General features: G+C 39.4%; 8 protein-coding genes across 14 annotated transcripts in view; 2 read left to right on the forward strand and 6 right to left on the reverse strand.

Annotated features, from left to right (window-relative positions):
• The window catches only part of sp3a (sp3a transcription factor), an 11726-nt gene extending 8471 nt beyond the window's left edge, over nucleotides 1-3255 (reverse strand). The window contains exons 1-3 of one of the 2 annotated variants that reach the window (XM_030758765.1): nucleotides 3093-3255; nucleotides 2608-2705; nucleotides 2168-2260 (exon numbers count right to left, since the gene is read on the reverse strand). In XM_030758765.1, the coding sequence (XP_030614625.1) occupies nucleotides 2168-2260; nucleotides 2608-2705; nucleotides 3093-3099 (198 nt within the window). In that variant the 5' untranslated portion in view covers nucleotides 3100-3255. The remainder of the gene's footprint in view (nucleotides 1-2167; nucleotides 2261-2607; nucleotides 2706-3092) is intronic. The other variant, XM_030758764.1, reaches the window with a different exon arrangement.
• A 7531-nt stretch (nucleotides 3256-10786) lies between these two features.
• LOC115800895 (obg-like ATPase 1) lies at nucleotides 10787-56911 on the reverse strand. Of its 2 annotated transcripts, XM_030758503.1 has the most exons (11): nucleotides 56793-56911; nucleotides 56625-56716; nucleotides 52783-52926; nucleotides 49899-50026; nucleotides 31830-32005; nucleotides 28157-28237; nucleotides 27704-27801; nucleotides 17232-17372; nucleotides 16581-16677; nucleotides 13072-13194; nucleotides 10787-11021 (listed from the first exon to the last, which is right to left on the reverse strand). In XM_030758503.1, the coding sequence occupies exons 1-11, from the start codon at nucleotides 56805-56807 to the stop codon at nucleotides 10920-10922; spliced, it is 1197 nt and encodes a 398-aa protein (XP_030614363.1). In that variant the 5' UTR covers nucleotides 56808-56911; the 3' UTR covers nucleotides 10787-10919. The 2 variants fall into 2 exon arrangements, with proteins under 2 accessions (XP_030614363.1, XP_030614364.1); XM_030758504.1 differs by lacking the exons at nucleotides 49899-50026; nucleotides 52783-52926; nucleotides 56625-56716; nucleotides 56793-56911 and adding an exon at nucleotides 49464-49589.
• A 3203-nt stretch (nucleotides 56912-60114) lies between these two features.
• On the forward strand, nucleotides 60115-62666 carry sp9 (sp9 transcription factor). The gene is made up of 2 exons (XM_030758510.1): nucleotides 60115-60263; nucleotides 60795-62666. The coding sequence occupies exons 1-2, from the start codon at nucleotides 60243-60245 to the stop codon at nucleotides 62091-62093; spliced, it is 1320 nt and encodes a 439-aa protein (XP_030614370.1). The 5' UTR covers nucleotides 60115-60242; the 3' UTR covers nucleotides 62094-62666.
• Nucleotides 62667-64307: 1641 nt separating this feature from the next.
• On the reverse strand, nucleotides 64308-70501 carry cirsr (corepressor of RBPJ and splicing regulator). The gene is made up of 10 exons (XM_030758412.1): nucleotides 70305-70501; nucleotides 69022-69116; nucleotides 68746-68819; nucleotides 68595-68608; nucleotides 68099-68151; nucleotides 67925-67973; nucleotides 67070-67190; nucleotides 66220-66326; nucleotides 65859-65944; nucleotides 64308-65467 (listed from the first exon to the last, which is right to left on the reverse strand). Exons 1-10 carry the CDS (start codon nucleotides 70374-70376, stop codon nucleotides 64762-64764), a joined length of 1377 nt encoding a protein of 458 aa, XP_030614272.1. The 5' UTR covers nucleotides 70377-70501; the 3' UTR covers nucleotides 64308-64761.
• On the forward strand, nucleotides 69894-74133 carry scrn3 (secernin 3). Of its 5 annotated transcripts, none has more exons than XM_030758416.1 (8): nucleotides 69894-69992; nucleotides 71243-71410; nucleotides 71540-71721; nucleotides 71855-72054; nucleotides 72768-72980; nucleotides 73067-73229; nucleotides 73330-73510; nucleotides 73620-74133. In XM_030758416.1, exons 2-8 carry the CDS (start codon nucleotides 71255-71257, stop codon nucleotides 73785-73787), a joined length of 1263 nt encoding a protein of 420 aa, XP_030614276.1. In that variant the 5' UTR covers nucleotides 69894-69992; nucleotides 71243-71254; the 3' UTR covers nucleotides 73788-74133. The 5 variants fall into 5 exon arrangements, with proteins under 5 accessions (XP_030614276.1, XP_030614273.1, XP_030614274.1 ...); XM_030758413.1 differs by lacking the exon at nucleotides 69894-69992 and adding an exon at nucleotides 71020-71086 and having other exon boundaries at nucleotides 71239-71410; XM_030758414.1 differs by lacking the exon at nucleotides 69894-69992 and adding an exon at nucleotides 71035-71086.
• A 7844-nt stretch (nucleotides 74134-81977) lies between these two features.
• On the reverse strand, nucleotides 81978-91633 carry gpr155a (G protein-coupled receptor 155a). The gene is made up of 17 exons (XM_030758932.1): nucleotides 91559-91633; nucleotides 91345-91424; nucleotides 90635-91153; nucleotides 88728-89127; nucleotides 88244-88412; nucleotides 87992-88147; nucleotides 87263-87346; nucleotides 87018-87138; nucleotides 86811-86895; nucleotides 86540-86630; nucleotides 86246-86444; nucleotides 85447-85536; nucleotides 85201-85331; nucleotides 84622-84717; nucleotides 84466-84530; nucleotides 83764-83898; nucleotides 81978-83529 (listed from the first exon to the last, which is right to left on the reverse strand). The coding sequence occupies exons 3-17, from the start codon at nucleotides 91095-91097 to the stop codon at nucleotides 83334-83336; spliced, it is 2481 nt and encodes an 826-aa protein (XP_030614792.1). The 5' UTR covers nucleotides 91098-91153; nucleotides 91345-91424; nucleotides 91559-91633; the 3' UTR covers nucleotides 81978-83333.
• Nucleotides 91634-94618: 2985 nt separating this feature from the next.
• On the reverse strand, nucleotides 94619-103431 carry LOC115800590 (acetylcholine receptor subunit alpha). The gene is made up of 9 exons (XM_030758047.1): nucleotides 103210-103431; nucleotides 101733-101875; nucleotides 101592-101636; nucleotides 99103-99212; nucleotides 98512-98707; nucleotides 97129-97366; nucleotides 95486-95709; nucleotides 95016-95252; nucleotides 94619-94894 (listed from the first exon to the last, which is right to left on the reverse strand). Exons 1-9 carry the CDS (start codon nucleotides 103250-103252, stop codon nucleotides 94766-94768), a joined length of 1365 nt encoding a protein of 454 aa, XP_030613907.1. The 5' UTR covers nucleotides 103253-103431; the 3' UTR covers nucleotides 94619-94765.
• A 5632-nt stretch (nucleotides 103432-109063) lies between these two features.
• chn1 (chimerin 1) lies at nucleotides 109064-117691 on the reverse strand. Its single transcript, XM_030758465.1, has 7 exons — nucleotides 117009-117691; nucleotides 115686-115770; nucleotides 112763-112936; nucleotides 111699-111776; nucleotides 110863-111000; nucleotides 110160-110265; nucleotides 109064-109913 (listed from the first exon to the last, which is right to left on the reverse strand). The coding sequence occupies exons 1-7, from the start codon at nucleotides 117258-117260 to the stop codon at nucleotides 109742-109744; spliced, it is 1005 nt and encodes a 334-aa protein (XP_030614325.1). The 5' UTR covers nucleotides 117261-117691; the 3' UTR covers nucleotides 109064-109741.
• Nucleotides 117692-138510: the final 20819 nt, after the last annotated feature.

The raw sequence follows: 138510 nt of genomic DNA on the forward strand, positions 1-138510 counted from the left end.
ATTTAACATATGAATAGTTAAAAAAAAAAAAAAAGTATCCCAATGTTTCCTAAACACTTTATGTTGACCTCGGGCTGTGAAGGTGAATTTGTAAGGACTTATGAAAAGACAACTGTCATGCTAAATATGATCCAACTGCCCTGACATTAGACTACTGTGAGAGGAGAGCTATTAAAATGGCGTTAGAAACTTTGCCTAGTTGGTTGGTTATCACATTGACTATTACTGCTTGCCCGCACCTTCCTGCCCACTTAAACTTATCAACATGAATCCCAAGTAGCACAATTACATAAAAATGAATAAAATACTTAGACCTTCAACCGTGTTGGGTTAAAAATATTTCCTAGTTCAGCTAGGTAATATTTTTATTATTATTTTACTGTCTCGTGTTCCTTTTTTATATTGGTCATGTTGATCATTGGTCTTTTTGAATGGTCAGATAGTGCCAGCATATCTTATGCTCAAAGAGATAAGAAAATGGAAAAAAAAAAAAAAACGTGGAAAAATGGAAAAGAACAAAAAACATGGACTTGAATAAAAACTGAGTTAGATGGCTTATATTGAGCCAGAATACTAGATTTGTGTATCCCTATTTTACAACACAGACGTACTCCACTCTTCAAGGAAATAATATGTGAAATTCTGATTCTAAATTATCTCACGATGCATATGGAAATAAGGAGTTTTTTTGTCATTTGCTTGTGGATAAAAAGACATTTGAGACAGAATCTGAGGTTGTATTTGACCGGATATCTTCCCCTTTGTCTGACAGTATGCATTACAATATTATGCAAGTGCTGTTATCTGAGAATCTCTATGTTCCTGCAATGATATATCATAACATATTTGTGTCTCCAATCTTGCTGAGTTTGTATGCCAGCTTACAAAAATTGGTAGGCGAAACAACACCAAAGCAAGGGCAACAACGGTGAGTGCAACACCCTGAAGTGAACTACCCACTGAGGTAGTCTCACATACAGCTTTGGAGGATTTTTTTTGTTGTTGTTTGTATTTGCAAACCAAATAAGAAAACTTGGGTGACTTATTAGACAGTTGGCATAAGAACAATTAGGCTATAGCCACAAAAACAAATAAGAGGATTCAAGGTCTGAAGTTGCGTGTTTGTTGGACATCATTGGCTGGAAAGGAGACATGGTTGAAAGCAAGGTTGCATCGTGTACTTTTAAGTTAAAATTGCAAATAACTTTTCTCTACATGTTCTTAAGTTTACAAGGAGCCATTAACTTTAGCCATATGCATCTTCTGGCAGACTGTAAGCCTCCAAAAATGCAACTAGTCATTACCTGCAAGTGTCAATCTGTGGCCAAGGATAGCATCCTTTATACCTTGCCAATTCAGATCTGCTTTGGTTGTGGTCTTTTACTTTCTTGTAATCCTGTGCTTGCACATTCTCTCTAAATTGCTTCACTGTGTGTGGATGCCCACAGTAACATGGTGAGAGGAAATACTAGCAAACTTGTTTATGTCTTGCGCTCATGGGTCAAAACAGCATTGTATTGCCTCTGTCACAACACGAATGCTTCACCATAGTGAAATAGGGGCAATATTTACATATTTACATTTAACCTTATGAGGACAAGTCAGAACCCTTTAAAAAGAATTAGGGTGCAACATGACCATAAGTTCAGTCATATAGCAAAGTTTGTTCATAACTAAAGGAGGATTCCAGATCTAATGAGCCAGAATGCTGAAAATTATAAGGTCAACAAAAGTAAAGAATTGAGTATGACAACAATGGGTGGGATCTATTACAGTGTAGTATTGGCACATAGAAAATTTGGGGTAAGCAAGGTATACGCTCTACTGAGTGCCCTTCTTGTACTGAATATGTCTTATGCTTTTCCTTGGGGTCATAGTTTGGATATTTATCTGTAACGAACAGAAACTCTCTCAATATGTTCTAATGGGCAAATTGGAAAAAATATAATAACTGTGGCTTACCAGTCTTTTATACTACACTTATCTGAATTCTGTCTGTATTGAAAATATGCATGTGAGGACTGATGACTTGTTACTGCAGGCCAAATCTACCTGTGGATACAAATAAAGAAACCTGAAACTTACTTTCTATCCAACCATCAGTTTTGCTCAGCTGTGGCTGAAAACTTTCTTTCTGCTAAAGCAGTATCAGATATAGCCGGCTTACTACAACAGACAGCATCTCTTCCACATCTGAATGTGGTGACTCAACCTTAGTGCAGGTCATTGCTAGCAGGTCAAATGGTGATAGCTGAGTGTCCTGCCCATGATGGGCAATTTTAAAAGGAAGAAAGTGGGTGGGTGTTAGTCTGGGCCACACAGAAAGTGTGACTGGTTGCTAAATAGTGAAGACTGCACTGGTTAAAGGATTGTCTTCTCCAGTGTTGAACGATACATTTGGGTCTGAATGGAGTCTGTCCCTTCAAATCGAGCAAAGGAGGCGGGATTTGTAAGCAGCCTGGGAGGAAGTGTTGTCGGAGAAGTTCAAATCGGGGTACAATAATAACCCCACCACCACCACGAAGTTTCATATATGTAAGGACTCTTGTTACTAAAAACGCAGCCAGAACCTACGATGAAAACCACAACCCAAGAGAAAAACCTTACCTGATTGCCCCTGCCTTCCTCCTGCTGCATAAAGTCGCTCTTACGGCTGTCCACGTCTAAGGCAGCCATATCATTCGCTTTCATTGGCTGTTCTGGGGCTGTGAAGTGAAAAACATTAAGTGTGGGAACAGTCGAAGCTAACGTTAGCTAAACAAACCTGTGACTCACACTCACGCTAAACTACAGCTCGCCATTAAACCACAACAACTACATCCGCTGTTACTAATATCGAAAACCTCCACTAAACGGGGATGTAGCAGTGATTAATTAAAGAAAAGGCTAAACAATGATGTGTTTTAAACAAGCTAATCTAGTCAGCTAAGCTATCGAGCCCAGCGTTAGCCGCTACTTCTAACTTAGCCGGCGATGATTAGCACTATCACCATCGAGAATCTCTACTAGCCTGCTAGCGAGCTAATTTAGCCAAAGGATGCCTGAGATAGCTCGTTAGCATACGTGGGTGAAAAATAATGGATATTACGTACCAGTCATTGCGTGACTCGTCCGAAAACGGAGGGTCCTGATAGTCACAAGCCACCGAACATGGTCAACAGATTACACTGATTGCATACGCGTGGAAATAGGTGATAAGTGTCTGATTTTTTTCTATTTTGATTGACGGGCGGTAGGTAACACAAAGGGTGGGGCCTCCGCTGTTGACTAGGAGCATTTGCGTCACATACAGGAAATCCCGCCGTTCTACATAAAGGTGATAGGCTGGTGGCTTGAGTTACCTTATTATCATTTGTCAGCCGACATGTCAGTCACCCTTTGTTGGCTTCTTTTCCTGTTTGGTATGCATTTTCAGCTGGACTGTGTTGGTGGCACTGAGGGTTGTATTTACATTGTTGTAAACAGTTAAACAAACTTGTTTTAGTCAGAGCCATGGCAGCCATGCTCAGTGCATAATCCTAACTATAGTTCAGGAGCTTTGCCTGCCACCTACAACTGTTTTCCCCAGATCACCTGTTTGCCAAAGTTCAGTGGTAGAGTATTGGAGTATTCATATCCTTTAATTACATTGCTGTGAAAAGTATTTAGCTTTTGTAGGTTTTGCATATTTGTTACACTTCCATGTTTCAGATCATCAGATAAAATGCAAAATGCAGTTTTTGCCAGACCCGTTCACCAGAAATCACTTAAACAGAATCTGTCTGATAAAGTCAAGTAGGTTAAAAGATCTCAAAAGCCTGAGACGGATAAGCGGAAGAAAATGGATGGATGGAAGCAACATATCAAGCCACAATCTAAAGAAACTCAAGAACAGATGAGAAACAAAGTCACTGACATCTATCAGTCTGCAGAGGGTTACAAAGCCTAAGGCAGGGATCCTCAAATCCAGGCCTTGTGGTCCCGTGTCCTGCAGGTTTTAGATGTGTCCCTGATCCAACACACCAGGACACCTGGACTACTTTTGCTTGTAGTATTTTGTATATACTGTACTATTATTTTTACTTTGGAATATTTTATTTTAATTTAACATTGCACTTTGAGGGCCTTAGTTTTCCTTTTTTTTAATAGAGAAAGTTTACACTTTCTATCTTTGTTTAATCTTCTATCTTTTAAGTGAGCATCTGTAGCAAAACAGTTTCACCCTTGTATTAATAAAGGACTCTGATTCTGACATGGGCCTTGTTGACTGAATAAGACGGAATGTTTATCTGTGTCAAATCTATGGAAGATTGTTTCTGCCACTGAAAAAGTGACAGTATCAGTTAGCTAGTAGTGTAAAGCAAATGGAAACAAATTGTTCTCAGGTTTTTGACCTTTGAATGCCTTATAGCGAATAAGAGCTGCATAAAAGGTAAGGAATCAATGTTTTCATGGTGAACTGTTGGACAGCTGATGCCCTCAGCATTTCAATAACATATCTTCACAGAGCTTCCTGATTGGCAGAGTTAATTCCAAATTTCATGTTAATAAGTAGAAACTTTGAGTTATTAACATGAAATTTTGAGATATGTAACTTGAAATTTCAACTTATTTTCGGGCATCTGACTAGGCTGCCTCCTGGGCACCTCTTGGGTGAGGTGTTATGGGCATGTCCCACCTGGAGGAGGCCCTCGGGCAGACCCAGGACACACTGGAGAGATTGTATTTCTTGGCTGGCCTGCAAATGCCTCGGTGTTCCACCTGATAGGCTGGAGGAGGTGGCTGGAGAGAGGGAGGTCTGGGTTTCTCTCCCTTGCGACCCAGCCCCAGATAAGCGGAAGAAAATGGATGGATGGATGGATGGATGGAGGGATGGAATATCAGTATCAAATTGTTATTTTAAACATCGGTATTGGCAACACTTTCACAACATGTGCATCCCTCATTGAGTAGTTTAAACTACAGCAGCGCCTCGTTTGTATCACAGTCCTGAGAATCATCTATTACTGTAAAGCCAGCTTTTCATGAGTTTGAACAACACTGCTTTCAGCTTTGTGGCATTTTCTAATTTATCCAAGAGGGTTACAGTTCATTTAGGTAAGATGTAGGACAGTTTTCTCAACCCACAAAGAAGCACCCAGCCCTTATGTGTTTTTCACTGGACAGAAAAAGTATGGACAGAAAAAGTATGCCAAATTGTAAACTGAAAGGTAACAAATGTGCAATATTCCCCTCTCTATTAAAGAGGGAAGATTTTATGAAGTTGCTCAAAATGGGTACACTCAAATAATAAAGTACATTAAATTGAATTTGCACTCAAGTTCAGCACTAGGTTATGTTCCACTGTGGCTAATGTCCTGTTAGCTGTCACTGATGGTCCTGCAGGTCAGTCTACCATTTTGCAAATTTTATTTCCTGCAACAAATGTTACAGATGGCTGATGCAGAGTCACATATTTAGCAGCATTATGAGGTGTTGAGGTTATGTGTGAAAACACCCAAAAAGCGACTCTAAATTTCAAGCAGATAATTAATTTGCAATTTCCTGGACCAAACCAAAATCTTCTTCTCCAGTACCACGACTTAGGACTCTAATACCAGATCCATTAATGCCTTCCTTTGTTGCCAGTTTTAAAATCAGCAGCTCAGTGTGGAGACTGTTTTTAATTTTTCAACATAGTAACAAAAGGCATGAGTTTGACTAATAACTGAGTTAGTGGCCTGGTATGATCGAACTAATATAACTGATGGTTTGTATCGAGCCAGAATACTGTATCAGTGAATACCTAAAATTTAGAAAACATATTTACTCTACTCTTTAAGGCAATGATATGTGAAATTCTGATTCTCAATTCTACCATGATGCATATGGAAATAAGAAGTTTTTGTGTCATTTACTTGTAGATAAAAACACATGCGAGACAGAATCTGAGGTTGTATTTGACCAGATTTCTTCCCCTCTGCCTGATTGTGCGCATTACAACATTGTGAAAGTGCATTGAAATGAGAGTCTGCATGCTATTGTATCTGCTCTGTGGCTGTGATGCTATCAGGACCCCACTTCTCAGTATTATTTGTGGTGTGTCAGTTCCTCACAGTGCGCGACCGCAGTGAGGCTATTTCTCCCAACCTTCAATTCAAACTTGGCCCATTACAGCCAGACTACAAAAGCACTTTCCCTGCACTCAGGAGCTCATGGCAGTGAATGGTGGATATTTCCAATCACTCTGCTGTCAATCCAAATGTCAGGTAAACACAGGCCAATGGAAACAGCTTTAGAAAAACCTTGCAGCTACGTCTGTCTTACTCCAGGAGTCCTTGGAAACGTATCAACAATTTCTACAAAGACCTCCAAGTTAAAGGGAAGAGTCAAATATCCTAAAAGCAACACAAATGCAACACTCTGGTGGACGCAGCGGCCTACAAGAAGCAGATTACTGCTCTTGTGTTTGCCTTTAACCCTGTGAATGTTCTCTAAAGCCAGAGCTGCAAACAAAGGAAATTAGATTGTATTGACAGATCTTTTATTCACCTCATGAGAGGAATCTAAAGTCTGCAGAGCAATTACCCAGTAGAAATTTCAGTATGTCTATAACATTTCAGTGTAGCAGAGGCATGAATGACCTTTTAACTACATGAATGAGGACCTTTAAAATACTATACTAATGCTATGATTTATTAACAAACGTGTATGAAATTATAGGTGAAAACCTGTAAGCAAAGTGATTTATTTCAGTGCAAAAGCTTTTTTTTGCAGCAGCTTCTAGGGGTGGACATTGCTTTTGTGTCACATGGCAGAAATGTGAAAGATAACTGAGTGAGTCCACAATGGCTCTGAGTGTTTTGTATTAACATATTGACAGTTGTTTTCATGAAGGCCAGTCCAAGACAGAGTGACCCCACGGAGAGAAACTGCCCTACTGGAGGCACTGTAAATGGGTCCAGAGAGAGAAAATTGAAACTGGTGCAGCATGAAGAAGTGTGGATGGAATATCAAATGTGTGTCAGACACAACTCTGAAGCACCTGAGACAGGAACAATCATACTGTTCTTTGTCAGAGGAGCTTATGGTTATACAATGAGGGCTGAGGTCAAACACAGCTGCATGAAAACTTTTTACGTTTTTATTGTGGAAGTTCAATATCTTGTCAACACAGAGGATGTATGGATGCGTTTCCCATTTGGGATCACAATCAAACCTATGAATCTTTTTGAAACATATAAGGATATACTGTTCCTTTTAGTACCTCGCATGACACAAAAGCAAAAGACAGCACGGTTAAACAAAGACAAGCGGGCAAACAGGTGAAACGCGTGAAAAGAGATACATTTACAAACGTGAACAGCAAGTAGACAACCAAGAGTGTGGCAAACAGGGGAGCAAGAATTCAAAGCATGCTTAGTTAAAATGCTATAAGTTTCTCAGATATGAATTATGCGTCACTGTGGAGTAGATTTAACCTCCTTGTGTGGGATGCATTTTTAATTTCTCTTAACTATTTGAGATCATATGTACCTGAGTACAAAAACTAAGCATCATACATAGGGACAGCACCAAAGTCACCATAATATATAAAACAATTTATTGAACAGAATGAAGTATAAGTAGCAGAAAAAGCCAAAATGCAGTGTTCCCATATGAGGACACAGTGTCTCAGGAGGTTAAACTCAGTGACCACTTTAATGGGTACACCTACACAATGTAATGTAATGTAGTACAATTCAATTTTTTTTTGCATAAGTCATAGTGAGCCATGGACTAGCATCAAATGGTGTTATATTAAACAATAAGCAAATAGAGGATGCAAAATACCAAGCAATAATAACACCAAGTCCAGTGCATCACCTTTACATATCGCCTTTATATATCAAGTATAAGATTATATATGAATCTTAGACTCACTGAATTGCAATAGCTTGTGCAGGTGGGCCTAATAAAGTGGCTTTTTATTGTATGTGCACTGTATCTACGCAGAGCAGTTAGACTAGCAAGGAACAATAAAAAGGGACTATGCACATGTATTATGCAGGAATTGTTTTTGTAGCTCACAGGGGCGATTTAGCTGTTTATTGTTTAAATGATGGTTTGCTGCATTTTGCTTGATAGCTTAAACACCTAACTTGTTATTAAGACTGCTGTCACGATGGCACAGAAAAGACATTTTTGAGGTAGCAACAATAAAGAAGAAGAGAAACTGAATTCCAGGGGTTATGATTTAAACACTCCTTTCTAAGCTTCCTCTGAGCTGTTTGTGGCACTCTTTTCATTCAGCATTGTATGGACAGTGTTTTATCACCCTGAGAGTGGGAGCAATAAATCAAAGCAGTAACTTGTATCATGGTAGTTCAAGAAGAATGAGAGGAAATGATTGCGTAAAGTATCACATGTGAATGCAAACCTTTTTTTTAAAAAAAAAAAAAGTCAAATCCTACTTCTATATTACATCCATCCTGTGTAGTATTTAGCACACAGAGAAGTCGCACAATAGCAGCAATTACAACATGGCAACATTTTTATTGTCATCCAAAATAGAGATAATTTCCTCACTGTAATAATATGATACAGTATGTTTATAATAACCATTGAATTTCCCAACACAATCCCTGGTGCGTAGTTACTGCTCTGAAAATGCCATAGTTATTTATATGTTTATTTGTTATAACTCACACATTCCTTTAAAAAAAAAAAAATCTTCAAAGCTCTTTGGTGTCCATGTGATTTACAGCACCAGGCCGTGGTCTGTTTTGTTGGGTGTGTGTTTTAAAGCGAGCTTTCCACTCCGTGTCCTTTTTGGTTTGATGCCACTGTGGTTTGCCTCGGGGCAGAGTGGCACCACTTGATTGATGGTGCTGACGGCACATTTGTACCAACAGAGATTCTGTCACATTTCTGGGCTCATTTTATGAGTCCTGTTGGGCAGCTTCTACAGTCCCACCTATGTCACCCGGTAATGTTTATGGCTACTTAAGCACACATTTGTTTTTGCTATTAACTGTGAGGTTGCACCTATATATGTGTTTTTAATGTGTTCCATGATGTCAGGACACCTAATAAGTTTATAATCCATTAATCCTTGCTTCTTCTGTGACAGCAAAATTATTGGTATCAAATCCTGAAACAGCATGTCGAGGACTTTTTTGGTCTGGTGTTTTGTTCCTATACTGCATCTGCATGATTCTAAATAGCTTTATTACTTGTCCTGAAAGGATTTATTGTCACTTTATGAAAAACAAAATACTCCATAACCCAGACCGCTGGGAACAACTCATCAATCCCTGAGCCTCAAAACTGCAGCAGATGAATAATCTTCTGTGTTGGGTTTATGTTGGCCAACACCAATACCACCCCGAGAAGAATGCAAAAACAGTTTAGTCTCAAGCCCCCATTGTGCTCTCCAGAGGATTTGTATGGTTTCACTTAGAAAACAGTCAACTAAAAACAGTCAGCTGAAAAGTATATACTGTATGCGAGAGCTCTAAGTGTTGGTAGCAATAACATTCTTGGTCTGCTGCAAGAAATTTCAGTGATTAAAACCACCGGTTAATGCTGAAGCTACCAAGAAAAATAAGCTTAATGTTATTTGATACACATGTTGTCATCCGTCATTCTTTCTAAGTAACCACAATAAACACTATCCTATATTTTGCCACTGATCTCAAACCCTGAAAACTATAATCCACCTTATTTCCATGACAAACACTATGCTTTGTAGTGCGAGCACAGGCTCCACTCCATAAAACATCCTATCCAAAAAACTTGGATATGCAATACTCTTTCTGAAAAATGACCATTTTTATTCAATCTTTTTGTTCCCATCAAAAAGCCATTTTTTTCTCCGCAGTCTTAATGGTTACAAGATATTCAGCAAAGCACTGCTGATCTGCAGCTCTTTGTTCGGACTCCCATGGAGAATACAATCTTACTTTGGAGCACTGCGACTGCAGCCATACAATTCCATCAGCATAAACGCTTCACAAACACTTACACACAAAGTATAGGGGGGGTGAGAAAAACACTACTTCAGACAACAGGAATCGTTTTCTGGTTGTGCTTGTGGATTGTGTCAACTTCTATTTTCATACTATACAGAATATCCTGAAATGTGGATTTTTTTTTTTTTGTAAAAATATAGTTTGAATAATTCTTTTATTTGTGTGCAGATGTGTATTTGCCTTCATTGTTCAGGGATAGGAGTAAGAAACTTTAAACATAACAAACGTGCTATTCTCTCTCTCTCTCCCTTTTTTTGGGTTAGTGGACAAGTACTGGTGGCATAGTGAAAGAGAGGAGTTGTATAATATCATATAATAATGTCATAAAAATTATAAATGAAAGGTTAACTCAGTCTCTTTGCAAATAATCATTTAAAGTGACCACATCTTTTGGCCAAGACACCTGCATCCAGCATGTGCCCTTCCAAAATCAGCCTCCGTTAACAGATTTAATTATAATTGTCCCCTCTATGCTACAGTCAGTGTCAGCTGTGTCTTTTAATTCTCTAATCAGTGGTCGGCAGGACCGCTATCACTATCTCCATGCAGCTTCCCACTCAATACAGACATCCCAAAACACACACAGACTGGTTTTGTCAAATGTTTTATTGAGTGTAGACATCTGGGCTACTGTAAAACATGCATTATCTGCAGAAGGGGGAGAGGAGCAGGTGGCATTGTCCCCGCTGTCAGCTGTGTCAGTGCTGGCACCCGTGATGGAGATTAATGAAGTATCTGGAGAGTAATATGCTCCTTCAAATGCTGCTACAATTTGGAGTGGGGGCCGATCCTGATCTTAAATAGCAAAGCTGTCAGAGTTTACTGAACCTGTGCCTTGGCACATGAGTGGGGGATTCAGTCCTACAGCATGGAAACAAAAAGTGAAAAAGGGGCCAGATATAAGACAACAATACAGTCAGTTGCGTAAACAAACACATTGTTCTCATGTCACTTCTTCTTTGGTGCATTGGGTGCGTTAAATTTGAAAAAGATGATGTCTCCATCCTCAACAATGTAGTTTCTTCCCTGTTGTCTGTATTTCCCAGCTGCCTGTAGGATAACAACAACAACAAAAAGAATTATTAAAATAATATAAAATATTATATGCTGCATTATAACAAATAGCTACTCTGTCATTTGGATAAACTCCAACAGATTAAAAACTCTTTAGAATATAAATAATACTAGAAAAGAATGAACTTGAACTAAAGCTACACTTGCAAATTTCATCGGCACATGCACACACACACACACGCACGCACACACGCACAGGCGCCAGCACAGACACACAATCGCATGCATGTTTTGTTTGAGGGGTGCCTGAATTCCCACTGAGTGATAATCCTCTCTTCTGCCCATTTCAGTTTCATGTGCACAAGCACAAAATGTTAATAAGTCTTTGATTACAGCACTATAAAACTTCTCAAGGAAACAAAATAAGTTCTAACATTTCTTTTGTGTACAGTAAGTGTTTGTTCTCCTTCCCGGCAAACTCAAAATAATTGACTTGAAGTGCTAATACGGACAGGTTTATGCATTCTGGTTCTGCACAGTGCACAATTAATTAGAAGAATCAATGTCCCTTTAAAGGCTCAGGAGACCATTTAATCCAAGCTCAATACCACCAGAAACACTGGATGGAGAGGGAGACAGGAAAAAAAAAAATCAATGGCTATTTGTGATTCCTGAGTATGTATTAAACCAGACACGTCTAACTGGTTCATTTGCACTTGAAAGCAGCCATCTGGAGCAGCAAGCTTGGCTTAAGCAGATATGATTACTAATAATGTGATATCCCTGTACACTGGCCCCATTCAGACAGCCTATTCCCACAACTGGCATTAAATAGCACGGGCCTTAATGCCACAGTCAGAAACGCTCCATGTTCTACTGAGGCTCAAAAAGGGATTAGTAAGAGAGCATGCAGTAAGGACCTGACACTGAGATCTCAACCTCTGATAACAATGGCGAACCCCCCCAGAGACTGACACATTTCACTCTCTTTTTGCAGCTTATGAAGGGTGTGGACAATACACTGCTGATGCATTAAATATCAAATATTTATTAAAAAGGGCTTGAATAGTAAGGAGATTTAAATGTTTTTTTTAGTACTTCCTTTCCACACTGGTCCCCGTGGGCCCTTTGTGCCACCATAATTACATTAGTTGAGTCTGTAAGTGGGCACATGGAGTTGATGGTGGTGATAGAGGGATTGTGACAGCATGGCTTACAGCTGCTGCTCACAAGTGCTGCACATAAAATCAGAGTCACCTCTGCTTTAATTAGCTCAGATTTAAATTAAGACTTTTTTCCTTAAAGCAAATAAGTGATATATAAAAAGTGCACCTTTAATTTGAAAGGCATCCGACAGTGTTGATTAACTCATTATGAACTATGTGCCTTCAATTGCTGGATTGCTGTTTGCAGATTTTAGACAGTGTTAATGCCAAAGTACAACTTGGAGCAGGAAATAAAATCATTTTGTCACCTTTCGCGGTGTACTTGCTGTAGATGGTGCCCAGTTATTGTCTTTCACAATGAAATTGGTTATTACAATTGACAGGTGTGTGTACATGAACACCCCTCCCAGCTCAGTTAAAAGGTCAAAACAAACACTGGCCATCATAAAAAAATAAGACATGCAAGTCATATTTCTATGCTACCCATCCATGAAACAGTCCTTATTTGAGGAATTTCACACTTTATTTAACTTGCCGCTTTATATCACTGTCACATGCCTACAGTGGCTTGGGGATTTGGCAAAGGAGAGCTCTAAGCTAACAGCGCACTCTATAGATCTGATAAATGCCTGGTGAGGTGAAGAAGTGCTTCCTTGGAGTGACTGTGCTGAGCCACGAGCAAGAACTACCATCAGCCAGTTAAGACACATTGTGATAAAGATATGCACAGCTGGAGCAGAATGGCTGTGTTTAGAGCCAGAATCAGCTGGCTTGTCAGGAGTGGTGCTGGAGTGTGTGCAGTAATTTCTTCCCCTGAGTAAAGGTGAAGAGCAGTTTTCAGTAGGAGCTGTGTGGTGACTGTCAGCTCCACTGATCACAGGAGACTTCCCCTCATCTCCTCTGGCACCCTGACTGCTCACCTTGACAGCACTCTCGCTGCCTTCCTCTTTAAAATCCTGGAATTTCATTACTTCCGCCATAATGAAGCCCCTCTCAAAGTCTGTGTGGATCTTCCCCGCAGCCTGTGGAGCCTTAGTTCCTTTCTGTCACACGGAAGGAAAAGAGAGGACAAATGAATTGTTTTGGAGAAGATGGATTACAGCATGCGAGCGACATGGTGTTTGATGGGGTGATAGCGTTGTGATCACTCTGGGGGCGATTTTCAGTCGGGGGTATTCTTGCCTTAGTCCTGATTTCTGGATAGCTTTCCACTCGGTTGTGACCTGCTAGAGCAGCCTGGACACCGATAAGGACCCAGCACTGCTATCAATGCCTCCTGATTCCCATTCCGTGGTGGTATTGATTTCTGTCCAAGCAATCTTGCCTCATTGTGGGTCGCTGCTCGGCTCTCTGGTCATGACAGCAAGAAGACCCAGTGTTGCAGTGAGAGGCCAGCGTGGTATAGACCCCACTGCATCAGGCCTTAGTATTGTGAGAGTTTGGTAATTCAAATTCAGTTCAACCCTTCAGTGATATTTCACTATGTTGGATATTCACCTATAAACTGCTGTAAGTTTTGGAGCATCAAGTTATTTACATTTATTTCAAATACACAACAGAGATTTTATATTAACCGAAGCGGTTTGCGATTTCAATTTACATCTAACAGTTTAATAGATGTATAAAAATATCGCACCTTGAGTCCTCGCTAGCACTCCAAGACAAAACTGGTGACTGACAAAATGTGCAATTTATATGCGTTGAAATAACGCTGTGTGGAAATGACAAATGACCCAAATAAGTGACGTGGCTGCTGTGCATCATTATGACTCCTGCCTGTCGACCTGCTCGCTCTCTCTCTGCTCTGCAGCTCTGTGCTCAGAAACTGTTGAACAGTTTTAATTATGTATATAATCAGGTTGGGGTCAACATATTTCATGCCAAAAGAATGATGCGTATTTAATGACTCTAATACATTACCATCTACTTGCAATCTCATTGACGGAGTGCTTGTGAGTTTAACTACCATTAATCAGCATCAAGGTTTGTCTATCTGGAGAAAAATAGATTAAGGGAGGGATTTTTTTCATATGGCGCATTACAAGAGATCCACATTGTCCTAGTTAAGAGCTATGCAGAGCAGGCTGATAGATAATGGTCACCTCGAGGCTGCCTAATAAAGCATGTTAAAGGACTTAGGAACACGACATTACTGAGTGTAGTTTTTACAATGCAAGATGTATTGGCTTAATATAGTTACTCACTGATGCTTACCTGACTAAATGCCTCTCACACACAATCAAGGCTGGCTGTAATCAGTTATGCCTAGGAGGACAAGCGTGTTTTCGAGGATGCCTTTGAATTGTTTTGGGACTTTGCTGTAAATAGCGAGGGCATCAGTCATGCTGAGATGAGTGTGCGTCTAAGGACGGTGATGTCATCTGACTAAAATGTAATGTGCTTTGTGAGGAAGAAGAGCGAGTGAGCTCATCTCTCCCTCAGGACTGTGCTTAGTTTAAGAATGCTTAGAAAAGAAAATGAAGGGCAAAGTTTGATGTCTGGATGGGCGTCATAAAATCTGCAACAAAACATTTAATATTTATCTGAAATATGACTTTGGTAAATCATTTGAAGGTGGCTGAATTTTGCTTCAACTACAGTTTAAAATAATAGAAAAAAATAAACCCTAATAGTGGAGAGTGGAGATTTATATAAATCCTATAAAAAAAGGATGTGTCATACTGTGATTTACTCACAAAAGTGACCCCTTTGACATTTTTCTTATGCAACATAACATAATTCAATAGTAATCAAGTAAACACTATGTTGCATGAGAAAATATGAAAAGACACTAAATTATTATGAACTTATATATAAAACAAAAAACGTACTATTGGAGAGAAATGAAAATTCTTATGCTTTTTAAATTTTTTGTTATTAGTCAAAAAAGAAACAGCATGTTTAATATTGTATTGCTATATTGGCTTGCCAGATATTACAAGTTCATATTGTGAGAAAATCTGAGCCAGACTGCAGTCCTTTAGGGGGATATTTAGTAACCTGTGTTTTACTCATAATTTAACTATCTGCATCCACATCCGTAAAAGTCCATAGTAATAATAACAATAAAAAGCACTCAACAACATTTTAAATTAGTATGTTATTTGTGTAATAAATCTATGAAAATCTATTTTCTTAGGAGAAAGGTCCTCTGCCCTATCTCAAACATTTATGCAAAATAATCTACCCCTGCAATGTAGATGTTTGAAAATAGGATAAAGCCAATATGAGCTTATTCAAAGTCAAGAAAAAATGATGCTGCTAAAGCTGCATCATGCGCAGAACAAACACCCCTATTTATGCATGTTTTGTAAATGAACAAATAATGCTGTCTTTGGACAAGATAAAAAATTTAAAGCAGTATTTCCATCAGTGGTCAAATCTGTAACCCGCCCACACATGAGACTTTTTCTACCATTATTGCCTCGACCATCTATAGTGGGCTTTTTCAAGATTTTGAACAAATTGAACAACAAAATGTGAACAGTGAACGGGCTCACACTCAGGGAACAAAACCATAATGATCTGCTTGGTGACAAGTTCTTTGAAAAGATGCCATTGTGGAAAATTGCAATGCTTTTTTGAAAATGGGACTCCTTTTTTCAAACGGACAAGTTATGTTTATGAGATTGAAAGCGTTCTGTATCATAAAAAAAAAAAAATATTCAAATTACAATCCTTTGAAATATCTGATGGGATGAAAGAATGGATATGAATTTGTATGACTGAATACAACCCAAATCTTCAGTTGTTAAAGTTTCTCAAAAGTTACTTTGTTGTATTTTTAAACCACCAATATGAACTTATAAATGTTAGTCAGACAAAATACCTTATTATTTCTGCACTCAGTACTTTTATCTGCTCAAGAAAAAAACACAATACCAACATGCAAAGCAAACATCTGTATTGATGTAAATCCTGTGATCCCATTGCACAAAGCTCTTGGCGGGCTGGGCTCAGTAAACTGAGACACATAGGGAGGAGGAGCCCCCAGCAAGGCCCACAAACAGTCGAATGAAAAGCGACATCAATTTTGGCACAGACAACCTCCGTCACACAGATTAGGCAGGCACAATGCACAGGCTCCTTATCTCCAGCGGCAGGAGGAGGGCAGGCAGATCTGCACAGGATGGAAACATTCTCATGGACGTAATGGGCAAAATCAATTGTTGCCCTCCTCAATCAATGTAGCCCCCACTTTCACTGTTCAGCAGCTCACCAGTAATTGAAGTTATCCTTGGTCTGTAATGACTAGCTAAAGCACAACCATGACAAAGTTGAAAGTGTGTGATATCAGTGAAGGTGCCAGCAGGGTGGAACATGGGATACAGTGTGTATTCGTGTGTGTGTGTATGTGTGCGCGCGCGTGTGTGTGAGAGTCTGGTACACACGCTCACATGTATGTGCACAGCAGGCAGCTGGCACTCACCCGAATGGTCCATGCACGGACCTCATCTGGTCCAGCAGTGAAGAAGTACTCCAGCTGCAGGGCTGCGTAGCCTGTCTTGATGATCTTGCTCAGGGCACTGGTGGGAAGAGATTTCTGCTTGAATCGAGGGGTCTGAACTATTTAAGTATTCTTTATCGCTGCTGATGCCTAGACAAAGTTCACCTCAGTGGCAAGGCCCCATTCATTCCAATATAAACTCATTAAGTGAATAAGATGGGTCACTTGGTTTCGCATAAGACATTCAACTCTCCAATGGTTTCTTTGATTAATTAGGAGGCTCGTAGACTCATTTAACATTTTTAAGAATTCAACCCAATGCCTCGTTCTGTGCTGAGAGAGAGAGAGAGAAAAAAATCTGCTGTCACAATTTTTCTCTCCATAGAGGTTTTCACACAAGAACAATAAACCCAAAATGCCCAAGTTATAATTATACCTACAGATGACAGATGACAGTTAAAAACTTAATTTAGAGGAAAACCCTTTGACTGAGTTGTTCAGTAAGAAGAGGGATCCTTTGCTTTATAATGGTAATTACTCTGCCATTTATTATTCTATCAGCACATGCAATTAAAGGAGTGCATGGAGGACACAGCTGATAATAAAGTGTGGGGAGACTGAATGCTAATTAACCTCTGTGTCTTGTGCTCTGTGCAGTACTTCTGCCTCTCCTCTTCGCTCTTGTCCTGCAGCAGGATCTCGAGGCCGCCACTAAAGGGGATGACCAAGGCTCCGGGGTCATGACTGTCCACCCACTCCTTGATTTTCACCAACCTGATTAAAAACAAAAAAAAAAAACAAAAAACAAAAAAAACAGCAGCCGCAAAACTCGTTGGAGGACTTGATTAACATGAACGTATTTGTTATTCGCCGCATGCATGCATATTCATGAGAGCAGCTGAAAATATGAGTGTTTGTGGGAGACTGCACTCTAAAGGTGGCATTTTCTTTCAGAGTTTGACTTTCTTTTCATTGAAGTTTTCAACTGAAAATATGACGTGTAGATTCTTTAGTGAAGAGAACTTCATGAAAATGCAAAAATTATGTTTATTTTGTTTTTCTATTTAATTTTATTTAATTATGTCTTTACAAAAGTTGGGGGATAAACAGGTTTGAATATTTTTACTGATCCTAAATTGAAGCCAGAACTCTAAGATGTAAAGCAGGTAAACATAAAATGTTGAGAATATTTAACTTTGCTTTAAATTTGTTTGTTTTTTTTTCCCCTGCCAAATAAAATTCATTGTTAAATATATCACCTCAGTTTTTTTCTTTTTTTTTTTTAAAACCATCTTCTTCACGATGTTTGCCGAGGGGTTGTGTGTTTGTGTCACTAGCCAACATGAAAACACAACTTTTAAAGACATTTTGTGTGTCAGATCAACACATTTTAAGGTTTTCGTATGCCACTTCACACTGTTTTGCTGCTGCTGTAATTTGAGGTCATCCAAAATGTATCACACCTAAGGACAACTTGCACTGACAGCAGTAGCTTAGGCAGAAAAGTGACTTAGGTCAGCAGCTCATCTCTTGGTCCTGACCTCTCCAGGTAGCGACTATAGACTAATCTTGTTTTCAAAACACGAGGTTACAGTGATGTCACATTCTTTTATACATAATCAATAGCGCCCACTTTTCTTTTTGCACTTCTCAAATAAATCTGTCACCTTCGCTCCTGCAGATAACAAATAAATGACTGAAATAGACATTTAATAATTAGGTAGCGGGATCGTTAGATGACTTATTAAGAAGACAGTGGTGTGTTTTGAAATCAATCAAGCAAAAAAAGTTTGTCATTTCCCTCTGAAATGCCCAAAGCAATTCACGATCCACTTTTTTTTTTTTTTTAACTATGAGAAAACAACTCTTTCACCAGCCGAGTGTCCAAATAAACATTTACATTCCAGCAAAGAGAGCACAACAACTAACCACTTACTCTTGTCTTTGTCACTTTCTTAACTGCCTGATTTTTTTTTTTTCCTTTTATGTGTTCTTGTCCAGCAGGACACCTGACATTGCAGGACAAAGATATCCTCGCAGTTAATGGTAACCCTCAGTCAGAACAATACAAGGGGGTTAGAGCAATTATGAGATTAGCCCCACAAGCTCTGAGGCTGGGATTGGATGGATCTCAAAGAGCAGCATCACACAAATCCATTTTCACACGGCGGCTCCTAGGTTGGATTGATTCTAAGGGGTCCCTGTCATTATCTGTAATCCTAGTTTCCTGTTTAAAGCCCATAAGAATCAAAGCCTGGGAGGAACCTGAACACCTCAATACCACATCTGTTCCAATAACAATGTCACCGCTTTATCACCTGCAGCACCATATCACTGCTCCTACCTAATGATTATCAATATACAATATATGACAAGGTAACGGGCAAAAGAAGAGCACAGTTTTGCTTTGATTGAATGTTTTTCTCAACAAGTTAAAATAACACCACAGGCCAGCGTAAATCTGAAATGCCTCATATGCCACTTTGTCTGTCTGCCTGCTCAGATGCACATCTATTAAGATAAATAACCTAATATTTCCCTTACTGTTCACAACGTGTATGCAGATCTGACGCTTGACTGCAGCCACAATAAGGTGGCAACCAATGTCTCGCCAATAAAGGACAGAAAAATAAAACACATTTAGCCAAAGCAGAAAACCTGAAAAACACAGGAGATGGAGGGCGCTCCAAGAGAGGAAAAATCCAATCTGAGATAATAACAGCTGTAGTTTGTCACTTTTAGCAGCACAGCTGTCTATTTGGTGGCACGTTATTTGCATTCCTCAGGTATTGCGTTCTCTACAGGCGGCTGAATAATGATTCACAAATCACTCTCTCCACACCAGTCAAGGGCTGTGATCCTTTGAATAGACCATTGTACCTGAGACTGTAATTGGTGAAGACTTGACAGAGCTGAGCCAAGCCAGCCAAGTAACAAAGAGGCTCTTGGTAGAAGGCTGAGGGATGATTTTAATAATGTGAAGCCGAGACGGAGAACGTGAGCTGCAAATGAGCACGGGGGTCTCCGGGTCCTTGCACTGAGTGACACAGGACCAGACAAACACCTTGCCACAGGAACATGAAACACCCCCTTCCCACAACTCCAGAAACAAAGCACTGTCAATTAAGAGCTTTGAAGTGCCGTCAACATGACTCCCAAAACCAATTCTGTCAACTTCGCCGCTGTCTACCCATGCCACTTTGCAATTTGTATTTATGTCCCTTCCAATTATTTGTGTGAAATTTTTATGTGGCTGTGTAAATTTGGGAAAATGTTTATGTAAAACATGCTGCACATTTCTTTGTGTCCTTATGGCTTTCAGTCATGCTAAAGAATAAAGGGTTTTCTTGTGCAGTGAGGTGTATTCACACGGTGGAACAAGTTTAACACAAAAACAGGCTTGACTTTTGTTTTAGAGGAAGGTTTACTGGCTAATTACAATCAATGATAAAATGTAAGTAAAATATTTTCCATGTAGGTCCTCTTTATAAAGCTCTTTAAAGTCTAAACTAATAGAAGCGAGAAAGATGTGCGTGCGTGCGTGCGTGCGTGCGTGCGTGTGTGTCTGTGAGTGCATGTGTCTTGTCAGTCTCTATTATGTCCCAGAACTGAGCGCCATCTCTCACTGCTCGGTTAATAGAAAGATTCAGCACTTTCTGCTCTTGATATCCCTCTCTGAACAAATGATGCCTGAAATTTTTATTCTTTTTATAATGGAATTCCAATGGCCTCTGCTGCAAATCAAGTGGAAATTTTTGCATATCAAGTGGGAAAAATTAAATGTTAACCACATTTTAATGTGATTAAGGGTGACAGGGACATTATTTCTGCTAATCATTCACCGGCTTGAAGGCTCAAACAAGGCCAAAGAACAAGCTGTGTTTGTGCTCTCACTTCAAATAAAAAATATATAGTTTTATTACCAAAAAGACTTCTACAAATCTAAAACATGTATGAATGAGTTTTTTTTAATGGTTAGAAAAAAGTCAACATGAAAGCAAGACCATGCACCATCTGTTTATCTTACATCTAGAAAAAAAGAGATAGCAAGCTTTGGATTTGATGCTTATTGTATTTAAAGTACATGTAATTTAAAACACAATATATTCTACAATGACAAGGAAAAAAAAACAATTGGACCTTCTGCAACAGACTGACTCTGAATAGAGATGTCCCTCAGGGGGCCACCCTCCGGAGCTCGCCTATTTGTCTTTTTGTGTGAGAATCCTAAGGGGGGATAATTTCTGTGTTTCTGCATGCCTGGGGGCTTCCCTGGGCTTTGTCAGAGCTTTGATCTGCTTAAACGGCTCAGGAGGGGAAAAACAATGAGAACGTCTAAAGTACAGGGGCAGCTACCTGAGACAATGACCTGGGCCTGCGTCTGACATACACTCATACAGGTTGGCTTCATTATGAGTGCTGAGCCGGTTAAGCCTAAGCTGTAAAAGGTGAGCCATCACCTCCAGTTCTAGTGCTCAGTCCCGATTGAAAGCTGACAGACCTGAAGAGTAATCTGCTACCTACATCCTCCACAGCTCGATCACTGATACACCCACAGGTGGAGTGCCCAGCACCTGAGCTTGGGTAGCTCAGCTGAATGCGTTACTTAGCACTTTCACACTTCCTGGCAGCTCCCAGCTTAGATGCCAGGCACAGACTCATCAAGTAATAAACCCAGAGTCCCCTCTGTTTGTCTGGTCCCAGGTTACAGAGATGAGCAACCGAGGGGGTTAGGATGCTGTGGCACACAGCATATACTAACCCCCTCCTCTTCCCTTCCTCTGTGAAGGGAGACAGAAATGAGAGGTATGAGCTCATGGTGGCTTTTGAGGCTGGGAAGTCGGGGGCTCTGTGGGAAGCTTTTCATCCTCCCAGTGGTGAGCTCCTGAGCGACAAGAGTGCAGACGCTCTCTGCTCCCTGTGGCCATAGCCGGATGGAAAGGCATTACACATCACATCTTTAAGAAAGGGAGGAGATCTGACACGCACACAAACACACACACACACACACACACACACACACACACACACACACACACACACACACACACACACACACACACACACACACACACACACACACACACACACACTCTATCGGCAATATTACCAAGTTCTTTCAATCTTCAAAGCAATCATGGGCTGGAGGAAACAGAACATGGTGCACGCACAATGGGAGCAGCTTTAATTAAGAGCATCATCTCACATCGTATCTCAAACAAACCTTGAGGGTGTGCTGGTAACAAGCTTTTTAAAACAACTTTGCTTTCTTTGATAACTACACCCATTAAATATTGCGACTTTAAACGCTTGCACATGATAGACCAAACCTTAACAAACCATCCGCCATAGATTTGTCTTTAAGATGGTCATTAAGGACACAATATCAAAGCCATAACTCATTAAAGATATTTTTGTTGGGTGGGGGCTATAAAAAAAAAAAGGAAAAAAAAAAAAGGAAAACATCAGAAATTCAAACAGTAACCCAGAGGAGTACATTCTACATCACCCAAAATAATTCTCTATATGGGGTATCCATGCTGTCATTCATGGCAGTTGACTGGGCGAGAGAAAATAAGGGGGCTGGGGTAGAGTGGGGGGAGTCATCAAGATGTGACAATTGTGACAAGAGCAGGCAAAGTGTAGCGCCGAAGAACACCACACGGATTTCTCCATCTCTTCTTTTTTTCCAGGATGACAGCTTAATGTCTACCACATGCAATATTTATTCTCATCGTGTGTCAGACTGTCTAGCTGTCCTAGGGAGTACAAAGAATGCCACTTATTAGAATAAAAGCAGAAGGAAGGTAATCAAGGACATATGTAACATCAGCCAATCATGCCCCCCTTACAATTCAACATCTTTTTTTTTTTTTTTTTGCTCACCCATTCATAACAGTTCAACAATAATCCCGATAATAAGCGCTCAGGAGCTGTATGTGGCAACACTATATTCATTTATTTGTCTCATTAAAGTTGCCAAGGCTGCAGGCCACTCACTGCAGCATGTGTGCTTGGCCTGAACTTTATCACAAAGATAATACAAAAGCCAGCTCGACAAAGCCACAACTATCAAAATCTATCATTAGAAAAAAAAACTTGTAGACATTTCTTTTTATGTCAGCAAAATGCCGGGAGTACAGTTCCCCCTGTGTGCCTTCAGAAGAAAGCAGGCTTGTTGTACTGATGCAGAGGTGTGTAAATGCATTATGAACTGTGGGAGACTGACTCAGCATTTATCAGATTGGGGCCTGATAAATGAGGGAGAAATCTATACTGGGCTCTGGAGAGCAAATTGAAGAATAACAACAAAATCTTTTGGTCTAAAAGTTTAGGTTGTATCTCATTATTTACATAAAAAACAGCACAAAGTATTCATCATGAAACACATCAAAGACAATGGGGTGATGTGGTACACGACAACAGTGCCCTTTCATTACCTGGATAGGGGACAGTCAATAACTGGGCTAACAGAGCTGACAGGACTTTCCATCTGTTTCAGTTTTACTATACTGCCTCTCCTGTTGTTGAAAGCTAGCTGAAGGCATCCATTAAGACTGACTGTGGGCAGTAGGGTACACATCCTACCATGGGAAAGTGTTTCTCAGGATCCCGCACTGAACAAGGAGAGTGTGGACAAAACAAAAAGGAGTATGTGATCATATATCTCCCACATGGCTTTGAAAAGTGAACTCTAACTCCCTGGATAGTGGTTCCTAAAGAACTTGGATGGAGCCGGTGGTTTTGCACTCAATAAAGTTTAACTTGTGTTTGTGTGAATTATGGTTTGGAGTAGCTGAAGTGGGTGGCAGTGACTCCTTTCATGGACTGGCTTTCACTGAATCATAAGTCTCTTCCATTCTCAGTTTTGTTTCTTGGTTTGTTTGGGGGGGGGGTGTCTCTACATTTTGATGAGTTCCCAGAAATGAGTGGAAAAAAATGACAGGGCAAAAGATGCATGAAAAACTTATTGGGAATCTTCAGGACCAAAAAGTGGAGGTAACAAAATACAAGTCAAGGGCAAATCTACATTTTTCTCATTGTCAACAAATCCAGTACTGAGATTTGAACCGGTGCATTATCCCTTCTCTCAGTCTTTTCTGATCTTTCTGCCTGTCAGTCCAAAACCAATTTGCTCCTACTCAAAGTGTAAATCTTGAAATAAATATATATCCATATCTAAGCTTTCAAGTAATTTCCTACTACAAAAAAGCCACTGTAGTTTTCAGTTAAATAGCATTAATGGTGTATTTTGAGTTTTACTTTTGGCCTATTTATAATATATATTTGGCATATCTTTATATAAAGACAACTTCCACAATTTTACAGCGTTTCTATTTATTTCACTGACATAATGTCATAGTACAACATTGTGACCCATGTGCGTTTTTAATGCTCTTGGACAACCAGAGAAATGAATAGGATTGATTTAGGATTGATTGATTATTATTATTTTGGAATTAGTAAAAACAAGAGACATACAAAATGTGCATTCTTATCTTTGAACTTATTATCGGTAAAGCCACACACCGCAGCATAAAATAAGGCCTTATGCTGAGATCAGACTAATGACTTACTGTATCAAATAAAAGCCTTCTGAAGTGCTGAAGCACACTAGCTGTTCAGAAATACACAGTCTTCACAAGATCATAGTTGTGTCTGAAATGGCAAACAAGTGGATCAGGATGGCAAAAGATTTTCTGAATTACATCATGACAAGAAAACATTAGCAAGTAAATTATAAATATGGATGCATTTGTGGTAGGAAAACACAATTAAATAGAGGCTGACAGGAAGTGCAGCTGTGGCATGTTAAAGTTAGGGCTTCCCGGCATGAAGAATAATGACATGTACCAAATGTAAGATACACTGGAGGCAAACCATGTTTAAAAGAGATAAAGTATAAATAATATAGCAACAATACAATATAGTAAAGAGTACAATTTAAAAAAGTCTGTGGAGATTAAAGAGAAAAGTACACAACCTCAAACCTATACACACTTATATACAGGCTGATAAACAGACACAGACTAACACACGCACGCACACACACACACACACACACACACACACACACACACACACACACACACACACACACACACACACACACACACACACACACACACACACACACACACAGTTAATAAAAGCTCCAAGCAGTGGTACCCTGCAGTTCTTACACTCACCAGGAGAGCCCACACGGCAGAGGCACTCACAGACAGGTCACGCTTGCTGGTTTCCTTAAAGGTCAACTCATCTACTTAAGAGGCACCAATTTACTTTAATGCACATTGTCCAAAAGAAGAAGAAAAAAGGCAGAAAAAGAAATGACAAGGAAGAAAAAACATCACAGAATAGCTGAAATATTCTCTAATTGTGTCTTTTGCCATTACAAAAAAAAAAAAAAAAAAATACTCTTAAGCGTGTGAAGAAGATTAAATAAATATCTGATACCAAATCTATTAAAAGAAATAAAGAGTGCTAAAACTGGCAAGGCCTCGTTTTTGTAAAATACACAATGTCTTAGATGACAAGTAAAGATGCCAACACTGGGCAGACTGCAGCCACCACATTATCAACAGTGCGCACACACACACAAACTACGATCTGTCGAGCAGTCTTCCAGGCAGCTCACTGACGCCGGAGAAAGAGGAGAAAGCCTCTTGATAGACTCTTGTAGATGCCATTCCCTATCACGCAATGCCTCTCAGTCATAAACACATGACAAATGCAGCCTTAATCATTTTTTACGAGCGGGGATGTGCAGGGGGCAGTGCATGGCTAGAGGGGAGAGGGGAGCGGTGAGCAGCAGGCGGTCCCCTCTGCACAGAGGAGAGGGCTGTGTGGTAAAGTCTCCTCTGGAACATCACTCGGCCAACATGCCTTTGATCTCCACACCGCAATTACACCAGCATCCAAATGAGCATGGAGTCGCCTCTGAAACAGACTTCAAACATGCACATGTACGCATTCTCATACACATACACTGTATAGGATTGGAGCCATGTGCTCCTCTCAACAGTAAATGATGTACTGTCTCCAGCAGAGAACCTGGGGATGAAAGGAGGCCTTGCTCCTTGTCTGATCCCTCCATTAATGATGGCTTGCTAAAGCTAATACTCTGTATTCTTGTCTAAACCAGGGCAGCTTGGTATGTGGTTCCCATACTCCAAACAGGATGATCCTGGTTAACAACAGAATGTTTTTTGGAGACTCACAATGTTTAAGAAAATGACTGCAAAAGATGGCGCAATTGCCATAACTATCTCAAGAACAGGCCATTAAGTACCTGTAATAAAAAAAAATGCAATTAATATACATGCATTAAAATTTTTTCAGGAGCATGTTCCTGAGATTAAATAACTGTAACCTCAATCTTGCTTGGCAGCATCTCAACAAAACGCCTTAAATATAAAACAGCTTAAAAAAAAAAAAAAAAAAAGAAGTGGGGAACTGAACCTGTGAAAAGGCCTGAATGGGTGTCCTGAGAGACACAGATAAAATTGGCTTATTTGCCTCATTCTACGATTCGCCTTCTTTTCCTGAACACATTAAACCTGGGATTGCAATTTGTCTTGCTGTTTGCTTTGAATAGTCCTTAACCGTATCATCATCTCAACTGTGCTGGTGGAAAAACACGGGAGCATGGCGACAGCCAAATGGCAGTCTGGCGTCTCTGCAGCAGACTAGCTGCCATTAGGGCTGAGAGCAGCATTTATTGTACAATTAGGGACAGCTAGATCTACCTGTAATCATCTCCATACAGGTGTGAGCTCCTCTCTGGACAAGGGAAGTGACTCATCACTTGTCAAACATCAACACTTTGATGTCGGCATTGTTCACTGCGGAGCCCTCGGGATACCTGAGCACTACTGTTTGCCTGTTTAAAACACTCTAAGATTTATTGCATTTCACACAGTTAAAAAGACGCATGCACACACACACACACACACACACACACACAACATGGAAAAAAAAAAGAAAAAAAAGCAGGACTCTCTTCCTACTGATGACGGATGTTCCAGTTGCCATGAATCATTTGATTTATGAGTTCCCTTCCTCCTCCCTCCGTCTGACAGTCATACTTTCGTGTCAGGAACATTTTAACAAACAGTCGTAGGTAAACAACTTCACTTGTAATACAATGCTGCCAAGTAAAGCGCCAAAAACAAATTTTGTAAGAAGTGACACTACAAGCCTGGAGGGCAATTGGAAAAGTGTGATAACAATCCACAAGTTGGTATTATTGACAAAATGGCTGTAGTGTGGGAAAAGTAGCACTCAGATATAATGGATGTCAAACACCAGCCTTCTGGATCAGCTCTCACTGAGGCCACATGACAACATTACTATAAAAAGTGTTTGTGACAGAGTGAACGATCACAGAGCTGGAAACACAGCGAGGAAGTTTCTATTAGTGCCTTCAAAGTCACCTTTAGCCCTTTGACACCATGACTAGTGTTGTACCTGCAACACAAGTCACACAAATCCCTGTATATGTGCATTATTATGAAAACAGTCAGTACATGCACAAGCCTCAGCTCTCGTTCCGAACTGTGGGAATTTCGTGGCTGTGGAGAGACGCTTGTAAAGCAACAGCAACAACATGTGAAGACAAAACCAAATATTTGCAAAACAATTTCAGATAATCTTTAAGGAGTTTTGCCCTTATGATTTATTGGCCCAGATGATTTTAATCAGTTGTTTGGCTTCAAATGTACATACGCTTATTTTGTTTGTCATTTAAAGCCTTCGCTCTCTTTGATATCATATGGAAATGAGAAATTTTACTGGAAATGGAGACCATATGCTCGTATGTGCTTAATGAAGTGCAGAGTCTGGGGCTGGATGTTGTGTTAGAGCTTACTTAGTGCCACCTCCAGGCAGATTCTCTCACAGAGATATGACCGTTTTTGTCAGCAGGAGACCACAGTGAGTCTCACACAACAGCAAATGCGCACACACACTTATTGTGGCTGACTTCAGATTCATTTAAACTTTGTTAAAAAAAATGTTATTCCTTACGTAAGTAGAAGGAAAGCTCTTTAGCAATGATTAGTGAGCGCAATGAATGTGCTCCCGCCCTTCTTCGAAGTACTCACCATTTGTTCTTCCTTCTTATGTAGTCTTTCTCAGAGAGATTAACGAGGTAGATCATTGGTTTGGATGTCAAAAACAAGTATTTGTTCAGCACTTCGATCTGTGAAAGAGACAGACAAGGCAAGTACTGAGAATCCACAACTTTCCAAAGTAGCCTTTGAGGATAACACAGAGACAAGTGAAGCCAAATCAAATTAGAGCCTGGTGTATAGGCGCTGTGGGGAGCAACTAGGAAGCCTCTAAATCAAGATCAGCATGGCCAGATGTCATTAGCTTGTACAAAAGCAATGTCAAAATATAACTGTGCATAATATTAACTTGTGATTTGCACAAAAGACATGTTGCTTTAAAAAAAAAAGAAAGCAGAGGAAACAGCAGTTGTACTTTTAGGTCAGATGAAAAGATTAGCATGATAAATCACACCAATAAATGTGACAGTAACATCAAAGACTTACCTCCTTGTCGTTCCAGTCGTGATAGTAGCGGATGTGTTTCTTTTCATCCACTACCCAGCTCTTGATTTTGCACATAATGTCCTGTATTGGGTTAAAATAGAATGAACAAGGAGCCATTAAAGGAGATGAAAAAGAATATAAACCCAGCAGGGTATGGGGTAATTATTTCCTAAATGCATGGCATCCTGATGCCAAAATGAACAATGGCCTTTGCTTGCATTCAAGCAGGAGTGGCCTAGCTTTGACAGGGATGGCATGCACAAGACCCCCTTCCTGCCTTTAAATCATGACAAAATGCCTTCTGGGGTCCCTCTCAGAGTCTCAGCTTTATACATCAATATTCCATCGGGACTGTTTAATGAAAAGGATGGAGAGAGGAGACGAAATTGGAAAGAGCAGGGAACTAATTGGAAGTTGGTTAGTAAGGTGTAAATTATTGGTCCCTCCTCAGGCACTTTGCAGAATGTAGTCCTACTGAATAAGGACTAGTGAGGTACAGAGCTAATTATTCACTGTTTCTTCTGGAGAAAATATTGAGCATTTCCAGCTATGTATGCCACATTCATTACTGAGGTACTTGTGGGTTGAGACCACAGGCAAGACTGGGTCTTGACAGGATCTGGAAGCGGAAAAGGGTGGGAAAATGGGAGGGAGGTAGTTATAAAATTTGTAATAAAGAAATTGAGCCTATTATTGTTGATCCAGCCCCACAGAAATTAGCGGAACACATTCTTTTTGTTCCTGTCAACTTGACCTCCCCCTTCATATAAAAACTCCCCCACCCCCTGCAACACTCCCCCTACCTCCTTTTCCCTCCCCAAACCCTTGCAGCACTTCACAATCATACTCCCTTTTGAAAGAACTGAGGAAAAAATCCTGCCAGAGCCTCAATTACACAATGGCAGAAAAAGCTCCACACACTGACCCCCAGCCAGCTGCATTCACTCTCTGCACATCTCTCTCCACAGGAATTCTAAAGGCCTTTTAGTCAGGCAGCCAGAGTGCAGCCAGCGGGAGAGAGCGCAGGAAGAGCTGCATACACTCCGCCCGCGCCGGCCCAAGTCTTCACAGAGAGATTAATCATCTGTGAAATGGAAACAGCAAACGGCCAGTGACACAGGCTGAACCCGCTCCAGGTTTCCCTCATCAGCTCGCAGCCGCCGTGCAGAGCTCCTCTAACAGGCAGGTGTTAATAAAAGGCATATAGGTCCCACAGGGGTCAAACACATACGCTTGCCACCATGAAGCGCCGCTGGTGGGCCGGTTTCTTATTATTGTTTTGCAGGGAGAGGGAATTTGAGGATTCACTTGGACAAAAGCAATGAAACATTGTGCTTGTAAACACGGCAACAGCAAAATATTTTTACATTTTTTAACAATGCATAAATCTGGGCCTTGTAGTGGTGCATGCACATAAATTTAGCACAACAAAATATTAGGACTTTTAGGAATTTTAACCATACGGTAATTTCCATATATCTATTTTGTTGTTTTTAGCTCTTAAACAGTATAACATCATCTGTGAACTTATGGAGTAGCAGTACTCTCTGCAACCAACAGCTTGAAGTTTTTTTGTTTTTTTTTTAAACAGTTCAGATAAAACTGTGTTCTTCTCCAAAACTGAAATTCTTTTATCTTATGATGTCGATCTTCTCTGCATGGATTTTGCCTTGTGCTGACATCCTGTTTCAGCAGCAGGAAGTTAAGTTTTAAAAAAAAAGTGAGAAGCCCTCAAAACCATTCATGTTTTATATGAGTCACAAACTACAGATATTCAGTATTTTCCTTTAGGTGTTACCAAAATAATCACATGCTGCTTTTAACAGTAGTTTTCTTTCAGAGTAATACACTATGGTGGTATAGCGTTTCTATATAACAGGGTAGCGGTCTGTATTTTTCTGCAAGACACCACTTTGGCCTTTCAGTCCAGCACTTGATGAGCACAAACAGAAGCAAATTCACATGAACTCAAAGCTGACTTTCTTTTTCTTTTTTTATTAAGCATATTTTCAGTATTGTAACAGCAACTTGTAGAGTTTGCCGTGCTTCTTTTTTCAAAGACTCTACACTGCTGCTTTTATTCTTATTTTACTTGTGAAATCATGATTAAAAAAAAAAAGAGATTTTTGAATTTTTAGGTCACGTCTTAACAAGCTCCTTCAAGGAACATGGTGCATCATCCTGGATTATGTCATATTTACCAATGTGATAATCACTAACTATTTAGATAGTACAGTAAGTCACTCTCACATTTCAGTTTCAATAAATGAATTATTTAAATCTACTGGGAACAGGATAAAATAAGTTTTTGTTCATGAACTCTCATGCCACAGGCAGCCCTGTAGAGTCTATAGACAAATGAGTGGGACAAAGGAAATTAAATCCCATTTCAAAGGTCTTTCAAGCAATCACCATTTAAAAAAGGTGCACATAATATCCTTTTTTATTTCATATCATTCTGTGGAACTTCAAAGGAAAGTACAAGCACTATTGTTTCTATTAAACTGTACATTTTTAGACATGGTCTCGATATTCTGCATATAGACGCTGAATTAAATGTGTGTACGTGTGCCTACACACAGCTGAGCGTGCCTCACGCCAGGCTCAGCCTGTGAGACAATCACACAATCCCTCCCATCTAAAAGCTTAGTGCAGCCTTTGATAAGCACCATTCTTTGCCATCTAAAGAGGTCTTCTATAGATTCTCACTTGCCGACGCGTGCACAACCTTTGACAAGTAATGTAGATCATTTTTATTCATTGCCTAAAATTGTTAGCAATTATGTGCGTAAGCGGCCACCTGCCTAGCCTGAATGGCTCCTGTCTGCGGGGCTACAGGGGTGTGGGGAAGTGCTGTTGGCTGTAAGGGGGAGGGGGGAGGGGGGGTGTCTGAGGGAAACCAACCAGTCACGGGGGCCTCTGCAGCAGGTGAAATAGCCCCTCTCGTTAGCGTAATGAGTGGTCAGAGCCTTGGTGTGTTGGGGCCTGAAATTGGGCATGCTGCTCCAAGTGAAAGGCCAGATTCCCCTTGCTTGCTGGCCCATCCTAACCTGCTCCAATGATGGAAGGGCATCGTGTGACATTTGCAACCAAATCGTTGCTAAAGTTGTCTGCTCAGCCTCATTACTGGAACAATATAACCACCTGAGTGTGTGTGTGTGTGTGTGTGTGAATCCATATATATTTTGATCTAGTATCCAGAATGTGCATTCTTTTCTCATCTTACCTTGCATTTTGCCCTGCACCTCCGGGAACCGAGAATCTTCTGTCAAAGAATATTCTAAACATTTACTGTATTGATAGCAAGGTATAGGCATATGTGTCATCCACTGTATGGCCTCACACAATTTCCCGAGCTGCTGTAGCTGTGCCATGATTTGAGTATTACTTTAGATGAAAAGAGCTGTGTGGAAACACTTTCATTAGCCCAGTGCTGTGACCCAGGGTCAGTAGCTGAATAAGTAACTCTCTATTAATGATTTCTGCAGCAGAAAACCCCTGACCCCTGATCACTTTCAATCTCAGAAAGGGAAAAATGGGCCAGGGGGAGGGGTGAGACCTATTGGAGGGAGATTAAAAAAACATACTTTTTTTTCTTGGCCATGTGTGGGTGGGTTATTATTTGTGCCTTGCTGTGAGGGGGAGCAAAGGGCCTGCTGGGACATTGACTCACATATTCTGGTTTGAGTTTCTTGTCACCGCCTCTAATGGCTGTCTTCTCTAGCTTGTCAATAATAGGGCTGATCATCTCCTCATCCTTCAGCCTCAGCTCCTCGTGGATGATCTCCATGTCCCTTACTGGGTCCACTGTCCCCTCAACATGGATGATATCCTCATCATCAAAAGCACCTGCAGTGATCAGATACAAACACACAGGAAAAGCCTCAGTACAAAGGTTTTTCTTTCTTTCTTTTTTTTTTTTCCAGAAACAGCAACAACAACATTGCTCTATGTTAATCCAAACAGCACAATCAGAGTAACAGAATCAATGACATTGACTCAAAAGCGAAACAGTGATTAGATTCAGTCAAGGAAAATCATTAGTTTTTGCAGAAAATATAAAAACAATAACCCTCCACATAAAAAAGCACAATGTCAGTCACAGGGAAGTAATAACAAATGCAATATGCAGGAATATATTTCATCTTTATTTTCAGTGTGTCAGAACAGTTAGAAACCAGCTCACAGTGTCAAGCCAAGTTCCACTAAAATTGGCTTTAAGTGCAACTAAAACAGGCTTGTCTGTCATTCTGCATGAAGTGGAGAGCATTTGGCCGTGCATTTTCTACTTGTCTTAAAACTATTAGCCATTAAGTAAAAAAACCAAACCAAAACAAAACAAACAAAAAACATGACAAATACACAAAAATAAGCATGATTTAAGAGAAAATGTCAGCAGTCTTATACGAAAGAGGACAGTTGTCTTCCAATAATTTGCATCTTAGCTGTGGCTGTGCTGGTGATTAGGTAATGAGACACTGAAGCAGACCATTTAGCCACCAGCAGCTCTCAGGACTCCTTCTGATTCTTCAGCGGTGCTCAGGGGTTAGAAGGGGAGGGGTAGGGGGATGAGGGGTACGGGTACATCTGGCACATGAGAGTGACAGCCTTTAACATTAACAGTGGCAAATGTAGTGGACTGTTCTCCTAAATGTCTTGCTAATATTTTATTCAATTTACAGAGTACACAATTTGTGCATGCCTTTTTGTGTTTGACAAAATGACACGTTTTGGGAAGAAAAAAAGAGCACCTCACTGATGTATTAATCATTCTGCAACAGCGGAAAGAATGCAACATGAAAAAAAAAATCAGTCTCAAGCGCAACCTCTGCATTTTAAATTTTACTTAACTAAAAGTAATGAAATATATTCTAAAGTAAAATATCAAATAGTCACAATTCTAAAAAAAAAAGTCCCATGAATCTGTAATAGTGTTACATATGATATTATTTGCAGGCCTCTTGTTAGATTCTCATGAAGGGTGCAAGTAGAATTTTACTCTTGTAGACACAAAACAGCAAACTGAGCTATTTTAGAAACATTTGGTTGTAAAAATATAGTGAAGAAGTCATTAGATTTGCCAGCATCAAACTATCACTTTACAATAATCTACAATAACTTCTTACTGTAAGTGCTTTGCTGTATAAAATACAAACTCTACTGTATAATACTGTCAGCTGTTATAATGGTATTTTGCCCATGCTCTCTGCCTTTCTTTAACAATAACAATATATGAGATTCAGATTTTATTCACCCACTCCCAGTGCCGAATGGTATTGGAAAGCTGCTGTCCTGAATATTTTAGGCTTCAGTCATCCAGGCCTAGAGACTGGTTAGCGACCCACTAGCAGCCTCCATTAACTGGGGAGAAATGTGTATTCACCAACTGGTTGGCAAGTAGTTGCTGGCAGTTGGTGGGTGAAATCGGTCGCAAAGATGGTGTTGTACCAAAAAGCTCCTTGTGATTTCTTTGGTCAATAGCTGATTGCTGTGGTTGCCTGTAGTTTGGAGGGAAGATGCTAACATATCTGCAAAAACTTGCTAACTGACCACTGAGCAGCAGTGAAACTTGAAAAAGTGCAGTCGGGAAAAGGAAAATGCAACTTGATTCAACCAGGAATTGGATGTGAGTGATGAGTGATGAGTGATGAGTTGGCTTTATGTGTTAAGGGACACAATGTTTGGAATGTGCATATATAATAAACGTTTATCAACAATCAATAATCGTGTTTTGACACCTGAATGTGTGTGAAGAACTGTTGACAGGCAGGGCCCTGCGAGATAAAATCTCAGCAAGTTCTAACAGTGACACATGCGGAAAATGTTGATGATTCATAACTGTGTGTTGCTGACATGATGGGCATCAGCATACCTGAGTTTCAGGTCTTTCCTTGCAAAAAAACATCATCATATATGAGGCTGCTAAAGAGAAGGGTGCTTAGTTTGAGCTTTTAAATGAAGTAAAACAAAATTCTATATCTACAGAGGAGAGCTGTGCACACCAAGCAAACATATAAATTGTGTTCTTTACACCCACCCACTTAGCGATGCTTTTCCTATTTGCAAACAGTTATTAAACATAAAATCATGCTAAAATTCCTGTGTAGCCGCGTTTCAGGTAATAAGTCAGTAATAGGTAATGGGGCTGCACATGATCCTTTCTACACAGATTTCATTTCTGATTAAATATTCAACGTTCCTATGGGCCCACCTGCCTTGTTTTTGGGCATCCCTTGCACCACCCCATTTAAAAAATCTGGGAAGCTCCTTTACACCCATGTTATTTTTAGGCCAATAGAAACTCGTCCCCGACTGGATCGTCATCTTGTCATGGTATGGGGTCTTGTGTGTCTCAATGACCCTAAGACCTATGCTGTAGATTCAATCATATGGGACAGTTCGAAGGGTAGATATCAGACTAAGATGGATCTCTGGTCCTTCAGGTTGGGGGCGTGGGCATGGGGCTAACAACCTCATCCCATAAATATCCAAAGTTACAGGAAACAGCAACAAATAGACTTACTAATACTGAGTGCGTTGGGCATTCAGAGTCAAAAAGGCTCTTAAGATTGCTAACGGTGAAAGCTATGATTCAATTCAATTCAATTCAATTCAATTTTATTTATATAGCGCCAAATCACAACAAACTGTCGCCTCAAGGTGCTTTGTATTGTGGGTAAAGACCCTACAATAATACAGAGAAAACCCAACAGTCAAAACGACCCCCTATGAGCAAGCACTTGGCGACAGTGGAAAGGAAAAACTCCCTTTTAACAGGAAGAAACCTCCAGCAGAACCAGGCTCAGGGAGGGGCAGTCATCTGCCGCGACCGGTTGGGCTGAGGGGAGAGAAAGACATGCTGTGGAAGAGAGCCAGAGATTAATATCAATTAATGATTAAATGCAGAGTGGAGTATAAACAAAGTAAATAAGGTGAATGAGAAACAGTGCATTATGTGAACCCCCCAGCAGCCTAGGTCTATAGCAGCATAACTAAGGGATGGTTCAGGGTCACCTGATCCAGCCCTAACTATAAGCTTTATCATAAAGGAAAGTTTTAAGCCTAATCTTAAAAGTAGAGAGGGTGTCTGTCTCCCGAATCCAAGCTGGAAGCTGGTTCCACAGAAGAGGCGCCTGAAAGCTGAAGGCTCTGCCTCCCATTCTACTCTTAAGTATCCGAGGAACCACAAGTAAGCCAGCAGTCTGAGAGCGAAGTGCTCTATTGGGGTGATATGGTACTATGAGGTCTTTGAGATAAGATGGTGCCTGATTATTCAAGACCTTGTAGGTGAGGAGAAGAATTTTAAATTCTATTCTAGATTTAACAGGGAGCCAATGAAGAGAAGCCAATATGGGAGAAATATGCTCTCTCTTTCTAGTCCCTGTCAGTACTCTAGCTGCAGCATTTTGGATCAGCTGAAGGCTTTTCAGAAAGCTTTTAGGACAGCCTGATAATAATGAATTACAATAATCCAGCCTAGAAGTAATAAATGCATGAATGAGCTTTTCAGCATCACTCTGAGAAAGGATGTTTCTAATTTTAGAAATATTGCGCAAATGCAAAAAAGCGGTCCTACATATTTGTTTAATATGTGCATTGAAGGACATATCCTGGTCAAAAATGACTCCAAGATTTCTCACAGTGTTACTGGAGGCCAAAGTAATGCCATCCAGAGTAAGTATCTGGTTAGACACCATGTTTCTAAGATTTGTGGGGCCGAGAACAAGAATTTCAGTTTTATCTGAATTTAGAAGCAGGAAATTAGAGGTCATCCAGGCCTTAATATCTTTAAGACATTCCTGCAGTTTAACTAATTGATGTGTGTCATCTGGCTTCATTGATATGTAAAGCTGAGTATCATCTGCATAACAATGAAAATTGATGCAGTGCTTTCTAATAATACTGCCTAAGGGAAGCATGTATAATGTAAATAAAATTGGTCCTAGCACAGAACCCTGTGGAACTCCATAATTAACCTTACTGTCTGAAGAAGACTCCCCATTTACATGAACAAATTGGAGTCTATGAGATAAATATGATTCAAACCACTGCAGTGCAGTACCTTTAATACCTATAGCAAGCTCTAATCTCTGTAATAAAATGTTATGGTCAACAGTATCAAAAGCTGCACTGAGGTCCAACAGGACAAGAACAGAGATGAGTCCACTGTCAGAGGCTCTAAGAAGATCATTTGATGATGAAGCCACTAGCAGAAAGATGTGAGTTCTGAGCACCAAAATGAAAACCAGGACTGCTTTTTTGAATGGAAATCAGTCAATAGCAGACTAACACCACTATGATCCAGAGTTATGGCCCCAAAAAACAACAATGATGAAGATGTCAAAGATCACATACATCTTGATTCAGATGAAATGAACACCAAATGGGAACAGGTAAAAATTGCCTACCAGGAGACAAGTGAAGAATGTCTAGGGACCCAGCGGAAGAAAAGAAAACAATGGATAACGACAGACACTTGGCAGTTAATTGAAAGAAGAGCTATAAAGAAGCACATGAACGATGCAAAATCCAATAAGCCGAAAGAACGATACAAGCTGCAATACCAGGAAGCAAACCGCAAAGTCAGAAAAAAGGTTAGAGCAGACAAACAATCATTTATGGATAATCTCACAAGAGAGGCAGAGGATGCAGCTGGAAGAGGGGAACAAGGAAAAGTGTATAAGATCACTAGAGTAGTGTGTGGCAAATATAGAAGAACCATCATTGCACCAATCACAGACAAGCAAGGATGGCTTCTTACAAATGAGGTACAACAAGATGCTACATAGATAGACCACCACCAACAATAGAGGCTGACATAAAGGAAGCAGAAGTTGATCTGGACATTGGTACCAACCCACCAACTAGAGGAGAGATAATATCAGCCCATAAAAAATGGAAAAGCCACCCGGTCAAGACAACCTTAATGCTGAGCTGATCAAGACCAACCAAATACTTACAGCTGGATTTCTACAGCCCCTTTTTGACATTGTCTAGGAAAAAGCCAACAACTGAACAAAAGGAAAAATTGTGAAGACCCTGAAAAAGGCTCCCTGAGAGACTGTAGTAACTGGCATGGTATTGCACTAATCCCAAGTAAGATACTATCTAGATAAATTATCACCCAATGGATAACACGTGCTGTGGATCAACAGCTTCAGAATGAGCAAACAGGTTTTAGAAAAGAAAGAGGCTGTATAGAGCAGGTATTTGCACTCTCCACAGGGATCCCCCAGCACTTGGTTTCTTTCATCAGGACTTTTATACGTGATGCGTGATGTCAACAGTACTCTTCAATCTTGCAACTGATTGGGTGATGTGACGAACAACAGAAGACCATTTCTGGAAGAATTAGATTTTGAAGATGATCCAGCATTATTGTCCCATACTTACCAATATGCAGAATAAATCATCTCACCTCAATGATATTGTTCAACAGATTTGGCCTGACGATGAACCAAAAGAAATAAGAAAGTATGACCTTAAACACCCGTCCCGAATCAAGGTAAATGACAAAGTTTTATGAACAGCAGAGGAGGAGGTTACTTATCTGGGAAGAATTGTTACAAGTGAGTGAGGAGTAGGTAAAGATATCAAGAACCAACTCAGTGAAGCTAAATATGCCTTCAGTATGCTCAACATACTGTTTTAGACTGCCTGCCCTACTGGTTACATTATAACTAGCAGCCTACAGTGTAAACATCATACCTGTAAAACACATATTACAAGCATTACAACTGTTAATATTTTTAGCTTAGAGCAACAGTGTGCTAGAGTGGAGCCTCACAAAGCTGCTTTGTAAACTTACTCCTGTTCACTAATAAGAGCCGGTGCCTCTAATATAAGCGTTTTCATATTGTGTTAGCCACTAACTTGTAAACTAAGCCAATACAAACCTCTGAATGATCTTCTGCACATGCAGAGTATTATATCTTTTACTGGGTTAAGGAGGGATAAATACTTGGTTTTCCATAAAAGCAAACTTTCCAATCAAGCTCTACAACAAAATGATAGACAACCAAAAAACAAAAAACAAAAAACAAAAAAAAAAAATAAACCCTACATCTTATTACCCATGCAAGTCAACAGAAGCTGTAGACTTTTGTGCAAGCTGTCATCCTGTGCGTTGTCCTCATGGTGAAATGAACTTATTCAATTACTCTTTGCCTAATCAGGCTGTTTTGGTTCCTCTCCTCTTGCAGAGGTACTCCACAGTATAAACAGTTCACTTACGCCACACAGAAAGGGGCTAATCAGTGGAATTATTGTTTTGCTGCTCCAATTTACCAGCTCCCTGTTCAGCACTGATTGAATGAAAATTTGCTATTGTGTCTGCATGAACTCAGAAAATATAATGCAATGTAATCATTTTGTTAGCTGCAAGAATATACATACATTATAAACAATCATGATGTACAGTTTTTGTGAACTCCGTTTCAGAAGGAAAATGCACGAGTCTGTTCTTTAATTTTGTACATGTTAATTAGAGTAAAGGGGTTTAAAAAGATACAACCACTCTTGGTTGATATAAATGTTAATTAAAGCATTAAAAAAAAGATTACACTATATGCCTAAAGTAAGTCCAATCATTTTGGTAACACGTTTCTTAAGTAATTAACAGTTTTCCAATTGTTGTTATATGTGTTAATAAAAAAAAGAAAAGAAATCACAATTTCAGACAAGCTTTCAAAGAAGAAGAGCAGCTGATCACTATTTAGTCATCAACTGACACTCTCTGCCGACTACGACGTTTTCGAAAATAATTTACTTTAATTAATCTCACCTAATTTAACATTTGCATCTACTCTACTGCCTTCCCATTCAAGGCTTAGAGCTGGGCAACAAATGCATGAAGGGAAAGAAAGGAGGGAAATCTGATGGGGAAATCTCCACAATTAGCCTTTAAAAAAAAAAAAAAAAAAAAAAAAATGGGCTAGGGCAGGGCTCCGTAAAGACAACCCATACGAAACTGCGGCGCCACACAAAACCACACACAAGAATGTAAAAACGCACACAAAAAAGGAAGAGGTGGGGAAGGCCAACTTTCAGGAGTCAGGTTTGTTTCGCAATTCAGTTTAACTGCTTTGTTTTAAATGGTGTACGTTATGAAGACACCATTAACAGGTGCTCCTTTATTGACAGAACAAAAGGATTAGTCTCTAGAGGGTGAGTCGTGTTCAATGGCTTGATTAGGGATCAGGCTAAGCTCTACAAAATTACAGCAGCGCTGCAGGCAGGTGTAGCCTGAGAAGATAGAACTCGAACTGACATTTACAAATGAAAAGTATTTAAGAAGACAGAGTAAAAAAAAAAAAAAAAAAACTCGAAAAAAACAAAAAACAAAAGAAGCCCTTTTTTCTTCCACACTGTGCAAAAATTCACAGCAACACAATTAAACTCACAAGTTTAACATGACACCAAGCAAGCTGCAGTTAGCTAGTTATATCATTATATCGTTAGTTAGTTATAGCATTACTTTTCTGCCAGGTACACACACAAGGAAGTCATCTGAGTCAAGACTAGATCAATACTGATTGAGCTGCTTCCTCTGATGTTGCTACCTGGAAGGATATGTGGTCAACATAATTCAGTTAAATTACAGTATTCATTGACTTCCAACTTCCTGTGCATGTTTTCACATGCAAGATGGGTAAGAGCACATCTGAAGAACTTGCATTCCTCATGCTGCTCTTAAAATGTTCATGCAAACTCAGTGCCGCAATTCTCCTGGTATTCAGAGCAGTAAAAGCTATTTTATGAGTCTGTCAGGAAAAGCACATTATGGATGTCTTCCCAGCATAAAAACACAGGCAATACACATAAGGGTATTTATGTTCATTCAGGAGATATCTTCTTGACATTCGTTTTAGGATACATGAGACTGGCAGCAATCTGTGGCAAGCGGCTTCTGTAACAGAGTTTGTGGAATATTCAGCCTTGTTTCTCTGCGTATATCAATTACGGCAAATACACTGGCTGCTAAAAGGCAGTTTGATACCAGAAAATGGTGGGTTGGGGCCCTTCAGCGATACACTCATGTTTTCTACATGATCCCATCTAAAAATAGATCGCAGTAAAATCACAGTGCTCAATAGTATGAATATCAGTACCTCACAAGGTGCCTTCAATTCCTATTTAATCTACTGACAGCTGAAAATCTAATGCCAAACTGAGTTTTAAAGGTGCATCTTTCCACCATGTTTGATATCACTGAGTGCATCTATACATGCAGGGGAAAGTCGTTCAGACACGTGTGCTCTGTGTGCAGCTGAGATCTGAATGTTGTGGGTCGTCTGTTTTCCCAGACTGACTACAGACAGAAACAACGGTATTAATTCACTTATCATTAGCTTAACCTCTGTCATTCCATTCATTTTGTTAAACCGCTGCACGTGAGAGCGCCTTGATTGAAAGGAACTGTCATATGCAGACCACTGTTGTCCCACATCATTCAGAGAACAAACCTTTTTAGATCCTTAACTACTATAGTGCTGCTGATTGCACAGACACCAGCAATTTCCTAACCAACCGCCACCTGAACAATGATGTGTTCAGCTTTCAGACCCTCCAGCCTTTCAAAGGTGAATCATTTCACAGTTTGGAACGAGATCTCCATAGCAACTCCCTTTTGAAGGGTTTAGAATCACCATCCAATAATTCTATGATCATCGGGCCTTGCCATTCCCAGTGGTTCTTTTCACAGCGGACAGGCAAGAGGCGGGGGGGCCTGAGGAGGAAGCAGGAAGATTCTACAGTCTATTTCAGGCAATTCATCTTGCAGGCCCATTAGAATTCAAAATATTGCGACCTTCAATCACTGAGCATGTTATCTGGAGCTGTGGCGATCTCCAGTCAAGATGGGTAGACATTTTTCTCTAATCATCCACGATGAGTGGAGGCTGACAAAAACTCTTCATTCTCGCTGAAGCAAAATGCTCATTTAAATGCTGTGACAGCACCTCAACACAGCCTGAAAGCACACAAAGGGAGGACGATCCCACGGCAGCTAAATGATCAAGATTTTAAAGTTTGAGTATTGGTTAAAACAACAACTTACATAAGCAAAGTATCACATACATCTCAGGGAAGAGTTTTTTTTTTTTATTGCCTGTTTAAATGAACAATTATTACTTTTACCAAAGAATAGCAAGAAAGGCGGGTGGCAGGACCCAGCAAGGCTGTTGTACACAGTAAATTTTTGTAAAAGTATGGTGAGAAAAGAAAAGTAAATCACTTTTCTCCTTGTAAACTATTTAACTTGAATACAACTCTTTTCAAAAAAAGTATGAATGCTCTATAATATGTAAATGAAAACTGAATGCAATGATTTGCAAATGATATAAACTCCAGTCTGTCGCAGGACCATTACAGAGTCACAGACAACATTTATACTCACATTCACACCTATGGCCAATTTAGAATCACCAATTAACCGAACCCCACTAACTGCATGTCTTTGGACCGGAGAGAACCCGAGCAGACATGGGGAAAACTCCACACAGAAATGCCCCAGCCAGATGAAAGGGTGCTGGTTCGATTCCAGCCAGAGACACAAATTTCCTTTGGGACTACATCAGGAAAGGCAGCTGGTATAAAGATTCCACATCAAACGTGCAGGGCTACTTGATGTGGTGACCTTTTGTGGCAAGAGAGCAGCCGAAAGTAACTTATACTATTAAATATTTGGGATTTGAGGAGATACGATTTTTGACTTAGTTTTAAAAGCACGGTTCTTGCTTGATGTCAGATTTTTTTTTTCTTTTTTTTTTACAAGTTACTCAACAGTTTGTGAACACCTGCCATATACTTCATTTTATAAATACAGTTTTTTTCAGTGGATGACAGGTTTGGACTGCAGCCAGAGCAGCATGCCACACAGACTCTTTTACTATGATGCCACACTGTATGAGGTTTGCGTTGTCTTGCTGAAATAAGCATGACCTTTCCTGAAAAGGATTTGAACTGGATCGTAGAGCAGATCATATACTAATCAGGTCAGCAGTTTGATCCCCTACTCCTCCAGTCTGCACACTGAAGTATCCTTGGGCCAGATACTAAAATCAAAATACTTGTATGAATGTGTGTGAATTGGCAAAAGCGTTTTGAGGGCTCCATTTGAGTAGTACTAGCCCATTTACCATGTTGCTCTTTGAACTATCCATCAGCATTAGCGGTGCCTTCACAGATGTTCAAGTTACCCTTGTGCACAAATGTATCCCTATACCATCACAGATGCTCTTCTAAGCCTGATGGTTCTTCCCCTCTTTAGCAAGGAGGGGGTTTATCAGACAGCAGGACAGTTTGCCAGTTCGCCTCAGATCATCTTAAATTAGTTCAGGCTCAGAGAAGGCCACAGCATTTCTGGAGCTTGTGTTCACTTACAAGGATTTTCACAAGCATTCTTGAGCCTGTGCAATGATTTCCAATTAATAATCTTGTCTCGTTTAACGGCTCTCAATATAGGGTGTGTGCATACAGAGATTGCTCCAGATTCTCTGAGTCTGTTTATATCGTATGCCACCGATCATTTGAAAATTTTCCAAGCTAATGGGAACCTGACTGGACTCATAACTAGGTATACTAGGCTTATTTCACTGTTCAGCATAGCTTATAGGAAACCAAATCCCTGAAAAAGACAAAAATATATAATTTCTCTTATCTTTGTACCAAATGCCTGATTATTTCCTCTGCGCCATTCACCTGAGTTGGTCTGCACACCGTTCTCTTAATACTCCATGAGAGTGCTAAATGTTACCAATTCACCACTATATATAAAAAATCCCACCAAAAGCATTGTTTGCTGATGTTTCTGTAATGATTGTTAATCAGGACTTCATGTTTCAAAATGAATTTATGAGTTTTTAAAAACTTTCCATGGGAAAAGCAAGTCTGGAAGTATTAATTCACAAATGCTTTCAATGTTAAGCTGACTCACATATTGTTGGCTTACTGCATTGTCTAGGGGGAAAAAATACACCATGAACAAAAACAAACAAACAAACAAAAAAATATCACTCTGCATGCCAAATAGCTTTAGTGCATATGTTTACTATTAGCTTAAAAAAAAAAAAAAAAAACTAAATTATTTAACCTAGTTTCTGTACTTTTAGTTATTTGTTGCACACAAGACCACATGTAAGAGACTAGTGAGGAAATTTGAAACACAGTTTATATTGTGCACTTAAAGCTGCATCATGTGTACATGTTTTCACTGTGTTTTATTAGCAAAAGGCTTTCGACAATATTTTAGACAAAAAAGCTTTTGAATGTTTATTTAGTGCAACAGAAGATTTTGCAACTGAACCGTTGACAGCTTCATACACGTTGAGCATGCTGGGCTGAGTGATGTGACGTGTATTGGACGTTAGTCAAGTTTGAGAATTTGTGAGCTGGTGAGTGATAAGGCTGAACTCCTGGAGAACAGCCATTACTGGCGTCAGTGGGGTGGCAAGTCAGCCATAATTCATCTCTGTCTGAAAAGCTGATCCAGTTTGCTTGTAGTGCCTGTAGCTAAACAATTGGTTTGATTTTTTTCACTGTAAGCATTTAGCAAACGCCTAAATGATGCAATAAACAAAAACAAATACGATGGCTCACTAACTGACTAAAAATTGCCGCTCTCCTGGCATCCGACTTGTGTATTTCTCTAGTAATATTGACTCACATGGAAGTCATGCCTTTAAATAATCAACTGTTTGTACATTGGAATAAATGCCATTTTTTTTAAAAACATAATTTTGATTTGATAAACAGTAGTTCCCAGTAGTTGGAACACCCCCAAAAGCAGGCTGCCTCCCTAAAAGTCAATCTTGCAATGTCTTATGTGTCTTCTGCTTATGAGGCTTGTAACATGCATTAAAACCAAACAGTATATGATCAAGAATGATCTGACCTTCAATGTCTTAGTATCACAAACCTTAGAAACTCCCTTTTCCTGTGGCGTTTGGAAAGTCTAGAAGAGTCACATGCTTATTTTTAATTTATCCCATTTATGTGCAGTGGGCTGAACTGAGATATCCAGTTGTCTTTAAAAGATCAATGGCTTGTAGTCTAAAACTTTTTTTCAAAACATCTGTTTGTTTTGTTTTTTTAATTGAGACATTTTTAGGTTTGGAACGCTGCAGGACAAAACAAAACAAAAGAAAAAAAAAACTATAAATAGACTGAAATTGTTCTAGATGCCCACTGCGCGAGTTGATATTGTATGTTTTGATTTGCCCACAACACCCTGCAGTTGCTAACAAATTGCTACAACGATAACATTAAATGATAACTTACAAATTAAAAGACAACATTTTTCAGCTCCACAAAGGGTACGGCTATGTAACATCTGCAGTGCTTTATAGCTAAGATCTCATTTAATTGATCATCTTTATTTTCCTAAATGTTTAATCTGCACCTTCAGGCTGTAAAAAAAACCTCAACTTAAACAGGAATTCAGGTGCTGAAAGCATCACTATCACAGTAAGAGAAAAGTCTACGCCAAAAATAACAGCTACTTTCCAGTCTGCTGCCCACAACCACAGAAAGTCCCTGAAGATTAAATGCACCCGGTATCTTTAGGCTAGATTCTTCCTGAGTGCCGTGCAACCATAAATAAGTCTTCATTAGAAGTGAACTAGAGGTTTCCTGCAGTGATGTGGGGCACTGTGTGAGCATTCAAACATCTAATTGCTGGAAACCAAACATCTGGGAATAAGGCCAGGTGGGCTGGCAGAGTTATAGCGGGGAACAGAGGAGTGGATGAAGTAGAACATGTCTGTGTCTTGTCACAAACAGTAACGATCCGACTGCTTTCCAGTCAGTGCAGAAGCACTGGGAACATTTGGCTGACAAACTATTTTGTTGTGAGATCAGGAAATGCTGCGCGTTCAGAGGAATCAGCTTTCAGGATGTCATCGTGTACTTTAATACTCTTTTGGAAGGTATTGTTGAAAGCAAATCCTTTGTTTACACAGTCATTAGGGGATAAAAATATTAATAATGTGCAGACCCAAAATGAAGGGGAAGATACAGTTTACCTACGGCCTGGAAAAAGTTGCGGTTATGGCTGTTAATAGACAATTGAAGAACACAAAATAAGGCTTGGGGAAAAAGTTTCATCAGGTTGAGGTCAATTGCTTGTGTGCTCAGTTTGCTCTAACAGTCACACAAGTGGACTGACCCTTTTCTTGATTAAACTCTCTCTGTAGTATCTCTATAAATCTCTTGTGTCTCTTGTGCTAATTTCATGACAAAAAACAAACAAAAAAACCCCCCACTCCAGACACAAAAAAGTGTGATTCCCCACAACCGTATAATCAAGCTATATAAAAGCAGTGGCTTCAGCATTGCAGTCTGCTTAACACCAGATAGATATAATTACAAAACAAAAGCGGCTATGTTTAATGGTTAACTTGTGAAGCAAACCACATTGTTTCCAGGGACTTCACAAGAGTGGAAACAATGGTATGCCAGAACAGATAGTTGTAGAGACACACACAGAGAAGCTTTCGATTTCTATTTCCAATTGTTGGGAATGTTTGTCTCCTTTGTGCAAGCAGAAACAAAAGAGTTGGTTTTGGGTGACGATCTGATATATACATTTGGTCCAACACTGGGCCTTTTAAACCACATGTAATACAGTATAGAAAACAATACATATAACCCATGAAAGTATTACTGATGTACAGCTCACAAAAATGCTAACAATCTGGTCATAGAGTTTAAAATAAAATGTAAAATATGTGATTTTTATTTATTTATTTTTTAAAAGAAAGTCTTATTTCATTTTTGCCACTATTGGCAAAAAAAGTGGCCAGTACCGGACTCTTGCCAAAGCCCGCTATAGTCTGTGCCAGTTCCAGTGCTATTCAAAAACTATGTTACCCCAGTGAGACCAACAGAATGACCAAGGCTAAATCCACATCAGGAAACTATCTGCATTGGTTAAACCACAGACCACAGTTAAATGTGGGATGAATACTGTCTCCAGTACTCCCAGAAAGTTGGTTCTGTTCATCTGGACATACTGATTTCAGTGGGAGAAACCTTTCGTCACCCATCTAAGTGACTTCTTCAGCCTCAGCCACTGCAGGTTTCCCAAACCTTATAAACAGTACATTTGCATGATGATCAAAACTTGCACCTTTGCCTGAGCTGTGAGCTCAGTTTCATTATTGTTAATATGTAAAATGTCATGACCATTGATCAATGGCCGTGAGTACCATTTACAGAGAATTGGGGAATGGCTGCAATCACAGTACTGTAAGATGGTGAAAGATGTTTCCTTAGGCCCCCTTCACAGTTTAGATGGTCACTCCCTTTTCACATAAAAGGCCTCCTTGACCGCCCACTCAAACCAGCCTTCCTCCCTGTCCAGGATGTGGACATCCTCATCATTGAAAAAGTGGCCACTGGACTGTAGGTGTAAAGAGACTGAGGAATCCTGGCCTGATGTAGCTCTTCTGTGTTGCGCCATCCACTTGGCCAGAGGTTGTTTGGTTTCCCCAGTGTATAATTCATGGGAATCCTCCTGGCACTTAACAGCATAAACTATATTACTCTGTTTGAGCAAGGGGACCCAATCCTTGGGGTGGATCAATTTTTGGCCTAGCATGTTTTGGGGCTTGAAAGCCACAGAGACACTGTATTTGAGAAAATGCATCTCAGCTGCTGCAGTACTCTTGACACATAAGGGATCACTAAACGTTTCTCTTAGGAAGGGGTTGTCCCTCTCTCCTGGATTGCCTGGAACAATACTTAAGTGCCTTCCCAGCTTTAGCAAACATCTAGCTGGGATAACCAAATTTACTCAGGGACTTTTTTGATATGATGTTCTTCTGCTTCGCTGGGCATAGATGTGTTTGGACCCCATTTTCTCTTCAGAACTACCTTAATTCTTGGTGGCATAGAATCAATAAGGTGCTGGAAAAAATGCCTCAGAGATTTTTGTCCATATTGACATGACAGCATCACGCAGTTGCTGCAGATCTGTCAGCAGCACATGTGTAATGGAAGGTTCCTGTTCCATTACATCCAAAAGGTGCTCTATTGGACTGAGATCTGGTGGCTGTGGAAACCATTTGAGTACAGTAAACTTATTGTCATGTTCAAGAAACTAGTTTGACATGATTTGAACTTTGTGACACGGCATGTTATCCTGCTGGAAACATCTATTAGAAGATTGGTACACTGTGGTCATAAAGGGATGAACAAGGTCAGCAAAAATACTCAGGTAGGCTATGGCATTTAAGTAATGCTCAGATGGTACTAAGGGGTCCAAAGTGTGCCAAGAAATATGTCCCACACCTTTAGAGCAACACCACAGCCTGAACCAGTGATACAAGGCAGGATGGATCCATGCTTTCATATTGTTTACACCAAGCATACCAACCGTACCATCTGCATGTTGCAGCAGAAATCAAGACTCATCAGACCAGACAACATTTTTCCAGTCTTCTATTGTCCAGCTTTTGCGAGCCTGTGTGAATTGTAGCATCAGTTTCCTGTTCTTAGCTAACAGGAGTGGCACCAGGTGTGGTCTTCTGCTGCTGTGCTTCAAGGTTTGACATGTTGTGCATTCAGAGATGCTCTTCTGCATACCTTGGTGGTAACAAGTGGTTATTTGAGTTATTGATGCCTTCCTGTCAGCTTGAAGTAGTCTGTCTATTCTCTTCTGACCTCTGATATCAATAAGACCTTTTCTTCCAGAAAACAACCAATCACTGCATATTTTTCTCTATAAGCCCTAGAGGTGGCTGTGTGGGAAAATCCCAGTAAATCAGCAGTTTCTGAAATAGTCAGACCAGCCCATCTGGCACCAACAACCACGCCATATTCAAAGTCACTTAAATCACCTTTATTCCCTATTCTGATGCTCTGTTTGAACATCAGCATGTCATCTTGACCGTGCTTGCATGCCTAAACGGACTGAGTTGCTGCCATGTGATTGGCTGATAAGATATTTGTGTTAATAAGCAGTTGAACCTACCAAAGAAAATGAATGTAGATGGCCTAGTGTCTAATTTAACTCATGAGTCACAGCTATGCAATGCCTGTAGTACAGGCTCCAAAGCATCCACTGCACCATTTACACTTTGCCTCAGTTGGCATTGCAGAGCACTGCTTGCAGCTGGACCTCAAGCTGCTTGTAGTTTTATTTGGGGTGCTCAGTGCTTAGACATCACATGCTGTTTCTGCTGTCTGTCTCTTTCAGTACACCTCTGTTGTGTCATGTCTTTTGAATATCCTGTACATGTATGGTTCTATGGATGATTACATCAGATACTTGCATCTTGTGAGTTAGAAATGCATTAATGTATTAAGAGGTGTAAATAGAAATGAGCTTTTATAAATCTATGCAATGACTTCCGGCTTACAATGGTGTGGTTCATTGATGTGTCTTTTGGACAACAATAGAAATAATTGGCATAAAGGAAGGTCAAAAGAGTGGTTATGAGTAGGATTAATTCACCATCTCCATCCTTTGCATTGCTAAAAATCCAAAGGGAAACCAAAGGGTGTGTAGCTCAGTAAAAGACCAACAGATTTATTGTTAGGGAAAAAAAAGATAATAGCACAAACTGTAATATTTGACTCTGATTGCAAAAAAAATCCATAAAAACCAAAGTGACAAAAGTTAACCTCACCTGACATGTCTCATCCTTTCTGTAAATCATTACTAAGTTACTGGAGGTGGCCTTCTAGCTCCACTTCTCACATACTACAGAGTCACCATGCAGAAACACTATTTGAAAATTGCATTGGAACAGAAGTAATATGTTTGTCAGTGATACACAGAGACAAGTTAGGAACAATATAGAAAAATGGCCTTAATCTTAACCCTTTCTGTCCGTCCGCTCTCTGCCTGTCACAGCCGACTTTAATCAGAGCTCTTTTCACACAGTGGGAAAGTCAATAACAGCATACAATCAGCAAACAAATTCAGCTATTTTTAAATGGGGCCTCTGCATTCATTTCAGTTGCTGTAATTTGAATTATTCTAGCGTGTAACACTTTAATTGTCTAAGACAAAGACCATGTCAGAGACACAGAAGAACTGGAGGCAGGGGAAGACTTAGAAAGTGGTTTGAAGGCTGTCTCGCTGAGGGCCAGACTGGGAATAATTTGATGAGATAATTACATCTGCACTTTCACAAAGTAACAGCAGGCAGCATTTAGAATCATAGCAAATAAACAACATCATTAGTAACATTAGAAATAGGTGAGAATAGATAAGAATAGATTCACTGTTTTTTTGAAAAAAAAACAACAGCAAAAGAAAGGACAAAATTTCACACTTTTTGTTTATTAATAACTTACTTACCTCTTCTGTACCAAACTTAATCAAAAGTGGCATTAGGAATCACGTTACAATAATATGCAATGCTCCTTCTCCATAGTCCTGTGATGTTTCCAGCCCTCAGAATATGCTACTGATTGTGTGAAGTCGAAACCATGCACTCCCCACTACTGTGATTTTCATTGAGGGAGCCTCCCAGTAGGAATGTGAGGTTTGGCCTGACTTCATTAATTCTGACTGGTATGTTGATCTTGGCACTGACCACACAAGATGCCCCGCTAGTAAAGCTACACTAAAACTATGGCTGCTGCTTTCAGATGTCTGGTGCTGGAGTCCCGGTGTTATCAAATGGAACTGTTTTAGCACCAGTACAAAATATTATATATTAGTCATATTTTTCACATGATTTGTTGATGATGACATCCCGCATAGGTACACAACCCTCAGCTGGCTACTCACGTGTCACGTGGAAGATGCCATCACAGGCGCTGATGTGAGACAGGAAGGCATTTCCCAGGCCTTGGCCAGCATGAGCACCTTTCACTAGGCCAGCAATGTCAACAATGTTAAGAAAAGCCGGGATTTTGCTGCAACCAAAGAAGAAAAAAAAAGGCAAAAGTCTGATATGTAAGATGAAATGGAGACAACACATTGTTGTGCTTCAATCCAGTACAATTCAATGTGAAGCACACTCTGGTTAAAAGAGATCAGGCTGAACTCAAAGGTAGGTTTCTAGGTTGACATGTTGCTGTTTTGTGCCACATTATAATATAAAGTGTTGTGAAAACTGAATGTTGGCTGCACGATATGAGGCAGACAAAATATCAGAGATTACAACTTTAAGAACAATGTTATTCAAGTCAGCCCACAAAAAATAAAAAGAAAGCAGGCCTTACCCAACATTTCAAAGCAGGGGACTACTGTTGTGCTATATTTTTCATTTATTCAAGAAATTACAGTGCTGTGCAAAAGTCTTGAGCCACCCCTCATTTCTGTGTCTTTTTCTTTTCAAGGAGCCAGACATTTACTTAGTGGTCTTGAGCAGTAGTTCTCCAAGCTTTCTGAAGGTCTTTCAAAGGTTTTCTTTGGACATTGGCTGGTTTTTCTACTCACTCTCAGTCCAGTCCTTGTACTTGACCATTTTCAGAGGAATGGTTTGTTGAGCCAAGGCACCTAACTTAAGGAATGGACCAGTGTTGGGTCTGCAGATAAAGAACCAATTTTAAATTGTATCTCTACTCACTTTGTTACTAGCAGCCTGTCACAAAAGCAAATCATCTGTTCCAAAGATAACACAGTTTGACAGGCATAAAATAGTATTTTTGCACCATCAATTGTTAAAGAGTTATTAACTGAAAACTTGGCATATCTCAGCATGGTGTGCAGTGCATCCTTAAAAAAGACTGGAGAACTACAGGACAAAAGAAGAAGTGGTAGGCCTAAAACACTATCTACAGCAGGTGAACAGCATCTGAAAGTCATGTCCTTAAGAAACAGGACAAATTTTAGAGTCACCAAGTAGGCTCTGGTGACTTTGGTGGCTGTGGCTCAGGAGGTAAAGCAGGTCATCTACTAATTGGAAGGATGGCGGTTCGATCCCTGGCTGGTCCATTCTGTATGCCAAAGTATCCTTGGCCTAGATACTGAACCCTGAGTTGATCTGTTTTGTTCATTGGAGTGTAAATATTAGAAAGAAAGCACTTAGATGCAGAAGTTTACAGGAAAAAAAGTGCTTGTATAAATGGGTGAATGAAGAAATGTTGTATAAAGTGCTTTGAGTGCTCAAGTAGAGTAGAAAAGCACTTTATAAAAACCTGTCCATTTACACAGAACATGAGAGATGTATCTGGCACTTTGTTGATCCATCTACTGTTCACTGAAGCCTCATCAGAGAAGATCTCAGTGGAAGGGTGTCTGTCAAGAAGCTATTCTTAAGGAAGGAAAACAGGGAGAAACGGCTGAGGTATGCCAAATTACACAAGAACTGGACTGAAAATCAGTGGCAACAGGTCTTATGGAGTGATGAATCCAAAATTTAAATTTTGGTTCAAATCATCCTCAATATGTACAGAAGAGGTCAGGAGAGTACAACTACAGCCTCCCATAAAAGTCAGTGGAGGCTCTGTTATGGTTTGGAGCTGCATTTCAGCCAGTGGTGTAGGAGAGACTGTCAAAATTGATGGAATTATGAACACAGAAAAGTACCGTCAGATTTTCATCCACCATGCAATACCATCTGGAAAGAGTCTGACTGGCAATGGCTTCATTTTCCAGCATGACAATGATCCCAAACACACTGCCAATGCAATAAATAGTCAATACCTGAATAGAAAAACACACAACATAACACTATCAGTCATGGACTGGCCTCCCCAGGGCCAGAACCTCAACATTACTGAAGGAGTCTCTTGACATAGAACAGAACAAAAAGCAGCTGACATCCAAATAAAAGCTTTGAATGTCCTTTAAGAAGTCTGGAGAACTGTTCCTGACGACTACTTAAAGAAATGATAAGAAAGCTGCCCAAGACAGTTCAGGCTGTGCTGAAGAATAAAGGTGGTCAAACCAAATATTGACTTTCAAGCTTCTTAGAACTGTAGAAACTTTATCTTGCAAACTGCATTTATGTTTGCACATGTTTCAGTAAGTCACTGCACCTATTTCTCATTTTCCTAACAAAATATAAAGAAATGAGGGGTTGTAGCCGAAGACTTTAGCACAGTACTGAAAATGACATGAAACAAACCCTTTTTACACACCACAGAGGTGTATTAATAATGGCTACATTCCACTTAATGAAGGTATATTTTTTGGGTATGCCAGTGGTTGCTGTGATTGGACACTTTTGGAAGTAATTTTCCTTACTTCACTTGCTTTGCTTTCCTTCACTTTTGGCAAATATTACTAAGAGAAGACTAGATATAAATTTTAGATGAAAACATAGAATTTGGTTGATTAGAAATTTATGGCAGCAGAATAGCTTACTGATGTGTTTATCATTATTTGAACAACCCTGCAGTTTATTTGTGTGGTTTATGGCATAATTATTAATAAAAAAAAGAAAAGAAGTGTAATGTGCGCATACATTTACAAGATATCTCATATACAACATAGCACAAGTAATCTCAATTGAACCTGCTTAAGCAGCTTCTGTGAATATGTTTGATAACCAGGCGATGGAAGATGCTTTAGCTTTTCTTTGAAAGAAGCAGAGCAGCAATCTGAAAACTCTCAGCTACGTGTCAACAACATTGGTATATGTTTTCTCATACCTATAGCAAGGGAACTGTCAGAAACTACAGATCTGAAGTGTGAATAATACGGGAACGATGAGACCTCATACCTGGCAGGTTTATGGAATTGGCAGAGGAAATCATAGCGTTCATCTGGAATGGGCACTCTGCTTTCATTTGGGTCAATGGTGCAGAAGGGGAAATTTTCAGCTGCAGCCTGACTCTTTGTCAGCACGTTGAAAAAGGTTGACTTACTGAAAATAAAAACAGCAGTGAGGTCAAGACATTTAAAAGTGCTGCTGCGTAGGGTCTGGTGGTTCAATAGCATGATCCTAAAACATATCAGTTATTTATGCAAAATTAAGGTGTTGTGTTTTTCCTCACACAAGGCAGAAAAGGTTATGCTAACACGCTGAATATTTGAGTGCTTGAATGTAAAATACTCAGTAAAATACTACGTCAATTACAAGGTTAGATAATCCCATAATAGATCTATTGTAAGTGGATTCGACTGGCTGTTGAACAGGATTCACAAAATACAGCCTCATGTTGTGATCACAGAGAGATTTATTTTCTATGGCACAAGCAGCTCAAGTGTACTTCAAAATCTACAGACAATGGTGAGTGTCTAAGAGTAATGATGGCATGGCAGTTACCTATAATCCATGACTTTCCTTCCTTATCCCCTCACCCAGTGCTTCACATTGAAATTATTGTTTGTTAAGTCCTATAGGCATGAAATTGCTAGAGACTGCTAAAGTGCATGTATTAATTCCTTATATAAAGCTGGTTTTGATTTTCTAACATACTTGAAGCTTTTCCTGGGTCACCTTGGGTAAAAAAGAAAAGTAATTTGCAGTAACACTACAACAACTCTCAAGTGTAGACTTTTAATATTTAATACAGAGAATAGCACAGCAAAGCAGAGACTTACTGCAGCGCAACTTTGAGGGCAATATGACAGTAAGCAGCAAGAAAAGGTTTGTAGTCTGCAGTCAAGCTTTGGACGAGTGTTTTGTCAACTTGCGGGTCATGAAAACTAGGATGTCAAGATATCCTAGTTTTTGGACAAAGCCCAGTACTAACAGAAAAAGTTCAGCAACTCAAACAAATGAGTTAAGCAGCATCTTCTCCTGAGCCGAAAGTAAACAAGTCATGTCTCGTTTGCACGAGTGATTCTAGCCTTGCTGTGCTGTTATTACGAGGCATTTCCTGTTAATAAAGGTAACACATATCATCCAACAATGCTGTGGAAGCCCATAAGCGAAAGGTAAGTCTCTCTGTATTTCACATTTTTAAATCTGGAGCTCATTTTCCAGGTTGAACGGTGTGTTTCCTTGAACTCGTGCCAAGTGGAGTGCAATGGGCTTTGAGGTATGTTTTCTCTCGTTTGATGGGTGTGTTAGAAGTGTTAAAAGGCAGTGCACACAGTGGATGAGCTGCCGTAGGTTCGGTGCTCATATAACATAAAAAAAGATGTCTCATACACCAGTTGCCCTTGAGCCAACTAGCAATTGGTTTGCTAGAGCTGTAGACAAGCAATGGAGACAAAGTCGGCTACACTAACTAGGACTGTGGTGGAAAAATCTAGCAGGTATCCAGTAAATGTTTCTGATAGAAGAAGGATTCAAGTTTAAAAATAAAATAATTAATAGCGAGAACAAACATCTCGAGCATTCACCAACAGTGTCTGTGTAAGTCCTTCACTGCCAAAATGGGAAACAAAAGGTCTGTTGCACATTTTAGTAGACATACTCATTTCTTTGGGAGTCAGAGAGTGGGGTTTGCTACCTACTGTAAGAGCAAACGTGCAAATTTGCTGTGTCTCAGGTATTTATGTTTCTGCAGAATCTACATGCTTCACAGAGTGGATGCTCATTTGAACAACAGGTCATATCAGAAATGATACTCTCGGGCTAGTCTGCTGGCCCGTTCTTCTGCTTGAATGCCTTGTTAATCTTAATAATCTTGTTTAGCATCATGTAAACGGTGTAATTCTGCATCATAATGACGCTGTTAGACACATCTATCCACTTGGTACATAAAAACAGCTGGAAAATATTGGCTAGCTTATAAAGGCATACAGATCTGATGAAAATCTACAAGCTAGAGGAGGTTATGATTCAGTTGTTTTCTTCTTTTTACATTGTCTTTTAAGTCAACTGGAGCTGACACACAAGGCAAAAATCAGATACCCTGTTTTGGTAGCATAATAGAAGTGGAGATTTTATGCAGACCATATAGTGCATCTCTATAAGGCTTTTTTTTTTCAGCCTATGAGCAGGAGAACAGCAGTAAACACTGTGAACATGTGCTGTGGTTTAAGTGTAGGAATAGCTGAAAGGCTGGCTGAATCACACTCAAGTTTCCCATGTGTGAAGAGTGGTCAGTTACGCCCAACTAACAGCTGGCTGGCATCTGAACATAGTTCATTCAGGAAGAAACCATAGGAGGGTTGACAAGTTGTACTTTGACATAAACGTGGTATGGCAGGCCGCAACCTCAGTGAGTTCTGCTTCTTAACCCAGGAAGACATTGTGGTTTTGCTGGGGTAAGAAATGAAAACATTGGGCACTAGAGAGATGATGAGATGTGTGCAATAATCTTCAAAACAGCTACCAAAACACACCACATGTGAACAAATGGCTGCAGAAAACTGGCTCTGTATAAATATTTCCTCCCACTAGTAATAAGTGTTTGCTTAAAAAAAAAAAAAAAAAAAATCCAGCTTGTCTATAGTTTAACTGAAACAATACAACTGACTTTAATTTTACTAATCACAATACAGAGCCTGGACAACATTTCTACATCATGCCTTTATGTCCTTCCAAAACCCATTGGTTTTCTAAAACTTTCTAAACTGCTTGAAAATAACTGTTCTGTTGAAAAAAAAATATGTTTTATGGAGGCGCAAAGTGATGAGAACATGACAGCTGAAAAGAATATGATGTATCACTGTAGCCTTTCCTGTAACTCTAAGGGGCCTACAGGGAAGTCATGGTGGGGTCTGCACTGTTATTACGCTGTGTCACGGATGTTGCTAAAGGTCTTAGAAGATGCTGACAAGAAAGATTTGTCTGACCAGGTGTGACATGGAAATGTGATGTCAGCCTTTTAACTCACAAACTGCCTGAGATGTACCCTGAGCTTTGACTGGTGTGGGCTTTGCAGAGTGATAAATGAGCATTCAAAACTAATAAAGAACTGAGCTTGTTAATGCTTTTTCACTTATTCATCAAGAGGACAGAAACGATAGCAGATAGCAGAAAAAAAAATGCAGGTTCATTTTTGCATGCTGTCCTTCAGTTTGATTCAAATGCAAATAAATACATCACACATGTTTAAACTCCTATTTTTTTTTTAAATAACAAGCACTGGTTTAATAATAATATTCAGCATTCATAAATTCAGGGATTGAGAATACATTGCATGAAACTTTAGCCCTTTTTTTTTTTAACACCATAGGTTTTTATGAGCTGCAGATGCTCGACGCCTCGGGTCTACCCTCTACCCTCATAACACTTTTCTGCTGTAATATTCAGAAAGGGGGGAAAAAAATAGTAATGTTTGAAGCCTTTGGAAAAGGATGGGTAGCTCAGAGAGAGGGTTAAGATGCATGCAAAGAAAGACCTGGTTTGAAAACCTCTTGTGGAGTTTGATCCTTGCTAGTAGGGATACACGTAGCTCCAGGAATTTAAGAGCTTTTCAAACATTGTTGTGGTTATTAAGGAACACAGAAACATTTCCCATGGTTATCCAAGGAGCAGGTCATTCTGGCAGACAGATTCAAAATTATGTATTTTATTTTTTTTTTAATCATTATGTATCATGGCATGCAAAATGTGTAACATAGGGAAACTCTCACCAAAAACGGTATAAGCTGTCTGCCAAACCTAGACAGGAGCACATGAAATGTAGCCCATCATATCTGTATAAATAAGGTTTTACTCACCCAACATTGGGCAGGCCGACAATCCCTATTTTCAGCGAGGTGCCAAACCTTCCAATCAATGGTGGTGGCTTTGGTGCATCAGCTCCCTTGCCCTAATCAAGACAGTGTGCATGTCAGAAAAGCACTTGTCATTGCATAATCTACAGCGTTCCTTAACAAAAAACACACCTTTTTTGGAGCCATTTCTCACACTGTAAGATTCCAATGAATTCCACAACAGCTAGAAGAAAAGCTCATTCATTGAAAGAAAATGGGCTAAGCTAAGTCCTCAGATGTAACCAGTCGACTGCACTTTGAGCAGATCACTCCCTGCGCTCAAAATAGAACATGCAGCCCCTGGAAATGAAAGTTGACACTGTAAGCTGGCATGATGACCTGCACCTCCAAATTTAGCTGTCGATAATATTGATGCAGGTTGATGAGCTCCTATAAGATCAGCACTACATAGTGGTGAAGAAAAATGGCTACTAAAAGCATAGTTTTTCATTCTCTGAGGCTTGACTGTATTATTTGATTTTTTTTTTTTTTTTAATATTAACATTTCAATCACCAGTCTTGATGCACATCTAACTTGGGACTTCCACGAGTTGCATCTCAGTGCCCAAAGGTTTGAGTAAATTTCTCATGTCCCCTTGTTTTATAGCTTGCCTTCATACAGAAATAAATGCTGTTGTCGAGTGGTTAATTTCACAATGCAGGTCAGTTTATGTTGTCTATATTCTGACTGCGGTCTGTGTTTAGCCGCCACCAATACAACAATAACAATTATTGGGAAATGGGAAATGAAATCTATGCAACGTATATAACACATTATCTCTAGATTTTTACAAGAAATCCCCAAAATAATTTTAAAAAAGGAAGACAAAATTAACATATTTGTGCCCCTTTTTTTCCTATTCACTGGGCTTCCTCTGATATTGTGATCCAAGTGGAATTGCCAGATAAAAAATGTACAGCTTCAGCACCACAGAAATTAAGTATAACATCCTTTTCACTCATAGTTTACACTCCAACCCCCTTTTGAGAGAAACAGGTGTAGCCACATGAGCACGCGAAATTACAACAATTAGTTAAACATCCTCAAATAAACTTCCCGCTGCAGAAATACAAATTAAAGCACACAGGGGCACAACCAAAAACCATTGCCCCATCCAGCAGCCTGTCTAGTTTAACATGCAGAAAATGAGGCTCTAATAATCTGGATTTGAGGCAAGTGAGGCTGGCTTTGTAGAAAGAATTTAAATGAATAGGTCTGAATTAATCATTTATCTTTTGTTGATGGATGCACCCCCACTTAGACTCATCACAATAGATGCAGAGCGTTTTGTTCGACCAAATAAATCATTCCCATTGTTTAAGGTACATTGATCAATCTAATGGCTTGTAATAGGCTCCTAATTGCCACAGAGAAGTGCTCACGAATGGAGTCCAGAATTACAGATTCAACTCAGAATTTTCCTTTGAATGACAAGGAAAGATCATGTTCTCCCCTCTTGTCCCAAATAAACATCCTCTGAAAAATCACCCATATTTTATCAGCCTGGGCTAATGCAACTAACACAAACATTTCTGTACTAATACATTTAAATAAAAATATAGGTTGGTAACATTTAGCAGTGCACAAGGGTCTTGTGATTCCTACACACATTTCTTTGTTTGGACCAATATAAACGGTCACACAGCTCATTACTGTGATGGTTAGAATACTGAACAAATAATCATACAAGAACAATCAAAGCAGACTTTATTATGACTATTATTAATAACAAACAAATATGGGGTGAAATTCTATTTTTTTTAATTAAATAACGTGAAATGAATTACAGGGTGAAGATATTTTTTTTCCACACTGAAAAAAAAAAACGCTTACATTAAATTTCATTTAATGCTCGAATTCATTTAACTTCTTTAGCAACAATAAACTGTGCTTATGTGGAATAAACGCTTAATATTGTGAACAGCACTCTGCCAAATTGTCATGATTGCAAAAATGATTCCATTTTCTTGGCAGCGCCAAGTAGCCTATTTGATGAGACTGATTTTTATTCACCCTTCCAAAGGTGGGGCTTTAAAGCAAAAAAAAAAAAAAAAAAAGTATTTGAACAAATTGCGCCTGTGTTTACTGGCAGCATTCATACTCTATAATAGAGCATTATGTGCCCGTTTTGAATACTGTAATGCACATCTTTCGGTCAAGCCTTTCTCTGGAAAATTGCTTTAACTTTTAAAAGGATGATGATTCACATTAGAGCAGGTCAATTTTACATTATGCCATTATCCCTGAGCTTCTTCTTCTTCTTCATTTTTAACAAGCTATGAAATATGCGGCTTTATTGAATTGTTACATTCAAAGGGAGAAAAATAAAACTCTCGAGTTTAGAAAAAAAAAACAAACTCGGCATCCTCTTCATTGTCCGCAATTTAATTAAATGTGTGACTGGGCTGGCGTTAAAATTTATTTCTCAGCAACAATAAAGACATCGCTTTAATAAATCGGTTTAATGGAGATGACTGGCGGCCTTACAGCAGGTATCCTCCTGGATGCTAAAACTTTCCCCCCCCCTAACTATAAAATACTTGCCTTTTAAAACAGATCTACAGCTTTCGGTTACAACACGAGCTGTCATTTTTAATTAACCCCTCACCTGCGCTCCCCTAACAAGTAAGCAGGGGGGACGTGCGCGCGCAAACACGACCACACACACAACTACAGATACGTGGAGAGTTTGTCTGTAAATTGAAAAAAAGAAAAAAAAAAAAAAAGAAAAGAAAAAAGGGTAAGTTAATTGATCAATTAAGAGTCTTGGACTAATCTTCACATATAGACCCGCTTGTCCGCAGCAGGCTCATAAATAATCAAACTGCGGCTGGAGAAGTGAGGTCTGTGCTGTCAGGCCTGTTTCTGGACTTCTTCGCTAAACTTAATCTATCTCTGATTTCCCAATGTAAACACGACCACTTTAAAACACCACTTGTATCCCACCGTGCCTAAGTCACCGCAGCTCGCACTTGCTGTAGACCGCTCTGATAAAGCCATCTCCGAATTATCTTTCGCAATCGCAGCCTGTGCTTAAATCAACAATTTCTCAATGACGTGTTGCGCATGATCTGAATATTTAAAATCAGAAGGGAAACCTGGAATGCACCTAGAAGCCACAATCTACAAACGACTTAAAGAATTAGTGAAATGCTTACCTCTTGGAGAATTGACGTGTAAAACTCAATGAAACTGCAATGAAAGGAGACATTGAGCCTTCGTGTGAGAATACATAAAAATAACTGTATGCATTAAAAAAATACCAAATCGTGTCTTGTATGACAGTCTGGCCGGAGGCTGCACAAACAGATGATTGACGGCGGGGTTTTTGGTGTTTCTGTCTGTGGTCGGCTCTCTCATTGGCCGACTTCAAACCCCGGCCATGAATGCAGCTATTAGATTGGCTACGCGTCCTCGCCAGCTGTACTTCAAAGAACACGCTCGCTACAACTAGGTAGTGTTGGGAGCTGCGAGCCAAGAGAGAAACCGTGTGACCTGAGTCAACACGGTAAATCTGAAACAAATTGGAGTCATACAGCACTGAAATCGCGAACCCTCTCATCACAGCACAGACCCTGGATATGGCTACGTCTATACTTGGGGTGAGTCTGACTTTGCATCCACGCACAGAAGTTGCGCGTAAAGTTATCGCTGTTTGCTTTGCTGCACAGCGGAATATGTTTGCTACCTTTCAAAACACGCGTGTTTTCACGTCTAAGATTTACCACTTTCTGGGATGCATTTTGTTATTGAAATTAAAACCTTTATTCTTGGATAAAACATATCGGAACGTAGATGAAACGATACGGTGCCAAACTTTGTAGTGGTTTTAACATTTCCTACACGCTGCAATTAATGTGAGAAACTCGAGAAGCCCTTTTATTACTTAGCCTACTTATTACCGTACTGTATGTTGTATTTGTTATACACTCTGTACACAGACACCTGTTTAAGAAGAAAAAGAAAAAAATAACCGTTTTTTTCTCCAAAGACGTTTGATTAAAGTTATAAAATTGTTGTGTTTAATGAATTTTAGTCCTGTATGCTGCCTGCTCTCTTGATCCTCATTTTCCTATTTGTTATTATCTGTTCTAAGTCATTTTTGTGTATGTGTGTGTGTGTGTGTTTTTCAGGAAGAACCACGGTTTGGAACTACACCTCTAGCGATGCTGGCTGCAACTTGTAATAAAATTGGCAACACCAGTCCTCTTACAACTTTACCTGACTCCAGCGCTTTCTCAAAAGGTGGATTTCATCCGTGGAAACGATCCTCCTCCAGCTGCAACTTAGGATCCAGTCTGCCCGGTTTCACAGTAGCAACAAGCCGCGCGTCGACAGGACTAACACAGACCAGTGGCACAAGCAACAGCGCCTTTTGCTTAGCCTCCACCTCCCCGACCTCGTCTGCATTTTCCACAGAGTACAGCGGTCTGTTTTCTAACTCTGCCAGCGTCACAACCCAGGAGTCTGGACAGTCAGCCTTTATCTCCAAAGTCCACACATCAGCAGAGACTCTGTACCCGCGTGTGGGGATGGCGCACCCTTACGAGTCGTGGTACAAGTCGGGGTTCCACTCAACTATCTCCGGTGATGTCGCCAACGGTGCGTCCTCGTGGTGGGATGTCCACACAAATCCCGGGTCGTGGCTCGATGTCCAGAATCCTGCAAGCACCCTCCAGACTTCTCTGCACACCGGGACCCCCCAGGCTATCCACTCCCAGCTGAGTGGCTACAACCCGGACTTTTCCTCCCTGACCCACTCGGCGTTTAGCTCCACTGGAATCAGCCCGTCTGCGTCTCATCTACTGTCCACCAGTCAGCACCTGTTAACGCAGGACGGTTTCAAAACAGTCATTCCCTCTTACACAGACGCTTCTGCCGCCAACGCCATGATTTCAGGAGGCAGTTCAGGAATAAGTAGCTCCTCGAGGTCGTCCAGGCGGTACTCTGGCAGAGCAACATGTGACTGCCCGAACTGCCAGGAAGCTGAGCGGCTGGGACCCGCCGGGGCCAGTCTGCGGAGAAAGGGACTCCACAGCTGCCACATTCCCGGCTGCGGTAAAGTGTATGGAAAGACATCTCACCTCAAAGCGCATTTGAGATGGCACACCGGCGAGCGGCCTTTTGTCTGCAACTGGCTTTTCTGTGGCAAAAGGTTCACTCGGTCCGACGAGCTCCAAAGACATCTTCGCACCCACACCGGCGAGAAAAGGTTTGCTTGCCCGGTGTGTAACAAGCGCTTTATGCGGAGTGACCATTTGAGCAAGCACATCAAAACGCACACGGCAGGTGGAGGAGGAAAAAAGGGGAGTGACAGCGACACCGACACCAGTAACCTAGAGACCCCGCGGTCCGAGTCCCCAGAACTTATTTTGGAGGGGGTAAACCCCAGAATTACTGTTAAGGATCCGTCTCCTCACGACGAGCCCTGAGACATCTCCCCCAAATCAGTCCAGATTTAAACACACAAACAAAACAAAAAACAAACAAAATAACTGCACAGCAATGAAAACGGGTCTTATTTGACAGACAATAAAGAGGAAAATGTTTCCAGAAGCGATAGCAAAATCTAAGAAAAGAAAAAAAAGAAAAAGAAAAAAAAAAAGAAATATATTCTCCACAGGCATAACGAGTATTTCATTCGTAAATTCATCTTAAAGAAAAAAAGAGTGATTTACTGTAGGCCTTCGGAAATTTTGAGGGACAACTTGAAAATAAAATGGATTGCTAATGCGCGAAACCTGTTGAACTTTGGTTGGACAATGTGAGTTACATCTTGTATATTGACGACTAAACTATGTGTTATTTTCATGTAAATGTTAGGCTATGATTGTTTTATTCGTGTTGGTATCCTGGAAATCAGGGAGTTTACTTTCGACGCACTTTGTGGATATGTATGTAAACGGCTTTTTAAACTTTGGTTAACCATTTTATTTCTTTGCTAAAAAAAATTATCTATATATAAATGTTTACCTGTATAAAGTCACACGTATAAGACTTTCATTTTATCGTAATTAAAACATCTTAAAAAAGGCTGTAACTGTGTGATGTAGATTTTATATTTTTGCTTGTTAGGCTTAAATTTATATAGAGTTATTTAATTTAGAAATTTATTTTCAAAGTGTGACAACTCATCAAAGGCTATTTTTTTTCTTAAAATCACCTACAATACGTTGACTTTAACTATTTCCTCTGTGGAATAAATCAATGGTTAATGCCCCGGAAAAGACATTTCATGCCCAAATGAAAATCTTGTTAAATGGTATTAATTATGACTTGGAGCACATCGCAGCCCCATGTGTCTTGTATTTGCGATTAGGGATTCGTGTCTTATCAAATATCTAATTAATCTCCGAGACATCTTTTGTTCAGTTTCACTTTATCGGGGGGTTTCCAAGGGGGTTCGCTGACAAAGGTCTCCGAATATTTATTCTAATTGTCCAAATTAACTGCTTTCATTTGCATACCAATCGATGGACCGAGAATAAGGATGTGGCTTCTTTCTCTTTTGCCAGAAACACGTTATGGGAACAGTTTTTTAAACTTTAGAAAAAGACGGGGGGCAAAGAGTCACATGCAAATGCTTAATTTTAAAATGCTCTTTGCACAGCGCAGTCAAACGGTGGCTGCATGTTATTTGAATATCAGTGGCCCCGCACTGAAAGGGTTCAAGGATGCTCTCTGACTTCTTTGTGCTTACCCAGTGCAGCGTCCGACTCTCAAAGAAAAGGCCGGGGAATAATTACAGCATGAATCCAGGACTAGGAATACGTCATGGAAAAGCATCTCATCCAGACACCTTTTTTTTTTTTTTTTTTAAAGAGGATGTTAAATTGACCAGAAGGCAATAGGAGGGAAATTATTTTCATTTCCTTTTGTGTAGCAGCGGCTTCAAGGAAGCTGCCAGAAAGTGAAAACTATCAAATTACTAGATTTCCAATCTGAATTTAATCAAAATATAAACAGCCTAAATAATAATGCTGAAATTTAATATTTTGTCGACACATTTAGCAACTGAAATAAAAAAATTTTTTTCAATTCTTTTTTGTAGGTAAAATGTATTTTATCGACATCAAAATTGTTTTTAATGTTTACAATTTGGAAAACTAAATGTCAAATAAAAATCGCTAAAAACCTATGTGAAAACATGGAAAAAAAAAAAAAAAAAAAAGGAATTTCCCACGTCAAAGTAGCCTATAAATACTGCTCTGGCTTAATATATTAATAAAAACAAATTAAAACACATCTGCTGTATGCTTTATGGGAAGCGCTTTTATACTCCTGCACACAAATTGTCAGTCTATTTAACACCCGCAAAAAGCCAGAAGAGCGCTTTTCACAGATTCAGGCATAACGCACTTTAAAAGCCATTAAAATTCGGAAAAATTAGACCTAAAATTTTTATACACACTACTGAAAAACTATTACTTTATGGCAAAAACCTTATTAAATTGCTATGAGGTGTCCGGAGCTTATGCTTTTATATATATATATATATATATATATATATATATATATATATATATATATATATATATATATATATATATATATATATATATATATATATATATATATATATATATATATATATGTATCTGACCTAAATTGTGACATTGCCATAAATGACAACAAACTCACAGCTTTAACATTTTAATCAGAAAATAACAGTCCTGGTTTTCATTTAAAAACCAAAACAAAAAACACAATCATAAAAGTAAGAAAAAAAATTGCATCAGATGACCTTTTTTTTTTTGTGGGTAAGTGACCATGAAAAGGAATCCAACAATTTTCCATCAATAGATCAGCTGCAAACTGCTTTCAATGGTAACCAATTCATTTAGACCCCTTCATACAGTGCAAAACAGTATCAGTGTGCACTGACATGCATCTAGATATTTTCTGTTGACTGCTTCCCTCTGCTGGAAGAAAAGAGGATCCATGCACAATTTCTGCAATTTAATTTAAATCAAGGGGGAACCTACAGGTATACCAAAAATCAATACTCAACAGATAGAACAAGAGACATGCGTGATATTTAAATTTTTTACCCTGGTACTATAAACAACTTCGAAAATTAAAACAAAAACAAAAAAAAGGTCAGTGTCTTCTTTTCGTTCTGTCTCCGCTTCTCTCTCGTCTCTCCCTACTCCCACTCCTTCCTCTGCCCTCCCTTTCTTTTCTCCTTTCTCTACTTCTGCTCCTCCCATCTGCTGTTCTGCCTTTCCTTCCTTCTGTGCTACTTCTGTTCCTCTCACCATCTCTACTGTGACGTCTGTCTTTACCTTCGTCCTCCCTGCCTCTCTCGCGGCTTCTACTTCTGCCTAAGCCAGACTTGGAGCTGGTAGGTCTCTGCCTGTCCCTGCTGTTGTGCCTCTTTCTCTCTTGACCTCCCTCCAGTGTGATCCTGTTCTGGGGGCTGCGATTCCGACTCCTGCTCCTTCCCCTCTCTATCCTTGTTTGTCTATAATCTCCAGACTCCTCTTTAGCCTGCTTCTGTCTAGTGCGAGGGCTCGGTGACCTGCTCCTGTGAGAAGAGGCCTTTCTCTGACTCTTGACTTGTCGCTCGGTCTCAGAGCTGTTATCCCGACAGGAATCTCTTTTCTTGTTCTTCTTTCTCTTCTGGCTCTTGGACTTGCTATGACTGTCTGAATCTGAGCCACTATCGCTGCTGCTGCTGCTATTGGAGGAGTCACTCGAGCTGTCGCTACTTTCATGTTTTTTCTTGTGTTTTCTTTTGCTCTTCTTCTTTTGTTTTTTGCTCTTCTTTTTCTTTGCCTTTTGCTTTTCTAGCCGATCCAGTTTTCTGTAAGGAAAACAAGCATCCAATTAAAATTCTCCAGCAACACACATTTAATTTGGGGTATAATAAATTCTGATTAGTCACAAAGTTTTCAGAGATTTGAAGGTAAATGCTTTAGCAAAGTGAAAAATCTAGTGATTACATTTAAAAAAAAAACAAAAACAAAAAAAAAACTGATACAATGCATAAAAGTGACTGCAAACATAAGCTTTTTTTTTTTTTTTTTTTTTTTTAAACATTTTAAAATAAATGCATGACAAACATAACAGGGAAATTGGGCTTACAATAGCTATAGAGACTAAAACATATCAGACCATGCTTTAAATTTTGTCTCAATATTTACATTGCACTAAAATGGTAAAAATAAAACTGACCATGTGTGCAGTGTTTTTACCTGAGGAGTTTCTGTTTTTGCTTAGTTGTTAAAGATTTCAGAAATTCCACTTCCGGATCTTCCTCCTCTTCACTGGCAACAAAATCCTGGAATATTACAAAGCACATTTAACATTACAATTTACAAATAAATACGAGCCATGACACCAAATCCATACTGATATCAGCTTTAACAATGGCAACATTTCTTTATCAAATCTGCCTATTTGACTGAAGCTGCACCTTTATTCTATGCAGTTATAAGCACAAACCAAATCTACAGTTAGTCTTCTCTCTCCTGCTCAAGAGTACGATATACTGTGTGTGTGTGTTCGTATATTGTCCTATGCGCACAGAGATGACAGTGTGAGGCAGACAATTACCTGCAATGGATCACAAACAGTAGAATTCCTACCAAGGACACATTTTTTCAGAGCAAACCCACTGTTTCGCATCTCCGCCATTAACTCCGAGGGGTGCATCGACGGACCTGTTGGCACAAATCACAGCCTCAGAGTCCCATTGATGTCAGAGCCATACCATCCACTATCTCCACAGTGGGAATTTCAGAGGCGGCTTTGTTAACAGAATGGGACATCAAATCAACTCACTCCACTTCCGGCTGAGCAAATCATACAATATCATTCTCTGCCAAAGCAGCAGTTAAGGGAATCAGAATACACAATAATTACATTTTTTCTCCCGGCACAGGAGGGGGACCATTACAGCACTCCACCATCAACATCACTGACTGGACTCTCCCAGGGTAAACATTATTACTTTACTACTCAACTGGCTGATTGCAGAAGTCAGAATCAGCTCAAGGCTGGGAGCTCCAGCTGAAGCCAGAGAGGAAAGATATAGAAGGTGTACCTACTGCAAAATGTGTGACAGACAAGCTTCCCAGTGGCCACAAAAATTCTGGAGCTGTATTCTTTTGTAGTGCAATTATTCTAGTTTTTCCACTGCAAAATATTCTATCTGCACTACAGCTAAACTCAGAACTGATTAAACTGAGGGTGATCCACACATTTATACAATGATCATATAATGTTTTACTAAATATCAAAATAAAATCTGAACCTGAAAATGGCAGTGGAGTCTTTACACAGATGACAAAGTAGCATTAATAGTGAATTACACTGGGGGGGGGGGGGGGGGGGGGGGGGGTGGTGGGGAACTAAAACTGAAGGAGAAGGCATTCAAAAGCATTTCTTTTTTAAACTTGCTTACCTGCTCCCTCCTCTGAGGCCATAGAGCTGGCATTGATACCCGACAGTCCAAAAAGAGGGCACTCTCTGTCTGTATTCACATGGCCCCATTTGTGGCATTTGATGCACCTCACGTTGCGTACCTTGGGAGGTTGGAAATAGCAGAAATTAAAATTGTCTCAGCACTAGAGACACATGCAAACCTACAATTAAAAGGAAATTACACCACAATTCAGTGTATCATATAAGACAGTGTCTGCCAGTCTTTTTAGTTTATGATCCCTAAAAAGATAAATCAGTGTCTGCAGCTGACTCACCGTCAAAGGCTACAGCTTGAATATGAATGTGCTGCATGGATTACAAGCACAAAAAGACATATTTTTCTAAAAAGTTCATTTGTAGGACTTGCGGGGCCCATAAAAAACAAAACAAAATTTTTTAGACACATTTCACAAAAATCTGAGCAAAATTAACATAATTCTGTTTCTTGTTTGCTTAAAGTAACTCTTGAACCATTTTCACACATACAGCCCTAAACTTTTCAAGGATCTATCTGACAGAGGGACACTGTTAAAAGTGGTTGTCCTGTGTCCTAAGTGGTTGTCCTATGTCCTACCTCCTGCACGCTCTACCCATGCAGCTTCTTCACCTAAACCACATGATTTATTTCCAGTAGTGCAAACGTGTCTGAAGCAGACCATTTCCTGCCGTGTGCTACATGTAAGAAAGGGCAACTGTAGGAAACATCCCAACCTGCCACTCCTGAAATTTTCCCAAGTTCATGTGTGACAGAAGCTTTACACATCAACCACCAGATTTGGGATTATTTGTATCATTTGTGCAATATACCTTTAAATAAACACTAATTATTACGCACCTGGATTCCAAATGGCTGATCTCTAATATTCATGTCATCCTTTGCATACCTAAAAGATGCAATTCAAAAAGTAATGCAAATTCTGACAGCACCAGATATGAAAACTTAATTGTATATTTTAAAAAATAAGATTAATAATTAAAAAAAAAGAAAAAAAAAAAATCAACCACTTACTTCTCTCTAGGAGCCACTTTCTGCCACTCAAATTTGTACTCTTCCTCACCATCCTGAAACACAGACATCATACATTATAAATTTAAATAACTTTTCTTCTTAGAAATAATATACTGTAACTACTGTAAGAAAATTCCAAAGAAGAATTTCTGCTCAAACTCAGAACCTACATACTGTAAGTTATAGACAACAGCATTTTTATTTGTTGTCAGTCACTATCATGCCTGTACAAGTAATTGAATCATAATACTGTAGCTTTTCTATGATGTTTTCATCATATGATTTTCAAATAATTATTTTTAATGTGGGTCTGCAATAAATCTTATCTTATCTTAAATCAATAAATTTTACCACATTTGGTCCCAAAAAAGGATATAACAATGATTGGAGTAAAACTCTGAAACTTGTATTTTTTTTTTTTTTTTGAGGAATATGTTTGTGTGCGGAAGCGAATGGATGGATGGATGGAATATGTTTGTCATTTCATCTACTTTACCTCTTTCTTTTCCTCTTCAGGACAGAAGACAGTTATGAGGAGAAAAAAAATAAAAACAAGCATTTACATCATGAGAATCACTTTTTTAAGAATGTTTTCAGAGTTGAGACATTTAGTAAAGATCAGAGCTGCTTTGAATGAGATCACCCACCTTTGGATGCTCCGGGTGGAGCCTCATACATGAAATTGAGGCCATTTTTAACACGATCATCTCCCATCAACAACCTAGAGGTGAAAAATAAAGGCTTATTTAAACAGCATTTATCAACATTTATAAATAAGAAGTTGAAGGATGTGGTGAGACGATGTCCACTATATACTTCTTTCTAGATTGCAAAAGAAAACCTTTCAATTTACTGAATCAAATAATCAATATGTATTTATAAGTGTGCACCTCTTATTTCAGGCAGGCATGTATTTATCTAACCTGTTGTTGTATGTTTCCTGCTCTTTCACATATGCCTGCATCAGGTCTTCTTGCTTCTTCTTCTCGAACGTCAGCTTCTGTTCTGCTATCCATACCTACACATGGAAAGAAGTGAAGAAAGTATCACCTTACAGTATGCATTCTTCCTACTTTCTACAACAAGCATACTATCTAAATAGGAAAAGAGTTCCTGTTCCAGCTTCTGTGAAGCCCGATATGCAATTACCTGTAATGCCATGTGACTACTACCAGCCCTTCAATTCATACTAAAATAGAGATGATTTGTTGTATCATGAAATGGTTGGCTAAGAGAAGATGGAACAGCAACAATCTTGATTTGACTGTGTTTGGATTAAAAGTTTTATTATTTTTAACAAAAATATAGAACATGAGAACAGAAATCAGCAGTTGTCAGCATAATTCCCCTTCTCCTTCTCCTTCAAACATCCAACATCATAACACCATCCAATAATTATCCTTGGCTACGTTTAAACAAGTTCCATCACTCATAATGAACCTAAAAAACTGAAAATAGAGTCCAGCCATAATCATGAACTAAACAGAATAAATGGGAAAAAAAAAGACATCATCCCCACCAAACTTTACACTTGGTACAATGCAGCAAAACAAGTACCGTTCTCCTGGTAACCACAAAACCCAAACTCATCCATCGGATTGCCAGATGGTGATTTGTCACTCCAGAGAACACGTCTCCACAGCTCTACGTTACACGGCCATGGAAACCCATTCCCATGAAGCTCTCTACACACTGTTCTTGAGCTAATCTGAGGACGACTGACTGCAGAAAGTTGGCGACCTCTGCGCACTATGTGTCTCTGTTATTTCACATGTCCTACCATTTCATGGCTGAGTTGCTGTCGTTCAACATTGCTTCCACTGTATTATAATACCACGAACAGTTGAATGTGGAATATTGAGTAGGGAGGAAATTTCACGACTGGTCATATCTGGTGAGTGGTGAGCGTGAGCTACACTGAAGTGTTCACAATGGTGACTCTTTCGCTAAAGATCCCAGGAAAGCTTTAGTTTTATTCAACATCACGACAAAATACCTTAGCTGATTTATCTAACCTTGTGATTCACACAGACTAGACTAAATAAAATTATTTTCTGAAGTCAACATTTTCTATGATGCAGTAAGCAAAGTGTTAGCTTTTCCTGCCTAGCAAGTTAGGCTTGTAGAAGTAGCTCTTTAGCTAGCAGGCTAAGCTAACGTTAGCTAACTTCAAAAGCAGCAGCGACAACAGTTAATAAGCAGTTACCTTTTTGATATTTGACTTTGATGCAGGATGAAAATCCTTTTTGCACATAAAATTAGCGAACGACTTCCCCATGGCGGTGGGCCTATAACGTTAGCTGAGTGGAAAACGTTTTGCTAACGGAGTAAGTAGCGCAGCTTCCTCCGCATGTAAACAAACCCCCATCAGGAAGATGGTTTTGTGTTGGCGAGAATCACGTGACAGAGTGAAGGCCAATTGGAAACGTAAACCAAGACCGACAGTGGTAAAGTTGCAGAGTGAAACTTGGTACTATCATAAAGAATCATATCCTCATATTTGCTGGATTATCCAAATCGTCAGTAGGACGACTTCAGCTTGTTCAGAACGCAGCAGCCAGAGTTCTTGTATGGGAATCTGAACATATTACTCCAGCACTTAAGTCACTTAAATGGCTCCCAGTTCAATTCAGACCGTTATGAGTTCAAAAATTAGTTCTATTAGTTCACAAAGCTCTCAGAGGTTTGGTCTCCTAGTACATCTTTGACTTGCTCAGTGCCTATAAACCAGGTGGTGCAGGGTGCTTTCAGTGCTTTCTTTGGAACAAGCTGCCTGCCGAGGTCAGTTAGATTTTTTTCAATGGCCTACACATAACCCTGTGTGTGTTTCTGCGCGTATGTTAAATGAACTATATGAATAAAATTAGCGTTCGAACTACGACTACGAAACTGACTTCATCTCGGTCACGTGACTGCACTGTTTCCGTGTTTGTGAACCCTGACTGACGAAAGAAACACGAGAATAGAAACTGATGGTAACAGAGCTCGGTAAGTCGGCTTAGGTGCTGTTCAACAATATACATAAACGGTAAAATGACATAACAAGGCTTACAAGTAACGTGTGTTTAATGTGTTATGCTTCTGTTAAATCTGAGCACCAATGAAGACTGTTTTGGTAAACTATAACATATTTCTTCTAGATAGTTTGGGATTAATATGCGCCCATCTTCGTGTGACACCTTTGTGGCGCTGCCCCCCTCCACTGAGGGACAGCGCATCATTTTTGGGAAAAACTCTGACAGGCCTTGTGATGAAGTCCAGGAGGTTGTGTATTTTCCTGCCAGAGACTATGGTGCAGGGGAGAAGGTTGAGGTAAGTAATACAGATAGCCTGTCATTGCCCTCCAGCCTTCAGTTTACCACAGTGTGACTGCTCCTCGCTGAGCGTGCCAGCTGATAACCATTAATACCTTTTGCCCTTGTGTGTTCCTTATATGAAAAGTGCACATATATAGAGATTGAGCAGGTCGCCCACACTCATGCAGTAGTATTGAGCAAACCAGCGTGGCTGTGGGGGGCAGAGATGGGCGCAAATGAGCATCAAGTGTGCATCGGAAATGAAGCAGTGTGGGGCAGAGAGAGCGCTGATGGTGAGGAGGCTCTCCTCGGCATGGATCTTGTAAGGTAAACCTCTAAAGAAATTGCTTTTCAAAGCTCCACTTACATGCTAAGTTATATTCATCTTGATGTGCAAAAGGAAATCTAATGATATGGTCCTTATTTATTATGTTTTTTTGTTCATTTGTCAATTTCACAGGCTTGGACTAGAGAGAGCTGATACGGCTGAGAAAGCTGTGACTGTTATCACCGAGTTGCTGGAGAAGTACGGTCAAGGAGGATCATGCATGGAAGATGAGTGTGGCTTCACCTACCACAACAGCTTCCTCATCTCAGACAGGAAGGAGGCATGGCTTCTGGAAACATCAGGAAAGTACTGGGCAGCAGAAAGAGTGGAAGGTAATTGAAAAGAAAAAGTTCACTATGAACATTAATTTGTTTGCCCTGCAGTGTATTCAGTCATCGATTAAATCCTCATAGAAATTCTACTTCCTAAATAGACCAGTAAGCTTTCTATAATGTTTTGTGGTAAGTAGCAGCAAAAAGAATAATGGATGTGGGCTGTCAAATTTAGAAGAGAAACTGAAATATGCTCATTGTGTGCACACATATTGGCATTAAAAGGCATAAAGAACACAAAAAGGGCTGAATTGCTAGCTGTTCTGTAGTCTGCAAGTGTTCTAGGCATCAAGAGGTCAGCCTGATAACAAAGTAAACATTAGATGGATACTTACACTGGTAAATTAAGATAGATTAGATTAATTTGTCTATATATGGTAGCAAGGAAAAAGGCAAGAAAATGAAAATATATACTTTGTTCAAAACATTCCATATGCATACTTACACGTTTTGGCCACCAGAGAGCGCTGGTTATCCTACTTAGAACATTTTGTGACGTTTAAAGGATGTCCTTGTTACCTCAGTCATAATTGAAGTTAGTGGGAAATGGATTTGCTGTCTATCTGAAGTGTTACATAGCCAAATGAGAGTCATATGGGCACGTTTCTAATAAGTGCTTTTCTAATAAAATATTGTACTGCTTGGTTGCTTGCAACATGTATGTTTTCATTTTAATGGCTATTCATGTTTTATTTATTTATTTTTTTTTGTAGATGGATATCGCAACATTTCAAACCAGTACGGCATCACAACTAAGATTGACAAGGAGCATCCAGAAATGAGGGCATACGCCCAAAGTAAGGGCTGGTGGGATGGAAAGAGCCAGTTCAACTTTGCCACCGTCTACTCCTTTACGACTACAGCCAGAATAGAAGCCTCTGGGAGCCGATACTGTGAGGGGAAGAAGTTGCTGGAAAAGAGTAATGGTTAGTCAAGGAAAACTGGGGTCACAGGAGGACGAATGTCATATGATCACCACGGTTTATGCATGTTATGATTTTATGTACTGAAGGTCATATCACTGCGGAGACAATGATGGATATCCTGAGGGATAAAGATAGTGGCATCAACATGGAGGGCATGTTCATGACCACAGGAAGTATGGTCTCTGTGATACCCACAGATCCCGATCTGCCAGGGGTTCACTATTTTACAGCAACACCAGACCCTGAAAGGTATAGTACTTGTGGTACAGTACTCATTGTGGCACTGAAAGCATTCTTTAAATTAATTTTGATTACCGATGATCTGCTGGGTTCTTCTTTCGCACAACAGGTCTGTATTCAAGCCGTTCATCTTCGTGAAAAACCTTCATCTGTTAAAGGAGACGTCTTCCCCCAGTTACGGTTCAGACGACCCTGTAAAGAAGAAGCCCCGCTTCCAAAGCAAACCGGACCGCAAACATGAGCTGTTTGTCAAACACGAGCTGGTGGCTGCTATCATCGAATCCTATAAGGTTTTACAGTTTAATTCAAACCTGCAATTTACCTACATTTCTAACTTAGCCTCTTGTGGGCACTTTTTGCTGAAAGTGTGCAACTTGGATTTTTTTTCTTTCTCTATAGGACAGAGGAAGGAAGATCACAGAAGGTATGAGGCAGCTGGAGAAGGAGACGATGAAAGCGATGGAGAACCATCTTTTATATGGTGTTAGCTCCTCTGAGGAGGATTTTCTGGTGAACCTGTTTACAAGTTCTGTTCAGAAGGAGCTGTCTGTTTACAGCAAAAACTGAAGTGCACACAACTTGATGGAACCACAAAACAGTTCCACAGTTTAACACTAGCAGAGTATGTTCTGTTTTTTACCTTTTAATCAGGTATCAGTATAATGCTTGTATAATAAACTTGTAAAACAACAGAAAACTATTCAAAGCATACAGTAAAATTCTTAAGTGCCATGATGGGAAAGTTTTCACTCTTGTTGACCATTGGCAATAAATCTATTGCATAGTCCATGAATTAATGTTTTACTAGTAAACTTTTATTTTAAAACACATGTATTTATATATGCAGTGAAAATGTGATGATGAAATTACTAATTTCATGCAAATGATCAACACTCGACTTAATAAAACAAACCTTTACCACAAAAAATTAATTTGCCTTTACTCATATTTTTGTTTACCCGAGAGGAAAAAAAAAAAAAACTGCAGCATCTCAAACTATTACAGCTTAGTTTTTAAAGGTTTGTTTTTCAAGGGAAGATATTTCATGCTACCACATTGTGTTTGGTTTTTGTTTTGTTTTTTTAATTTATTAATAGACAAAAGCAAAATCTTTTAATATGGTGATTTAAACATGAAGAAAGTAAATCAAACTGGCCGGCTGCTATAGTTGTTTAAAACTGTATAAACACTGTTGTACATTAAAGCCAAGACCTTTTCATGTGCAGGTTTTCAAAACAACAATACTTGTTGTTCATGCTATATTAACAAAGAACTAGGTGGTGAAATCTGAATCCTCCTTCCCTTTAATCCTTTGGTGAATGGTTTTTAGTTAAAGAGTGATGAAACACACAAAACTGTACCAGTGCATAAACTTTGCATAGACCTTTTCTCATATGCGTATTTTCCTTTTAATTTAAGAAAAATCTACTTGTGAAAGTTTCCTGTTTCCTGAATTTCCTGTTTGAACTGAAATGCCATATACTTTTAGGCTAAAAGAAATCCTATCTTTGACACATGCATCTTATGCCATGAAGCGATAATGCAGTGGACTATCTTGGAAGCTGTATTCCTGCTTGATGTTCTGGAGCACACCACCCTGTTGTAACTGCGTCCCATAGAGCACTGCCTCACCACGGTCCTGAGCCGAGCCATCCTGCAGAAGCCACTCAACAAGTTCACAGCCTAGAAAACAGTCCACCACAGTCTTCTTTCCACACCTGAAAGTCAGAAGAAGTATACACTCAAAGGATAGTTGTCTTTAAATGAAGCCACAAGAAGCAGAGGAGGAGCAGACAGAACCCACACACAGCAAAAATCAACGAACGAGAAATCATTTTGTTTTGAAGGTGCTGTGGTTTGTGAATCACAGAGCATCAGCAGAGGTTTACCGAGACGTGTTTATCACCAGCCTTTAAGCAGAGCAGCAGTGAGTCAGGCGAAGAGCTCTCACCTTCTCTTTTTTTTGACATGTTGGCCAACTCTGCTGACTGAACCAGCTTGTAAAACCAGCTGAGTGGGCATTCATTAAAAGAATATATATACTTTGAAATTGGATATAGTAATAAGAAAATGCCTGTAATTAAGCCAAGAACTAGCAATTTATCATAATATATGAATAGGAACTACAACACAGCTAACACACGTTAGTATATCTACCAGCAATTCAAATGAGATTCATGAGTTTTTTCTCAGAAATTTGTGACATTATGTTCTAAGGGTATTTTTAAGTTTTTTCTATACATGTGTGAGTATTATCCCTCATAAATTTAACATGTTCATCTGGAGGAATACCTAGTATCCATTTATTGTGTTTTTAATCTACAATGACTCCAAAATGCTATTTTAAAATTGTTTTATTCACATTCACAGAAATACATGAATTGCATGCAACAGTAAATACAGATCCAGACTTTTCTAACGGGGGTCTCTGAATGCTTTCCTTAAAGTCTTCCAGTGACTGGAGTTGGAAATTACACAGCTCAGCCATTTGTTTCTGATTTGGTTTGAGATGCGCTAAATATAATAATGCAGGCAGATGAAGGCTGACTTCATGTCACTGTAGAACTGAAAGGTGGTTGTTTACTCACAGCAAGCAGGGTGACAGTCAGAAGCAGACACATGAGCACATGGCGGACCACTTGTCTGTCTGCAACCTGCTGAAGCTCCTCCACTTGGGCAAGGAGGCAGTCTGTTGACTTGCACCTATTCTCACTTTGACCTGAGGGGGGCAGCAGTAGAACACAAATAGGAAATACTAAACCAAATACGATGTGCATAATGCAGTACTGTACACAAATCTTGAGTCGCTCCTCATTTCTTTATATTTTGCTTCCAAGGAGCCAGGCTTTCCTGTAAAGTGTTCTGAAGCAATAGTTCTCAAGATTTCTGAAGGTCTTTCAAAGGTTTTCTTTGGCTGCCTTTTCACTATTTTTAGTCAGAACCTGACCATTTTCAGAGGAGAGCCACCTAACCCTGTCCTATGAATCAGTCAAGCAGAAAAAAGACACCCAACCCAAGGAATGAATCACTGTTGTTTCTATGCACAATAGAAAACTTAGCAAAGAACCAATTTTAAATGATATCTTTAGCCACTTTGTTACTAGCAGTCATTGTGCAAAAGCACATAATTTATTCCCATTTCTTTAGCTGAATGTACAAAAAAAGCCAAAGATAACACAGTTTGACATGTATAAAATTATATTTTTGCATCAACAAGGTGATTCTCAAAGAGCTGTTATACAAAAAGTTGACATATTTCAGCATGGTGTGCAGTCTGTCCTTGAAATAATTGAGGAAACTGGACACATGGCAGACAAAAGTGGTAGGCCTAAAACTATCTACGGCAGATGATCAATATTTGAAAGTCATGTCCTTAAGAAATGGGAAAAAAAAATCTTGACACAGGACTTGAGAGATCCATCTGGCCCTTCAGTTAATCCATCTCCTGTTCACTGAAGCCTCATCAGAAATGGTCTCAGTGGAAGCGTGGCTGTCAAGAACTCATTCTTAAGGAAGAGAAACAGAGAGAAAAGGCTGAGGTATGCCACATTACACAAGAAATGAACTGGAAATCAGTGACAACAGGTCTCATGGAGTGATGAATCCAAATTTGAAAGTTCTGTTTCAAATCATCATCAATATGTACGGAGGAGGTCAAGAGAGGTCCAACAGTGAGTGTCTACAGCCTTCTGTAAAACATGGTGGAGGCTCTGTCACCGTTTGGGGTTTCATTTCAACCAAACGGTGTTGGGGATCTTGTCAAAATTGATGGAAATATGAATGTAGGACACTGCTGTCAGATTTTGATCCACCATGCAGTACCACGTGTAAAGCGTCTGATTGGCAACAGCTTCAGTTTCAGTATGACAGTGATCCCAAACACACTGCCAATGCAATAAATGCATACCTGGATATAAAAACACACAGCAGAACACTATCAATCATGGATTGGCCTCCCCAGAACCTGGCCCTCAGCATTATTGAAGCCGTGTGGGATCATCTTGACAGATAACAGAACAAAAAGGTTGCTAACATCCAAAGAAGAGCTTTGAACATCCTTCAGGAAGCCTGGAGAACCATTCCTGAAGGCTGCTTAAAGAGATGATACAAAAGTTCGTCTAAGAGAGTTCAGGCTGTGTTGAAGAATAAAGGTGGTCATATGAACCAGATATTGACTTTCAACTTCATAAACTCTGTTTTTGCCTTCTATACTGTATTACCATGTATGCTTGTAAATGTTCCAATAATTTGCTGTAGCTAGTTCCCATTTTCCTTGCAAAATATAAAGAAATGAAGGGTGACTCAATACTTTCGCAGAGTACTGTAATCCAAAAAGGAGAGGGATACATGATACACTACACTAATGCAGTTTAAGCCCGGTGTTTAAGTAGTAGAGTTGAATGAATTTAAGTTTCCCAATAGAAAAAATAATGCCAGTTGCTTATCAGTGCAATACCTGCATGTGTGGTTGGTGTGTTGCGCATATCTGGACTGATGATTATATCAGGCAGCAGCTGGGGTGGTGCATGGGGACAATGTAAAAAAAGTGAAAGTGATTCTTGTATTAGTACAGTTACTCTCAGTTTACACTAGAAGCAGACATAATAAAATATATAAGTATCAGTAAGGTAATGAAAGTAATTTCATTGAATGAATATGAAAACGCAAACCAAAGAAAAAAAAAGATCCCTCACTGATGGGGCTATCTGGCCACCATTAATGAAAATATAAAATTAATTTAGAAATATGGATAATATTACAGCCCCATTTCATAACAAAAACCCCCTTCAGCAGACATCTTATTACCTTCTGCAAAACTATTTTGCCCTAATTTCGAGGCCTTGCCCTAAATTTTTATCCAAAGAGTTTTAGTCACCCCTGGGTTAGTAAAGATATAACCCATATTCAAGCATAAATATGCTTTCAATGTTAACAATAATCATGAAATCAAAACTATTTTAAGCATAGGAGATTGATATTCTGTGATTATTTTTAACATTTCTACAAATACTTGTTGTTAACCACATCCTAGAACACACACAAAAAAGTTCCACGATAAACAAATTAGAGAAAGTAAATACTGCACTTTTATACAAGGGTGTATACTACATAACGGCTTTCTATGTATATCATCACTATAATCATAAGGCAACCATGTAAAAAACACAATTCAACCACATTGTTTACATTTGAGCAATATTGCTGAGCAGTAGGTATGACTTTAATATTTCTCAATAAAGAGTCACAGTCTGTATTATTTATGGCCACGAGTCATCCCTGACCAGCATGACCTTAGAGAAGGTCATAGTGAAGTAAAAAAAAAAACAGGAAAAAAAAGAACAATCAGCTGATAAAACATGATTACCCAACAACAAGCTGTGACTCACCAGTGCAACTAAGCTCACGATGCTTATGTTAAAACTGACATTCCTCAGTGAATTCATTAAATGTTGAGGATCTGTCCAAGGGATTGTGAGTAACCAGGCAGAAATATACATTATTGGAGCTGACAGAAAAGTGCTGATCACCACCCCAGTGGTTACCTGTTAGGAATCAGAATAAGGAAAATATGCACAGTGGGTTACAGAGAGAAAACATACAATAGATGATGTGTTGGCAGGCAGCTGCAAACAACTCACAACTCCTAACTCTGAGTTATAATAAATAGCATAGATGGCCACACTCGGTGCGGTGAGAAACACTCCATAAAAAAAGGCATAATTGGAGAGGCTTGAGTGGTTCAAATCGCTGGTGTTGCGTGTGTCCGCATTAGCAACCTGGAAGTCAAATCAGGACTAGTGTCATGTGCCATTACCTGAGGGTTTATTTAACACTCTGATGTGTAATGCAGTGCAACTATGTAAACGTGACATACGCTAGCTGTCTTGCTATGCACTCCTGAGATTATGTCATCTATTTGATAACAGCTTTTGGTCAGAGAAAGGTCTGACTCATCTAAACCAGCAAAAAAAAAAAACAACATGCTTGGAAGGATTTTAAAAATCTGTACTATTCTGAGTCTAACTTCTAACACATGCTTCATAAAAATAATTAAAGTTTATCTGACAACACAAAATCCTCTCTTCTACAAAATCAAGTGCAATAAAAATCTAAATGACTTCCACTCACAGCTTTGCTGTAATAAGTAATATCAGTGTCGCAACTGTGGATTTGGTTCATTTCCCCAAAATGGCCCACCATGGACAGGCCCAGGTAGAACAGAGCAGCTCCCCCGAAAGCGTTGGCCAGGAACTGTTTGGTGCAGCACAAAGTGGGCAATGATGCAGATTACAACCATAAATACTAAAGCTATGAAAGCACTATATAAATACCAGTCTGTTAATCATAAAACCACATCACACTTGATATTACTCTATATTAGTAACGGTCTGTATTATGACGAAGGTTACACTGATAGATTCCTCGTCTGATTTCATGGTTTCCACGATGCATTTGACGCCTTCAGTGTCACTGTGCACATCAGGATTGGTGATGGGTGATTAGTAGTGAACAGCAGAAGCCTGGTTTCTAGAGATATCTCAAACCCACCCAAAAATCAGCATCTCAGATGCTTTTTGTCTGCTTTTCCTCTTCCAGGTGTTTCATTGTTGAGCGATATAATGCAGAGGGAAAAATCAAGGATGGCCCTCCCAAGCTTGTCAAGCTTGAGGAGATGCGCTCTTTTAGTTATTCAGCTCCACTGTCAAAATGCAGTCTTGTGCTAATCTTGAGGACCCGCTCTGGCATTGTATGACTGCTCGGGCAGCGGTGGTGGATACTGATAACAATGCGAGGGGGGTATGATGATGATGGATGCAATGACAAACATCATGGCGAAGAGCATGTACTTCCCAATGAGTCAAAGAAGTGGAGTCAGTCAGCAATATTCTTTAAAAAGCATGATGTAGCACTAATGAGCTCACAACTAGCAGCTCATCAGTTTCTTTGTGCTAAATGACATTTTAAATACTTACCTTGGACGTTGTAGAAAGACATCTGTAAAGATTGTGGCTCAGGGGGAAGGGTCAAAATACAACTTGCACGTGTTAGCTTGAAGTTCATCAAATTACCCTCAGTCAGTCAGGCTCAGCTTATATTTATTATATAGTGACTATCTAGCTTTGGAAAAGGTGTTTTGCCAATATTATTTCATGGGGATTGACAACTTATATACATATTTTACTCAACTGAAGTCTGTTGAATACTAGGGAGTGGCACCGCTTTCATGCACCCGTATATTTTACTTGGACCTCCACTTTTTAATGTAAAATATTGGCTATACCTGATACAGTCACATATAGTTGGATTCATCACAATCAAACAAACCATGTTTGGCATTTCTGGGACAATCGTAGCACAAACTGTTGAAAAGTACATGATTCCTCAGAAATATTTCATCATAAGAATATCTCAAAATTTTGGGAGCATTTCCACTACACTATTAATTCAAGCCTGCAATTTACTTAAACTAACTTAGCCTTTTGTGGTTCTTTGCTGAAAGTGTGCAACTTGGATATTTTTCTTTCTCTTGAGGACAGAGGAAGGAAGCTAAGAGAAGCCTGGGACAGAGATGATGAAGGAGATGGAGAAACGTCTTTTATATGGTGTTGGCAATCCCGATTGTTTTTGGTGAACCTGTTTCCAAGTTCTGCTCAGAAGGAGTCATCTGTTTACAGCAAAAACCAAGGCCCGCAACTTGATGGCACCACAAAAAAAAGTTCCACACTTTTACACTAACATGTTGTGCAGTAGTATTTTCTGCTTTTTACCTTTTAATCAGGTATAACAAACTTTCTTGTACAATAAACCAGTAAAAAAATGACATATATATAACTGAGCAGATTAATTCATGAATCCCATAATAGAAAATGTGGGTTTATGTTTTCACTTGTGTAATATATCGAGCAGAAAGGTTCCATAACAAATGCATTACACAGTACACGAGTTAAAGGTTTAGCAATAAATTTTTAATCTTTAATACACGTTATAAATATGCAATGTGTGATGATGCACATTGTTTTACAGTAACTGAAACAAAAACAGAAGTATTTGCACGCTTTATTAACATTTTAGTTAGAAAACTAAATTGCGTTTCCTCATATTTTTGTTTACCTGAGAGAAAAAAAAAATTAACTGCAGCATCTCAAACTTTTAAAACTTAGTTTTTATTAAAGGCATGTTTTTCAAGTAAATATAGAAATTTTCACATTCCCACATTATGCATTTAGTTTTTAAATGCTGACAAAAGGCTGCCCTTTGTCACAGATTCTGTTCATCCTTTTTATGGACAGAATTTCTAGCCGTAGCCACCTCGGTGGCCTCAGAGTCTCATCTCTGCTTTTTGCGGATGATGCACTCCTGTTGGCTTCATCAGGTGGGGGCCTCCAGTTCGCAGTTGAGTGTGAAGCGGCTGGCATGAACCTCTGAAGCCATGGTCCTCAGCTGGAAAAGGGTGGAGTGCCCACTTTGGCTCAGGGACGAGTTGCTGCCCCAAGTGGAGGAGTTTAAGTATCTCAGGGTCTTGTTCATGAACGATGGGAGAAGGGAGCGGGAGATTGACACAACGGATTGGTCCAGCATCTGCAGTGATGCGGACGCTGCACCGGTCTGTTGAGGTAAAGAGGGGGCTGAGTGTGAAAGCGAAGCTGTCGTTTTACCGGTCAATCTACGTCCCTACCCTCACCAATGATCACGAGCTTTGGGTAGTGACCGAAAGAACAAGATTGTGAATACAAGCGACATAAATGAGCTTCCTCCAAAGGGTGGCTGGCCTCTTCCTTAGAGATTGGGTGAAGAGTGCAGCCATTCGGGAGGTGCTCAGAGTAGAGCCGCTGCTCCTCCACATTGAAAGGGTGGTTCGGGCATCTGACTATGCCTCCTAGGTGCACTTGGGTGAGGTGCTCCGGGCATGTCCTACTGGGAGGAGACCCCGGGGCAGACCCAAGACACACTGGGGAGATATCTCTCGGCTGGCCTGGGAACTCCATGAGGGCTTCTCTGCTGAGGCTGCTGCCCCCACTACCCAGCCCCGGATAATCGAGAGAAAATGGATGGATGTGTTTTTTTTTTAATCAAATGGAAAAACAAAAGCAGACTCTTAATATGGTGATTTAAACATGAAGAAAGTAAATCAAACTGGCCAGCTGCTACAGTTGGTTAAAACTGTATAAACACTGTTGTACATCAATGCCAAGGCCTTTTCAAGTGCAGGTTTACAAAGCAATATGCTTCATGCTATATTAACAATTAAGTAACTGGTCAAATGTGACCTCTTCTTCCCTTTATTCTTTTGGTTAGTGGTTTTTAATTGAAGAGTGATGAAACACACAAAGGTGTACCAGTACATAATCTACTGGATTAAGCAGAGCAGTGACCTTTTCTCAAATGAACACTTTTTTTTATCCTTCATCATTCACAGAATGGCATTAAACACAAAGTCAAAGCAAATGTATCATTAAAAAAAACAACACAAAAACAAAAAATTTACTTTTGGAAGTTTCATCCCTTTAAATTTATAATTCCAATTTAATCCAGTGTGACAGACTGCATACACTGACATATCTTTAGAAAAAACCTAGTCTCTCTTGTAAACACCCATTGTAATCTGAAGACAGACCTGCTGATTGTGCTGTAATGTGCTGTATTGAACAGTAGGTGGGTCACAGGTTTTCACAGTGAGGAATTATTTCTACTGCTTTCAGGGTGTGCCCACTTTCAGAGTCACCTCCCAGTAACAGATTTTTACGTGGCTTGTAATTTATTTATGGCTCATGTTCAAGTTTTAGCAACTCAAGTTTCAGCTGCAACTCCACACCTCAGAAATGAGCTTAAAATGTTGGATATAAAAACTGAGGTGGTTATAATTACTGCTGCTGCTTCCCAACTGCACACAGCTGCCATTTTTGTATGAAAGTGTGCTGCACTTTCTGAACATTTCTCACATCATCATCAGGTGTGCCCTTTTCTCATCACTCTTTTGTGATGGTGCATGTAATAACAGTGCATTGTTAAGTGTCTTAATGTACAGGGTGTGTGCAGATCAGAATTTCCTGTTTGAACTGAAATGCCATATACTTTTAGGCTAAAAGAAATCTTATCTTTGACACATGCATCTTATGCCATGAAGCGATAATACAGTGGACTATCTTGGAAGCTGTATTCCTGCTTGATGTGCTGGAGCACACCACCCTGTTGTAACCGCGTCCCATAGAGCACTGCCTCACCACGGTCCTGAGCCAAGCCAACCTGCAGAAGCCACTCAACAAGTTCACAGCCTAGAAAACAGTCCACCACAGTCTTCTTTCCACACCTGAAAGTCAGAAGAAGTATACACTCAAAGGATAGTTGTCTTTAAATGAAGCCACAAGAAGCAGAGGAGGAGCAGACAGAACCCACACGCAGCAAAAATCAAGGAAACGAGAAATCATTTTGTTTTGAAGCTGCTGTGGTTTGTGAATCACAGAGCATCAGCAGAGGTTTACCAAGACGTGTTTATCACCAGCCTTTAAGCAGAGCAGCAGTGAGTCAGACGAAGAGCTCTCACCTTCTCTTTTTAACAATGTCATGAAAACACTGCTGCTTGTGGTATTTGGTGAACTGGGTGCAGGTCATCCTGATCTCTTCAGGTAAATCAGTCTGTGGCTGCTCTTCTTGCTTTCCATACCACAGACTGTATATTCTAAAAACAGAACAAAATGAAATCAGTGGACACACTAATATAATGCATGCACAGTGTATGGTACATACAGTATATTCAATATACACTCACTGGCCAATTTGTTAGGTACACCTGTTTAAATGCTGTTAACACAAACGTCTAATCAGCCAATCACATGGCAGTAACCCAAAGCATTTAGACATGTAGACACAGTCAAGACAAAGTTGAAAACGGGCATTAGAATGGGGAAGACAGGTGGCTTTGAATGTTGCATTGTTGTTGGTGTCAGATGGACTGGTCTGAGAATTTCAGAAACTGCTGATCTACTGGGATTTTCCCACACAAACATCTCTAGGGTTTACAGAGAATGGCTGAAAAAAGAGAAAATATCCAGTGAGCAGCAGCTCTCTTTGTCAAAATGTCTTGATAATGCCAGAAGTCAGAGGAGAATTGGACAGACTGCTTTGAGGTGATAGGAAGACAAAAGTAACTCAAATAATCACATGTAACAACCAAGGTGTGCAGAGCAGCATCTCTGTATAAAAACGCTTGAATGTACCGGGGCAGTTTTATTTAATTGCTGTTTACCTCTTCTTAAATGGCAGCAAAATCAAATGTTTGTCCAGCCCAAAAAGAGCAAAGGAGAGAAGCCCCTGTCAACAGGAAAAGATAACCATAATGACTGGGGTGCTGTGTGAGAGTATACAGTCATGAATTAGGTAACAGGATATTTCTAACACATACCTGACCATAGTTGACCACAGCACAAAAGAACAGCAGCTCCAAGTAGAGTCTACCAGGGTCGTGGTTAAAGAGCAGCCACAGGCAGCTGGACAAATTCTGTCAAAACAGGATGTAAGAAGAACTTTGAACTAGACATGTCACCCAGCTCTGCTGACTGAACAAGCTTGAAGAACAAGCTGAGTGGGCATTCATTGAAAGGAAAAGTGTCCCTCCCTTTTATGCCTGCATTGAATGATTAGGATAAAATATTTTGTACTTTCATCTGGGGGGAATATCCAACATCTTTTTCTTGTTAATGCATTTTTTAAATCTACAATGACACCAAAATGCTATTTTAAAATTGTATTATTCACATTCACAGAAATACATGAATTGCATGCAACAGTAAATACAGATCCAGACTTTTCTAACGGGGGTCTCTGAATGCTTTCCTTAAAGTCTTCCAGTGACTGGAGTTGGAAATTACACAGCTCAGCCATTTGTTTCTGATTTGGTTTGAGATGCGCTAAATATAATAATGCAGGCGGATGAAGGCTGACTTCATGTCACTGTAGAACTGAAAGGTGGTTGTTTACTCACAGCAAGCAGGCTGACAGTCAGAAGCAGACACATGAGCACATGGCGGACCACTTGTCTGTCTGCAACCTGTTGAAGCTCCTCCACTTGGGCAAGGAGGCAGTCTGTGGACTCACACCTATTCTCACACTGACCTGAGGGGGGAAGCAGCCCAACACACATAAAAATGAACTAAACCTTAAAAAAATAACAAAAGCATTCAGTTTGATGCCCATGCACTCTGAAAGGCAACGGGATTGAACGCATTACCTGCATATGTGGTTGGTGTGTTGCTCCTATCTGCACTGATGATCATGTCAGGCAGCAGCTGGGGTGGTGCACAATCACATATGAGGCATGCTGATAAATAAGAAAAACGGGAGGTCGATTCTCATATTAGTACAATTTATCCAGGTTTACACAAGAGATGCACTAAAGCAAACACTCAATAAAATATACAAGTACCAGGAAAAGTAATTTAAGTACTTTCATTGATTGAATATGAAAATACAAACAAACCAACAAACAAAAACAAAACAACTGGAGACAGTTTTTCCAAAAAAGTGAATTCTGTTATTGAAAGACAAGTATTTACAACACAAACTAACAGACTTCTTTATTCACTCTTTCAAACACCTCTCTTCATTACTTGCAGAAGTGGTTTGCATCTATTAATGTTTGTTGCTTACACTGGAACTATGACCATGACTCAGTTGTTTGCGTACTTTGTCTTTTGGTAATTGAAAAAGGCTTTTTCTACTTGATCAACTGAAACCTTATCTGAGGGGAAGGGGAAGAATGCCACAGAAGTCGCACTGTGTGGCAGTTTATGGTAGAAAACTTGTAGATAAGGGTTAGTTTGGACTTTAGATTTCCAGTCCAGCTTGGCTGTAAACTCTACATGCATGCTCAAATTTTGATTAGGGGTTTTAAATTGTACAAAATCTGGAGTACCTGAAAAGCTGGCATTTATTTAGAGCCTCAGATATGTGGAAGCATCCTAATGTTCACTCTATCAGACTAATGAAGCCAGCAGTCTACATTAAAGGCTCTCCATGACAGGAAGTACCTTGGTCTCTTGGCGGGGTGACTCTCTCAAACATGGTCTGGTTTTCAGGTTCATCATCAGTCAAAGGATCCTCTGGAGTGTCAAATGAGTTTGCCTCTTGGGTTTGGACATTTTGGGCCCAGCTTCCTCTACTGAGACACACAAGAGAGCCTCCGCTCAGGAGTATGCTGAAGGCAACTAGAACTGTGGTGCAGATTATCTGAAAGACAGGATTCACACAGTATACAGGTTCCATTTATTTCTCTGTAATTTAATGGCAGGACACAGGAAAATAATTTCTTCTAGTACTGTTACCTGTCCTCTGCCATAAAAGAAATCTGCATCAATAACACCAAACGTTTTTTGCCCAGAGATGAGCAAAACGCCAGTTACTAAAGCTGGAATCCTGCAACAAAATATACACCAAATTCAAAACAACAAAATAACTAGTTCAACAGCATTGCGCTGGCATTGCAGACAGAAATGTTTCTTCAACCATTTCGTTTCGCTTTACATCGCTGATAACATCTTGCATGTCAGTCTAAACCAGTGACTTTTTTTCCTTGTCTGTGCTCATTCCTCTTACCCCCAGCCTGCAATGACCAACACGCCTGGTGAAACTTTCAAATCCTCAGACTTTTTCAAGAGCACAAGCGAGAGTGCTATTAAACCTAAAAACAAAAACATCCATTTCAAAATCAGCAGTCACGCCACAGACACAGCTCAGATCAGCAGGAATTAAGATGAATGAGTTCAATATAAATTTACTGTGAGTAGATGGTAGTATGCATACCTGGCCAAATAAAAGTACTGTAGAGTGAGGTATATAATAATGTGAAAGTCAGGACCTGACCAATGAAGTTGTTTTCTTTCACTACAAAGTTCCACAAGATCATCCCGACGCATGTCAGAACCTAAAGAGCACAACACCACAGATAAAAGCATTTAGTCAATTTTGACTGCCATCAAGTAGGTTTCCTTTGGTATATTTACTGAATGGGTGATATTAGTTTGGAGTGAATGTGGTACCATGCTTACCTGTGCCAAGAAAAGGTTAACTGTAAACAAGTGAGGCAGCTGTTTGAATTTCTTACTTAAAAACATGACAGCAATAGTCCACACCTGTCAAAGAAAACACTGATTGTAAGCTATGCATCACTGAAACCACAAAGACTTTAGCACAGACGGTACACAACAGCGTGTAAGCAACAATGCTGGCTGGTTGTTCATGTCCTGACTAAAGTAAATGGGAAATGAATGAGAACAATGAAGAAAAAAAAAAGTAAACACTGAAGACGAATAGTTAAAGCATACAATACTGGAGAAAAGAAACATAAATGATGTTTAACCTTTGCAAATATCTCATTTTAGCAAGAAGTTTCAAGTTCCTTATAAGTTACAAGTTAATAGTCAAAGAATGAGGAAGTGAGACTACAAGCCACTGAAACATCTGTCTACTTGCATATCCTTTTTGTGGCATAGCCTGTTAAGGCTATTTTGCCAGTGTGGTTCAAACATCCACAAATATTGTCACAAAATTATCTCTTTACTTGTTCCGAATGATAGAACATCAGATCAGATAAGCAGGAGATGAGTATTAATGCCACTGAGCAGCACCTTGATATGAGAAATAAAGTCAGTGACAGCACTGTCAGTTATTAAATGGAAGTAATTTTGAGTTCACTATGACCTTAGTTCCCATCTACAGAAACAGAACAATCAGCTGATAAAATATAAATGATTACCCAACAACAAGCTGTGACTCACCAGTGCAACTAAGCTCACGATGCTTATGTTAAAACTGACATTCTGCAGTGAATTCATTAAGTGCTGAGGATCCGTCCAAGGGATTGTGAGTAACCAGGCAGAAATATACATTATTGGAGCTGAGAGAAAAGTGCTGATCACCATCCCAGCGGTTACCTGTTAGGAATCAGAATAAGGAAAACACGTACTGTGGGTTACAGAGCGAAAATGTAAAACAGATGATTTGTTGGCAAGTAGCTGTAAAAAACTCACAACTTCTAGCTCTGAATTATAATAAATAGCATAGATGGCCACGCTCGGTGCAGTGGGAAACACTCCGTACAAAAAGGCGTAATTGGAGAGGCTTGAGCGGTTCAAATCACTGGTGTTGCGTGTGTCCAACAGATCCACCATGTCCTTACAAATCAGCGGCATCAGCAACCTGGAAGTCAAATCAGGACTAGTGTCATGTACCATTACCTGAGGGTTTATTTAACACTGATGTGAAATGCAGTGCAACTATATAAACTTTACATACACTAGCTATTATGCTATGCACTCCTGTGTCTATGTCATCCATTTGATAACAGCTTTTGGTCAGACAAAGGTCTGACTCATCTAAACCAGCAAAAAACATGCTTAGACCACTAACCTGCTAACACATGCCTCATAAAAATAATTAAAGGTTATCTGACAACATAAAAACCTCTCTTCTACAAAATCAAGTGCAATAAAAATCTAAATGACTTCCACTCACAGTTTTGCCGTAATAAGTAATATCAGTGTCACAACTGTGGATCTGGTTAATTTCCCCAAATGGCCCACCATGGACAGGCCCAGGTAGAACAGAGCAGCTCCCCCGAAAGCGTTGGCCAAGCCATCCACAAACTCAGCCATGAAGACAGGAACTGTTTGGTGCAGCACAAAGTGGGCAATGATGCCGATTACAACCATAAATACTATGGGGTTCTTTAGGACCTGTAAAACTACAACCCCCACAATCACTGCTTTGCTCTGTTGATGGTTCCCCTGATCCTTCCATTTCTGGATCTCACAAAGGGCGAAACCGATGGGGTTTAGAAACATCAGGGAGACAGGGGCCACCAGGTAGATATACTGGAGGTACTCTGGATATGTACTCTGGTACAGGGCTTCAACTGTGGATGAAGATAAAGAAGAAAGAAAAAAACACTCAAGGAATGAATAATTGTTCATCACTGCTTTTGCATGTTACAAGTCTCTTTCAAACTTGTAACAACACATTTAATATGAAGCATCCTAGAAGGAAAAGAGTGGATGGAACTGAAGCATTAGCTGCTGGAGTGAGAGCAAAACAAAAGGCACTTACGTAGCACTTTAAAAACAGCGAGTACTGACCAAAGTGCTTAAAATTAAAACACAATAAAATACAAAAGCATTAAAAAAAAAATTAAGGATAATTAAAATTAATAAGTAAAACAAATGAGTAAAAGTCAATAAAAGTCAACTCTCAGACAGTTGCCAATGAAAAAAGTGGGTTTTAAGAAGTAACTTAAAAAGGGACAGTGTAAAAGCCTGTCTAATATGCAGTGGCAGCGAATTCCACAGCCTAGGTGCTGCCACAGCAAAAGCTCTGTCCCCTCTGAGCTTTCGTTGTGTCCTCAGCACATCCAGGAGCAACTGATCAGCCGACCTGGGCGACCGGGAGGGCGAGTGCACATGTAGGAGCTCAGAGAGGTAAGGGGAGGCAAGACCATTTTATGACTTAAAAGCAAATAAAAGAATTTTAAAATGCACTTTAAAATGAACAGGGAGCTAGTGCAGTGAGGCCAAAACAGGAGAAATATGATCTCTCTTCTGTGTACCAGTTAAAAGATGAGCAGCTGCGGGACAGGGATAACTGGGAAACCCCATAATAAAGATAATTTCAGTAATCCAGTTGTAATGTAATTAGTGCATGGATTACAATTTCAAAGTCCTGTTTTGAAAGGATCTGTTTGACATTAGCTAACTGTCTGAGTTTAAAAAAGCTGGACTTCACCACTGCACTGTTCTCCTTATCTAGGTTAAATACACTGTCCATTCTGACACCCAGGTTAGAAACAGTAGGTTTTGTGTATTGTGTTAGAGAGAGATAAAAGGTTCAACACAAACCAAGCTGGATACCTAAAAGCTGTTATACAATAGTTCATATTAAATTAAAGAAATCTGAGTGTGCCTGCACCACGAACAATTGATCATAACTGCTATATGTTATCACAATAACAGCTCGAGTGTTGTTCAGACTTGTAACAAGAGCAGACCAACAGGTTTAATATGAAACATCCTAGAAGAAAAACAGTGTATGAAAGTGAATCATGCTGCTGACAGTTCCGAGTTACTGGAATACCAAACAACTGCTGAAATGCTATTTGAAGCTTTTACATATTTGTTAGGTACTTTAACTTACTTTTTAAACTGGGCATACTTTTGGTTGAAATTATATCTAGGCCTTTATGCTCAGTGTCAAAGTAGGACCTCAAAAGCAGTAATATTAAATTTTGTTTGCTAGAAAATTTTAACATCATGGGTAATTCTACTCTGGGTTTGATAAATGGGCAAACATTAGGACAGCATGTTTACCATGTTTACATTCACAGCTGTGAGTGACAAGCTGCGTGTTTGGCAGGATAAGAAGCCACTTACCTATAGGATATCCCAAAGCAAAGTCATTGCTCTGAGTGGCAAAAATTGAGTAGAGCCCAGCCTTACTGTAGCGACCGTCAGGACTGGCTACTATCAGTGTGAGGACGCAAACGAGGAAGAACACACACACTTTGGCGATGAGGACGCTCCAGAGAAACGGCCAGATGACATTACCAAAGTCCAGCAGCACCATGTTCTTGAACAGCAGTGCTGGGAGAGCAAACTTGGAAACAAAACTCCCCAATCCTTTAGCCTGGGTGGACGTGATAATGTTTGTCCTCCCTGCGATGTACCCGCACAAAATTATCCCAAAGCACTCCAGGAGAGCCGGGAAGAGCCTGTCTAAGGACATGGTGGAGGAGAAAGCAGAGAAGTCCAGCTCCTCAGACGAAAAGTTGAAGCTGCTGCTTCTTTCCGGTACCTCAATCATCACGTTGACCCTCCCTCTGCTGTCAGCTGCCATGTCTGGTTTGTGGTGATATTAATGCCGTCTTTCTCACAGGTCGACACTGTCAGACACTAAAAAGACGGTGGAAAACTTTTACTTACAGCCTTTAAAATGGCCGGTAATCTGATTATGCACTTAGCACTATGTTAGAAACTTGTAATTAAATTAAAAGACTCCTTTCAGAGACGTTGTAAAGTTGATACCATATAATTAACAAGCATGCAACCCATATAATTTACATAGGTTATTAATGTAGCCTCACCTGTCTGACAGCGGCTGAGCCCTCTTCGTGTGTTTCTCATTTCAGTAGCCGTAACAGTTAGCCAGCGAGCTAACGTGAAGCTGGGGACAGAGATACTATTAATAGCCACTTACAGAACTAAACCTTATCGTCCACCTTTGTAAACTTATTAAAACAACTTAGAAGTGGCTTTCGTTGTACTGTTACACGACCGCATTGCTAATATCCAACCTACCGACTTTGATAATCCACGATTTGTCAACACGTGTTCAACCAATCACGTTTCAAGATGGTGACAGGAGGCGTGGCTTAGCGGGATCTTCCTACCCTGTTCGACAACTATGCAAGTACGTTTCAGAGACTGTATAGAGATACCTGGCATGTCCACGCTCCCGAATAGCCACCTTTCTGCAGGGCTGACAGACAAGCTTTGAGAAAAGTTGAAAAGGGTCCATTTTAACGAAGACCTAAGCTTAACAGAAGTTTAGTTACCAGAACCTACCCAGATTTAAACTACAAAATTAATTTTGGAAACCCCCCGAAGGGAAATTCACCCACTAACTCACAACAGCCACCAACCACTGCTAGGTCAAAGGCGAACTGACAGTCTGCAGTGTGCTACTTTGAAAGATGCAGAGTGCCTCAAGTAATCCAAAAAACATTTAGTTAAGCAAAAAAAACCTGATTTCTGTAAAAACTGTATCTGCATATTTTATCACCAGTACCCGAAAATGGAAACTGTCATCGAAAAGATGTAAAAGCTACAGACAGGTGACAGACAAAGGACAAAAGTCAATTTGTGGACTGTATGCTGTGGGGAACATGGTTTGACATGGAAGGGTCGCTGCAAATCAATCCAAAGCTGTTCAAAGTGATGTCTGTTTTGGGATGAAATGATGGAAGTGGTCTTGGTAAGAACAACAATCCAAAGGGCATCCACAGGCCGCTGAATGGGTCACTGAATGGTTTAATCTAAAAATGATGAGAATCATGTGCTGAGGACTTCACAGTGACCCTGTTGTATTAGTTTTACCTTTAATTTTTCACTTATATGAATGGTGAAAGTGGTCAGAGGTCCAGTTAAAATAACTTTTATTCTATAGTTTCAAATAACTTGTAAGCTTTTTTGGATAATTAGATAAATGGATTGTTGAACTGGTGGGAAAAAATAGTAAGCTACAGCAGCTGTGGCTCAGGAGATAGAGCAGAATACCTGTAGTTCTAGATAACAATAAAGGGAGAAAAAAAGGATGACTATTGCTAAAGCTACAAGTAAATGGCTGGATGTGATAGCTAGAAGTAGATGAGGCAAGAAAGAGTTGAAATAGTTATATATACTCAACAGCCATTTTATTAGGTACTCCTGTTCAACTGCCTATTAACACAAATATAAGCCAGTCACATGGCAGCAACTCAATGGATTTAGGCATGTAGACTTGGTCAAGACAGCCTTCTGAGACTCAAACTGAGCATCAGAGTGAGGGAAAAAAGTAATTTAAGTGACTTTAGGCATAAATTTAAGTTACTTTAGGCATGGGTCTTGGTGGGGTTTACAGGGAATGGTGTGAAAAGAGAAAATATCCAGTGAGTGGCAGTTGTCTCTGAGAAAGCAGAAGACCTGACACCCTGGTGTAAGGATCACAGCCTCATCTTCAACATCTGGAAGACCAAGGAGATGGTGGGGGATTTTTGCAGGACTGGTGAGGTACCCCCTCCTCTCTGCATCGAGGGAACAGTAGTGGAAATGGTCCCTTCCATCAAGCACTTCAGTATACACCTCACCAACACACTCAGCTTCTACTCACCAAAATTGGACAACAGAAGATTGGAAAACATTGTCTGGTCAGATGAGTCTCGATCCTGGGTCAGAGTTTGGTGTAAACAAAGCAAGGATCCATCCTCTGTATGAACAGTGTTAGTGGTGTAATGTTGTGGGGGTTATTTTCTTGGCACACTTTGGACCCCTTAGTACCAACTGAGGATTGTTTAAATGCTACATCCTATCTGAATATTGTCCATGTCCATCACTTTATGACTACACTGTTCCCACCTGATGGCTGCATTCAGCAGGATAATGTTACAAAGCTCAAATAATCTCAAACTGGTTTCTTGAACATGACAATGAGTTTGCTGTATTCAAATGCAGACAAATCTGAAGCTTTCATGTCAGTATGGATGAAAATCTCAGATGAATGCTTCCAGCACCTTGTTGAATCTGTGCCATGAAGAATAAAAGCAGGTCTGAAGACAAAAGGCCGTTGAACCCGGCACTAGCAAGCTGTACCTGCTAAAGTGGCTGGTAAGTCTATAGGTAATAGATAAACTGTGAAACTACTGTCGGAGTGTATCAGGAAAATTCCTGTAATGTTGATATACTGTGCCAACCATTTTAATAGCAGAATACACATTTTATACAATCTATAAAACCTACATATTCCAAGAATTCAGTCTCCTGTGTGCCTCCTGTAGAGTTTATAAAAGATTAACTGATGCCTGTATCACACGCAGCTGTCAAATAACTGCAGTGAGCTGAGGAGCAAACAGGTAAGTAACCATATAAAAACACATTACAAGTAAAAGTGAGCAGGTACAGAATCTGCATAAATATTTGAATTTCAAATAGAGAGCCGACAGAATGTGCACAATGTAAATACAGTAGTGCTGCAGGAAACAGTAGAATACACAAGGTGTGCATGCTTCACAAAAATGCTGTTGCTACTATCAATCAGACCCATTTGCTTTAAAATTTTGGGGGCAATTGACACAATTCCCAGTTTGATATTCAAGATATTAAAATGTGATATCAAAATTGTCAGTTTACACATGCTGTGTGTGGCCACATAAATGACAGAACTGAGGTAGGCAACATTTTTGTTTGTAATGCCCTTTTAGCACATTTTAATTCAAATAATCTGAGAGTTAACTCCTCCACCGCCTCTGGACTCTGTTTTTACCTGGGAAGCCACAAGTCAGAATTTCCATATTTTTGGTGGTATGAAGTACACGCCAGTGCTCTTGTATTGGGAGAATAGAATCGAATCAAGTGAGGAGCTGCAGGAAGAAGGCTATCAATTTCCCTCTGTTTTTCTGCTTATTGCACTATAAAGCCTACCCTTCAATCATATCTCACCTTGTAACAGGACAAACCAATTTTATTCAGCTGTACAGTATAAACATGTCAAGCAAAGCTGCACAATAATTCCAAAACATTAGATTTATGTTCAAATACACACGTACCTGTCCATGCACACAAGGAAAAAAAGAAGTCTGTCAAAATATGCTGAAAATGCTCCAAATGACATGTTCTTACAGAATACAATTGTTCACACTCTAAAAACAAACAACCACAGACAGGCAGAATAAGCTGTAGAGTAGCTTCAAAAAACTAAGGCGAAACTGATCACCTGAGAAGTCAAACTGGTAGAACACAAAGCGTGAGTCTTTAAAGCATACTCAGCTCAATGAGGCGGCCTGCGAACACCCCCAATGTGCCAATTAGACACACAGCCATAAAGACACAAAGCAGAATGTGATCCAACACCATGGCCACAAACTTCCACTCCTCAGCAGCCTGAAAACAAACAAACAAACAAACAAAAAGCAAAAAAAAGGGGGAAAATGTGTCAATTACAGGACTCTATATTGGCTTTTAGAACCATATTAGCAACACTTTTAATTATAAGGAAAGTTACACTGTTGGATTCCTCTTCTGATTTCATGGTTTCTGCGATGTATTTGACCCCTTCAATGGCACTGAGCACATCAGGATTCTTAGTGATGGGTGAGTAGTAGGGAACAGAAGAGACCTGGTTTCCAGAGATATCTGAGATATCAAAATCAGCACCATAGCTGTTTTTAAACTTCTTTTCCTTCCCCGGGCATTTCATTGTTGAGAAGAACATGATGTTGGGAATGGTTTCAATAAAAACCTACCATAAAGAAGAAAAACAAAGGTGTCAGCAAGTATACAAAATCAGAGAAGATGGACAAAGGATTAAAAAAAATCAAACACACGTTTTAAATCTATTTACCACTAGATGGCAATATAATGCAGGGGGAAAAACTCAAGGATGTCCCTCCAAAGCTTGTTAAGCTTGAGGAGATCTCCTTATGTTCTTCAGCTCCACTGTCAAAAGGCAGTCTTTTGTTTCCTTGTGCTCACCTTGCGGACCCACTCTGGCATTGTATGCATGCTCGGGGAGCGGTGGTGGGTGTTGATAACAATGACGGTGATGATGATGGATGCAATGACAAACACCATGGTGAAGAGCATGTACTTCCCAATGAGTGGTACAGCGCTGGAGGTAGACGGGATCAGCTCGACAATCACCAGCAGGAACACAGTCAGAGACAGCAGGACAGAGATGCTGAGAGTCATCTTCTCACCTGGAACACACCATTATAACTGCTCCTGCTTTCTTAGTTTGAATAAAAATCACCATGAGGTACAGAAAATAAAACACAGGCAGCTTTTGTGTAAATATTTCTGAACACATGGCATTAGATGGTGGATCCCAGTGGACAAGTTAGGGACCAATTAAAAGTGTAAGATAAACTTGAAAGACTGGGAGATGGTGATCAAAACACACACACACAAAAATGATCTATTAAACTATTTCAATTCAAAGTCCATTTAGGAGCACCCAGTTTTCATCAGCAGATGATGCTTGGATCAGAACTTTCATTTTCCTTGTTTACTATTCATAACTTCTTGAGTTACGTCCTATACACTGAAGGGTTGATAAAATGTTTAGAACAGAAACTAGCTTAGAAGGACAACCTGTATTTTTAATAATACAACAAAAACTGATTCTGACTTCCATAAAAAAAAACACGTTCTGTCTCATTTGAGAACATTTCATTTTAAAAGAGCAACGTGACGAACCTGAAGGCAGCGGCGCAAATGTGGACTAGATCAAACCTCATGAACACGCAATCTTGTTAAACTGCCACAAGGGAGGGCTCTTTCTATAGGCCTGGTTTCTGAATCCCATCGATTAACCAGGAACTGAGTTTATACAGCAGCACATTTGCATTGTTCAACCGAATAAGCGAATCACATCCAAACAGTGATGGGCAACTTTTTTCTTCTTTCATAAAGCCAGCAATAGAAAGCGATCCTCACACCATTTCACATGAGTAAAATGCAAGACATGTTTGTTTTTTGTTTGTTTGTTTTTGTTGTTGCTCAGTAAGAGCAGTTATCCCAGAGAGGGCATCTTTTCTGGCACTAGCATCTCCTCCACACTCTGCTGTCAGCAGCCATATCAGAAACAGGGATCAAGTGATGTATTATACATTAAAGCAAAGGCCTGCTTTCAGACATGACAGCACAGAGGGACTCTGGGTAATGAAGCAGACCGACACACTGGGAGCATGGCCAGATGTGCACATAAGCTGTGCAGTTCCTGAAACAGCCAGTGTAGAGACACTTTGGACTGACAGGCAGCATTTAAGGATTTTTCCAACGTGGTGTCAGTTGATATCATAATAGAAAAACTGAATAGTAGATATGGCCTAATTTTGACAATTTGCAGGTTCCTTCTACTTTGGATATATGTATACAATGACAGCTGGCTTTTGTGTTTACAGTCAGAATGACATGGACACACGTATGCAAACGCTACCAAAAAAATAACCTCCTTGGCAGACATAATAATATGCAATATGCTTCTTTTTTTAAACTGGATTTTAAAAAAGGTGATGGTGTATGCTGATTTGGTGCGTATGCTGTTAATGTGAGGGGCTGTTTTAAATTGTCTGTACATTATGATACATTTGCTTGGTTTTTCAGTGTAAACGTACCAGAGTCCGTGGGAAGATAGAAGACAAGGCCAGTCAGAAAGGAAAAGAGCATGCATGGGATGATAACGTTAACGATGAAGTACAGGGGAAGCCGCAACATGAGGAAATGGTAGGTGATGTCTAGGTAGGGGGTGTCTGGGCAGCAGGTGTAGGGTACCGAGTGCTTCCAGCCACGGAAATCCTTCATCACCCATTCTCCACTTTCCATAAAGTTACTCAGATCTGGGCGATCACCTTCCTGTCAGGAGAAATGAACATGATGATTAATTCCTATACATTCCTGTTATTTTCATTTTCTGAAGGAAAATAAAGACAAGATGGACATAGTGTTTGTCTTTGAAAGTAATGCCAGCGTGCTTTAAACCACCATTCATCCTTTTCCTCTGGGTGCAAAAAAAGTCAGCTTGTTTAGAATTTTTTAAGAAAAGACCCTGCATCTGACTTGACCTATAACCTCTATAAATAATTTCCTTCTTAATTCACAGTCCTATTCTCTGTTTTAAAGTCTTCTTAAATGGGGGTGAAGTGGTTAGCACTGCCACCTCACAGCAAGAACATCCCTGGTTCAGACCCTGCCCTTTCTCTGTGATTTTGAATGCTCTCCTTGTATCTGTGTAGGTTCTTTCCAGGTATGCCATCCAATGACATGCTTGGTTAATTAGAGATTCAAAATTAGCCAGGGGTGAGAGGTTCTTTAAAGGTAGTGTGTATAGAATAAAAAGACGATAAAGACTAGAAAAGCACAATATATAAATGCCAGCTCATTTCCTTTGAATTAAACTATGGACACAAAAATAAATACAGATATAGATAGCAGGGTGTGTTTTAAGGCATGGTTGTGATTGACAAGTCACTTTAATTTGGGCATACAGAATAAGTGGCTTCTGAGTCCAATCCATCCTGTTATTCAGCCTTTTGTTGTACTAAAAGACTAAGAGATTTAATATTTCAGTTTTTCTAGTGAGTATTGTTCTAGGCCTGTATTCAGCTGCACCTTGCTAACCAAGCCAGATAGCTACGCTAATCTGATCAACTCTGCCCTCATGTCCAAGTATGGATACATCTGGCTTCACAGATCCAACAGGGCTAAAATCAGAAAGTGAGGATTTAAAGCAGTAATTGACAAATGAATAGGTGATGTCCCAGTGGCGCCATTTTTTTCTTCAATTTACACAAAACACTTGTCTCTAAAGACACCCTCATTTGTTTCCTTTGGACTGATACAGGCTAGTTGTCCTTTCCTGTTAAAGTGTTTTGATGCAACATTAAGTTAACAGGATGCTAGGAGTAGCTTAATATTTATGTAAAGACACAAGAGTGGCATCAATCTTCTCATTTAACTCGGAGGAAGAAAGAGAATATGAATGGGTTAATATGCATTACGGGATCGATGACAACCAAGTTTCCATCATAGGTCCAGGTACCCAGCTTCATGCTGCAGTTCTGGAGGTCAAAGGGGAAATGCAGCACAATAATTTCACAGTAGCTCTTGAAGATGGCGGGTGGGTTCCATGTGATCATTCCAGTGTGCTCCAGCAACACTTTGGTCTCATGAACAATGGCAAAGTCACCGTCAGCACTGGGGGCACAGACAAGCACAGGCATCATCGACACGGGAGCTAATAAGTTAAATGTTAACACAGGGGGACATCAGTGCCCGAGGACAGGGTGGGGTTGACACAAATTGTTGTGGCAACAGCGCTGGTAACACAGCAGTGTGTCAGTGCAGCATATGTTGCAAGGAGGGGAGATCTGCTATACAGGGGCCAAATTTAGCACAATGAAATCTGAGTTATCACATACTACATACTACGTACTACGATATAGAAAAGTGTGACTCAAAATATCACTGACAAGTGCACTGATTGTTTTCTTGCAGTCAGGATGTTCAAGTAAAGCTTAATGTAATGAGGAAAATTGTTCTAGAAAAAGAAAACAGATACGACATGGCTCAGTTATAGCTTGAATACATACTTGTTGTAAAGAACCAGATCAGGACGCCAAATGTCTCTGGAAGGAACTCTGATCTTTTTGATTCCACCGTAATCCTCTGGGTTCCACTGCAAGTTCACATCTTTCCATTTCTGAAAAAAATAGAGAGGGACAGCCAGAACAATAGAAAGTACTTCTATAAATAGCAACTATCATTAATGGTTTGTTTAGTGAGAAAGCAAAAATAAGCAGAAAATGACACAAAGGCTGTAAAGAGCTACTGAGTAAAAACTTCAATCACCAAACTGAAAGAGGACACAATGATGGTGAAGCAAGCCTGAAGAAATGAAAGTATTTAGAACGATGGTTGGGGCACCACAAAATCTGAAGCAATCAGTAATGAATGAATAGTTACTGTTTTTTGCTCTTTGGTGTTTGGATTATTGTTCGTAAGAAACTACTTGTTAAAAAAAATAGAGAGTGAATTATTAACCAAATATAATGATGATTTGTTATCTCCCAGCTGGTTTTAGTGTGAATAGTTATTATCTACTTTTGAGGTTTTGCAGACATGTGACCTTAACCATGTGACGTTAACTTGCCTGCCATTTTGGGTGTGTGACAGTCATGGTGACATTGCAGGATCTGGTGAATAAGGTCCCAGCCACACAGGCCTAGAGTCCAGTCAGCGACTGAGACCACCAGTCACGAGGGAAAATTGAGCATTCCCCAACTGGATGTGAGTGATTCCTTGAGGTTGATGGCAGTTGCTGGGAAAATGATTTCTAAAGTCCCAGTCACGCAGGTCTACAGACCAGTCAGTGGCCCCCGCGGCAACCACCGGTCACTAGGGAAAAATGTGTATTCCCCATCCGTTTGGCAAAGTGGAAGTGACACCTTGTTTATAAACACCATCCAGCTACTCTCCTACTTATAGTCAGACTGAAAAGTGCAACACAAATCAAAAATGGAGAAAGTTCACCTGAAAAGTAAACTTTTTCCATTTTTGGAGAAAGTTTACTTCTCCAAAAATGGATGTTTCAAATGGGCAACTTTCACTTTGAAGGCACAATTTTTTCAAGTTTTACTACTGCTGGGCTAATATTTTGTATTTACAGACAAACATGAAAAACGATGGCAATCTACTAGCAAATAAAGCAGTCACTAGGAGGTTTGTGCAATGGATTTCACCCAGTGATAGCCAGCAACAGCCAACAGCCTCCAGTAACCACTGCCAACCAGTCAGGGACCAGTGGTTGTATCATGTCCAATGTGGCAGACAACTCTTGTGTCATGTGTGTGTGAGACGTTACACAAGAAACCACAATAAAGTGCTGGATATATATATATATATATATATATATATATATATATATATATATATTACTGTTAAGAGAATGCATTTTTTTTGTGCTGCAGCATGGTGTTTATTCCAGTTGATGGCATGGGGATGCTTGCTCAGTAATAAGAAAATAATGCCATCACAGAGGCTGCTTACACCCTCAATACATACTTTTCATCACTGTGATGTGTTCATGTTGCAGATGTCAATACAGTTGTTGCTGCAGAACTTCAGCATCTATCTCAGGGCTACACATGAACAGAATAATGTTTAAAACAGCTCAACAAATACCACCAAACACAAGTGTGTGTAGTTTGGACCACAGTGTGTCTGTGAGCTAAAGGACACGAGATTATATTTTATCATTTTGAGAAAGACTTGAAAAACAAATTCAAGTATAATAATTCTACATCAGTCAAAGGTTGCATACTAGGTCATTTAGTACAATTTAGTGCAGGTTAAAGGGGTCAGTTTGCAGTATTGTGGTGAAGTTTACAGTCAAGCACTATGCTGGACTGGTACAGAGCAGACTGTGGTGTTCATGGTTAATGTAAGGTTACATCAAGGCTAGCAGACGTTCATTGACGCTGATCTGTCTGCTGACATCTTGTTGAATTCACTTTCATCAAGAAAAAGCAATAAGCTTCAAAAAGCAGCAGCACAAGTCAGCTGATCACAGTCTGTATGCAAAGAACACAAACCTACTGGAGTTCAAAATGCAAATTTTTAGGTTTCTAATTTTTATTTGTAGGTGGGGGAATCCTAACAACCACTACACTGGCTGTTAGGATTCCCCCACTTGCCAAATCCCACTTTAACCCCTGGCTATGGGAGAGGTATTGATGAATTACTCATTAACTATCTGGCTGTTTCTGATTCTTTCTTCCATTGGCCATTAATAACTAAGCAGTAACCCATATTGTAAAGTGTCTATATGAAGGTTTTCAATCCTTAAATGTAGCATAACTTACCTTTTTTTAATTTCAGCCACAAATTTTACAAGCTCAAGAAATTATATACCTCATAGTTTCCACTTTATTTATTTCTATATTTATTTTTGGTAATCTGTGCTTTTTGAGCCAAACCAGTGGAAGTAATACCATAAAAATAAAATACCTTCCAATTTATTTTAAGTGGTGCATTTTTAGTCTTTCTCCTTTCATAATAACACATCAAAAAACGAACAAACCTGTTTCAGTCGCACATTGCTGGTGACAATCTGGTTGACCTCATCCTGCAGATTCAAAAATAGATAACAGATAACTGTGTTGTGTGGTGACAGTGAATCTTATTACAGATGGAGGTGGTATACAGTGATGTAAGATCTCACCACACTGATTAGCTGGATGAGCTGAAGACCCACAGTGACATTCACTTTGTCCTTGAAATGACTGACAGGTCGGACAACCTTATTGTAACCAGTGAAAAGAGTTTTAAACAGGCGTGTTTCTTCCAAGGAGCCCCAGGCAGTGCCTGAAACAGACAGCAGACTGTGCAGCATACAGGCTGAGAGTTGTTCAGTGATGAGTTACTTTTGGAGTCATTTAAACAGTGACATCAGTTTTAATAGTACTCTTTGAGTGCTGGAAAATCAGATGCTTTAAGTGCATCTGGCACTTGAGATGAACTAAATTAGTATGACTGGAAAACAGCGACGTGTTAATATACGTGCAACATTAGCAGAGTGAAAATAAACCCTTGTTTCCATGGTGTGTGGCATCTACAGTATGCATGAGAAGATTTTACATGACATATAAATAAAACATATTCAGTCACTGTAAAAAGAAAGTGTACCTTTCAGTTCTAAGGTTTTATGTATGAGGACATAATTTAAAAAAAATCAGCTGGTCCTTAGCAGGTCTTAAAGTTATTTAAATACAACTTCAGATGAGCAACAAAGAAATGAGAAGCAATTGTTGCTGCCTTTCAATTTGGGAAGAGTTGTGAAGCCTTTTCTAAAGAGTCTGAAGTCCATCATTAGTGAGAAAGATTATTCACAAAACTCAATGTTGTAAAGAAAATTGTGCCAAAATTCTTATAAGCTATCGAATCATGGGGTGTAGTTAGATTTTCACACAGTGCTTCTGCATTTCGGCTCAGTTCTTGCTAAATAAATAATGAAATTGTATAATATGTCATGTGTTGATGTTCATCTTATAGATTGCATGTAAATAATTTTAGAACCTGGGAAGAACCAGATGTGGTGTCCTGGACACAGGAAATGCCTGTAATATAAACACACCATGCAGTGTGTTTGTGCGTGTGTGTTTAATTTTGGCAGCACTTCAGTGAAACTTGTGATGGCTCCACTGTGTGGGCTGTTAATAGAGATATTCTTTTCCCTATTTCCACGATGCATCTGTCGCAAGCCAAAGCAGGACCTCCTTTCATTTTTGTTTTTGTTTTTTGACCTTGAAATAAAGGCCATTTTACAGCAACATGTGGTTTGAATGCTCGAATGATTCTGGGGACATTCAATACAGTAAACTAAAGAATTGCCTGTCTATAATTATGCAGATGACTTCATGTGGTGACAGGCAGATGAAGGGTTGAAAAGCAGAATATAAAAGCTTACTGTACTTAGCCTTGCCAAAGAGCCAGTTTGTAGAAAACCTACATTTGCTCATTAGTTTTGTTCTGTGAAATGAATCAGCTTACACTGACCTCAGAGACGTTTCAGTAAATATAATGAATGAAGTGTGTATTTTTATTTATGTATAATTATAATTCATGTTTGAAACCTTTAATTAGTATAAAAGGCACATCATTATGTCAAACATTTTCCTTAGTGTAAAAGAACTTCTTACCTGCTATGATGACTAGATGAAAAATAAAAATGACAGTATTCATTCTCGCCAGTAAAATCAGACATCCAAACTAAGATCCATCTTCAACACATTGCCTGTTGATGGCTTGAGAATTTAAAAGTGTTGACCCACCTAAAACATTCTTCCAGCAACGCGAAATGACTTACTGTACAACCTTCAAGCTCTCCAGTGGCAGCCTGGTTGCTTTTGTCTCACAGTGGATGGGAGAGACTGACTGCCAATGCTTGTCATTTGAGAGGGACACTGTCATAAGATCAACAGTGATGTCAGTAAATTACTCTAATCCAGTGGTTCTCAAATCCAGGCCTCATGGCCCGGTGTCCTGCAGGTTTTAGATGTGTCTCTGCTTCAACACACCTGAGTCAAATATAGAAGTCATTAGCAGGACTCTGGAGAACTTGACTGCATACTGAGAAGGTAATTCAGCCACTTGATTCAGGTGTGTTGGATCAGGGACACATCAAAAACCTGCAGGACACTGGGCCACGAGGCCTGGATTTGAGAACCACTGCTCTAATCTGACTCCTTTTTTTTTTTTCCCCGGAAACGAGTAATTTAACCCATTACTATTTGCAATCCAGTAATAAAGTTACTTATCGAAGTCACTGTGCGTTACTATTTTTGTCATTTTCCTTTGTAAAAAGATATATTTTTGCTTTTTCTTGCCAGTGATGTGTGGCCTATGCGACAATTAAGTCGCATAGGCCACACGAGGACAGTAACAGCACACAACGACACAAACGTGAACAACGGAGGGAGGCGAGAGATGCGCATTTTCTAGCTGGAAATACAGGCACTATTTTGAGTTTCTGTCAGCTAAAGATGACAATATCAAGGTTAGCTGTGCACTCTGTGCTGGCGACAAAGTGCTATCTAGCTTCAAAAACACTATGTCAAAGCTGAAGAAACATTTGGAGTCGCAGCACAGCACAGTCAAACTTACAGAGCAAGTCCCACCAGGTGGTGCGAAGCAGAGAGCTGCGGCTAATGCAGGAAGCCTGTTGTGCCAAAAAAATGATCGTCTGCCATAAAGTACTTCTGATGTTTCTGTGTGCTTTTATGTCTAATATCTTTGCTTATATTGGTAAATAAAGTGCAGTGATTTATGAAGGGCTTATATATAAAATGAAGAAATTACCTACTGTACCAATCCAGTGCTTTTTGGCCACTAAAAATATATTTTTATAGAACTGTGATGTTATATTTGTTGGATTTCTGCAGCCTTCTTTGCCAGATTTCGGTTTAAAAAGACATTTTTAATGTCAATGTCAAGTTTTTACCTTGATAAAAAACGACTACATAAAAGTCACTTTGCCAAAAACTGATTGCAGCTTCTACCTTGTGATAGAAATGCTGTTTCTCGCTCGAAATGACTTGATATCATTCATGAGAGATAAGTTTGACACATGTTTCACAGATTATAGGTCAACAAGTCATTTACAGCAGTTTAAATACAGGCAATCATTTTTTGGCAAATACCAAAAATCACTTTTTGGCACAACACCGGCAGCTGTTGAATATAACTAATAAAGTAACTTGTAATCTAACTTAGTTACTTCTAAAATTAAATAATCAGTAACATAACTAAGTTACTTTTTAAAGGAGTAATCAGTAATCAGATTACTTTTTCAAGGTAACTATACTGTCACTGAAGATCAACGTGCTAGAGTAATCCACCCCGAAATATCCCATCGTGAACTTGGCCACACACAACCTCTAAGTGCAAAGGCACAACATGTGTTTGTTCTCTGCTTTTCCTCTTTCTAATAATCTATGATTGAAGCCTTGAAATCTTTATCTACAGGCCTGTGAAAATCAAAATGATGTCTCCACATTGATTAATGATCTAGCTTTATGAGTTTGTTTCACAGGGGAAAAAAACTTCAAGTGTGATAGATGATCTTCTGGGTAAAGCTTTGAATCTGCAGTACTGTGCAAAAGTCTTGAGTCACCCCTCTTTTCTTTTTATTTTGCTTCTATTTTTTTTTCAGTATGACAATAATTCTAAACACACTGCAAAAGCTGTAAAACCACACCTGGATAGAAAAACACACAGTGGAGCACCATCAGTTATGGACTGGCTTCCCCAGAGCCCAGACCTCAGACCTCAACACTATTGAAACAGTGTGGGATCATTTTGGCAGAAAACAGAATAAAAGGCAGCCAATGTCCAAGGAAGAGCTTTGAATGTCCCACAGGATCACCCATGGGGGCGTATCCCATTTTGACCTCTGGACTTCCAGGTCATACTCAGCACAGATGTTACTGTATAATATTCCAGCCACTTGGTTTTGGCGTTCCATGTATCCCCTGCCTGCTAACATCTTGCATCCTGCTGTTATTTGCTGGATTGTCTCAGGGGTATCAAAGGGTACTTCATGTAGTCTTGGTAATCGGCCTCGGGGGGATCGGGGTGGAGTCCAAGTTTCCAGCTTAGCTATGATCTTATCTTTCAGGTCAGCTGCGTTGGATTTCAATGTACCAGTTGTTATTGGGGCTAGGTACCCAGTCTCGGAGTGTGGAGATGATATCTCCCCCCTGACCTGATGTCCCGGCACCCCTTGCTGTAGCATTTGTGTTGTGCCTCATCAATCCCTAGTTGAGATAGCAGTTGCTTCTTGCAGATGTTGGAGCACTGAGCTACTAGCCATTTTTTGACATGAGTCTGGATGTTGGGTGTTTATATATATATATATATATATATATATATATATATATATATATATATATATATATATATATATATATATAGATAGATATAGATATATAGATATATAGATATATATATATATATATATATATATAGGGCTGCAACAACAATAATCGACAATAAAAATGTAATTGTTGTTAATAGTCGTTTTTTATTACTGATATATTTTTTTTTAAAACGGAGTAAGACGTCTTCCTGTCCGTCTATCGCTGGCGAGCTTCACACATGCGCAATAGCATTCAGCGGCATGTTTAGTTATGGCGGCTACTAGTGAAACAACACGGCGAGCTAAACGATCCAAGTTTTGGGACAATTTCACCCTCGATAAAGGAAAAAATAAACGTATCTGCAAGATTTGCAAAGCGGACCTCACATATCACATAGCAAACCTGATGAAAATTTTTGAATGAAGTATCCATCTTCTGTGTGTTTTCTTCCACATTTTAAATAACCTTATGCTAAATGTAAAAGCTGATAGCTAAATAAGTGCCATTTCATAATTATGTGATTCATAAAACGATTAGTCGACCAATTGTTTCAATAGTCGATGACTAATCGACTATCAAAATAGTCATTAGTTGCAGCCCTTATATATATATATATATATATATATATATATATATATATATATATATATATATATATATATATATAGACACACCACTCTTTCCCCTATTTTAATATGAAATGGGCCTTAAAATAGCTGGTATTGTTGATTTGTATATATTGAGCATTCAGACTGTGTGTCCAGGTGTTACTTACACTCGTGCATTTCTTCTTTGGCGAGTGGTGGGTCAAGCAACTCAATTTCCTCGCATCCCCACTCTGCTCAATCAGCCAGCCACTCAACCACAAGCCTCATTCATCTCACTTAGGAACAAATCAGCATTTTGGCAATATCTGAATTAACAGAGATTCTGCTTAAATCACCAGCCATTTGGGTCATCTGAATAAGACAGTGTTAGCACCTCTTTGCCTTTCTCCAAGTGTGTCGTGTAAAACAGGACAAGCTTTCATTGTATCTGCTCAGTCAGCCTCGTCTTAGCGGGACACTTCTGGTGCATTGTCCAGCTTTAAAGCCACACAGTGCGAACTGCGCGCTTACATCTACTCTGTAAGGGATTAAATATACAGTGAATACAAATAAAAGCACCTATGCAATATCTGCAGGTGGTGCATGAAAAGTAGACACCATACAGAATGGACATGATTTGATGAACATTCAGAGGACTGGAGTTTATGAAGCAAAAACTATGTTTTGCTTTGAGCAATGTATTTTACAAATTGTGGCAACTTAAATGTAGAAACATTGAATCTTTTAGTTTCAGAGAAAATTCTATATATATCATTTATTTTAAAAAAGCAGAAGAGAATGGATGGATGGATGGATGGATGGATGGATGGATGGATTTGCAGTGTGTATTAAACTAAAGCACAGAAACAGTCACAATACTGTGCATGTTAAAAAACAACAACAACAAAAACAAAGCCCAATATATCAAGCATTAGCCTGTAATTAAATGGATAAGCATTACCATTTCAAATACTGCATGTATATTTCAACATTTGTACATGTATTCAGGTCAGCATTCAGCAGGGAAGAAAGCATTACCATCCAGTTAAGAGGGAAAGGTCAGTTATCTCATGAATCACAGCCTTTTAAATTTCTCATGCTGTGAATGCACATCCAGTACACAATACATTTGGCAGACACTGCTCTAGCATGGCGTTATCACCACATCTGACTCAGTGATAGAAAGCTTGATAGCTTTATTTGTGCAGCTTGCCCCCTTTCACAGTGGTATGATATATTTAAAATGGCTGATAATGGTGGGGGGCACTAAACGCTTGGATGAAAATCCAATTTTGCTGCACAATCACCGGAGACAAGTCTGAATTTAGCTTACATTAACTCAATGTGATGTGGCCACAACACCCGAGTGATTAGATGTCAAGCAGTGATTGCTTCTCAAATGCTTCGTGGTGAAATTTGAGGCACAAAGACCTAAATGGAGGGACTGGCTCGAAATGAAGCTACAGACAACAAAGAAAACAATTCTACAATCTGAAAGCTCACGTGTCCAAGGCTTAAGGGAAAATATTATTTAAAATCACGTGGAATAAACGCATTATCCAAACAATTCAAATTTATTCTCTGAGCTTCAGTATGAAACCCTGATCATGTAATGAGCCACCGGTGATGTGCATGACTGGTTCTTGGAAATTGCACGAAAGGACATAACCTGTGGGCAATTAAACTCCAAATCCACAAATTTCATGTGACATTGTTTGCACATATATCCAGTAATTAACAACCTCCCCAGAGTGCAGTGGTGCTGCTGCAGGTAATGTGGGTTTGGCTTTAATTTCTCAGTGAATCTGTGTGACTGATGTGATGTTAGAGGGCTTTCTGTACAGTCATGTGACATGTGACTTGGGGCTTTTAGGCACAACCTGTCATCATGAATATGCAGAATGAAGGAGTACCAGGGAAATCACTGCAGCCACTGCATACATACAATACTGTATATAAGCATAAGGCAAGGACTATTGCATATTTTCTTATTGTGAACAAATATAACATGAATAAATTATGTATTTGTTGTGGGTCATTTGGTGCTCTAGTGAGTATTTACAACACCAGAATGGTTTATATTAACCAAAATATAGATTGTAACTTATGTTCACAGTAAAGATGAAACGTGTTTTTATATAGACATAGTTCTTGTAAGGGCCTTGACTTACAATGTTGGCTAAGGATGAATGTGGCCTCCCCAACCTCAGCCACAAGTTTATTTTATATGATCCAGATGTCAGGTGGGCTGTCACATATGTGCCACATCTGGCCCACACAACACTTCCCGTAACCCATATCAAGCCTGAGGCACTTCAAGGCAACTCAATGTTTGCTAATGCCTTGCCACCATGACACAAAAATAGAACTGTGCTTTAATGAGGTGTACTGCACTTCTAATGTAAAAAAGCAACAAATGGCCAAAAACATTATGATTTTGCTCCAGCCCCCAGTAAGTTAAAAGAAAGAAAATCAGTTAATTAAATATCTAACCAGACATTTATTTATTTTTATTGTTATTATGGCAATTCAGATGACTCAGTAAGCACTTAATTTATCAGAGTAAGTTTTAATAAATTAAAGTGACCATGCACAAATTTTGTACAAAAACATTACAGTAAAAAAAAAAGAAAGAAAGAAAAGAAAATCACAAATAACGCTGTTTCTAACACAATAAAAATGCTAAGGTCAGGCAAATCCTGCAGTGTGTACACATTAAGAAGAAAGTTTTAAGAAGAACTGAGGATGACGTAGAAACATTCGAGGAGATAAAAAAATACAGCATCATAAAAATTACCCCAGTAAAATTAGTAGCTTATTTTATCTTTTACATCCATCTATACAAAGTTTCACAGAAATAGCTGCACAGCAGGCAGCTGGGAATGTGGACGAAAACTACTGTGTAACAGACAAAAGCAGAAATCACAGCGCTACACATCTTAACACATGCTGGGTTACGACTACAAAGCAAACAAAGACCTTGCACCATGCATGCTGGTCTGTCAGCTTTACAAAATTCCCCCGACAAAAATGGGGAGACAAAAGGTACGTACAAGTGTAAGGTTCATCATCCACGCCCAGTACAGGGGAGGACAGATGTTAGGTCAGCACTAGTCCATACACAAGGCATAAAAAAAAAGTATCAATCAGTGTAATAAAAAGAGTCATTCAAGTTTTTACACAAAGAATGATTAGAGGGCTGTTCTAAAAAAGTCCTACTTTTTTCTTTAGAAGAGCACATCTTCATTTTTAATGAGCACCTCCACCACCTGTCTTTGATAGCGGATGTCATTCAGCGCTGTTATGGCGTCCGTGTCGGGTGCACGCATGAGGGTGGGCCCGAAAATGATGGCAAGGTTCTCTGCGTTCATCAAGTTGAACTTCTCATTCTGTGTCACTCTGCAATGGTTAACAAAGTTAGAAAAATGATACATACACACTGGCAAATCAACAGTCTCAGTATCTGCATAATTATGTTTAATTTTGTTTCTACTTTCTAATAAAATACAGAAAAAGGGGAAGTCTGCCACTGGAAAAATGACCATAATTTAACAATTAGACTACCCCTCCCACAGGAGAAGCATTGCACCCTTCATGGAACCCTCCTTAATTTTTTTTATAATTTTTCTATGGTTCTTTCCTCACCTTTTTAAGTGAGCCATGAGGTACTTGAGAGTTTCAGCGTGGGGTGGTGGCAGGAGAACAAGAGCCTCGCGGAAAGCTTCCAGCTTCTTCTCTGGGTCTGTGAGCTCTGGGAAACACAAAGAAGCATGCCATTAGCTAGAGCAGACAGTCACAAATTATTGTAGGTACTTCCGGTGAAGTAGAAGTAAAACCCATTAGTCTCCATTAGGAGATCTAAGGGAGGGGCATGGTGTTTGAGAGAGAAAATCCAAATGAACACTTAATGCTCTTGACTGCACAGTTGTTGAGAGCAGCTGTATGGTAACATTTCCATAGTGCCCACCAAATGTAACTCCAGCTTAGGAAAACTGAGCTGCCTTGTTATTTCCTTGCAGAACATACTATTTTTAAATTTGTATAAAAATATACAGAAAAACATTGGTAGCTATTGCAGTCATTTTGCACATATTGCCATTTATTCCAGTTAGTCTTTTCACTACAGTGAGTCCAGCTCACATCTGGCGCATTATACCCAGTAAAACATTTTCTGCAAAGTAAAAGATGAATAAACGCAGGTAATGTCTTCTGATGTGACTCATTTCGTGATCAAATGAAGGAAACAGCATAGAGCTTAACAGCAACTGTTTGCCAGCAAAAAAAAAAAAAAAAATCAAACTCAGTGAAACAGGTGTGTTCCTGACTAATTTGTCTGGTTGTGACGTACTTGCAGCCTCGATGAACCTGGGGTAAGCGTCGAATGAGATGACAGGAACAGGCAAATCCCTGAGGTACAGTTTCAATGCACCCGTGATGATATTGATGTCTTCATAGGCAGTCACTGAGATGTCTGTCTTCTCACCATCTGGGAAGATGTGTGATGGAAAGAGGGAGACAAGGAGAAGACAGTGAGTTTTCTCACTAAATATGGCTCACATCAACACTTTCACATCACAGAGTAAATTCGGGAATAACGACAGCCATAGGAAAAAAAAAAAATAGTCTTGCTCAGTATTTTTGCAAAGTAGCTGCTATCATCCGCCTGGCCTGTTTTATTCTGACTTTCCCTCGGTTGTGCATGCTTTTCAGAGCAGGCCATGGCCTACTTGTGCTGGCAGACTCAACATCACAGTGCTGTGAGCTGGAATGACACTCTGTCATGGATGATCTCCCACATGCGGATCTGGCTAAGAGTTTAGCCCACTGCTGCAGGGTTTTTCTTGCAGTTAAAATTCACACTGCACTGGGCCAAGACATTTTTATTCTTACTAAGTCCACTACTGAATCCCAACACAGCAAGGATTTTTTTCTCTCTTTTTTTTTTTGCATCAATGTCTTTAAGGCAGTCAGACTGCGTTCCTGGTTTGTAACCCCCGAGGTCCTCCTTCTCTGTCCACACACAGTGAAATGTCAGAATAGGATCTTCACTACCAAAGTGGCACTAATCCTTCACAAATGTGTCACTTTGTAATAGGAACTGTTTTGTGTGAGTCGCATAAACGTATGAAAGCCCAACGTATAAGCCTGTGAGTGGAAAGTAGTATAAAATCATGGAAAATGCACCTTTGTCAAACCTGGACTTGACCTCTTCCACTGAATCGCTGAATCCAGATATTCTGTAGAGGCCCTCCGACTTCAGTCCTTGAGGAGCAAACAGAAAATAAATAACCTATCAGTCACCGTAAGGACTGCCAGGAGTAATGGAGAAAAATTCAGCTCTATATAATTCCATGGGTAATTTAGGAAATGCCATTAAACACTCTTAAATATGCATAAGAAATTGAGGATAAAATGTCCACAATGTCACACGGTGGAACAACATGGGCAGATGCAAATACTTTTCTGCATCAATGGGCAAAATAATAAAGACATAAATCAAACTTAGCTACAGACATATATTAGAGGCCAGACAATGAGGGAGCAATGAGTTTCCTACATAGTTGAATGATTTAACTGAATTGCAATCAACTAAGGCAGCAGGAAACAGAGTAATGTATTCCTCATTAAACATCTACAATTACCAGCAATCCCATCACTCCTTCCAAACCCCCTCCCATTACCCACCCCAACGGAAAAAAAAACATTAACTCAGTCAGTAATTGAATAAAATTTTTAACACTTCAAACTAAGTAGTATATATTACAGATCGCTTACTGTAAAATTAAAGGGAAGCTATTTTACAGCAAGTATAAATATGGTAAACAGAATCCTTGAACCTAAGCTCAGATGGGTCATTTTGAAAGAGTATAACAATGTTAAAAAAGAAATGGTGCTCATATTTTTGAATTTATAGTTCTTGCATCTTAAAAACAAGCAAACAAACAAAACCATGTTTCCTGGACAGACATGAACTCGATTGCTTGTCCTAGAATAATTTGTAAAACTCTTGTGGAAGCAAACAATGACGCGAAATTCAAATGTTTAATTAAAATTATTATGGCTGCTTATTGCTTCTATGATTCTATAGCCATATGATGGAAAAGCTCTAGTTATCAGCCAGTCACCGTGTAGGATTACAGCTGTGGACTTAAAATAAACAGCGTTTACCATGCCCATCTTGTTATTTTCAGCTATATATTTAAATCAGAAAGAAGACATTCAAGCGCACAAGCTCATATTAGACGAACCTCTGGACTCAATCTCTCTTATGCACATGTCCACCACCATGGGTCGGGCTGTATTATAAGCTTTAACCAGCGTGCTGAGGTCACAGCTGTAAACTTTCCGGATGTGTCTCAGGTCTGGCTTGCAGTTGTTCGGTACCAGAGACGAGCATTGCTTGTGGGTGTTCAAACCACAATCTGCAGACAGAGAGAGGCACACAAAGAGTTAAGTTCAGGCATGTCTGTAGTTTTAAAGTCACCATGAAGGGGTGGTATAATGAAATTTTCTAACGTGCACTATAGAATTTGCTAAGCAAAATTGCTTAAAATGAATGAATGACTGTAATTCGTGTTTATCTTTGGAGCCTTTACACACCGCTCAGCACTAAATTCATTTTGATTTGGTTCACTGGTTTCATGTGTGTTTTGGCTTGTAGAACAGTGTTAATCCCCTTGATCAATATCTGCCCCTGAAATGTCACAGGACCACTGGAGAGCTTTGGAGAGCTCTTTCTCTGCTGGATTCACCTTTACCAAAGTCACCTCTAGAGGGGAGCTTGGTTAGTAGAAATGTACCAGCAATAAAGGGGAAGATAGGACACTGACCAACCACAGGTATTTAATCTTAAAACACTTATTTAAAAATGGTTAGAAGAAATTGATATACCATATTTTTTCCTACTTCAGACATAGGCTGGAGCTCAGTGGGTGTTTAAATAGCCAGACAAGCAGTACATTAGTCAAGATGATAGTGTACTCAACATTACATTTTGCCATCAGTCACAAGACCTGAGGCACAGCTGTTTCTGGGCAGGCTTCACCTTGTAGGGAACAGAGGTGCCCGTGGAGAGCAGATGCAGACACTGCAGCGCTGCTTTGTAACAGAGACGCATGTTGGGAATTAGATGAACACTGAAAAAGCTGTGGCCTGGAGGAGGGACAGTCAGCACTGCTGTGTGCTCTATTCTTTTCCAAATCCAAGCTCACACACAATGGCTGTGGAAGCAGCAATTGAGGCGCTGCGGGCTACAGAAGACCTAGTTTCCCAGACTAAAATGGGGCACTTCTTCAAGCTCTTAGATCTTTGGAGCCATTTCCAGGTTCTTTAAAAGGGTTTCTGACAATTGCCATGTGGATTTTTGAAATTTCAAAAAAATATGACATCTTTTGAATCTCTCAGAAGAACTGCTACTTTTAAATTTTAGATTAAAAAAAAAAAAGCTACTTCTGAAAGCTACATGTCTGGAGGACCTCAGATGATATTTTGATTAATATGGGCCCCTTGAGAAATTCACACAGCCTGAATTTATATGCATTGATGCAGAAATGTAATTACCTTAAGAGATTATTCTCTTAAGGACACGAGACAGGCACCATAACCGTGGAGGGGGCCTGTCATCAGCCACGAGCCTGCTGAGTTCCCATTGTCCATGCGAGCAAAAAGGTGGCCCAGGGTCCCAGGTGGGGTGGGTGACGAGGAGCCCAAGGGAAATAGCGAAACAGGGGATGATGCTTTGCTGCACTGTCACCCCTGTCTCTGTTGCTAAGGTAATGAAGCTGCTGCTCAGTTTTTAGAAGAGTTTTATCGGTGGCTGGCAGCTAATTTCTAATCAGCACATTATCAACATGTCTAATCAGCAGAGTTACCAGTCGAAACCAGTCTCTTTCTCTTGAGTGGAACTGAAAACAAAAAGCACTACAAGTGTTTGTTAAAAGGACAGTTTTTTTTTTCTACCAAGCATTTAAGTTAAATAGGGGTTGAGCTGTGTGACCTAGCTCTTAGGCTGAAGCCGGCTGAATATTAATGTGTGTGGAAACAGAGCTCCTTCCCCACACTCCCAGCTCTACTCCTCATTAAAGAGACATGCCAGCTTTGTTTTCCTTCACGGGTATGATGGGATGAGGCTGGGGGGCGTACTCTGATGAGGAAATGTGGCACAACAAGCACAAGCAGAGGCTGGCTTTCTGGCACTCGGCCAAAAACAGTTCACAAAAAGAAAAGGGGGTGGGAGAACATTTTTTTTTTTGGTATGCAAATTTGAGCATCGTGTGAGACTTTGCTGCCCTAGATTCTGGTATCTGTGGTTGAGTCTGAAGGAATGGCAACGTATGAAAGTCAATAAAGGCTGGCTCCAAACATATGTGCCTTTATTTGGATTGTTGTTCAAAATCAGGGCATTAATAATTAATATCAGAGCTCTCACAGATTTATGTGACACACTTTGTTTCATCAATAAAACATCAAAGACAGGCATCAGACTATATTATGGTGCTGTTCTGGGGTGGGAAATGAATGCTTACAAGAGTGAAACTGAAATATCATATTTGAGTATGTGACAGACAAGAAAGTAAATATACTGCCCCATTTTCCTCACAATAGCAGTGCTGAATGTGTGGATGTTAGGTCTCACACAAAGACTGAAAATGCTTCCAGATGGTTGGTAAATATTCTTAAAATAAGCCCATAATTCATAGCAAATATTCACAAAATGCATCCATGAAAACAGTGACAACTGTGCTTTGTTTTGGTGCACTGTGTGTTTTTAGGCTGCAAATGTTTATTCTTTAAAAGCGGAAACAGAAATCCTTTGTTTTTGTCATACCGATGAGAGGATGTGAAGAAGCATGAAGCAAAAATGTGTTCACCCCATTCACAAACCCAATAAAGAAGGAAGTAGGTCAGAAAAAAGAAGCTTTTTACTTCATGCAACTATTTGTTACATCATAGTTATAGAGCCCCCCCCCATTTCATTCTGTTATACAATCAATAATCCTTAAACTACTGTTGAGATTTTAGGTTAAAACTCAATAATCCAGCTCCAGATGCACCGAAAGCCAAGTAACCCATTTACAGCAACGCTCCACCGCCAGTGTAACAAAAGAAAGCTGTAAAGTGATCAAGACGTTTATATAAGGCTGCAGTAATGCGGCTGAAAACAAGTCATACCTGCACATTTGACCCCCTGAGCCATCAGTCCCCACATGAAGCTGGCACAGTGTTCGCACCAGTGAGGTCCCCGGAAGGTATGGACCTACAACAGAGAGGAGGACAGTGACAGATATTAGTGATGAAGCGCAATGACAAGATAGAAGGAAACAGTGGGTAGTTGCAGTCATTTCTCCAGGAGACCAGTAAGTGCCGCTGCCTAAAATGACACAGTGGAGGAGGGTTATCTGTGTGTGTGGAGGAGGATTGTTGTTTAAACAGGCCCTCAAACTGACAATACTTAGGTTGGTGCAGCCATGACACTGAGTGGCAGAGGCTTTGCCATTATGGCACAGTATGTTGTGACACCTCATAAGTACGTGCAAGCTGTCAGGGAAATATTCTATGGAAAGCCACTTTCTTGTCTAGGAGAAGAAGCCCCCCACGCTCCGGGAGGTAACAACAGCCCCGCCAATCAGGGAGGCCTCTGGGAAAAAGAGCAAACCACAGCTCTCCCAGTATTTTGCAGTTAGCCATTAGCGATCAGAGATAAAAAGGCTTTTGTGTAGTGTTGTTAATTCATGGTGTGCGTAGAACTGTGGAGGCAATCATGTTATAAAGCATTCAAAAATTGTAAACAGAGAAATTGACATCCATCATCTGGAGTGATGTCATCTTTAGGCGTTATTCCTTGTTACCATAATTTTAAGAGTACAATCTAACATGGACCTTATAATTAATCTAATACGGTAAATGTAAATGTCAGGGTGTTTAATATTGAACCTTTGAAATTAGAAGACACAATGTGCACATTTTATACATTTGGGTCCTTCCTTTATTTTGATTTCACACACAGTCCTCTCCTCCTTGGCTGCAGAAGCTTCAAACGTTTTAAAGGTTGAAATGTAACATTCAGCAAAACAAGAGAACAAAGCAGCAGAAAGAGATGAGTGCGCATCAGCAGTTTGAAAGCCTTGACAGTAATATATTGCTCACTGTTCTCCATCCCATTAACTAGCCAAACTAGGAGAGTGAGCCTGAGCCAAACAGGGATACTTTCTGCCACTTTTTCTGTTCTCTATTGGCCTAATCTCTCCATCTGGTGCTCAAACTAACAGCAGTGGTCCACAGACCACCCAACAGATTTTCTTTTGATTAGGGCTCACTGGACAGACCAAAACAGCTCTGTTTTTCATCCCCTGTCTCCCTGTCAGTAACACACACCCCTCCCCTTCCATCTTCCCACAAGGGAGGCAAGAGCAGCAGCCCTCTAGCCACACATGATGAAATTAAACCAAGAGATGCAACAGCTGACAAGCGTTCTTTAAGTTGATTCATTCTCACCTTGAAGTTGTGGGCTTTCTCAGATCTGGAGGGCCGGTCGCTCTCCTTCAGTGAAGCTCTGCGAACCAGTGAGGTGAGCTGCGAATAGGCGAATAGTTTAAGTGGCTGCCAAAAAGTGGCTGAAGGTTTTTGTGGCCCCATCCTCATCCCCAGGGCTGCGGCCAGAATATCCTCCTGATTGGCCTCCCGCTTGGCCTTTTGCACCAGAGGCTTCTCTTCCTGGCAAACCTCATAGGACTCTCTAGATGGCATTCTGGAGCAGAAAACAGATAAAAAAACAACCCCAGGGGAAAAGTCCCAAAATGGAAATAAACTCCTTGATGTTCAGAGCAAATATATGTCAAACAATATTACTTTCATTTTGCCAATTAAAAAGAGACATGGCTGGCACAAACTGAAAGTTTAAATTATATAAAAGAGTCTTTAAATCATTCAAAAGAGTCCAAAAGAAAAAAAAAAAAACAACAACTGTGGTCCCTTTTGAATCTCCTCACAGCAGTGAGAGTAGATGAAGTGGAGACTCTGTGATAGGAGTGCCAGCTTTTATACAAAAGAGGTGCAGCCTTGGGTGCTCATGTGGTTCTCTGGGAACATGTATGCAGATGAGCTGAGTGGCTGCGGCTAATCCTCTCCTCCCTGTGCAGAGCTGATATTCTCCCTGGAACAGAGACAGCACACTGTTGTGTATGGATGCTATCAGGGAGGGCAGAGAGAGGGGGAGGAGTATGGGGGTGGACCCTATAGTAGTCACAGCAGATTAAATGGATCCCACCAGCCAATCGCAGCAAGGATACACCAGCTTTATAGTAGCCTCTACCCCGCCCCCACACCACCATCAGATATCCAAGCAGAGGAGTCTGGGTAGGATGAAATGAGAGTGGGATGATAATGAGCAATGAATGAGTCATGCGTCAGGAGTGGGCTACAGCCTGGAGAACTTGCGACAGCAGTAGGCCGTTAGAGACGGGAGCTATTTTCAAAATCGTGTTGCTACAGAAACTGATCACGACACAAAAGCCTCAAAAGCACTCAGCCAAAATAGGACTTCAATTTTATTAATGCATGCTATGACAGGAAGTGATGCTCAAAGTTTTAGACAAATACATTTCCTGTTGGAAATCATTTGAACTAAACATAAAAAGAAAAATAGGATTAATAAAGCAAATCCTGAAAAATATTCATTTTCTGTGGGCTGTGTTTATAACAGCACAACAACCATAAAAAGCAATGAAAAAGCATCAAAATTTCAACCCTGATATTATCATGCACCATAACAGAAGATGTCATTTGTGTTTCTTGCACTCTTTAATGTTGCATTTGTCTTGCGTGCTTTCCTACATTAACTCAGTACCTTTGGATTATCTTTGCCTTTAGATATATATACTCTCGAAATAAACAATAACAATATAAACACAACCCAAAATATTCACTGCATGTGAAATAGCACAGTAACATACATGGCAACACTTCCATACTTTGCATCACAAATCTATATTCATTGTTACCAGCTTATACCACCCCCTTAGATTATGATAAAATATACAATAAAGAATTAAACAACATGTGTCTGTGCCAGGCGTGGGGGTCCAGCCGGGAGGATCTTCTTTCTTTGCAGTCTTTGTCTGAGTGTTCATTTCCTTGAGGTATACACTGATGTAAGCTTGTTGTCTGCATAGAAATGAAGTATTAAATATAGCATCGTGGTGGCAATGTGGGAGAAAGGATGTGCAACCTACCTCTGTAATTCACACTGCAAGTCAAGTGTGATTTTGCTCCCACGTCTCAGAATCCAATTCAGACTCGGCTGTTAAAGGGTAGCACTCACACCTTTTACAGCTGCAGAGGAAGTGACTGTACAGACTGTAGACTTCAGAAATCAATGACTGTTAAAGCTCTTGCTGCTCCCACCTCATTGCAGAGGTATCAAAATCAGAGTATGAGCAGCAGAGGGGAGCAGGAAAGAGGCTTTGAAGATCAGCGCACTTATGTAGAATGGCATCCAAAACTGTGGTGCCTGACAGGGACAGGCTCGCAACATGAAACAGAGGGCTTCCAGTGCAGCTACCCTCTCTCATGCTCAGTGAAAGTCTCTGCTCAGGAGGGTACCTGAGAGAGGATAGATAAAAGATAGTAAGAGCCTTTTATATGCACCACTTCATCCTCTCAGACCCATAGTCCTTCAGAGGTTTTGCAGGGTAATTGCATAGCCTGCTGTTGAGTGCAGAATGAATGTCTGACATCCAGGATGTGGTTTATTTTGAACAAAGCTCTAATTGACACTGATTGATTTGCTTGTTTCCCAAACATGCCCAGAAATGGGACCCCTGAGAATGGATGCATGGATATCCTCAGTATTTTCTGTGCTGTCCATCTGTGGCCAGCCTGGTCCTGAGAGCTAGGCTTGTCAGAATTCAGGATTTAAAGTGTTATTCAATCTTTCAAGATAAACAGTTTTATTCTGATTTGACCCCAAAAAAAGAAAACCCAGCAAAATCTCAAAGGATTCTCATTCTTTTTATAAACTTAATTTCTGCACTCCCTCCCACTCTCATTTGATCCATTAAGCTGTTGGTGACGCCGAGTATTTCTGTGGGGTAAGAAAGTTGTTACGTAAGGAAATGCTGCTCTAATGCGCTGCAGACCGAACAAAACATGAAGACCCTTTAAATGGACGGTGGCATTTGTTCTCAGGATCTGAATGTGGACTCTCAGGGCTATGATTTCTATTCTAGTCATTTGTATGCTTTCATATGTTTGAAATTAATAAGGAGCTTTTACAATAATCCATCATTCAAAAATAAAGCTAACAACAAAACAAACAAGAAAACAGGTATTTAGTTGCATAACACTAACAGGATTTGAATTAGTGCTGATCCACAAGCCTCAATCTCAAGGAAATATGTTGATAATATTACTTAATACAAAGCTTGAAGATCAGAGTAAAAGCCAGTGTCTTATAAAACAGTTAGGGCCATAATTTGTTGGACAAAGACACAATTTTTTGGCTCTGTACACCAACACGGGATAAATCAAACAATCAGTATTTTTTTTTTTTTGCATTAACTGTTTAGGGATTACATTCTTTTTAATACATAGTGTCCCATTTTCAGAGGCTCAAAATTAATTGGACAATTGACTGACAAGCAGTTTCATGGCCTGTTGAGGCTTGTTCCTTTGTTATTTTATGACAAATGAAGCAGACATAATATCTGACATTTATTCAAAGTGTTTAATTTGCATTTTAGAGTGTTTCAGCCCAAAGAGATCATTAAGGAGATACCTTCATGAATTTAAATAGAAGTTTTACAACAAGGTGCAAACCACTGGTTACATTCAAGAATGAGAATTCCAGATTAGATTTTGCCAGAAAACATCTAAGAGTCTGCACAGTTCTAAAAACATTGACAAGTGAAACCAAGATTAACTTGTGCCAGAATGATGGGGAAATAAACGTATGGCAAAGGAGAGACACAGCTTGTTATCTGAAGCATACCATATCATCTGTCAAACATGGTGGCAGTAATGTTATGGCATGGGCATGGGATATATATTGACCCCTATAGGATGGGGTCACTAGTGTTTATTGATGATATGACTGCTGATAGAAGTAGCACAATGAATGCTGAAGTGTGCAGGGCAGTACCCTCTGCTCAGATTCAGAAAAATGCTGCATGGATAATGACCCAAAGCAACCAAAGAGTTTCTCAAGACAAAGAAATGGGATATTCTTCAATGGCCAAGTCAGTCATCTGATTTCAACCCAATAGAGGGTTTCAATTATTAAATATAAAACTGAATGCAGAAAGACCCACAAACAAGCAACAACTGGCTGGCTGCATTAAGGCTCAGCAGAGAATCTCAATGGCGGAAACAGCATTTGGTAATGTCCATGGTTTCTACATTTCAGGCAGTCACTGACTGCAAAGCATTTGAATCCAACATTAAAATCAACTCTGATATTTAAAATTATGCTACTTTGTCCAATTAATTTGACCCTCTGAAAATGGGGGACTGTGTATGCAAATAGCTGCAATTCCTGAACACTTGATGCAATTATTTATGTAAAGTATCTTGAATTAAAACTGAAAGTCTGCACTTCAGTCACATCTTGATTGTTTGATTTAAAATCCACTGTGGTTGTGTACAGAGCCAAAATTGCAAAAATTATGGCTTTTTTCCAATAAATTATGGATTTAACTGTATAACATTTTTTCAGCAGAGCTACTACTAAATGTGTGAAATGAAAAGCAATTCATTGTCATCAGTCATGTTACTTAAACATCTTGTCGCCATCTAGAGTAAATACATAAAATGTAAAATATTTTCACAATGTGAATCGGAAATACAGAAAGACTGCACTTGGTTAAAGCGTCACTGCCAGGAAATACCACATATGCATAAGATGCGGAACAAATGGTTGCCTTTTTTTTGCTAGTCCTGCAAGAAACCCGGAACAAATTACACCATATTTTACCAGGACGAATAGATTACCTGGATGTGGCTGGAACAGTCTGTGCTCTGACACTGATTTATGGTAGGCTGCTATCACATTTTGCTATTCACACTGCAAGGTCAAAGCGTACATGGGCTATGTTTTAAATGCACGTGCACAACAGTATAGTTTGGGTTACAGCATCTGTGCAAGTGTGTACTAGTCTGTAATTTTACATGTTATTTAAAAAAAAAAACAAAACGTAAATTTATTGACATTATTTAACAGAAAATCCACATTACAAAGGAAATTTTGTTTACTAAACCACTCCTGATGGATGCACACATGGTGTAGCTGTAAGAGTAGAAATGCAGCCTGAAAATGTCAGAAACTGTGCTGAATGTCATGGTCACTCTGCTTCAGTGGTGTGGAAGGAAATCAGTGATCACACTTCTGCTCTCACACTTGCAACACATAAGGGCCTAACCCTAACATAACCACATCAGACATCGTTTAAACTTTATATTTTACTGTATGTTTACTTGAATTGAAAGCTATAGGACTGTAACATCAATAGAAGAAAAATAAATACATAACACTTTATATTCTTTAATTATCAGTAGTGGAGGTCCCACAGCCAATCTAAACTCACAGCTACCGGCAGTCATCTGCAAATATTGTCATCAATCCTGTCTGGACAAACAATTTGCTTACCTCAAACTCATCTACCCAGGAATCACCTTCTGTTATAAAGAACGGCTGGGTATTACATGGAGTGAGAAATGATTGTGAAGAATAATTAAAAGGCTTGAATGGTCCTTTATCTCTTTGTGTGGTTCTGCTGAGAGCCGTTTTCCCCAACAACAGTGTGAGTATGTGTTTAGAGTGTGATGAATGACTCATTGTGCTTCAGCTATTTTGGCAACAGAGCGATGATGATGGTCCTAGATGAGTTAGTTAATGCCTCAAATATTTAGTGAGTTTTTGAGTGTTCTAAAAGAGGAACGTTGCACCAGTACATTTTTAAAAAAAAAAGTCATCTTCATTTACTTTTCTATCAACAAAAGATTTCAGAAGTGAAAGCTTTTGGATAATTTGGTTTCTTCTGTTTATTAAAAAAAAATGGTTTGCATCCTGGTTATGCACTGAAAGAATCTGAATAACTGTGTACACTTACCTCCAGTTTTGAATGTTCTATGTTAGGCAACAGTTTAAAGCTTGAAAATACCTCTCACTGTAAAACTACTTTCTGATTTTCCCCTTATCACAAGGGGTCACCACAGCGGGTGGCTGTGTTTGATTTGGCAGAGTTTTATGCCAGATGTCCTTCCTGATGCATCCCCAAAGGGGATTTACTGTAAAATCTGAGTAAATTTCTAGCAGCTTGGCTTACCATTATCTGCAAAAACAATTTCATACTGTAAACCAAATGATAACAATTTGTTATACATAAGATTTACATTACAGTATTGCTAGATGTTATGTTGCCATTATGTTACTGTTTTAGTCTCTGTGCTCAAATCTCCATAAATAGTTAATTGCTGCAAAATGTAACTGCCTGTTTTCATCCCCAAATGTATTTAAGTCTTTCTTAAACTCTCAAAAGAAGAAACTGATGCTGTACTGGGATTTTCCCCACACAACAGTCTCTTGGGTTTACAGAGGATTGTTTGAAAAAGAGAAAACATCCAGCGAGTAGCAGCTCTCTGGGAGAAAATGCCTTGCTGATGTCAGAGGTCAAAGGTCAGAGGAGAATGGGGAGACTGCTTTGAGGTGACAGGAAGGCAACGGAAACTCAAATAACCACACGTTAGAGCAAACGTATGCAGAAGAGCATTTATAAATGTGCAGCATGTCGAACCTTGAAGCAGATAGGCTACAGTAGCAAAAAAAAAGAAACCCACACCAGGTGCCACTCGCCAGCTTAAAGCAGGAAACTGAGACAGGGTTCACCACAATTGGACAGTAGAAGATTGGTAAAATATTGCCTGGTCTGATGATTTTTGATTTTTGCCAATGTTAGAGTCAGAATTTGCTATAATCAACATGAAAGTGTGGTTCCATCCTGCCTTGTATCAATGGTTCAGGCTGGTGGTAGTGTAGGGGATATTGTCTTCGCACACTTTGGGCCCCTTATTACAAAGTGAGCATTGTTAAATTGCCACAGCCTCCCTGAGTATTGTTGCTGACCATGTCTCTTAATGACCACAGTGTACCCACCATCTGATGGCTGCTGCAGTAGGATAGCGTGCCATGTAACAAGGCTCAAATAATTTCAAACTGATTTCTTGAACATGACAGTGAGTTCACTGTACTCAAATGACCTCCACAGTCACCCGATCTCAATCCAACTAAGCACTTTTCAGATGTGATTGAATGGGAGATTAACATCACGGATGTGCAGCTGACAAATCTGCAGCAATTGCGTGATGCTATCATGTCACTGTGGACCAAAATTTCTGAAGAGTGTTTTAGTGAGTGTCTATTGTGTAACATCTAAATGTAGAACATGACACGCTATTCTCATAATCACAGATGATAGCGCAGCCATATATTTTTCATTCTTATGTAACTGTACTTTACTCCTCCGCATCACTGGACAGAGAAAGGCTAGAAGTCTCTGCAGTTCCCTGATTTGAGCTCACTCAGTTTTGCTTGCAAACCAAGCTGACAGCAGCAGCAGGCCTGGAAATATAAAACAAATAAGAGATTATAAAAACATCCAGATTAGAAGCTGGGTCAGCGGGTGCACATGGCCCGTGGTTGAATGAAAGTATAAAAGCAATTTGAACATTATGTCACCTCCTCCAGACGTAACTGAAGTCGTGCCAGCTGCAGTAAAGGTATTGTTCGCATCCATTATGGGTGAATGAGCACTTGGACAGGCTCCTAGCACAGGATTAAAAGGCTTCAACATTTAGTCCAGATTTCTGGGAAAATAATTATCATATTCATATGTTGCAAATAGGAGAATTTGGTTGGGTATTTTTCCACTGATGGTAAAGTCACAGTAATTAAATTCAAAGCTAATACAATTTTGTAGAATGTGTTATCCATCAGTAGTTCATAGTAATTTGTGTGCATATAGGATTAAGCTACTAGTACATTGAGATACTTTGGTTTAAATAGAGAATTCTTCAGCCATGAACTAATTTTAAACCCAACACAACTTGGATAACAAGTAAAAAGTGAAGGTGCTGCAGAAGTGACTGAAATCTTGATTCTTTCTCATCTCCACTTGTTGTAAAAATGATTTGTATTGTATGGAAGTCTACAGGAAAACAACCCTACTGCTCACTTGATTTATGATTTATGCAAACAATTTCTTGGGAACTTTATGCTCTCAGTCAAATGTTTCAATTCTTATTGAATTCAGCATTGTGTTCATTTTGTAAATTATAGTCCTGTTTGTAAAATAGATGATAAATCATGTGCTTTGAGGTTCCCTTGTGATTGGCATATATCTAGGAATGTGCTACATCCTCAGGTTCTCAGTCAGAGTCACCCTTAGCAATATGGTGAAATTAGAGCCCAGAGATGTTTGCACACTTTTTTTTTTCAGTTGTGCACATCCATTTTGTTTGTGAGTGTTGAGAGATGGGGATACAAACCACATTTGTCCCACTAGGTGGGCAAAATTTACTTTTAAAAACCAACAGCAATTTAAACTTTGCCAAAGAACAACAAGTAGGTGCTCTGTAACATACAACAATGTGATTCCTTATCAGCTTCCCATCCATGAAAACTATCATTGGAATCAGACAGTGTGCACTGGAAGTCATTAATGTGCTGCTCTTGTAGCTTGTTTTTCAGTGTTTGGGGACAGGTGGCCCAGAGTCACTTTTTGGCAGCGGGTCTTGACTTTCTGATCAGTAATCTGCTCACTGTCTGCTCTGGCTGGAGGACACAAACCTGTGGAGTGTTGACCATATTGCATTTTATTAGGTTTCACTTTCTGTGGAAGAACAGCATCTGTTTGGAGCGTCAGGTTCCCATGAGAGCAGCGTTTCTGAGCCGGTGGACTTCTTTTATCCACCACTGGTTGTCATACCAGCTGAAATTAACAGGCTGGTCCCATGAGTAGGTGCTGTTAATGGATATTTCAGAGGTGCTCAGGTATGAATAATTAGATTAGCCCAATTTATACTACATTGAAAAGCAAACATATTGCAATCGTTGCAGCACAGACCGTCTTTTACTGTATGATGAGAGAAATTAAAAACTAGTTTATGTGTTTTACAAAGTAGAAAGAATCTATAATTATCTACTCCACTATTATCTGCATGCTAACATGCTCACAATGATATACAACAGTATTTTGTAGGTTCAGCATCTGAGGTTTGTGCTAAAATTTGCTCAACACAAACTGAATAGTCAGATGATCACCAAAGCAATTATTATTCAAAAGGGGAACATGAAGGAAGAGTCATGTGGGGAAAAAAAGGTTTTCACAAGAAGCAGTCCTGTGAAAAACTAAGTGCATCCCATGATTGGTTAGCTTGTTGAACCTCCTTTAGCTCCTTTAGCTCTCTTAAGGTTGGATTGAGGTCTGGACTTTGACTGGACCACCTTGATTCTTTTCTTTTTCAGCCATTCTGTTGTAGATTTGCTGCTGTGCTTGGGATCATTGTCCTGCTGCACGACACAGTTTGAGCCAAGCTTAAGCTGTCACACAGATGACCTAACATTTGACTCTAAAATGGTCTATATATATACATTTGATTAGCAGCACCTGGCTGCTACTTTGCATACAGAGGAGTTCATGGTTGTCTCAGTGACTGTAAGGTACCCAAGCCCAGGTTGTGGCATTGTGTTAACACACACCTGGATGCTCAAGACCAGCAAACTGCCAAAACTTGAACTTTTATAGAGGTGGTCGCACTTGCTCATCATCAGTCAATCAAGAGCATTTGATTAGCAGCACCTGGGCACTACTTACCCTCTTGATTTCTCTGGAAGTAGGAAGGGTGCTATAAGACTATAAAGTCATGTAAAAACCTTCTTTTTCATATAATTGTATGTATAAGTTTCGTGGTGGTCCATTCAGAGATCGATATTCACAAGTCAGAAGACCCCAGAGTATTACAATAAATCATGAAGAAACCAAAACCCCTAGAGTTTAATTCCTGAGATCATAAAATATAATTTCACTGTACCACTGACTCTCAGAATAAGTTGACATTTCATGTTGAAATGAAAACAATAATCAAGAACTTACTGAGCTTATAAAAATGACCTCAAATAGTCAAATCAAAATTCTTAAAACAAAGCCAGTATTTTTCATCAGTTTTCTGTTTACATAGCTTCCAGATAATTTAAAATGAGAAAAGCTGCAAATATCATGAAATATTTTAAGCAAGCATGTGAATTTTCTTTTAATCACTCTTCTACTTTAATTCAAATTAAGTGATTTCCAGCAAGTGAACATACTTGAAAGCAAATTTTAGCAGAGACCAAGAAATAAGACAACAATCCACGTTCTGAGGAATCAGCTTTAAATAATGTTTTCTTAATGCTAAATCTAGCCTACTGTATAATCTGATTTGTAGTTATTGGAAATTATCCATTTTTAAAAAATATAAATATATATATGTATATATATATATATATATATATATATATATATATATATATATATATATATATATATATATATATATATATATATATATATATATTCTCAGTGCACGAGTTCCCGGCATACAGATTATATCGACGCACAATGTCCAAATTAGAGGCCGAATCCTGCGAAGGACCCGGCCCACGTCTTTCGCAGCCCACGAACACCACAAAGGCCGGAAGTGAGCGGCTAGCCTTCATATCAGCTGCCGTCACCTCTGCGTAGCTCATGTCGCCTAGCAACCGTGAGTGCGAAGCACAGCTGTGTAAAAACAGCTGGTTAAACGGAGAACGAACTTTTTCTCCTTTTTGTGGTTTAATTTTAAGTCTTTAATTCAAAATAAGCTGTTAAAACAAGCATAACACATTTCAACATCAAGGAATACAGCTGAGCTAATGATTAATTTCCAACTATAACAAGTGAGACATTAATGTTGAATAAAACTATCCAGTTATGATGCTTAACTTTAGTTTCAGGAGTTTGCTTATCACAGGAGCACTTCCACCCTTCATTGGTCTGTGTAGTAGACTGGAGGGAAAATAAAAAAAATTTTGAAGTTTAAGCTTATGTATATTGATTCATTCATCAACTAAACTTAAATTAATATTTATCATGTCAAATATTGAAATGTGATAAATTAATCGAGTCCCACCCCTAATATATATATATATATATATATATATATTGCTCGCAGTGGTGCAGAAGTTATACTAACAGGTATTCTCCTTACATGTATGTTGCAATATTGTGGTATCATGGCAGCTGGCAAAGGCAAAATGATTGACACTGATTGCTGCATAAACAAGCCAACTGATAGATATATGTATTTATATCCATCCAAAACAAGGCATTTGGCTTGAGGCAGTTTTCAAATCAGCAGGCCATGAATATCAAATCATTCAAAATTACGCAGAACAGAGAGGCTGGCGGACATCTGGTCGACTGGTGCCTGTGCTGTGCTGCCTGCTTGTTAGCATATCAGAGAGAGAGACAGAAATGCATCTTTCAGCCAGACACAGATAATAACACATAGCATATGTCTCCAAAGAAGAACAAATAATTTGAACAGTGATTATTGTTTTATTTGAACATTTCAGAAAAGTACCTCCAGTTTATGTAACCTCCTGAAGAACACGTGCATAATCCGCTTTTACACAGAGCTCCTCTTTGTTTTTAATTGCTGAAGTTGACCCCCCCCCCCCAACCCTTCCACTCTGAACCACTGCCACTGTTATCTAACCTTGTTTATGAGCCCACTGTACTGTGAGAGTACATAACACACACTGCAGAAGAAAGGGATGATTTGCTACAGAGATTGTTCAACTGCAAAGATCACCCTGAACCATCTTCCATCAGTGGTTCCACCCATATGAAATTGTCACACTGTATGTGTGTGAAGCAAGGACTTTTGCGCTCATTGTTGACACACTGCCTTGCTCGCCATCGGCTCGTTGCTTGCATGTTTTCAGGGGGATGCATTTGTCTCCAGATGCTTGTTTCTTTGAGAATCAGAGCTCATTTACCATCCCTTGTATCCATCAGAAGAGTTAATAATTTGACCTCAAACTCAAAATGGAAGTTAAAAAAAAAAATCTATATAAATAAGCAAATACTGTGCAGATTATAGATAATACATAATAAGAAAAGGGGAGTTGCAGATAAACAAATAAAATCTTAAAATGTTCCAATTACATCAGAGAGTCTAGTTTATAGTTTTTTGAAGCTCATTCATCTAAACTCTGAATATTTTTCAGCTAGTATGCCATGATCTACAAACCTTTTGATAGGTCAGTGAAGAGTGCTGCGCAATGATCATCAGTTCGTCAGTAACTATGTCACAAGAGCACATCAAGAACTCGGTGCAGTCTTAACTTCCAATATGTAGCCCCATTTAGCAGATGAAAACACAAACAAGTTGGATCACAAGGTCATCTGGGTAGCTGTTCTACTGTTGTTGAGTTTTTTGTTAGATTGCATGATCTGTATTAGCTGATGGATTTATTTTGTTTAGTTGTCACTGACTTTTAAATCCTCATTTTTTATTCATGTATTTTTTTCCTCTCTCTTTTTTTTTTGCCTTTGAAGCTTGACAAAATATCATTGTGAGGAAGAAATAATACATTATTCTTCTCACAGTGTTAGCCAACTTTAAGGACCATACTCAGATATTTTTTCTTATTAATTAACCTTTTTTGGGCTACCTTTAAAATATCTTGTCATATTAGTTCTGTGCTAAAAGTGGACAATGCTTAAAACATTATCGCTGTTCAGCAGAAGTCACTTCAGAGAGGGAAGTATCAATGATGGCTGGTTCAAACTCTATTCTTGACCTTGTAAACAGTATCTGATAATGAAAATCCCATGATGTGAACAAACACTGAACCTCAACAGGCACAAGCAAAAACAGCAAACCACATAAAGTAGAAAAGCATTTTGTCTCCCGAACTGACATATGAATAGTTGCCCCGTTGGGAAACCATCGATGTGGAAACAATTTTTCATTTTGATTATCGGGCTCTCCCTTTCTGCTCCTTCTGGCAAGCGTCTCCACGAGTCTGACACTGATGCCACTGAGATCATTTTGAGAAAGCTCTGAATTGATTATAAATGGATCAAATGACAAATGCGGGGGACCAAAAAACATTGGTTTGCATGCAAAATAAATAGAGAGAACTCCACTATATAACAACACAGTCAGCTATTGCACATAATACACAGCTCATTGAACTGACCATCTTTACAGGGCTGGCTTAGGATGTGGATAGAATGATGGTGGTTAAAATCATCCTAATTCCCTGTTATTACTTCCCTTTCCAGGGGACAGACAAGAAGTGCAATTTTAGATCTGACCCAACATAGAAAGGCATCATGTTTGTTTGCAGTGAGACATAAATGTAATAAAAGGCTGAACATGTCATCAAATGTCTGTACCGATCAATATCTGTCAGGCTTACATCTACCAGAGCTACAGGTTTACACAGGGACAGGCCAGAGTGTGTCATGATTACAGAAACAGCTGCTGCCAGGTGCCTGGAATATTAATTCATTATGTTTATATTAAATGAATCGTAATATAAAGAATTTGCAGACAATTATTTGAGTGTATGGGTAAAAAAAAAAAAAAAAGCCTTGCTGTTAATTCCTGTTTCAGAAAAAGAGTATACATTGAATATGAATCATTACTACCTGCTAGTGGCCATCATATTCCTTGCTATAAATAATTTGTTTTTTTAACTTATTATTTAAAAAAAAATGGAAAAAAAAGAAAAAAGAAATGAAAGCTAAACAATTTACATGGTAGATACCAGTAGCAATAAGTCTGGAAATATTTTATGGTAATTTGGGTGAGCAGTCCCTTTGGCAAATCTTCTTTATCATCCCATTTCACAGTTCATCGACAAAATAATATCTGTGGATTTCTGCATCTCTGTGCACATAAACAGAAAGAAAGTTAACATCCATGAAAGGTTGGAATAAGAGATCTTTTTGAAATCAGTCAAAGATGATATCTGACTTCAAAGCAGTTTTAAAATTCCTGAAAGGCTGTCTTAAAGCACAAACAGTAATTAGCCATCACTTCATTTAATGGGGGAATGTTAAAACAGTGATTAGCCTGTCTTTGTTGACTTGATTAATTCATTCGCTGGCATGAAAGCAAGCAGCTGCAAGTCTGCTAATCAGTAGCAACAATCATCACAACACTGCCGTCTTAATGACTATCTGGGTGAGGAAAAGATATTATTGGGCACAGAACTATCGATCATTATTTTTTAGATAAAATCATATCAGACATATCTGAAAATGTATTTAAATGTAAATGTGCAAAATTGTGATTAAATATGTTTTCCATATGCCAGTCACATGTCTTTGTTTCTTTGAAATTTTAACTCTAAGTGTTGAGCCAAGAATGACATGGTGCTCTTTATACATTACATGTTATGACATAGATGGGTATTCAAATTTCACAACCAAATCAACACTAAATTGTGCAAAGGGAATAAAAATGAAAGGATAAAAAAAAGAAATAGATCAGGATGACTCATACTGTAAATAATGGAACCAACTGGAGTATCGAATTGATGTACGCCAGTTCTTTTAAATTACTCAAAAGACTTCAGAGGAATCAAGGAGCTCTTTCTTTGTAAGGGTTTAAAAAGATATCATATGATGATGCCATGTAAAACAAAGGACATGTTCATTTTGCAGATGAGGTTTTTGCACAAACTACAGTTGGGGTTTTTGTAACTTCCAGTATGTAAAACAAAAGGCTTTATAAATAAAATATATTTTCATGTATAAACAGTTCTTTTGTCTCTCTTTCTTTGCTTTCACTTACAGTACATGACAATGTTGTGACAGTACATCAATAAAGATAATGTCCATACTCATGTCCTAAAAATGATTCCTAAAAAAAACTAATCTGACATGCAAGACAGCAAATATTTTTCTACATAAGTGTCATTGAAAAAACCTTTTAACTAGCAAACTTTGGGCTTGTCATAACACAAAAAGCACAGATTACAACCTTAGCATGCATGTAAAAGTTAGATGTAGCCACTGTGACATTACCCAGTAGTTTGTTGACTAGTGTTTAAATTTTCAGCTTTGGCATGATAGCATTTTTGGGCCAGAGGTAGTCATATTTAGATGAGCGGACAGAGTGCTAATATATCTTACTTAGGTGCATCTTTAGACTATGGAAGCATTGCACAAACATGCACATCTCTTAGTACAATTAATCCAACAGTAAGTGAGTTATTAGATATTGGCATAAAACATGCCTCAAAGGCATCAACAACCACACAGTCGGGAGTTCCAGAGGTTAAGAAATCTATAAGATTCATCTATTGTTCAAGAAATTGTTCAACTTCCCTCTTCCCATGATAATATTATTTTAAATATTTTATTTGGTTCTTTCTTTCAGCAAAATATTTTTTTAAATTAAATATTTAACTTTTTTACATATCCAGTGCAAATGTTGCACATTGCAAATTGTTGTTGTCTACACACTCGTGAGAGATGCTGACGATGGCAGTGATCTGTAAAGTTGTCTTTTGAGATTTAGGAGTTGTTGTGAAGAGCTGATCTCCAGGCAGCGCTGTCTTTTGGAATATGTTCCCACATGGGGGAATGGATGTCAAAGTCCTTCAAGTTTCTCTGTACTACATCTTTGTAGTGGAGTAGTGGAATTGAACACTTGGAATCAGAGAGCTCTCCATAAAATATAGCCTTGGGAATATGTGAGTCATCCATCCGGTAAACATGACCTAGCCAAAGTAAGTGGTGCATGTGTAGAATGGTGAACAGGTTTGCTGAATCACACATGTCAAGAACTCGGACATCTGGGATCTTGTCTTGCCAGCTTACTTTCACAATCTTCCGTAGGCATCTCGGGTATAATGTGTTGAGACACCTCTCTTGACTACTATAAGTCAGCCATGTTTCACTCCCATATAACAAGAGGGAGAGAACACAGGCCTCTTAGACCCTGACCTTTGTAGATAATAAAATTCTCGTTGTTCCATACACAGTCTTTCAAATTACCATAGGTAGATGCTCCCGTTCTAATGTGCTTTCCAATTTCAACATCAAGATGTGGGGTGTTGGCAACTGTAGATTCAAATAGCAGAAATGGTCCATTATCTCCAGCGACTGACCATTTATGGTGATTACAGGAGGAGTTTGAAGCCTGTAATATGTCACTTTTCTTTTTTTTTGGGGGGGGGGGGGTGCTGATTGTCACACCAAATGAGGAGCAAGCTGTAAATAATCTGGAGTGTGAGCTAGAAAGACTGCATCATCTGCAAACAGAAGTTTGTGTATCAGGAGAGTACAAGTCTTTGTTTTTGCTTTTAGTCTGGCCTTGTTGAATATAGAGCTATCTGATCTGGTACACAATGAGATCCCAGGTGGATCAGGGAAGAGATTGCCCTAGACTTAGAAAAATATACCAAGTAACATTGGGGCTATGTCACGGCTTGTAAGCCGATAACTAAATGGACCCACAATGCAGAACCAGAAAACAGCTTTGTAGTGAACAGTCTTTATTAAACACAAGAAAAGGCAATATGTACTGAGCATTGTTCAATTGCTCAACTTCACTCTCCCCATGATAAATTTTATTTGGTCTTTTCACTTAGAAATATACTTTTTTTTTTGTAAATGTTGCTGTGTCTTTACTGAAGCACATTTGGTGCCAAGCATTTATTGCACTTGCATGTATGTAAAAATAATCAACATAATATTGTAATAGAATAGATAGAATAGAATGCCTTTATTGTCATTATACAGGATGTACAATGAGATTGTCATGCTATGCAATGTACTTATTACAGTAACTACAGCCATAAGCTTGCATAAGCTTACATTAAGCTACTGTATATCAGGTTTTGGAAATGGGCACCAATTCTAGGTATAGTCTCAGATGCTATTGAAATTTTTTGAAAATGTAGAACATGCTACATAATGCTTATAATTTAATACCACTTCTTATGTAAAAAAAAAAAATGACAATATCTCTCCTGAAATCCTGACTGTTCCTCAAAGAGCTCAGTGTTTGGATTCACAGCTTAGTTTTAACAGCTGGCTCAACTGATCTAAGGTGATTTTGTTGCCTCTGCAGGCATGAAAAAATGTCACAAACAACTCGACACACTTGTTTCATCTCCATAGTTCTGTTTATGATCATGAAAAGTGCTGTCTGTATGTTATTAAAACCAGTAAAGGCAGTGACCTTGTTGGTGTCATCTGACAAACCAAAGTAATCAACCTCCCCCTCATGAGGTGCCCTCATTAGCTTTGCACTGCTCTTAAAGATTTCATAGCTGAATCCTGGGTTAGCAGCTTCTTCTGTAATCCCATTAACTTCATCAAGCTCAGGCCTGACTTAACTGTTTGGGAAAATGGTTGCCAAATTGTGTGCATCTCGAACATAATTTCAAAGTGCACATAAGGATTTCTGAAATTCGCATCAGGGCAAAGCTATTTTAAGCCCATTTAGCAGATTTATGGAAATCCCATTAAAGTCTAACTGACTGGTTAGTGCTGCAGAAGCTGGAAGATACAATGTTGTGACAAAAATGCACTTGGCTCATTTTTTAAATGGCTTCTGATGAAAAAAATGCAAAAGCACAACTGCACACAATAGAGAGAAGGTTGAAAAGACAGATTTCCGATTACGTGACTCGTTACATTCATTGATGAAAAAAGAGTTAACATTATAAAATGCATTTGGATAAAAAAATAAAACAGCGCAATGCATCCTGGTTGCTGTAATGCAGAGTGACAGCAGAAAATAGGTGCTTTGCATAATGTGAAATTCTCACTTACCTGCAAGGTCATTTTCATACATGACTGCTTTGTACATTAAAAGGCATTATAAGGCAATCATTTAGAAGTCACACTAAATATTTGTTTGTGATATCTAGAATAAATCTGTATCTATATTAAAAAAATGCACAGATATTTTTCTTTCTTCTTACAGCTTTTTTCAAAGCTGGAGTCTGTTATGACATTCACTTAGAATTAATTCTAAATCTTGATAATGAGCAGGATTGAATAAGAAGGTCATTATGTGACATAATGGATTTGTTAGTTTTTTAGCAGGGTAGATCAAATATTACGCTTTCTACATCAACACAATAATGTCAGCGTACTCATGTTAAGCAGCTATAATACTGACACTGTTTGCCACCTTACTTTGTGGGGAATGCATGCTGATGTAAGCAAAGCTGAGGCTGATGGGAATGTCAGTCTTCCATGAGGCACCTTGAAGGTTATGTACAAAAGTCATCATCAAGTCATCTGAAGCTTATTGAGCTATTTCAGTTTAAAATTTAAAAAAAGTGAAATGGTGTTACAATATGAAAAAGTGTCACAAACAACTTGACACATGCATATAATAAATGCAACATCCACCAGCTATATAAATGTAATAGTAAAGTGTGTCATTACGAAATAGCATCAAATACGCTGCAGTGCGGCGATGTTTCATAAAATAGTCGTCAAAAATTGTCTGCTAGAAATAGCAGACAAATTTACTGTTTCACAGTAAATTTTGTGAAACAGTAAATTTTGTGAAACAGTAAATTTTGTGCAGTGAATGAAGAAGTGAGTGCAACTCAAATTAGCAAAAAAAAAAAAAAGTGCATCAGGGATGTGTCTCGCAGTATAGATAAGCATCCACTGAATGGTGAGATTAGTTATTTCATTTTGCCTTGATTTATCTCAACTCTAATTGATATGAAATATCCTGTATGTGTCAGAAAATGCCGTTTTCGTGTATTTTTTGGCAACAGTATGTTTAAAAACCGAATCTATCACAATAACTGCAGACCACAACAATGTGCCAGGAGAGCCAGCTCAATAAAACTCAGTGTCCAATATGGCCCGCCATGAAATGATCGACGGCGTAATGAAGAAGCTAATGAGGGGGATCAAGATCGCTGCAGAGCCAATAAATCAACACAACTGTGCCTACAACGATACAGGAGCAATCAGTAATGCTGGTCAGTGCACAGGGAGCAGAGGGAGGATGGGGGCTGGGGGACTGGTGGTGGGGGTCAGACATGGGGGTTGACACTTTAATGCAAGTCAATGTCAAAAATATCCTGGGGTTTTTGTTGTTGTTTGTTTTTTCTTTGTCTTTTACAAAAGCACAGCTTCAGTATGACGTTAGTACCCAATGAGGAAACCCTTTAGTAAAAACTTCTAAATTAATACATATAAATATGTTAATTACTACAATTACTGGGAATTTTTATCTGCATTTTTCCAGGTAATGTCAGTCCTTGGATCCTGTTTGAATAATCGATAAGGCTTTGCCCTGTGTAAGCAAGATGAAGCAGAAAGTCAATCAACACTTCAGTTCAGACACATCTTTAGGGAGGCACCTCAACAGCACCTTTTTGAAATCATTTAAAAATCATTAGTCCTCTTGCTGAGATCAGAGGACGGTCCCCCTGTGTTTCAGTCAATGCTAATCAATTATTAATTCAAAACAAGTATCGAGACACTTTCCACTCCAAATATCCAGTGAGTAGGAACACAGAAACCTTTTTTTTTCCTACTCAAAACAAATCAATAAAGGCTGGCATGTTTCTGTACTTACAGTATATTGTAGTCAACACACAGCATCGCTACTGGTCAAATCATAGCTACTGGTTCCTACTTAAATAAGAGTAAACGGGAAATTGTTGGAAACAATTTTCACCCCGAAATCAGTACACTTTAAACACTATAATGCAGTGCTTCTTAGATTGGGGGTCATGACCTTTCTACAGCGATGAGATGGGTTAAAGAGGTCATACACACATCACCTGGTCTGATGAGTCTCGATTTCTGCTTCAAAATTCAGATGGTAGGGTCAGAATTTTGCATCAACAACATGAAAGCATGAATCCGTCCTGCCTTGTATCATTGGTTCTGCTGGTGGTCTAATGGCCTGCTTGTTAGTATCAGGCGAGGATCGTGACCATGTACATCTCTTTAAGACCATAGTGTACCCATCTTTTGATGGCTGCTTGCAGTAGGATAACACACCATGTCATAAAGCTCAGTTCATATAGATAGATAGATAGATAGATAGATAGATAGATAGATAGATAGATAGATAGATAGATAGATAGATAGATAGATAGATAGATAGATAGATAGATAGATAGATAGATAGATAGATAGATAGATAGATAGATAGATAGATAGATAGATAGATAGATAGATAGATGAGCTGGCAGTGAGCTGGAGGGTCCATCTGAGTGTCCTCTTCTGCTAAGAATTTACATTACAATGCAGCACCTACACATGTGCCATAGGCAGTAGACTTAAAGAAGACTTATGGCAGGAATATGGCAGGAAATATGGGATCTCCAGCTGCCCACAAACATCAAGGGTTAAGTGCCTTAAACCTGCATTCCTTTTAATGCCCAGCATCAGACAACTGTGGTTGTCCAATGTCTCTCTTATTCTATCATCTCAGTAACCATGTTTGATGAATTTCTGGGCTCAGTTGCTTATTTCAATTAATATTAAATACAATATAAGGTTAATTTTGCAAATGATGTTCCTCATAAGAGTCAGAAGGGATTTTAATACCTGGTATGCCTACAGTCAGCGAGCATTTCCCTTAGTTTCACACACAGATCTGTCCTGCCTGGTTTCAAAAAGCTAAGGTGGCGACACCAAAAGCGCTTGACTTGAGGCTTCATAATGGAACTTAACCAAGTAATTGGTGATGTTTATATACAGCCTTTGTATCCTCTGTATAAATAAATAAAGAAAATGTATGTTAACTTATGAGAAGTTATATAGATGTGGGAATTTGCTCACCTATTAGATTTGCAGTATTTGATTTTATGCTACTTTATACTTGTTCTGTGGTACATCTCATGTAATGCACTCTTTTATTCCATCATATTTGTCTAACAAAAGGTCTTTTCCAGTTATATTATTTTAATAATCTTGTTATTTTTATTATTAGACTGTACTTGAGTACAGTCTAATAATAAATGGAACAACCATTTTAGCTCCTCTCCCATTTAAGGGCATCTTCCTTTTGATTGGTTGCATGTCCCAAATAGAAGGTTTGAAGAGCAGGTGAGCTCACAGCCAGAGCTGTATGCCTGAGAGGACCATATTAGAGACATCCTCTCTCTTTGACATTGTAAAGAGACAGAAGTTAAATTCTCTGAAACTGATTGTTTTGAGCATTCTGAAGCTGTTTGTTACTACTGGCCTCATTAATGGACACTATGAGTATGTTTAATATCAACATCCACCACTGTAACTGTATATATTTGACAGAAAACAAGTGAATGCATAATGTGTCCTCTTTAAATAACTATTTTGAATGACCAAAGGGGTATATGTACACTACAGTATGAAGCCAGGGAAATAATACTTCTTCCATCAAAGTCTTAAAGCTGACTAAAGAGGACAGCCTTTAACTCTCTGAGTGTACAACCTTTGCACCATCACACAACTGAAAGTGGACCTGACCAACATTAAATATTGATAACAAAATAAGCAAAATCATATGCAAAGCAGGATTTAGTATAGGGTAAGTACTGCATATACAGTATTAAGCCTATTGCTGTGAATAGACCTTCATGCATAATAATGCCAGTAAAGATGGAAGAGAGACGTCCCGGTGTCTCCAGACACACCAGGGAAAGCCAGGTGCCCAGAGGAGGGATTGGCAGAGTTGAGCTCACTCGATGCACGTGCAAATGCCCGTTGGGGATTTGCCTCCACCCGTGCACTTAGCGATAGCTGAGCTGATACACCCCTATAATGCTATTAAATGGATGCACATCCCTGGTGGCAAACCCCGATGCCATGCCCAGTTGCCCTCCATTCAAGAGCAAAAGCAAACACACACTCAGCCTGATAGCATGTGGAGGTTGCCAAGTGAAAATAATGAGCAGATATCAATATTTGTAGAAATAACACGT

This window comes from Archocentrus centrarchus, chromosome 21, assembly GCF_007364275.1.
Source record: "Archocentrus centrarchus isolate MPI-CPG fArcCen1 chromosome 21, fArcCen1, whole genome shotgun sequence".
Classification (NCBI taxonomy): Eukaryota; Metazoa; Chordata; class Actinopteri; order Cichliformes; family Cichlidae; genus Archocentrus; species Archocentrus centrarchus.

Bases quoted from the DNA above. Each gene is read 5' to 3' on its own strand.
- chn1 (XM_030758465.1), bottom strand. From the start codon at position 117,260: ATGCCATCTAGAGAGTCCTATGAGGTTTGCCAGGAAGAGAAGCCTCTG. The intron at 111,777-112,762 runs GTTCGTCTAATA...TTGCTCCTCAAG, and splicing joins AAGAGAGATTGAGTCCAGAG to GACTGAAGTCGGAGGGCCTC. The intron at 110,266-110,862 runs GTACGTCACAAC...TGTGTTTCCCAG, and splicing joins CAGGTTCATCGAGGCTGCAA to AGCTCACAGACCCAGAGAAG.
- LOC115800590 (XM_030758047.1), bottom strand. From the start codon at position 103,252: ATGAATACTGTCATTTTTATTTTTCATCTAGTCATCATAGCAG. The intron at 101,876-103,209 runs GTAAGAAGTTCT...TGTCTGTTTCAG, and splicing joins TCATCTAGTCATCATAGCAG to GCACTGCCTGGGGCTCCTTG. The intron at 101,637-101,732 runs GTGAGATCTTAC...TTGAATCTGCAG, and splicing joins TCATCCAGCTAATCAGTGTG to GATGAGGTCAACCAGATTGT.
- LOC115800895 (XM_030758503.1), bottom strand. The intron at 27,802-28,156 runs GTAAGTCTTTGA...TCTCTTTCACAG, and splicing joins ACGACTGGAACGACAAGGAG to ATCGAAGTGCTGAACAAATA. The intron at 16,678-17,231 runs GTTAATTAGCAT...TCTTCCCACCAG, and splicing joins ACAGAGCACAAGACACAGAG to TGCCCTGAGCAAGATCATCA.
- sp9 (XM_030758510.1), top strand. From the start codon at position 60,243: ATGGCTACGTCTATACTTGGG. The intron at 60,264-60,794 runs GTGAGTCTGACT...TGTGTTTTTCAG, and splicing joins TGGCTACGTCTATACTTGGG to GAAGAACCACGGTTTGGAAC.
- gpr155a (XM_030758932.1), bottom strand. From the start codon at position 91,097: ATGGCAGCTGACAGCAGAGGGAGGGTCAACGTGATGATTGAGGTACCG. The intron at 86,896-87,017 runs GTATGCATACTA...TTTTGTTTTTAG, and splicing joins CAGTACTTTTATTTGGCCAG to GTTTAATAGCACTCTCGCTT. The intron at 83,530-83,763 runs GTGAGAGCTCTT...TCTGACTTTCAG, and splicing joins GACATTGTTAAAAAGAGAAG to GTGTGGAAAGAAGACTGTGG.
- scrn3 (XM_030758416.1), top strand. From the start codon at position 71,255: ATGCGCCCATCTTCGTGTGACACCTTTGTGGCGCTGCCCCCCTCCACT. The intron at 72,981-73,066 runs GTTAGTCAAGGA...TATGTACTGAAG, and splicing joins GTTGCTGGAAAAGAGTAATG to GTCATATCACTGCGGAGACA. The intron at 73,230-73,329 runs GTATAGTACTTG...TTCGCACAACAG, and splicing joins GCAACACCAGACCCTGAAAG to GTCTGTATTCAAGCCGTTCA.
- cirsr (XM_030758412.1), bottom strand. From the start codon at position 70,376: ATGGGGAAGTCGTTCGCTAATTTTATGTGCAAAAAGGATTTTCATCCT. The intron at 69,117-70,304 runs GTAACTGCTTAT...TTCCATGTGTAG, and splicing joins CAAAGTCAAATATCAAAAAG to GTATGGATAGCAGAACAGAA. The intron at 67,974-68,098 runs GTAAGTGGTTGA...TGCATCTTTTAG, and splicing joins AAAGTGGCTCCTAGAGAGAA to GTATGCAAAGGATGACATGA.